This window comes from Gasterosteus aculeatus, chromosome 5, assembly GCF_964276395.1.
Source record: "Gasterosteus aculeatus chromosome 5, fGasAcu3.hap1.1, whole genome shotgun sequence".
Taxonomy (NCBI): domain Eukaryota; kingdom Metazoa; phylum Chordata; class Actinopteri; order Perciformes; family Gasterosteidae; genus Gasterosteus; species Gasterosteus aculeatus.
In genome coordinates, this window is record NC_135692.1 from 917,185 (window position 1) to 1,049,879 (window position 132,695).

Genomic DNA, 132,695 nt, shown 5'->3' on the forward strand with positions numbered 1-132,695 from the left:
GCAGGGCAACACAGAGACACACAACCACTCACATTCACATTCACACCACTATGGGCAATTTAGAGTCCCCAATTAACCTGATCCCCAGAGCATGTCTTTGGACTGTGGGAGGAAGCCGGAGAACCCGGAGAGAACCCACGCAGACACGGGGAGAACATGCAGACTCCACACAGAAAGGCCACTGGGCGGAATCGAACCCAGGACCTTCTTGCTGTGAGGCGACAGTGCTAACCACCACGCCACCGTGCCGCCCCATAATCCAATTATATCACAGATAAATATTTGCACTCAGGATTCATTCCATTTAACACTGAATTTGCTTGAGTTACTCCAAAAGAGGAGAAATAACATTTTGGGTTGCCTTGTTGGCCGCCACACTCGTAGAGCAACCCTCCACATCTGTCCAACGTTCAGTAATACGTCAGTTTCTCAAAACCCTTCAATGTTTCAACAAAGATTTGTTTAGTCTTCTCTCCTCTTTGTTTTAAAGATTGCCTGTGCATCTCTTATCTGACCTTGAGTCTCCCTGTAGAAACGTTTCAGTGTACGTCACCAATTCTTGTTCTCTTAGACAGATTGAGGAGTTACTTCATTAAGTTCCTTTAGCACTTGTGTAACCAATTAATAGTCAAACCAAAATTGTAGTAACAGCTTGTTGAGTTAAACTTTTTCATTCATTTTGATGAAACAGGTTAACAATTCTTTGATAAAACTTGTTGTCTTGTTGGTAAACCTGTTTTTGGTTTTTAGGGATCTTTGGATCCCTAATTGCACCGACAGATATTCTGTGTACTGGTGTTCGTTTGTAGTTTCACCCTAATAGTGGCATTTTATCCATTAATAAACCCATTTATCAACGTATTTTTTTTATTTGTTCATCCTGAGGTTAAAATAACAGATTTGCGTGCTTCTGGAATCGGACAAAAATATTCCCTTCCATCCTCTACGATTAAAGTTAATTTATTTCTTTTATCTCGCATTTCTTTTTACTTCTCTCCTGTTCCCCATCAGCCTATGGCTGTGTGTTTGAGTTTGTTTGGATATGACCTGTTGTCCGTTGAAGGTCTTGTTCTTCTCTAACAGATTTCTTCCTTATTTTCCCCCATTTCGGAGGGTTTTTGTTCTGTGACAGGTAAACGTTTTTGGGAGCAAAGAATCTCTGGATGTTCATGGTTGTGATTTGACTGTGTACGCGCCCCCTCCCCCTTTTCCCTGTGTGTCCTCCCATGGCTCATTGGGGGAGTCAAAGGTCGTCTGGGAGGAATGTAGGCGGTGCTGTGGGGGGATTCTTTTGTCCTCTTTGTCTGCAGCTCACCAATCCCGTGACATCGGCGGTGGCTGACTAGATTTCCCAGCATCCTCTTGAGCTCCTCAGCAGAGTAGACGGGACCTGAAGCGGGCCGGATCAGGTTCTGGAGCCGGTGGAATGGTCGGGGTTCACTGCACAGGAGCCAGACCTCTTAGTAGTTGTGTTCTGGGCCTAGACAGAGACACAGAAACATGGTTTCTGACTCCCCCAGGTGCTCCACAGAGGAGACACCGTGATGGTGGATTCGTCCATGTCACAAGCCTTTAAATACCCCTCAGCACCGACGGTCTGTTGTGTTATTTCAATAGCACATATACTAAAATTGGAACGATACAGAGAAGATTAGCATGGCCCCTGCGCAAGGATGACACGCAAATTCGTGAAGCGTTCCTCATTTTCTTTAATTCTCTATAATCTTTATGATATTCTATGATGTCTAGGATTTTCTACGGCTATTGTGGACTTTTCCCACTTGTGGTGAAACGGCGCCACCGGCCACTGTCGGTACTGCAGCAGCAGAGCGCAGTCTCCCTAGGAGGTAAAGTCTTGATTAAACCCAGACCCGATAAGTGTCCACAGAAAATTTTGTGACAATCAGACATAGCGTTTGCCCAGGGGGCATCCTCACCAGATGCCCAAACCACCTCAACTGGCTCCTTTCGACGCAAAGGAGCAGCGGCTCTACTCCGAGCTCCTCACGAATGGCTGAGCTTTTCACCCTATCCCTAAGGGGGACGCCAGCCACTCTCCTGAGGAAACCCATTTCGGCCGCTTGTACCCGTGACCTAGTTCTTTCGGTCATGACCCATCCTTCATGACCATAGGTGAGGGTAGGAACGAAGATTGACCGGTAGATCGAGAGCTTTGCCTTCCGGCTCAGCTCTCTTTTCGTCACAACAGTGCGGTAAAGCGAGTGCAATACCGCCCCCGCTGCTCCGATTCTCCGGCCAAACTCACACTCCATCTTCCCCTCACTCGTGAACAAGTCCCCGAGGTACTTGAACTCCTTCACTTGGGGTAAGGACACATTCCCTACCTGGAGCAGGCAATCCATCGGTTTCCTGCTGAGAACCATGGCCTCAGATTTAGAGGTGCTAATCCTCATCCCGACCGCTTCACACTCGACTGCGAAACACTCCAGTGAGAGTTGGAGGTCACAGACGGAAGATGCCATCAGGACCACATCATCTGCAAAAAGCAGCGATGAGATCCGCAGCCCCCCGAACTGTAGACCCTCCTCCCCCCGACTACGCCACGATATCCTGTCCATGAAAACCACAAACAAGATTGGTGACAAGGCGCAGCCCTGGCGAAGGCCAACCCCCACCGGAAACACCTCCGACGTACTGCCGAGCACCCGAACACAGTTCTCGCTTTGGGCGTATAAGGATTGGATGGCCACAAGCACGGACCCCCTCACCCCGTACTCCCGCAGCACCTCCCACAGTTTCTCTCGGGGGACCCGGTCATACGCCTTCTCCAAGTCCACAAAATGTAGTCTGGATGAGCATACTCCCAAGCCCCCTCTATGATCCTGGAAAGAGTGAAGAGCTGGTTTGTTGTTCCACGACCAGGACGAAAACCGCATTGTTCCTCTTCAATCCTTGGTTCGACTATCGGCCAAACCCTCCTGAGGCTGAGTAGTGTGATGCTGAGTAGTGAGATACCCCTGTAATTGGCACACACTCTCTGGTCTTTGAAGAGGGGTACCACCATCCCGGTCTGCCACTCTTTTGGCACTGTCCCAGACTTCCACGCAGTGTTGAAGAGGCGTGTCTTCCAAGACAACACCCATTGCTTTTAGCATCTCTGGACGGATCCCATCAATCCCCGGGGCTTTGCCACTGCGGAGTTGTTTGACTACCTCAGTGACCTCCACTAGGCCAATTGACGATGATCCCTCCTCCGCCTCCAGCTCCGCCTCTACCAGGATTCAGGAGTTCCTCAAAGTGTTCCTTCCCCCCCTCGATAACCTCCTCAGTCGCGGTCAACAGGGTCCCATCCTTACTGTACACACCTTGGATGGTTCCCTGTTTCCCCCTCCTGAGGTGCCGGAGGGTCTTCCAGAAGCACTTTGGTGCAGACCGAAAGTCCTTCTCCATAGTTACCCCGAACTCCTCCCATACTCGCTGCTTTGCCTCCATCACGACAGCGGCTGCTGCCCTTCGAGCCTGTCGGCACACTGCAACTGCCTCCGGAGTCCCACCGGATATCATAACCCGGCAGGCCTCTTTCTTCAGTCGGACGGCTTCCCTGACCACCGGTGTCCACCACAGGGTTCAAGGGTTACCGCCCCTTGATGCACCTAAGACCTTGAGGCCACAACTCACTGCCACGTCAGCAATGGAGGTTTTGAACATACACCACTCTGGTTCAATGTCCCCTACCTCCACAGGAATGTGAGAGAAGCTCCGCCGGAGGTGTGAGTTGAAAATCTTTTGGACCGGGGCCTCCTCCAGACTTCCCAGTTCACCCTCACCACACGCTTGGGTTTACCGGGTCTGTCCCGGGTCTTCCCCCATCCCCTGACCCAGTTCACAACCAGATGGTGATCAGCTGACAGCTCTGCCCCTCTCTTTACCCGAGAACATGCGGCCTCAGATCAGACGATACGATTACAGAATCGATCATTGATCTTTGGCCTAGGGTGCTCTGGTACCACGTACACTTATGAACATCCTTATGTTCGAACATGGTGTTTGTTATGGACAATCCGTGACTGGCACGGAAGTCTAGTAAAAAAAAACACGCTCGGGTTCAGATCAGTGAGGCCATTCCTCCCAATCACGCCTCTCCAGTTATCTCCATCGTCGCCAACGTGCGCATTGAAGTCTCCCAGTAGGACTATGGAGTCCCCTACTGGAGCCCCATGCAGGACTCCATTCAGGGTCTCCAAAAAGGCTGAATACTCTGTGCTGCTGTTTGGTGCATATGCACAGACAACAGTCAGAGTTTTCCCCCCCACCCCCCGAAGGCGTAGGGAGGCGACCCTTTTGTCCACCGGGGTAAACTCCAATGTAGCAGCACTCAGCCGGGGACTTATGAGTATCCCCACACCCGCCTGGCGCCTCACACCATGGGCCACCCCGGAGTAGAGTCCAGGATAGGGGATGGACTCCAGAGAATAGAGTCCATCCCCTATCCAGGAGTGTGGTTCCAGAGCCGAGGCTGTGCGTAGAGGTAAGCCCCACCAGATCCAACTGATAACGCTACACCTCCCGCACAAGCTCCGGCTCCTTCCCCCCCAGAGAGGTTACGTTCCACGTCCCCAGAGCCAGCATCTGCCGCCCAGGTCGGTTTCCGTCTAGACCCCCCACTGTCACTGCCACCCTTGTAGCAGCGCACCCGACCCCATTGGTTTCCTCCACAGGTGGTGAGCCCATGGGGAGTAGAGTCTTGGGCTGCCACCGTCACTCCTTCGGGCTGTGCCCGGCCGGGCTCCGCGGTAAACCCGGCCACCAGACGCTCGCTGTCGGGCCCTCCATCTGTAATTATAATACACCTCTTACATAATAATCTAAAACAAAAAAAGAACAACATTCTTTTCCACAACTGGATGTATATACACATGTATATATGTATATATATATATATATATATACACACATTACATATAAAGAAACAGTTGCTTTAACACTAGAAGCCCCTCAAAACAATCCAGCAGACTGAGCAACAAATAAACAACACTCTCTCACCTCTTATTCTTTTTGCTTTAGATGGATATGTTCTTCTATTTTGTATGTTCTATAAATGTGCTGTATTTACTATCTTATCTTCAGTGGTTATTCTTACTTAAATGAGGTGTTGCAGACTCTTAAGGAGGCTGTAAAATCAAAAAGTCTCAACAGAGCTGCTGTGTGTGTGTGTGTGTGTGTGTGTGTGTACTACACACACACACGTCATGGGTCGTCGTGGCGCAGGGGTTAGAGAAGGTGTGCTGGGAAGCACAAGGTTGGTGGTTTGATTTCAGGCTGCCCCATGTCGAAGTTTCCCTGAGCAAGACACCTTACCCCTAATTGCTCCCCGGGCAAAAATGTGAAAAAGCCATGGGTTTAAAGTGTAATGTAAGTCGCTTTGGATATAAGTGTCTGCTAAATGACCTGTAATGTAATGTACTAGAGTACCAGTCAAAAGATTGAAACAAACAAATATATGATCTATATATATATATATATGAATTAGGGCTGTCAATAATAGCGCGTTAACGGCGTTGATTAGTTGTTTGTTGTTAATTACGTCAATTTTTCTAACACTATTCACGTATGCGCAGTGGGACAAATTATCAGGTCAGGAAAGTACCTCTTCCTCTAGGGAATGCACTTCCTCTTATAGAACACATTACTGCTACCTGCAGGGATACATCAGTACTCATCACAATAGACACTCACTAGGGAGGTGCCGTGCCGTTGGGAGCTAGAGGCGAGATGGAGCAAGGTGAGCAAAGTGGGCCTATGGACGGATTCAAATATAAAAAGAATGATGATGGTACAGTTAACAAGTACACGGTTATTTGCAAGATTTGTAACAAGGAGTTTCAATTTCACCGGAGCCGTTCAAGCTTGAGGTACCATGTCAACGCCAAACATGTGTTTGCTGGGCCGTCAGGCTCAGCAAGTCGTTTGCGCCAGTCCACGCTGAATGTTCGGAGGCCATTAACAAAATCAACCTCAGATAATTTGACCAACACAATAGCAAAATGGATCGCAAAGGATTGTCGACCCATTAGCATTGTAGAAGACTCAGGTTTCCTTGATGTTTTGCAAGTGGCGTCTCAAGACTCATCCTATAAGCCATCGTCAAGAGCCACAGTTATGACGAAAATCCACGAGCTCTATGAAAACGAAAAAGAAAAAAGGAAAGCGGTCTTGGCTCAAGTAAATCATATCGCCCTGACAGGAGACCATTGGACATCAGTGAGTAACAACAATTACCTCGGAGTAACTGCACATTTCATCAGTGACACGTGGGAACTGAAGTCTTTTGCGCTGACTATATTAAAAACTGAGGAGCGTCATTTTGCGGAGGCTTGTAAAGAACAGTTCCTGTCTGTTGCACGTAAGTGGGACATCGAGGGCAAGACGACAACCATTGGGACTGACAGTGCGCGCAACATAGTTGCCGCAATTAGACTTACACGCTATGAACACATTAACTGTGTCGCTCACATGGTGCAGAGAAGTGTCACAGTGAGTCTTGCTGACAGCGGCTTTGTAAATTCTTTGGCCAAGGCTCGCAAAGTTGTCGGTCATTTCATGTCAGAGCTTAAAAACTCGTTTTGCCGACCGCAGCAGAGTGGGATAAACTGCAGAGGCTGGAGACCCTTCTAGAGCCATGCAGGTAAATCAGTCTGTAACTTATCAAATAACATTGCTTTGATTATTTTCTGGAATGAATTGAATGAATGAATTAAAGTCAAATATCAATAACATGTATGTATGTAAAAAATAATGATGATAATAATAATAATAATAATGATGATAATAATAATAATAATGATGATAATAATAGGGCGGCACGGTGTTCTGTGTGGAGTCTGCATGTTCTCCCCGTGTCTGCGTGGGTTCTCTCCGGGTTCTCCGGCTTCCTCCCACAGTCCAAAGACGTGCTCTGGGGATCAGGTTGATTGGGGACTCTAAATTTCCCGTAGATGTGTGAATGTGAGAGTGAATGGTTGTGTGTCTCTGTGTAGCCCTGCGATTGGCTGGCGACCAATCCAGGGTGTACCCTGTCTATCGCCCGAAGTTGGCTGGGATGGACTCCAGCCCCCCCGCGACCCTGTGTGCGGGATAAGCGGTTTGACAATGGATGGATGGATGATAATAATAAATAATTATTATCATTATTAATAATATGTTGATAACCACTGTTCTAATAATACACTGTCTCAGTGTGCATGTGTGTGTTTGTGTGCGTAGGTATGTAACTGAGCTCCTGGGTGGAGAGGCCTATGTCTCCTGTTCTGTGGTACTACCTTCTCTCTGCCACTTGCGTCTGAAGATGGAAGCCTGTGATGAGGACCCTGCATTTGTGGTGAGATTCAAGACCAAGTTCAAGGAGGATCTAGCTTCCCGTCAAGAAAAGCTTAACAATGCATGGCTCCAGATTGCTACAGTTTTAGATCCTTGTTTCAAAGACTTGAAATGCATGCCCAAGACAGACAGGGAAGAGGTGTGGACCACACTTGAAGGGATGCTGCAACAAGAGTCACCCAGAAGGTCTTCACAGGCACATGATGATGGGCCACCCAGGAAGAAAACCAGCCTTCTGCAAATGGGCTCGGATTCAGAATCAGAAGATGAAGAGGTCCAACCTGCCATACAGAGGTACAGAGCAGAGCCCACCATTAATTTGGAGCACTGCCCCTTGAGGTGGTGGGCATCTCATTCAGGAGCCCATGAGAAGCTGGCCTCACTAGCTCACAAATATCTAGCCACTCCTGCAAACACTGTTCCCTGTGAACGACTTTTCTCAGTTGCAGGTCACATTGTGAACAAGAAAAGGTCAGCTTTACTTTCAGAAAATGTGAACAAGTTAGTTTGCCTCAGCAACTGGCTGAAAGATGATGAAGCTCAGTAGATTTGAAAGGTGATGTTCAGACAAAAAGACCAGTTTCAGTGCAACATGTTATAGTAGTTAGCAACTGGATTTTTGAGCAACTGGATTAAAGAATGGAGGAAAAGGTAAAAGATTGTTCTTTGGTTTGATTTAAAAGTTGAAAATGTTTTCTTCCACATAAAACGCAACAGATGACTCAAATTGTGCAAAAATGTGGTAGACCACTGTTATGATTTGACTACATTTATTGCTTTCTGTTCTGAATACTGTAAATTGTACATCCTGGTTAAGAGGAATGCCAAAAAGGAAGCAATGGGACATTACAAAGACAAATATTATGGTGTGTAGTATGTTTCAGCTTGATTTAAACCACCATTATTTGGCTGTGTTAATAAACAGACATAATATGAAAATGATGTATCTGTGTCCTGTTATCTATCTTTTGGTATGCATTTCAGAAAGAAAAAATGGTTAGGATTCAGGTGTAATTGCAAATAGTGATTAATCCTGATTAATCCACTGAAAAATCTGATTAATTGATTAAAATTTTTAATTATTTGACAGCCCTAATATAAATATAAAAAAATAAACAAAGAAATGAACATTGCCACCATACATAATCATTTTATATTTAAATAAAACTATAGATCTGTGAGCTTCCTCCCACAGTCCAAAGACATGCTCTGGGGATCAGGTTGACTGGTAACTCTAAATTGCCCGTAGGTGTGTGAATGTGAATGGTTGTATGTCTCTATGTAGCCCTGTGATTGGCTGGCAACCAGGCCCGGGTGTACTCTGTCTCTCGCCCGAAGTTGGCTGGGATATTGTCCACCCACTCAGGGGTTTTGAATTAATGTAGATGACTCCAGACTCCAGACCCCCCGCGACCCTGTGTGCAGGATAAGCGGTTTGCAAATGGATGGATGGATCTGTGAGGTGTTATTAAAGTAATGTACATAGAAACGACACTACTGTGCAGCAGGTTGTTATGTTTCATATGAATATTCTCAACCTTCTGACAATGATAACATGAACCTCTGAAAGTGTATGTGGGTGACATTAGGATCTGAAAACATAACATGTGAGAGGCAAATCAATTCAAATGACTTACCATATACTCCAGAACAAGCTGTCCCTCGTCCTCCCCCAGGTAGATGCAAAGAGCCTTTAGGACAGCTGTCCTTTTAGGATTGACATCACTTGTCTCCTCTGTTAAAGAATTACAATTATTAAATAAAAAGAAATACATAAATAAGTACAGCAATTTTAATAAATTGAACAATATTTATATTACATTACATGACATGTCATTTAGCTGACGCTTTTATCCAAAGCGACTTACAATAAGTGCATTCAACCATAAAATGTAATAACCTAAATGTATAATATAACTTCATTTTTTCATCATCACAAATATACATGACATTTTACATGTCATAAAGACAATTGGTATACATATTTACTTCTTGCAAGATCTCCAGATGTTTAGCTAGTTTCTGGCCAGCAACTCCTCCCTTCGTCTGGAAGATATACGTCAATTGGGCTAAATGGCTGTCCAACTGTGCCATGAAGGTAGATTCCAGTGGGATGGTGGTAACGCGTTGGAACTTAGCATGTATCTTATCAAAAAACAAAAAGATAAAATACAAAGAGTATTGGTGCAATATTTTGTTGCTAATAAGTTCTAGTTTTGAACTCCTCGTTAACAAAGACTGTCTTTGATAGCATGTGTACTGGTTGGTCCACAGTGTGTTCTAGCCAGACACATTCCTATTAATCGTGGGTAATTGCAAGAGTAGGCTTTCCTTCAGACAATCAAAGAGCTGACAAGCTGGTGAAAAAAAATATGCAGGAACTTAAGAGCCAGACATTTTTCTTGGTAGTGACCAAAAACAGAGCTATAAGAATAATCAATCACTAGGTGGGATATATTTTTCTTTCAAATGTATTGTCAATATTTAGGTTACAGCAGTTACACACTAAGTTCCACATCACACCAACATCAGATAGAAAAAACTGCAAAAAAATACAATTCAGGATTGGTACATTTATTTTATGAAAAATAAGTATTGTTCATTTATCATTACTGAATTTTGGCACGGCAGGCAAACCAATATTATCTTATCCATTTAGTTTTTAGCCAACATGTGGTCATGAGGTGTGGTCTCTGTTGCCTACAGAGCAGCTGCAGCTTACACTTCCCCGCATTGAAGCGCATTTCCTCCGTGCTCTCAGAGCTAACGGTTACCTACATGTTTAAGCTAACGCTAGCTCATTAGTGTATAACCGAGAAAAGGCACCGCAAAGGGAAAAGATACCGCAGTAAAGAGTTGAGCAGAGCCGCGCGGGACTCACGTAATGGCTGTTAACATGAACCCATTTGGCGTCAGAGAGCAGCAAACGCACATTTTTCAAAGGGATTCACTTTAGTTCTTGTTCCCCCTTTTATTACCACACTGATAAGTTTAAGTTAAAAAATACACTTAAAGTGGGTCCGTAACGTTAAACCTTTCTACATGCCGAGAAACCCGGGAAGGTCAGGCTACAAGCTATTAACGTTAGCTAACAGCTAGCGTTAGCTAGTCACTTTACATCGGTTAGGTTCGAATGTTCGTGGCCACAAACTCACGAGAAAGTCAAACAAGAAAAGCATCTGATGCATCACGCATTTATATTGATAGCATCAACACTAGTTAGATAATTATTTTCACTTAAATGAGTCTACTAATGTTAACCTAGCCTTAATGGTGTAGGCAACATTAAGCTAACGTTAGCAGCTATAAGCCTCAGTTAACATTTTATTGAGACAGCAGACAGCCAACTACTTTTCTTGGTGGCAACTAAATCCTGTTAAAGTGAAAATATGTATTATGAATTTAAAACGTTTACTTACTGAAAACGTAGAGCCTTGGATACGCAGACAGCCAGGAGATAGAGCAAATCCGCGTCCTCCAGGGGCGGTTTGTGGTCGCACATGCGCAGATGTGGAAGTTGAATGTGGGTTTAAAATGTACACGTGTTTTTCATGTAACCTTTAAATGACGAAAATGAGCTTTTCGTAATCCATGGAAGAATGTGTTAAGCTTAATTAAAAAAGCTAATTCAATAACACGTTCAAATCAGTGAAATGACCTTGCATAAATCAAGTAATATTTAAAAGCGGTCCGAATCGTTTTTCTCCAGGAGCCAGTGGAAGGTTCTGCCCTGGTAGCGACCCAACTGCACCTTCCACCGGCTCAGGACCAGGGCGGCGCTGGTGGTGCCACCGCCCTCGGAGACGTTTTTTATGCTTGTTATTCCACATAAATGACAAATGACACAATTCTACTGGACTGTTGAATGACACATGAATAAAACACGCTGCTGTTCGTTGTAATAGAGTAACGTTATGACTTGGTAATAACTGGTGTTGTCAACACGTGACGCATCACCGATGCTATAAAGTCACGTAAGCTCCGTCACCAATAAACCACGCAAACGTCCGCAGAAACACGGAGAGACGTGACCGTTAGCTCCCACACGCGTTCCATTCAGCGTATTAAATACAGTTAGTAATAATAACCATAACTCGTGGCTAAAGTTACGCGTGTGACGTCACGGCCGCCGCTGGCATCGATCGGCAACAGGTTTGTTGTGGGCGAACTAATTTCCATTCACTCACATTTAAATAGTATTAGTATCCCTGCTTGCACTCATAATAAACACCCATTAACATGCGCCGTAGTACTAAAAGACAACATAGTTGACATGTTGTACTTACGTCTGCCGAGTATTGTTAGAATGAGACGGCAGTCCAGCGGTGATCCAACATGGCGGATCGAAAAGTCCAAATTGGAACAACTTGAGCATCTGATTGGACGCGCAAACCGTGGATCCTCTGATAAGTCGGCCGAGAATTGGAACAAGCTCTGAGGCCTCTCATTGGCTCCTGGGAATTGGAACAATTGGAACAGAGAAGAAGGATGTTGTGTGTAAAAGCAGGTTTGTGAAGATCTGTGGTTCGAGTCCCGCCTCAGGCAAGCTGCAATCTAAGCGTGTTAAATTACAGCACGACCAATGTTGGTGAACAAAAACACAGACTTAGAGAACAACATCTACAGTAAGGAATAACAAACAAAAAGAAAAAACACAGAATTAAAAACAATAATAACCTAACCTACTCTAATTTCCTTTCTGATTATTGCTGCCTTAAGTTTCCTGTTGGAATCACATTTGTTTCTTGTCAGAGTGAAATATGAGGGCAGCACATTCCAGTATGCAACAGCTGTGTGCATGATGTTTTCTTAAGTGCATTGGTTCTGGCTACAGGAAGAGTAACGTGACCACTTAGTGCCTCTCCAACAGACTGAAACCAGTTAGCTATGAAATGATTCCCACTAAAAGTCTCGGTCACACATAGTGTCTAGTGTGAAGTCCTTCCTTGGTTACACACGTCGTCCAGCCTGGCGTCTATTTATTTATTTATTTACTTTGCAGTGTCAATGCAAACTAATCAACAGTTGCACTGTAGTGAGCCAGAGAGGCTCATTTCCATGTTTTTGAGGCAGCCTGAAGTAAAAAAAACATTAAAAATCTCAAAAGGAAATCAAATTCACATTCATAGACACACGGACACAACGTATACACAAAACCAACACGCAGCAAAAGAAGAGCGTTCGACATTAAACCAGAGCATGCGTCATCTACACACAGCGCTAACTGCGCGAGGCTTTAGACCGCTCACATTATCAACCCGCCGAGTCTTTCCTACCCACAAGTCATTGCAACGTGACGCGTAAAACCAGGTAACCAGTGAAGGCAAAAGGCAAAGAAAAAGGACGGCACACGTGTGTTCAGACTGTCATAATAACATGTGTACATTTAAAAGGTCGAGGTTTAAAGATGGGGAACAAAACACGTGAAATCAGACAGTATTTATTCATAAAACAATGAACTTTAATGTCATTTAAAATCACCTTTCATCTTTAGTGTATGTGTTTCACCTCTGCTCCAACTTTCAACAACTATTTAACAAATGTCCTTTTATTGATTTTACCCCGGTGTGGAGTAATGTTCTCCTATGGAATACATCAACGATAACTTATTGATACGTTGATTCCATTCCAGGAAGAGCTTGTTTGGCGTTTGTGCAGAGCCAAAGGATTTGTTCTCAACAATTAATCACTGCCGGCCCCTTTAATGAGAACCCGGACTATATTACTGGATGATGGATGGAGGAAACACAAGTTATTGAGGTAACCATTTATTTCAGGGCTGGTGTATTACAATACAATGATTAATTAGTTGAATAGGTGACATCATCAGTGATTAATATTGTATTTTATATCTGTATTTCAGTGATCAATCAAAACACCTGGAGCAGATAAAACCATTAACACTCCTGTTGATGTTGATGAAGATACCAAGCAGACACATCCACACCATGAAGAGGACATATCTGATGCCTTCAAGATCACTAAGATCTTCTGACACCATCTGTTGGTGATTCCCAGAGTAAATACAAATCATGGGAAAGCATCATTTAGTTACTACGCAACAAACAGCTGGAATAAACTTCCTGAAGATTTAAGACTGTCCCCAACTCTGACCACGTTTAAAACAAGACTGAAAACTTTTATCTTCAGCTTCGCCTTCTGCTACATGTTACCTACATTGCACTTTTGACCTCTGCCTTTAATTAAACAATTTAAATAAGATTTTAAATTTATAATTTTATTTGCTGTTTTTAATTGTCTTTTAATTCCTGCATTTTATTTCACGTTATTGTATGAAATGTTATGATGTGAGGCACTTTGAGTCTGCCTTGTGTATGAAAAGCGCTATACAAATAAACTTGCCTTGTCTTGAGGATGATGATGTGATCTAGACCCCCAGTTACAGATATCTTCAACCCGAGAGACTACGCCATAATACTCCAAACTGCAAGAATCAGGCCATCACCTCACCATGTGAAGGCGCAAACGGAATGAATCTTACTTCAGTAGCATCAGACCAGACAAAATGGCTGGAGAACTGACTTGCGGGCTCTTGAGTTTAGCAGTGAAGGCCAGGTCCATTTCAAGCTGTCCTCTTTGGAGAACTGCTACAGAGGGTGCAGGTGCGTAATGAGCAGATAGCATGGACAAGAACGTTCCCATGGCCTCTGCTAATGAAGGAGAGGGAGTCCCAGGACCTCCAGTCAGTGAAACACGTCATGCCTGCTGAGTGTCATCACTTCTTTGATAACTTGCTGCATGAATAAGAACTTAAAGAGAAAGAGGAGCAGGAGAGAGAAGTGAGGAGATGCCAATGCTTCCTAAGCACTTTGCTTAGTGTTACGATCACTGGCGGTCTAGGGACAGCCGTAACACTAAAATTTGTCGATGTATCACGGGGGAGAGGTAAATGAAAGGAGACAAGGCAGGCACGTTGTAAAAGAAAAAAAACTGGGGTTTTATTGTTCTCCCCGGACCCAGTCGAAAAGAGGGGGATAAGCACCCCTACCTGAATACATTGGGGAAAGAACGTAGGCGGCGCCAACTGAGAGAACCAAGTATAACCAAAACACCCCTACCTCGACCTACCCCTATCCAAAGAAAAAGGTCGGAAGAAAAACGGAGTCTTCGCGCACTCGGCGCCTACACCTCCTATCTAATAACAAAAATACAGGGGGTGGCGCTCACCTCTACCCTAGGGTGTCTATACACAGGACAACTACGGGCAGGATGTATATCGCGATATACTAACCTACCGTTCTTCCCCCCGGCGCGGTTTTGCAGCTGATGCCGCTGATGACACGAAAACACTTATCAAAACCAGTCTGAAATGCACAACAATCTGGGTGCCGGAGAGCAGCCCACAATCGGCGGCCCTGAGCGTCAGCAATACTGAGAGGGGTTCCAGAGAATGAGCCCGCCGTCCCTCTTAAGCAGCGGCTCCGTCTCCTGATTGGCCCTCGTCCTCCGCCCCACTGACGACCGATCCGCCAGTCACAGCGACCTAGAGGAGGGGCAATTCACAGGAAACCAATCAAAGTGTAATCAAACAATAAGCAACACTCCTGCAGTGCACGGGGAACGTAACACTTAGTCTGTGACTTTATTATGCTTTATTGTTGCAGAGTGGAAAGTTTAAAATTTGCCTACCTCACTTATTCCACTTATGTTGCTTAATGAACAGATATTATTATTAATTACCATCTATATTCATACACTTTGAGTGAGATTATTATTAAATATCACACAATCAACGAGTTTTTTGTGCTTTCTGAAAAAATGACATAGGCCGTTATTTTCTATTATATGTGTACATACCTGTACGTTTGGATTACCAAGTACAAGTAGGAGTTTGAATATGTGTGTGCAAATCTGTGTTTGGGCGGATCAGTATGTATCCTTGTATTATTCATTCATCAGAAACTCAATATATTGGAGCAGTGAAACACGGAACATCCAGAAGTTCTTTAACAAACTTAAACTAAACTAAAAATAAAGTGAACGAAGAGGACGACATGCAGCGGCTTTCCTGATGTTCTCTGCATCACAACACAGTCACAGTGAGACAGTGTGTGAGACAGTGTGTGAGACAGTGTGTGAGACAGTGTGTGGGACAGTCTGTGAGACAGTCTGTGAGACAGTGTGTGAGACAGTCTGTGAGACAGTGTGTGGGACAGTCTGTGGGACAGTGTGTGAGACAGTCTGTGGGACAGTATGAGACAGTGTGTGGGACAGTGTGTGAGACAGTGTGTGAGACAGTCTGTGAGACAGTGTGTGAGACAGTCTGTGAGACTGTGTGTGGGACAGTCTGTGGGACAGTGTGTGAGACAGTCTGTGAGACAGTGTGTGAGACAGTGTGTGGGACAGTCTGTGAGACAGTGTGTGGGACAGTCTGTGAGACAGTGTGTGAGACAGTCTGTGAGACAGTGTGTGGGACAGTCTGTGGGACAGTGTGTGAGACAGTCTGTGGGACAGTGTGTGGGACAGTCTGTGAGACAGTGTGTGAGACAGTCTGTGAGACAGTGTGTGGGACAGTCTGTGGGACAGTGTGTGAGACAGTCTGTGGGACAGTATGAGACAGTGTGTAGGACAGTGTGTGAGACAGTGTGTGAGACAGTGTGTGAGACAGTGTGTGGGACAGTGTGTGGGACAGTGTGTGGGACAGTGTGTGGGACAGTCTGTTGGACAGTCTGTTGGACAGTGGACGCTCAGCTGCAGCGTGTGGTGTTGATGTAACGACTCCAGAAGGTCTTCTTGTAAATAGATGATCCGTCTTCAGCGTTGATGGCGCTCGTACAGGAAGTGATGTCATGACGGGTCTTTGTGATCCGGAGGAACACGTTAATCTAACGGAGATCGCTCCTTCATCAATGAGGAGCAGATCGAGTGCTGTGTTCAGCGGATGAGGAGCAGGTTCAAGGCTTTGGATGTGTTGCTGTGGTGATTTGGCCAAACTTGCTTTGTGGAACCGAAAAGCCTGACTGATGTAACGTTATCCAGCGCGAGGAACGGCGCCCTGGTGACCAGTCGTCCCAGATCAGCCTACACCAGAACGTCTCCTCCACGCTGATGGAGTCCAACTCGATGCACAGCAAAGGACGTTGACTCCTTCTCTGCTTAATGCCGGCATGTTTTACTCCAAAGAGATGAGATCCAGGTCGTTTCGCGCTTTCCTTTAATCTATCTTCTCAAAGGGATTTCTTCATACGTGGCTGTGAGGTTCTAATCTCTCCATTTTGAAGATGTTTGTGAATGCGAGACGACTTGGGGGACAGAGGAACATCTGCTGCCGTGACGAGACCACGTGGTCTGTGCGCTGCGCTCATCAACCGTCTGAGATACACTTCTCTTCTCAATATTTGACATATTGCTATATAATCCTACATGTTGACTTTAATGTGTGATCAAACCAAACAGCGTCACGTTGTTCCTCCAGATTCACAAAGCACGTCTTTCATCGCTGAGCATATCAGTGCTTTTACAGTTTATTTTCACAATCAAACAGTTGCAGTCTGTCAATTTGTCAAAGTGCGTTCTTAGATTTAAATACCTTTCACCTTTGAATAAGTAGTCAACAATAGCTCGACGGGCGTCTTACTAGTTGAATCACATCTTTTCATCACATCTCAAAGTTGGTCAGGGGATGTAGTTGCTCAGTCGTCATGGAGATTGCTAGATACTAGAGAAAGGCACATAAACCTGTCCATTACTTATATTCTATGTAAGTCCATCTGCTGGTCAACATTTTGAGATGCAAAATTGCCATTTGTAATTAATTCCTGGGTGCATTCACATTTTGACCAATGGATTTCCATGACCAAACATTTTGTGAAATCTCATATATACATGAAAAAGTGAGAAAATGTAGTATTTAAACTAAGAATGAGGATACCAAAGCTTACACAGCGTTCCCCTACATTCAATGTTTTTATGTTTACAATGATCCACTAGTATTGTTTGTCTTTTTCCTGATACCAGTGCTAAAACAATACTTTTAAACAGTGCCTGAACCAATACTTTTTTTACTACAAATTATAGACAATATATGAACTGTTAACAGTTTACAGTGTACATACAGTCTTATGGGTATGTATTACTTCATTGGAATTTGGGGAATATTAATCATTTAATTTACGCTCATTGTGCAGGAACTAGAGATATGTAACATATATTGAAAACACTCATGTTGGATCGACGCTACTTGTGTCTCCATGTATTGACGTCATGAAACACAAGAGCTGCATGAGGCACGAGAGCATATCGTTTATCTACGGTGTGACAGAATTGATCAATTGTATATTAAGTTGACGTTTTGCTGCGTAAAATAAAGACAAAAGGAAAAGACCTCCTGTCATTCGCGTATGAAAATGAAGTGATGATGGTGATATGAATGAATGATAAAACACCAAGCAAAGATCACAAAGTACCAGAGACGTGACAGGGACATTTGGACAGGCACAGAACTACTGATAGAATATTTGTATTATTTGTTAAATAGTTTTACATTGTGATTTATGCAGCTTGGCTCTGATCTTGTGCAGAACTTGGACTTATATATTTATATAAAGTATATTTTACAATACAGTGCACCAATCAAATCTCACTAAAATGTGCAATTCATGCTTTCGCAATTAACAGTGACAGAAAATAAGTTCATGTATTTGCAGTTAAGTAACATGTAAACTGCAGTACAAATCTTTTGTGATATAATTTAAACTTCAAATTAAAATACAACCAGTGTCAAGTATACTTCACACTAATACAAGTGCAATAAAGTATTCGAGATACTGCATGTGCCTTGCAGAGGAAGTGGACCGCTCCCACTGCCGCTCTGTGTTTTTAAATAGGTATCAAAGTCATTACATTCAAAAGGATTCCCCCCTGTGCCCTACTTTTCACTGAAGGTGTAGTACTTTCACTATTAAAGTCAGTCGATTTGAGGATTTCCTTTCTCTGAGAAGAACTTCAAAGTGACCAGTGTAAAATTCCCACACTTCTCCAGAGAATGGAACAAACATTGTCTAAATGAGCCATGCGGGTCGACCGCTCCAGAATCGTATGAATATAAATGACGGGATGTCTCATATTGCCCTACGATGCGTGCCTCTTGGAAGAGGATGGAAAGGGAAGCACTCGGTCGGTGACCCTGCCGTACCCCTTCAGCACCATCTGGTCTTTGTACACAGACACTGTACCAAAAGCGTCGCTGTCAGGTGGAGTCTCAATCACCCCCGGGAACGTCACATGGTGCACTCCTGTGCCTTCGTCCTGGTAGTATCCACCATCGTGGTCGTGTCCAGCCATGAAACACACCACGCTGCCGTGGCACCGTATGATGGCCAGGAGCTCATCGAAGTTCCAGGCGAGGCAGATGTCAGCTGTGGACCAGGGGTGGACGGGGAGGTGACCTGAGCGGGAAAACACAAAGGGCGTGGAGAAATGACAGTCACAAGTTAACAGAGTTACGGTGTCTTCAAGCTGATCTTAAATATATTCTCCTGGCAGGAATAGGACCGTGCCACTGAAGACCTGAGCCATGTTGGAATGTATAATAATATCAAAACATGTGCTATGAATTCCATTCGTACTTATGTTGGTAGAAAAGCGTCAACCCAACATGAGTGATACATGTTGTGTATCACTCATGTCCATGATGATGAGTGGTGTTCATATGAGTGATACATGTCTATGATGATGAGTGGTGTTCATATGAGTGATACATGTTGATGATGATGAGTGGTGTTCATATGAGTGATACATGTCCATGATGATGAGTGGTGTTCATATGAGTGATACATGTCTATGATGATGATGAGTGGTGTTCATATGAGTGATACATGTTGATGATGATGAGTGGTGTTCATATGAGTGATACATGTCTATGATGATGATGAGTGGTGTTCATATGAGTGATACATGTTGATGATGATGAGTGGTGTTCATATGAGTGATACATGTCCATGATGATGAGTGGTGTTCATATGAGTGATACATGTTGATGATGATGAGTGGTGTTCATATGAGTGATACATGTCTATGATGATGATGAGTGGTGTTCATATGAGTGATACATGTTGATGATGATGAGTGGTGTTCATATGAGTGATACATGTCCATGATGATGAGTGGTGTTCATATGAGTAATACATGTCTATGATGATGAGTAGTGTTCATATGAGTGATACATGTCCATGATGATGAGTGGTGTTCATATGAGTGATACATGTCTATGATGATGATGAGTGGTGTTCATATGAGTGATACATGTCCATGATGATGAGTGGTGTTCATATGAGTGATACATGTTGATGATGATGAGTGGTGTTCATATGAGTGATACATGTTGATGATGATGAGTGGTGTTCATATGAGTGATACATGTCTATGATGATGATGAGTGGTGTTCATATGAGTGATACATGTCCATGATGATGAGTGGTGTTCATATGAGTAATACATGTCTATGATGATGATGAGTGGTGTTCATATGAGTGATACATGTTGATGATGATGAGTAGTGTTCATATGAGTGATACATGTCCATGATGATGAGTGGTGTTCATATGAGTGATACATGTCTATGATGATGATGAGTGGTGTTCATATGAGTGATACATGTTGATGATGATGAGTGGTGTTCATATGAGTGATACATGTCTATGATGATGATGAGTGGTGTTCATATGAGTGATACATGTTGATGATGATGAGTGGTGTTCATATGAGTGATACATGTCTATGATGATGATGAGTGGTGTTCATATGAGTGATACATGTTGATGATGATGAGTGGTGTTCATATGAGTGATACATGTCTATGATGATGATGAGTGGTGTTCATATGAGTGATACATGTTGATGATGATGAGTGGTGTTCATATGAGTGATACATGTCTATGATGATGATGAGTGGTGTTCATATGAGTGATACATGTCCATGATGATGAGTGGTGTTCATATGAGTAATACATGTCTATGATGATGAGTAGTGTTCATATGAGTGATACATGTCCATGATGATGAGTGGTGTTCATATGAGTGATACATGTTGATGATGATGAGTGGTGTTCATATGAGTGATACATGTCTATGATGATGATGAGTGGTGTTCATATGAGTGATACATGTCCATGATGATGAGTGGTGTTCATATGAGTAATACATGTCTATGATGATGAGTAGTGTTCATATGAGTGATACATGTCCATGATGATGAGTAGTGTTCATATGAGTGATACATGTCCATGATGATGAGTGGTGTTCATATGAGTGATACATGTCTATGATGATGATGAGTGGTGTTCATATGAGTGATACATGTTGATGATGATGAGTGGTGTTCATATGAGTGATACATGTCCATGATGATGAGTGGTGTTCATATGAGTGATACATGTCTATGATGATGATGAGTGGTGTTCATATGAGTGATACATGTTGATGATGATGAGTGGTGTTCATATGAGTGATACATGTCTATGATGATGAGTGGTGTTCATATGAGTGATACATGTCCATGATGATGAGTGGTGTTCATATGAGTGATACATGTCCATGATGATGAGTGGTGTTCATATGAGTGATACATGTCTATGATGATGATGAGTGGTGTTCATATGAGTGATACATGTCTATGATGATGATGAGTGGTGTTCATATGAGTGATACATGTCCATGATGATGAGTGGTGTTCATATGAGTGATACATGTCCATGATGATGAGTGGTGTTCATATGAGTGATACATGTCCATGATGATGAGTGGTGTTCATATGAGTGATACATGTCCATGATGATGAGTGGTGTTCATATGAGTGATACATGTCTATGATGATGAGTGGTGTTCATATGAGTGATACATGTCCATGATGATGAGTGGTGTTCATATGAGTGATACATGTCCATGATGATGAGTGGTGTTCATATGAGTGATACATGTCCATGATGATGATGAGTGGTGTTCATATGAGTGATACATGTCCATGATGATGAGTGGTGTTCATATGAGTGATACATGTTGATGAATCAAACTGAGAACACATTTTCTTAATGAAATGAGTCGAACTACGTACCCACGTTGTTACCATTGATCAGTCAGGCTAGCTGCTCCAAATCTCTCAAAGATTAAAACGATACATTCCTTTATTCAGTAGCTGTGCTACTTTGTCAGAAAAAGCCCTTTACAGCAGTGAATCTCAACTGGTGGGTTGCGGACCCGTTTTTAATGGGTTGCCTGGGAAAATAAAAATTAGAATTAGAATTAAAAAAATAATAATAATAATAATTCATCCTGTGATTTTATTTTGGAGGGACTTTTTTTTAATGCAGCGGAGTGGCGTTTTTTTGCCGGCTCGTCCGTCCATGTTTTGAGCAGCGTGTGCCAGGTTTATTTCATATATTTTGAATTTGTGCAAAAGCTGCTCCTCAAGACATTGTTTGTCATAGATCTGTTAAAGTTACGTCATTTGAGTCTTTTTTCAACTTTTTTGTTTGTGCATGAAAGCTGTTGAGTTTGTTTGAAATGGCTGAAGATTCTTAATTGTTATGCATGTTGTAATACCTCGTGTCCTTACGGTACACTTTGGGTTTTTTAGCTAATTGACTGTAAAAGGGAATAGTTCCCTCTCTAGCATCGCTACCTGCTGGCTGTTTTGTTTTTTCATTAAACTTGTTTTTGTGTTGGCATACGTATTCTATCTCAGGTAGTATTTGGGTCGCGGCTTGTCATTAAAGGGTGATGGTGGGTCCTGGAGCCAGACCAGTTGAGAACCACTGCTTTACAGCATCACCGGTGGTAGAAAGTACTCACAGGCGTGGGGCTTGCAGATGACTGAGGAGGCACGTAGATGGCACGGCCACTTTTCTAACTCGCTGTGAGAGAGCGCTTCAAACAGCTGTTTAACACTTCCCTCTGTCAATAATTCATAAATACAAATGATATGCTGTACACTGTGAATAATGTGGAGATAGAAGATCATCAGGTAGATTTAGAGCATATGTGTCAAACTCAAGGCCCGCGGGCCATATCCGGCCCGGCATGCAATTATATCCGGCCCGCGAGATCATTTTATGTTATTGTTACTAATGGCCCGACTATATGAAGCGCTGATAACACAATAAACTACAGATCCCATAATGGAGCGCTTCAGCTGCCTTGCCGAGCGCTGTCCGTGGCGTTTCTGGCTGACATAACCGCACATCTCAACGCCTTAAACCTCCAGCTCCAGGGACGTGACCGCATGACCACTGACATGTATGACGCAGTGAAGCTGATTTTATGGGAGACACAAATGCACCAGTGCAACTCGCCCCACTTTCCCTGTTGCCAAGTAATGCGGCACAGCGGTGTTCCCAAATACGCACGTTGCTGATAAACTGAGCGCACTGCGCGCGGAGTTCGCACGGCGCTTTGGTGATTTTGAGGAACAAAAAAATAATTTTGAGTTGTTTCGCAACCCATTTGCCGTCGACGTGGAAACTGCACCTGTGCAGATTCAGATGGAGCTGATTGATCTGCAGTGTGATGGGACACTAAAGACAAAGTACGACACTGTTTATTCACTCCAGTCCCGCAGCAATGCCCCAGCTCCGTCTACATGCGGCTCGAAACAAAACAAAACAGCACACAGGAGTCGTCTCACTGATGAACCTTCAGTCCATCCTGAGAGTCTCCACAACACGGGACCTCGCGCCAAACATAAACCAACTTGTTGCCAAAAAGAGATGCAAAGCATCCAGCTCTGATAAAATGGCATAAGAGCAAAAAAAACGGAATGTTTTGCATCGTTATTTGTTATTGCTGAAAAGCACAAATTTTATTTAAATTTCCAGGTTTTGCAGCATGTTCATATTTCTAACTTGTATAATTTTGACAGGAGATATTTTTATGGAGAGTAAAATCATTTGGGATGTTTAAAATCTAAGGTTTTTTTTAATATAAAATGACAAAAGCAAAGAAGCTGAAATGTTTTGATTTGTTATTTTAATATTTACTTAAAGCACAAGCTGTCACAATTTGTATTTATTTTTTCAGGCGTTTTTTTGCAGCATGTTCATATTTCTAACTTGTATAATTTTGACTGGATATATTTTTATGGAGAGCAACTTCTTCTTCTTTCAAGAAGAAGTTTAAGTTTATTTATTCCAGAATAACATTCCTGTCGGTTTGTATTTATATTAAAAGAAACATTTAGTTTTAGTGTGTTCAATAAATGTTTATTCTGTTCGGCCCGCGGCCTGAAGTGTGTTTTGAATTTTGGCCCCCTGTGCAATCGAGTTTGACACCCCTGATTTAGAGGGTTCTGAGCAGAGAGCGCTTCAGGCTAAACACAGACCTCCACAGGTTCTAGAACATGACAGCTCAATGCAAGGTGTGGGCGGGGCTAAGGGACACTACCGGAACACAGTAAGGTGTGGGCGGGGTCCACTTGTAACATGCAAGGAATCAAAAGTCCTGTTTTACTTACTGACTATTGTGACTCTTTCCTGTTTGTCATCGGCCGTGGACAGAACAGATTCCAGCCAGTCCAGCTGCTGCTTACCGAACCCCCCGTTGAACATGGTGAACCTCTGCAGCTGCCCGACAAACACTGAAACAAAGACACGACACGTCAACATCTGGATCCGCTGTGCCTGAAACATGAAGCATGGTGGTGGTGATGGGGCCTCCTCTCTGCAACTACTGTCAAACGTCAGTGAGCCCATGAGCAAGGCACTTGACATCATCGTTGTCCAGTAGAGCTGCTCAGGGACTGACTGAAGAATGAAATACATGCTTTACTTAGTAGAGTAGGAGAGCAAGGATGGCATTTCATTCACAACTACAAAGGGTAATTAAGTCTACCGGCTTTCCGGAATAAGAGCCTTTGTAAATAAATAGGACTTTTATTTTGAAAAGGGATGTGAGGTCACTGGGTCCGTCTTTCACTGGAACGGAGCAGAAGAAGCCGCGCTGGAGGCAGCGCGTCGTACCGGGCGGGCAGTTGAGGTCCTCGTTGTTGTTGTGCTGTTTTATCACGGCCATGGCGTCGCTGTACTGGTCGCTGGACGTCTCTCTGCCCAGCAGGCTCACGTCGTACGCATCCAGCACGACGAACCGAAACCCGGGGAACGGGCTGAAGTGGTAGGCGCACAGCTGGCTGTCGGCCGGGGCCCCGCTCGGGCGGGCGGTGCCGTCGTCGGCCGGGGCCCCGCTCGGGCGGGCGGTGCCGTTGAGCCTGGAGCGCAGCAGCGCGGCCCTGCTGAAGTTGTACAGCTCGTGGTTGCCCCACACATGGTGGACCTCCGGCAGCCCGCAGCCGAACTCCGTCAGCACGGCGTCCAGCGCGCGGTCGGAGGAGTCGCGGCCCTTGTTGAAGCCGTCGATGATGTCTCCCAGCTGGAGGATAAACTCTGGTTTGACGCCCGACTCCGACCAACTTCTGCGGGCGTTGGTCAGCAGGCGCAGGCTGCCCCGGTAGTAGCGCCGCCTCGTCCGGGTGAAGTTGTAGCCGTCGTCGATGTCCGCGTACTGGATGTCGGCTATCACTCCGAAGGTGAACAGCGGCGGTTCGTCCATATCGTCGGTATGCGGAACGTTAGTTAACTTCCACACATGATGACGTCGCTTCGGGCCGTTTAGCGCGTCGCTGTGCGCGCGGTGAGAGACGCGGGCTTCCGCCTGGGCCCTTCAAAATAAAGCTGCTAGAAAGACCACACAGTTTGCCTCCTGGTTTCATTCGAACAGCCGTCAGCATCATTTCCTAAACTACTAGTGGAGAGACTGTTTGCTGTCTATTACTAAAAGGTTTGATAATACCAAGATACTGTGCTTGGCTAACTTATATACATCAAGTTATATAAAGAAACATTGAGTGTTGTGCATACATGTAGTTTAACATTGAAAAGGCAATGGTTTTAAATAGATACACCTATTAAATAATGAAGACAATGATAATCTTGAAACGTTGTGTGCAACAAATGAAAGCTCCAAATGCGTCTTCTCTTTTCCCACAGTAATAAAGGACAGATTTCCTTCCTAACGATGAAGCCTCATATTCCTCTGAGCACATACGATATTTTCAGCACATCTTTCCTTTCATCAGCTCCGTTTGATATCGTTCATCTGACCATCACCAAGCTAGATTCCACCTCAGAGAAGAATCATCTGATTTATGAGCACATGTGCTCTTTCACTGATGCTGTTCCAGGTTTCTTCCTGTTTAAGGAAGTTTCTCCGAAATCCAGAGCTATTCTTTACCAACATGCTCATGATATTCTGCCTGCTGTCACTTGTTGAAATACAGATGGAAGTGACTTTAACTAATAGGCTGCTTGGTCACTCACACTGAGAACCTCAGGCTGGCCGTGCAGCTACTGTAACGTTAAACGTGATGGCGCCTCTCATTTCTGGTCAGATTATTAGGATTAAATAACAGGTGCAGCGCCGGAACTTCTCCAACAAGAACATTGTGGTGTTGAATGACATTTACACATGATGCTCATTGGCAAGGGAAGATGTTTAATGCTGTTTCACAGGTTGATAGATTCATCTCACAGGTCGGCTCTCCGCTCCCTCAGATGAATTGCTTTGCTTTTCCGCACCTGATCAAAGAAAACAGACAAACTCACCAACACGTGCAGATTTTGGTCCCGTATCTTTATACACACCTCACTCTTCATTTCCTGCCTTGTTTCCATATAGAACTCAAACTAGTCACACAAACAGCCACAGAGTTGGCTCTATGCCCCAGGGATGTGTATGTAACGTAGGTCTGTTGCTGAGGTGTGTTTACCTGGAGGCCGCGGCGTCGGCCCCGTGACGCGCGCGGGAATCCACCTGAGGGCTGCGGGGGACGCCAACGCGCCCACCTCCTCCTCTGCTCGCCCCTGCAGGAATGACCGGGGCAGCGTGAATCTCGACCTGCTCAACCACGTCAGGCGTGTGTGAGCGAGGGCGCTCTCCGTGTTATCAGTGCTGCTTATTTACCGCTTCATGGTTACATTACATCACATGTCATTTAGCGGACTCTTTTATCCAAAGCGACGTACAATAAGTGCATTCAACCACAGGGTACAAACTCAGGAAAACAAGAAACAAGAAAGTTCCTGATCTTGTTTTCTTGTACTACATCTGTTTGCACTTTAACCTTTGCTGCTGTAATCCTGTGATTTTAATAATAAAGGATTATCTATCTTATAAAGTACTTATTATGGCATATTCAACAGTACATGTAGATGAAACCACATTGTTGCCGGAGGCCTTGAGGCTCCTGCTCGTGGAGCCCTGATGCCGACGCGTGGGTGAATTACCTGCTTTGCCTGACGGTATTCACCATGCTGCTCACACCCAGTGTCGAACACGTACTTCCCCGGGCCGCCAGGCTGCGAGGTACGAAGGGATTCACCGACCAGAACACAAGGGATTCAAAATATATTCTTCTCAAAACTTTGATTTCCTTTAAATGGCTGCAGCCACCGTCGGCAGTGATGAGGCAGCACTTGTGGGATGACGGCCGACAGGTTGAAAACAACAGAGCAGCTTCCTCTCAGCTTAAGATTATATGAGTCACGCTGAGATGGATCATATTTATTACCCGTAAACCGTGACGATAGCAGATAAAACGACTAGCTGTCTGTTCATAACTGGTCTGATCGTCAGACTGATCATTTCCTTTCTTAGCAATCGTAATGTTTTCATTGATTGCACTAATGGCCGCAGCAACTAACGTCAATCAAATGTGGTAGAAAACTGTAGTTTTCTATGAGCAACGATTGCAGCTTTGTTGTAACGTGGCAGAGGGAACCTACAGGAACTGAATTTAGAGCGATGGACAAATTATTGGAGATTTTACTACTTGAAAGCTGAAATGATATAACTACCTGTTTGTTACATTAAACTATCTACACTACTACTTCTCTGACAGAAGTATGTTATCATGAATTAACCCATCTAGACTATTCTAGCCTCGGGCTGCAGGGGAAGACGCGTGTAACTGATGAATCTAGGCAGGGATTCTGTGAAAGCAGTCAAAGCAGCACTTACGGCATTGTTGACAAAGTTGCCCTCGTACCGGTGGTTGGAGTAGACGTATCCTCCAGCTGACTCCATCTGGTCATTCACCCAGCAGCCCCGGTACACGACGCCGGTGTCACTGTAATGGTAAGTGCCCGGTCCATGCCTGGGAAACCACAAACCCCCAAGCACGTCATTCTCCTTACCTCATGGCACGGGACACGTGATGCACACGTCAAAAGACGCCGACCAAGAAGTTTGAACAAAAAAGGTTCTTGTTTCGGCTGTCGGCAGTGATGCATCTATACAAAGATTCTGATGTGTAGTGTTTAATGCTGTTAAAAATGTGCAACCTGAACAACGTCCTCATCGTGGATGTTGTTTGACCTACAAATTAGCTAAATAAATGGATATTTTCTACTGCAGTAATTTCCCAAGATAAATCATCTCTGCATCACAGGTCCAATGAAGCCTGCGGTTCCTGATCAGAACCCGACCAGCATCACGCCGACACTGGCAATGTTTAGAGTGTACCTGACATGATGGAGCCACTCTCCATCGTACGTGTCTCCGTTGGGGTAAGTGTAGACGCCATGGCCCCGTCTCAGGTCCTCAACCCAGGAGCCTAACAGACAACCGGGGGTTTGTTTCTGAGGCTCTGGGTCTCTAAAGTCTCCACTGGGACACAGATGTTGCCTCCTCACACACGACTGACGAAGAGGGTCTTGTACCTTCATATTTAGAGCCATCTGGGTAGTAGAAGGCGCCCTGTCCTTGTTTCTTGTTCTGGTGATAGTCCCCCACATATCTTGCCCCGTTCTTAAAGCGATATGTCCCCTGTTGGACAAAACAGTCAAAGATAAGACAAACAGAGAAGTCAAATATACCGTTCTTTGTAACACAAATACCTATAAGAGTATATTCACATCATTGTACTGTGTGTGTGGAGCTGTGGGCGCGCGGTGGGGGTGAAGACCCCTCCGCAGCCCACCTGCGTTACCTGTCCGTGCCTCGAGCCGCCCGCGTACCCTCCGTGGTAGACGTCCCCGTTGGGGAGCGCAGCCCGGCCGGCCCCGTGCCTCTCCCCCGCTTCATTCCGCCCCCCGGCGTACTCCTGCCGGCGAAGCCCACCACGGGGGAGGAGACAGAGGGAGACACGGGTGAGGAGACAGAGGGAGACACGGGTGAGGAGACAGAGGGAGACACGGGTGAGGAGACAGAGGGAGACACGGGCGAGGAGACGCGACCAGCCCGTTGGCTTCGCGCGGAGGATTTTCGCTCACCCCGAGTTTACTGCGCGCATCGTCAAACTCCTCGGACCCGACGTCCGACATGTCCTCTGGTCGGTCCCGGTGACGGCGGTGATCGTTCGGGCGGGACCGTCGGTTTGCGGTTGCCGTGGCAGCGGCCGATCCCACGTGACCGCGCTGGCTTCGCGCCGCCTGGCGGCTTTTCGTTGTCTCACCGCGAGCCGGACGGAAGCGCAGCTCGTTGATGACGCGTGAACGACTTGCTGCAAACGTGTCAAAAATATGATTAGTACAAGTGGGGGTTTCGTCCCTGACTTGAACGTCTCTCAGTTTCTGTCCTCACAGGAGGCTCACAGTCAGCTTCAATGGAAACCAGATCATATCTCATGAATACATTAGCACATCTCCTTTGTGGCTCCTTTTGTTCCATCTTTAACCCTTTATCCTTTACATTACAGGTCATTTTAGCTTCTATACAGAGCGACTTACGTTGCATTTTTAACCCAGGACTTTTTTTTTACATTGTTGCTGAGTTTGGTGTCCTGCTCAGGGACACTTCGACTTGGGACACAGAGCAGCTGTGTCCTGTGGGTCTCAGCGCTCATCGACCCCTTTACTGCTTGTCCCGTTTTTAACAACACATGAGGGACTTGAATTGTCCCTCGAAGCCAGCTGTCACGTGATACACCTTTTATGGATGGGATGTCTCTGGTACCCAGCAGCACCGTCAGGAATCTGGGAGTTCTCTTCGACCAGGATATGACCTTCAACTCGCATATAGAGAAGACTTCAAGGACTGCCTATTTCCATCTACGTAACATATCGAAAATCAGGAACATCACACTCTCCTAAAGACTTTGTGCTCTCCCTCCCCACAGGCTTCTGTGGATGGTGGTTCTATCTGATGGTGGTTCTATGCGATGGTGGTTCTATGCGATGGTGGTTCTATCTGATGGTGGTTCTATGTGATGGTGGTTCTATGTGATGGTGGTTCTATGCGATGGTGGTTCTATGCGATGGTGGTTCTATGCGATGGTGGTTCTATCTGATGGTGGTTCTATGTGATGGTTGTTCTATGTGATGGTGGTTCTATGTGATGGTGGTTCTATGTGATGGTGGTTCTATGTGATTGTGGTTCTATGTGATGGTGGTTCTATGTGATGGTTGTTCTATGTGATGGTGGTTCTATGTGATGGTTGTTCTATGTGATGGTGGTTCTATGTGATGGTGGTTCTATCTGATGGTGGTTCTATGTGATGGTGGTTCTATGTGATGGTGGTTCTATGTGATGGTGGTTCTATGTGATGGTGGTTCTATCTGATGGTGGTTCTATGTGATGGTGGTTCTATGTGATGGTTGTTCTATGTGATGGTGGTTCTATGTGATGGTGGTTCTATCTGATGGTGGTTCTATGTGATGGTGGTTCTATCTGATGGTGGTTCTATGTGATGGTGGTTCTATCTGATGGTGGTTCTATGTGATGGTGGTTCTATCTGATGGTGGTTCTATCTGATGGTGGTTCTATGTGATGGTGGTTCTATCTGATGGTGGTTCTATGTGATGGCGGTTCTATCTGATGGTGGTTCTATGTGATGGTGGTTCTATCTGATGGTGGTTCTATGTGATGGTGGTTCTATGTGATGGTGGTTCTATCTGATGGTGGTTCTATGTAATGGTGGACGGTGGTTCTATGTGACGGTGGTTCTATGTGATGGTGGTTCTATGTGACGGTGGTTCTATGTGATGGTGGTTCTATGTGACGGTGGTTCTATGTGATGGTGGTTCTATGTGACGGTGGTTCTATCTGATGGTGGTCTCTGCAGTGGTCCTGCCGTACACCTGCTTACAACTCATAAATACTCATAATCATCTCTGTCATATAGTCTCATGTATTATACATTGTTCATTGTGTCCTCATGGCATCATTGCAGTCTGTCCACCAGGAGACGGATCCTCCTCTGACGTTTCTTCCCTGTTTTCCCCATGGAACGTTTTCATTGTTTGGGGAGTGTTTCCTGTGCCGATGGGGGGTTTCGGGACAGAGGATGTCACATGTGTACACACTGTAAAGCCCTCTGAGGCACATTTGCAATTTTGAGCTATACAAAATAAAATGAATTTAATTGAAAAGATAAGTAATTCATCTCTTTATTGCTCTCGTCCTGTGAGATTAGGAACGAAATGTAAAATATTGCAGTCAAATTGTCTGAAGGCCAAACAAGTCATTTTCTTTTGACCACCACATTTGATCAACATTATTGCTTCTCATAGTGGCCCTTTGACCTCTTGGGTCTAACATCTTGATTTAGGATTGAAGTCTGACAGATGACAAAAATTAAAGGACGAAACTATTCTTAAACTGTCATTATTTATTGAACAGTTCATGTTCACTTGTCCATGATACAAACATAGATGATGTATACAACTATGGTTTTAAATTGACCATGAATATTAAATAAAATAAACATAAGCATGAAAGACACAAGTAAATATCATTAAGTCTGTGGTTTAAATACCCGTATACCGCCACCTAGTGGTAGCGATGTGAACACGTTCACTCTGCGAACTGGTGTCTCAAACTCCGGCCCGGTGCGGCCCGCCGGGGGGTACCGACGTTGGGGCACCCCTCCATCGGCCGTGCCGTTCGCCGGTCGGACATTCAGCGCCGCCGCGTCCCCCCACCCCCCCCCCCCTGCCGACCGTAATGGTCTGGCCCGCGTCCGGTCAAAGTGGGCTGCATCTGGCCCGCACCTGATTTGAGTTTGAGGCCTTAAACTATCTGTGCACTGTTCACTGAAGCGACAGCTCAGTTCTGGAAAATAAATGTCAGAGCCAACAGCTACGAGTGTGCGACCACAAATCACTTCATCAGATGATTGAACTGTATTATTAACTATTATATTAACTAAATTGCATCAACAGTGCACCAATTAATGAGTGTTGCTGTGGACATGGATGAATGAAAAATCAAACTGCGTGTTTCTCATTTTTGGATTCAAACCAAAAACAAGAAAACTATGGTTCCTTATTTTCATTTTAGCGGTGAAACAGACAATCAAAAGGTACACTGACCAGGGAAGACATCACTAGGCTAGCTGCTAAGCTAAAGTACGGTAGCTAACACTAGCAGGCCAATGCCAAACAACATGTAAATAACTATTAGGTTAGGTTGTTAAATGATTTAAGTCAAGTATTGTTTGTTTCTTGTGAATTGGATATGAATAAAAAAGGAAATTCATGATTATTTTGCTGTGAGAAATTTATTGCTCTTCTTTCTGTAGTGTACAGGTATGCAGGCAAATACTGTTTTTATTTTACAATAACAAAGCAAGTCAGTGGCTAAGCAACATGGAAGCTTCTGTCCGATGTGATTTATTTTTTTCCTGATTAAGAACATAATGAAATGAGCCCCCGCGGATAAAAAGGCCAGCAGATATTCTTTTAACAAAAGACACAATGAGAAGAATATCAGCTTTGTCATATATTCACGATGGGCATTCATTGCATACATGTAACCATAGAAACCCTTTAACAATCGCTACACTTTATAAGTAACCACAAAAGAGGATTTGGTCTAACAGAGCACACAGTGAAAGCCATGTTCACACACAACAGGAGTGTGTTGGAAATGTAGAAGTTCAAAGGTTGGAAAGTATGTTTATTTTCTTTGAGAAGATAAAAACTTCTCAGCTCTTTCCTTTACGTAACCACTGTGTGTATAAGCTGTGTTAATGTGCAGTGTTCACAGTAAGGATCTGAATATATTACATTTTCCTATTCACAAGTGCTAATAATGGAGATGCCACATTCTTGAAGGAAGAGGGATTTAATAAAGCACGGCTTTTGGAAGTATTTCCTTCACTTTGTATCACATTTTTAAGATAATTGATACACTAAGAAATGCCTGTGGTCAAAATGGCAGCCTTGGAGTTCTCTTGTTAAATCAAAGCCCCAATCTATAAGAAAGGAATGTCACTTTAAATACAAGATATAAATGTAAAAACACAAAATAAATAACTGGTGTGTAATTAGAATGGGTGGAATTTGTAAGGACAAAAAACTACTGCTAGCTGCTTATTAAGAACAAATAGAGATGAAGTAGAATTTTTCATTTCAATTCTTTAACATTTGTCTGAAAACAGATGTTGTTGACTTATGTTGGATTCTTCTATATTAATATCGGTCAACAACTTTCAGGGAATAGCAAGTACAGTAGGCTTTAATGTTAGAACTGCTCTAAAAATTGTAATAAAAAGCTTCTGCAAATTGAACCAATAAGACTAAAGGTTTTTCAAAGACATTCATTTCCTTTCCTAGTGTCATTCTGTGGTTAAACACGGCAAATAGTGAAATTAAAAAGGTCCTTCAAAGGAATGCCAACCGTTTCTACACACATCTTGTAAGCTCAAGCAAACTGTGACACATGTGTTTTCAGAGAGAGGTGCACAGTGAGATAATGTTAACACTTTCACATCATTTGATGAACTGATTACATACTATGTGGTTTCTGTCTTCTCCAACACCACTGACGAATAAGCAGACTTGTGTCTGTCAGTCCAGATAGTTAACATATTTACAAAATGGCAGTACCAAGCAATAGTATTTAACATGTAATTCCTTTGGTTTTCCAGTAATACAAACATAGACTCAGAAATTTTTTGTCAAAATATGTCTTCAGGTCGTGGTGTCCCAAGACTAATATTGCTGATGTGTTGAAATAAAGCACTCATTACCTAAAGGGGCGGCACGGTGGCGTGGTGGTTGGCACTGTCGCCTCACAGCAAGAAGGTCCTGGGTTCCACTCCGCCCAGTGGCCTTTCTGTGTGGAGTCTGCATGTTCTCCCCGTGTCTGTGTGAGTTCTCACCGGGTTCTCCGGTTTCCTCCCACAGTCCAAAGACATGCTCTGGGGATCAGGTTGATTGGGAACTCTAAATTGCCCGTAGGTGTGTGGATGTGAATGGTTGTATGTCTCTGTGTAGCCCTGCGATTGGCTGGCGAGTCCAGGGGGTACCCTGTCTATTGCATTAAGTTGGCTGGGATAGACTCCAGCGACCCTGTGTGCAGGACAAGTGGTTTAACAATGGATGGATCCATTACCTAGAGAAGCCTTTATTTAACCCTGCACACTCATACTCTTTTTTTTTGGCAGTTTGCGCTTCTTTGTCCAAAAAGCCTAGTCTAGACCTAGACTTTGCACTAGGTATGATGGCAACACCATAACCTAATTTCTCTGAAGGGAAGGGAATAAGGCGATATACTGTATGATTGTGAATGCAGGCTAATGGGCTACTCAATGTCACATCCCACTGTATAATATAATAAGAGGCACTTGGACAATATTTCTTTGGCACGTTCATAGCTGATAAAAGCTCTCCGTATAGCTACTTGTAAGCTGCTGTTCTGGTGGCGGTGATGGCTAGCATGCAGTACTGCCGTTGCTTTACCAGTGCTCCAGGTGAAGGTCCATGGCAGAGTTTAAGTTAATGTCTGTGACATCCAGGAACTCTGTGTTGAAGATGCTGGGCCCACTGGGAGGAGCACTACTGAAGGCCGCGGACAAGCTGGGCGGTGTCAGGTCCAGCCACTCCATTGTCTCCCACGGCGTCTCGCTGAAAGTCATGCTGACCATGCCTTGCACCTCGGAGACGGCGGACACCTTGGTAGTGATGGCCGACAGTGGGCCGTCCATCAGATCTCTGTTGGTCAGAGGTTTGTCTTGTTGGAGATGGTGAGGCTGGCGGAGGTGGTTGTGGGGGCTGGCGTACCCTTCGCCATCTCTGTTTCCCTCATCTTCCTGCCCCCTGTCTTCGGCAGCCATTTTAAGAAGAGACACCTCGCTTCCCCGGCCAATTGGACTTCCCAGCAGATTCTCCAAGTGGCCCTCGGTAATGTGATTGGAGTGGTTGTAGGGAAGCTGGGTGGGGGACAGGTGTTCGTAGTGTCTGTGGAACCTAGGGATGAGGAGGCCGGGACACCCTGGGGACACAGTAATGTGAGGCACAACTTTGGTTACAGAGGCCCTCTCCCTCTCTTCTCTGGCGTTAGCTGGCATCTCTTGAAGAGAAAGAGGAGAGGAGGGAGGGTCACAGCAGGCACTGGGATCCCATATTGATGTGTGGGTCAACACTGTCATATCAAACCAAGGCACTTTACATGGAGATTTAACACCAGCCTGCATGTGCATGTTTAATCCAGCTAAGCTACTGTTTTATGTGTGTGCGTTTTATGTGGAAGTTCATCTTACCTCCACTTTCTATGAGCACGTCCAAAAGTTCGTCCATCTGTTGACTTCTGGTCAGTTGCTGTAACAGTTATAAGAAAGTGGTTTTTTTTTCAGGTGAACAATGTTTTAACATTTTAAAAGTGTAATCCCATTGTTTTAAAGTTTTTAACCGGTTTACAAAGACTTACAGAATTACATTTTGGTAGTACTTTTCAAGTTTGTGCTACCAATATTTAGCTAGCTTCGACTAGCTTAAGGCCAAGAGAGATACTTTTCTAAAAGCGCTATTCTATTTCCATCCGGTGTATTACAGTGAAAACGTCTCAGAGACGCATGTCTCAAAACTCATTAATATAAAACCAAAACTATCTTCCAGAACTACAATTGGGTGAACCATAATGTTAGCATTCCTAGGTTAGCCATGAAGCTAGTGGGGTAGCTGTGGCTCATGAGATAGAGAGGTTGAGTTCAAGACAAAATGACATTGGGCAAGATACTGCACCCCACATTGCTTCTGATGGCTGTGCGAAAAGTGTGTGTGTGTGAGTCACTGATAATGAATAGGTTGCCCCTTGCATAGAAGCCCCAGTCCTTATGAATGGATTGACACTAAAAGTAGAAAAGGGCTATAAAAAGTACCGTCCCCATCAAATACTCTTTACAATCATATAACAATGTATTATGGTTGATAAACAATGTTCTAGAGACGCTGTTTCTAAATGATTTGAAACAGATTTTACATCTGCACGACTGATCCGTGAGAAATGATTTGGTCAGGTTCCTATGCAGTTACATTTGCCTCCATCAAACCTTTGTACCACTAAAACAGCAATCTGCTTCAGACTTGGTAAAGTTAGTGCAGTGAATAAAACAAATGGATGATTAAAATAGGTGCAATACAGGGGATGGACTGGAGAGACAAAAAGAGGAGACAGGAGGGAGAGTGGAATTAGAGGGACGTCAATAGGTCAAATAAAATCTGGCCAGCCATTATCTGGTGAATTTTAACATGAATTTCAGTTTACCTGCTTGACTGCATCCTCATAGCGTGGGGGCTGTCTTAAGTCTGATGCATCTGAATCTGAGCTACTGAAGGCAGGGGGAGAGATCTGGCCCTTATGGCCAACATGCCGAGGAGAGGGCACTACTGACATCTATATGAGACATAGTGAAAAGTGACATTAGCCCACCAATTAGTATAGGGAAGCTTACCAAATGTGGGTGTATATCAGACTTTAAAAAAGCGAAACATTTCATCTTAAGAAAAGGATTGGCGTTGAGTTCTTTTAAGGAAAAGTCACCAATGTGACATAGTATGTGATGAAAACAGGGGGAGTGGGAGATGTGACAAGAGGAACAATGTCCCTCAAAACAAAAGACAATCATTAGAGACAGATCACAAACGGATAGATGAAAGAAAATGTTACGTAAATGTGAGGTGATTCAGATGAAGTACATGACACAGACAATGACAACATTGAAAATGCTCTCAATAGTGAAATGGTTTTGACCTTTGGTTGCATATTGTGGTTGTCAGGCTTATCATTGGAGTTGGTAAAGACGCCTTGGAGGCCTCTTTGGTCAGGGGGATAAGAACAGTTCACCGCCTGGCCACCGTTCTTCTGCTGCTTTAGACAAAAGTACCATGTTAGGAAACAATATACACAAATGCTACATCATAGTGGACATTTGGTACCAACGTTCATATTTTCAAAGGATGAATACTTCAGAAACTACTTTCCCTCTATATCTATCTCCTAGTCAAAATCTTAATTTCTCCAATACTTTAGCATTGGTCTAGCATGCTAGCTAACCGTTGCTAAATATCTCTGAGTACAGGGGAGGCTCATAGCGATGGTATTAGTTAACTGTAAAAATGGAATTGGCTGACTTTCTTCTAGAGAGAAAGGATGAATTTGTCCCATTAGATTCTGAGAAGATAATATTTGATTATGAAACAGACGCCAGAGATGTGCCTTCTTAGCACCTAAAGTAATTGTTAATAGGATAAGTCACTATGGAAAATGCAGTGTTTGTGATATACCGTATAGACTAGGGCTGTCAATAGATACAAACTAATTAATCTCACATTTTGAAATTCATTAATCTAGATTAATCGCGATTAAAGACTAAATCTCATTCACTGGGTGAATTCACTACTTCTGAATTCACTAATCACTCAAATACACAGCAAGTGGATATTTTGGACACTGGTGATTGAGCTAGCTTAGCCTTGCAACTAGCTTTACGTGGTCCGTTTGCCACTCATCCCGCTTCTTATTGATACGTGGAGGGATTCGACGAACACAAACTTGAGTTAACTGCGTTAAAGTATTTTATCACATTCATTTCATACATTAACGCGTTAACTTTGACAGCCTTAGTAAATACACATTAACAAAATGGGTTTAGTTTGAGCATCAGCACTACACCTTGTACCCAACTACAGCAACACAGAGCCCCTGTTTATTTTAGGTAACTTGTCTGACTTACGGAACATATTAGTGATATTTGAGCACATCCTACCTGCATGTTGCATGCTCTGTTATTGGCCTGAGGGTGGGGGTGACCACAGCCATCTCTTCCCAGCGGAAGTGATAGCAAGTAAGGGTTATTGGGAGACGTTGGCTGGGGGCTACAGGAAGGTTTTCCAATGGGAGAGTCTTGTGGCGAGCACTGTGGACTGAGGAAAGCAGACATTGTGGAGGGGCTGCCAGAGGAAGTGTCCATACATTGTGGCCCTCCGGGACCGCCCATATTGGAGAGGGGGTTGTTGCAGTGTCCCATATCCTCCATGCAGCTGCCAGCAGAGCTCTTCAGCTGTTTGGGAGAGGACAGAGGGCAGCTGGAGGATAACGACATGGGCTCCTGCTTGATAGTCACCCCGAAGAAGTTCTGGCCCATCATAGCTGGAGTCAGCTGGTGGTGCATGGAGGGGTGAGGAGGAGGGTGGACAGTGTCTTGTGTTGCTACATAGCAGCGTTTCCTCTTGTGGAGCTGCATCCTCAGTTCCTCAACCTAGCAAGCGTAAAGTAAACATGTCAGTACAGAAGTATTTACAGTGCATCTCGTTAAATGTCCCTCTAAAGACGCTGCGTAGGGTAACCTATTATTTAATGCCGGCTGTAGCAGAGAACATGATTACGACATTAAAGCTTGCGAAAAACATTTGTTGTTGCCACCATGGCTTCTTTTATTTATATCCTTATTGATGACTTGAACCTCAACTGTAGACTGATGCACGGCTGGTTACTCACCTGTCTCTGCTCCTGGTGAAGCTTCCACGTTAGCTCCTCTATCACCTTCTGCTTTTCCACTAACATCTTATCTTTTTCAGCTTCCTCGCCATCCATTCCTCCACCCTCCCCTACCCTCTGGCCTCCCCCAGCCAGGCCGTCCTCCATCGGAGATGGCTGCAGACCAAACTGCCTCGGCGAGGACATGGGCATGTCGCCGAAGCTGTCCGGGAGAGAGCCGCTGAGGGACAGCTCGGAGGAGGCAGGAGAAATAGGAGGGGTGGAGGAGGTGCTGGGGTAAGGGTAGTAGCCTCCCTGGGACACGGTGCTGGATGAGGACGGGGACTGGTAGGAGGACAGGGATCCCGTGGGTGTGACAGGGAAAGTGCCCGTGGTGATGTCAGAGGAGCTGGATGGCGAGGAGCCGGCGTTGGAGTCCTTGAATGGTCGGAGACGGTCGATGAGGGCCGTCTTGGTGCCGGAGACAGGCATGCCACGAATACGCAGGTGCTGCCTGAGCTCTGATACCTGACAGCAAATACAGATATGTTAACTTCTCTTTCAGACACTTTCGTGTCAATTTTTCTTGCGTGTCACCTACTTTTAGGTCATCTAGATTAGTTGGCAGCGGCCCAGGTTGGAGGGGGGAGATGTGGCTTTGGTTGGTGTATGTGTTCTTGATTGGGGAGGAGGAGTTACTGTTGGCTTGGCTGGATGGACCGCTGCGGCTACAGCCTGACAGCTGCTCACTGGCTCCTCTTCAGGGGCACAAAATCAATGGGTTAGTCGCATTAGTAATGCATTGATAAAGGTTAGAGGGTATGGTGGTCTATTGCACTGAAATATAAAGAAATAATAAAGATCTATTTGGCATTAGTTCATTTGGAATTAATCATTTAGCAAATAACACCATTGGTTCCAACGCTTTGTGATAAAAATGGTAAAAGTGATCAAAGTGTACATTTTAAGCATTCCGGAAGTTCCTTTCTTGACCATAGTAACAGTAAATTGATGAATAATATTTATTCAAAAAACATATTTTTCTAGATCTTTCGAATGAATCACATAGTTCGTATCCGTTAATGGTGCTTGCTGACTTGTCTAAGCTGTCATCAAGTGACCATCAGTGGAACAAACCAAAACTCTTGTGATTGAAAACTCCAGACAATGCTGACAGGAGAGCTCAGATATTGATGATTTGATCATGTTTAATGAGGATCCCTTGTCCCTGAGTGTGACTCACTTCTGGGTTTGGGCTGCTGGGTGAGGCTGGTAGCTGAAGGAGGGCTGCCGCTGCTGGGCCTGGGCCTGGGCCTGTGTCTGTGGGGTGTGTGAGGGCTGCTGTGTCTGAGGGTGTGCGTGAGCGTGTTTCTGCTGGCTGAGGATCTGCAGCTGTAGGAAGAGCTGCTGCTGCTGGAGGAGTCGGGCGTAGGCCGAGTCCATGGGAGGAGGGGACTTCTCAGACTTCTGGTCCGGAGGAATGTACTGGTGGTACTTGAGCTTTTTCACTTTCGGCTTCACATCTTTGGGCTTCTTGTGTCGGTTCTTGTCTGAAGTCTTGGACTGTTTGGAGGAAGCAGGGTGGTATAGAAAGGGCTGATGGTCAGGGTTGGGTTTTGTTGGGGTTAGAGCCGGACCCCGACCAATAAAACGTATAAAACCAAGGAGAGTCACCAAATCAAAAAGCATTGTGACGATGAAAGTAACTTCATTAACTGTTACTGACCTTGACAATAGAAGGAACAGGTATTGGGGGGGAGGTCTGATGGTTGTTGGCACCAGACAGCCCTTCATCCTGGCCTTGATCAAGGGGGTCTCTGTTTCCACATTCCTGTTTGCAAAGCAGACAACACACTCTTTATGGTTCATGGAGTCCACTTCCTGTCATCATTCACGCCACCTGCCCATCAGGAACACACAGCAATGTTGGGGTTAAGTGTCCCGCCCAAAGACACATGGAGACTGGTGAACCCGGGGACAGCTCCACAGACCCTCTGATTTAAAAAGACAACCCTGCTCACCACAGAGCCACAGTCGCCATTTCGGTCCAGTCACAGCCACGCTAACCAACTCTAAAATAAATGTATATTGTTTTGATGGATTAACTCCAATTACTGGTTGAATAAAACAGGGCATGCCACTATTTTTAGCATTTTTAAATCTTGAACAATAAGTCATTGAAGTGGAAGACTCAAAGTGGCCATGCAAGCAGCTCTGTGAGGCTCCACTTGAGCCAACATTCTTACAATGAGAACTCTGACATAGTGATGTTTAAAAAGGTCATGGTAAACAGGCTCAATCTCCTGGTCAAGCGTGTTGGAGAGAGTTATACTTTTAATCAGCCCAGTTGTTGATTCAGAGCTGATGGAACATTGGATAGGCAGAAGTCTGACTTATATACACAATCCTGTATGAATTTCAGATTTCATGAGACTGTTGATGATGGTGAACGGTAAACAGACGGGAAATAAAAGCAGCTGTGCCGGCAGAATGGCTCTGGCCAAAAGAATAGGACACTTGTCTAGACACTCAGTGGCTGAGGATGGAGTTGATGTTCACTGTTTCACCACTAGAGAGCAGAGTAAGCAAAGCACTGGGAACAGCTGCTGAGGCGCCACAAGGCCGGACGGTGACAGAAGGGAATGAGGCATCCGAGAGACAGCGCTGTCTTTTACCTGTCTTGGGCTGGTCAGGGCAGGTGAGGAGGAGGAGGAGGGCGTACTGCCAACAGTCTCCGATGGAGGACAGGCGGATCCCTGTGACTCATCACTGTGGTGCTGCTCCGGAGACAGACTCTCACTGCTGCTGTCTTCCTCGAACGCATAAGAGTCCTCCTGCTTCGGAAACTTACCATGGTTTACTGTAGGAAGAGCACAAAGGGAGACGCGTGGGTCAGCACGCCTCACCTGCAGATTACTTAGAAATGGAAGAAGGATTCCTGTTTCCTACATCTGGGTTTTTATTTTAGTTGTTAAGACGTCCTTTTTGTGATAACTATCCCACAGTATTTAGGCTGCTGAACCCGTGAACATAACAAAGAAAACATGAGGAAAGAAACACAACTGACCAGGTTTGTTCATGATCTAAAATGTCACCAATAATACTTAATATCGTGCGTGTGAGTCAACTACCACGGTCGGTGAAAATGATCTTACTGTCAGTCTTTGGTCTGTCAAAAAATAGATATCTGACCTGTTTAAAGTGTGACGTCTGATCTTTCTTCTTTTTAGTGACTAGTGCAGGACTTGTTGGGGGCGTGGCCTATAGAGGCCTAATGCACTTTAGGAGAATTATACTGGACTAAATAGGAAGATGTGTTGCGTAGCAGTGCAGCGTGTGTGAAAGCAGTAACACGGTGTGCGTGAGTGCAGCAGCGCAGTGTGATTGACAGCAGTACAGTGTGTGTGTGTGTGTGTGTGTGTGTGAAAGCAGTGAGCCATGCAGCGGATCATATAACACAGTAGGACTTGCAAGATGATTTGCAATTGAGCCTTCATAACAAACTCTATTCAACTCATATGCAGAACAACAACAAAAGGGTACATAGAGGTCATCACAGAGGTCGTTTTGGAAACGTTTTGGTTGATGGCGAACTGCTTGCAGGTAACCGGTGCAGCCTCAGCATTGATGACTGCAGACGGTGTGTTTGCATGGCCCTGCTCAGTGGTCCTCACACCCTGCCTGCCTGTTGCTGTGTGTCACGGACACCTCGTGTGACACTCAGCCTGAAGGTGCTACGCTGTGCGGGGAGACACCAGCACTCCCATTCAACTCGGGCCGATAGCGAACACACCTTTCATTGGAGGAGCTAAGAGTGGCTTTCTAACAGAGCTGAGGGGACAGAGCCGGTGGAGGAGGTGGAAAGGGTTGCTGTGCGTTTTTGTGTTTGTTTGTACAGAGAGGTGTACAATTCTCTTTTTGTGTCCAGACACGTCAAAAGGACATGTGCCACTCAGTGACCTCACAACACACACACGCACAGAGCTTCACACACAGCCGTTTCCTCCCACGGGTCATGTTTAACTCATTCACTCCCCAACATGCATTCTCAATGGCTCACATGGGAATTTGCTGGCGTTGGCGCTCGCCCTCTCTGCTGCTGCATGCCGCTTCCATGCGCCTCTTAAGTCAAGTTGATGTCAGCGGGAGATTGAGATGACAGAATTGCAGGAAATCTGCAGGCCGTGTGCGCTTCCGCTTTTCAAGTGGCTGGTTTAGAAGTTACAGCGGGTCACATAGTTTCCAAAATGACAGGGGTTGAAAAGGTCTCTTGAAATGTTGTGTAGAGGGATATAGAGCTTTAAGGTGAGGGGTTAATGCTGCAGGCGAGGGAGCACAACAGCCTGGTCCCGTCACAGAGCTTTTTAGGTGGCTGGCTGGACTCGTGGAGGCCCGTTAAAGCAGAGACAAAAGGAGGGAGGCACAAACATACACCCAGGTACACCCACACAAGGATGCACTCAAACTTAAACACCCACCGCCACTCCAAAAAGGGTGGACCCAAATACAGCTGCTGTTCATCTCAATAAACGGCCCTCGCTTCCTCCAGTGGAGGTAGTGGATCCCAGCTGAGCGCAGACGCCGCTTTACGCAACATGTTTACTGGAAGCACAAGGGGGGGCCAACGTAAAACCCCTAAAACAACAAGTGCAAAAAACACTAGTCGCATTGCAAGGAGTGATATCGAGAGTGAGTAACATGTTGAGGGTTAGAAAAAATGTAAATAACATTCTCTGTGCAAGAAATACAAACTGTGGATAATGTTAATGAGGGAAAACAGAGTCTAAAGAATCATTTCCAATATGTTTTGGGACCGCTTTCTAAAAGGAGGGTTTAAAACTGATCGATCATTTTCACATAACATACTAATGCTTTATTGATTAGTTATAAGCCATGAATAGCAACTAATGTGGGTTTGTTGTGGAAAATGTTATTGGCTTTTTAAGATTCTTTGTATTTGGTAAATAAATGTTTAGAGTAACTTGTGTAACTTGTGTTTAGCAGAACATGCTTTTTTGAGTTTAACGCACACGTCCTGTTCATGGATGCTACAGCAGCCTCTCACTGGCCCCATGTGGTGTTCTTTAGGACCTCACGGAGGTCCACGCTTCAGCCCCGCGTGGGCCTCCAGAGAGCCGGCGTCTGACATCACACAGCAGGACACACCAGGGAGAGACGGCTAGTTCACACTTCAGACTAAATATACACACGGGAAGTCTCAGTTCTCTCGCTTCAGTCATTTACTTCGATCCACTTCCACGACTATTATAAAATATCATTTATTTATTAATTATATATATATATATATTTTTTAATACATTTTATTTGTAGTTCAATAGTCCTGGTCTACTAGATTCAACAATGACTTTACATGTTTCCTCCACAGGCATCAGTACTAATAAATAAATATTTAAGTTAATTCATCAACAAATGACAAACTTTATCTTAAAACAAAAATCGCTGACGTCACACTGTACTTCTGAGTTAAATTACACCAAAATTGTATGTTTTGTATTCATTAAGTCGTATTCACAGGTCATTTCTTTAACAGAACACGGTGCGCGTGGCATCCCTCAACAATCCATAATCAATATTTTTGTCTTGGATCTTGTGCAAAATCTGCTCAGCTTGTCCACTCCCCGTTCAGACGGACACTTTGAGTACCAGACAAATAAACGGCTGTAATTAAAGGCTGTAACAGGTGAGATTTTTGATCTCCCACAATCTCTCCCTGTTAAATCCAGAATAAATAATCAGCGCTGGAGCTTGGTTTCCATTCTATGCACAGCGCTCACAGGTGGAGCACACCACAGCGCACCGGCACTTATTTGGTCAAATATAATTCTAGTAGGATATTTGAGTGATACGGTGCCAAAATAAAAGGAATGCTATTTAGTTTCTGCTGTGCTATTCAAGTTTTTCCATATAATACAAAGATTTGAAATGTAGCACTTCATAAAAAAACGTCAGAAATGAAACGGGAAAATGCAGACGTGGGTTGGGTGAGGAATATGTGATTGATGCAGATAAAATGTACAGAAGAAGAACTTTTTGTGGTCAGAAAGAAAATGAAGCAAAAAAGAGCTATGAAGGAAATCAGGAAAGAGAGAAGGAAAAAATAATGACAGAGAGAAGAGTTCTTTATTTAAAGAGAATGAAACACAGCTTTAACACAGCAGCAGAGGGCTGAAGGCCACTCACATGAAGGGCTGAATGCCACTCAGATGAAGGGCTGAAGCTGAAGGCCACTCAGATGAAGGGCTGAAGCTGAAGGCCACTCAGATGAAGGGCTGAATGCCACTCAGATGAAGGGCTGAATGCCACTCAGATGAAGGGCTGAAGCTGAAGGCCACTCAGATGAAGGGCTGAAGCTGAAGGCCACTCAGATGAAGGGCTGAATGCCACTCACATGAAGGGCTGAATGCCACTCAGATGAAGGGCTGAATGCCACTCAGATGAAGGGCTGAAGCTGAAGGCCACTCAGATGAAGGGCTGAATGCCACTCAGATGAAGGGCTGAAGCTGAATGCCACTCAGATGAAGGGCTGAAGGCCACTCAGATGAAGGGCTGAAGCTGAATGCCACTCAGATGAAGGGCTGAAGCTGAAGGCCTGAAGGCCACTCAGATGAAGGGCTGAAGCTGAAGGCCACTCAGATGAAGGGCTGAAGGCCACTCAGATGAAGGGCTGAAGCTGAATGCCACTCAGATGAAGGGCTGAAGCTGAAGGCCTGAAGGCCACTCAGATGAAGGGCTGAAGCTGAAGGCCACTCAGATGAAGGGCTGAAGGCCACTCAGATGAAGGGCTGAAGCTGAATGCCACTCAGATGAAGGGCTGAAGCTGAAGGCCTGAAGGCCACTCAGATGAAGGGCTGAAGCTGAAGGCCACTCAGATGAAGGGCTGAAGGCCACTCAGATGAAGGGCTGAAGCTGAATGCCACTCAGATGAAGGGCTGAAGGCCAACCATTAGGGCCAGTGGGTGAAGCAGACGTGTCACATCGGACTGCCGTAGGATGACATCATCATCTATAAGATAACTGCCCACAGAATCTTTATTCCCCAGATGCCATCACAGGGTCAAACGGAGCTCTGCGTGTGTTTAAACTGTGTAGCCAAACTTCCCAAAAAGCATCCGACTGGCCGCACAAGCCCACCGGGGCATAATGTAACAAGATCCGGTGAGTCTGAAGCCGGTTTACTGACTTTCAAACATTCTGCAGCAGTGTTAAAATATACAACACACTTCTAACCTATTCAACAAAACATATACCTGCTGACCGTATCTGTCGGATGTAAACAGCACTAGAGGTAAGACGTATGGTGCATTAGGCAGGAATAATTCCCTTCGTGTTTCCATCCACTGAGGATTAAAGCACCGCTGCCGGCGGAATGGAGATGCGTGTTCTTTTATGCAGGAAAAAGCACAGTAAACCTGCAGCTACAGCCCTATTATCTTTATGAGGAAATATTAGATAGCATGTGTGTGTGTGTGTGTATTCAGGCCCGTGGCCGGCAGGCAGACAGTGTGCTCCCATGCGGGCCACACGCCAGCCAGGCCTGAGAGGCTGGGGCGGATTCTCCATCAGCCTAATAAACACCAGATGTTCCCTGGGTAATATATACATAGACCCTGTGCCGTGTCCATCTCCCCAGCAGGAATAACACAGGCCGCCTCCGAAGGATCCACGGCAGCAGGAGGGTGCTGTGACGCCCTGAAAAATCTGTTTTTTGACATTAAGAGCTGCTGTTAGAGAGATAAGACTCTTAGCGCGTTTGTGTGAGAAAGGCTGTTCCAACAAAATACAAGACTTTGTAACCCTCTTCCATGTGTGCCATCTTTTACAATCTACAAAAGATAAACAACCATTTGAATTTCTACTTTAAAAAGGCGCTTACAGCTTGGCTGGCCAATTGCGTTGCTTCTTGCTTCCTTATCTGTCAGCCTCCTGGCTGATAGGGCCTTGCTGGGCCTCTGGATTCCATTCTCCTGCACACTTACCAACAGTTTATCTGGAGGCTCTGTGAAATGGCAAACAGTGCCTGGGATATCATTCCCAACAACAGTCCCCCCGTCCCCTGTTGTTACACTACACACTGGTATCGCTCACTGCACCCATGTTTGCCGAGCCGATTATAAGGAAGCGAGAGGATCATTGTTCATAAGGGTCCATCTGGCTTGAGCTGTCTCGTGCTCTAAACTCAAACTTTAGGTTTATGTTTGAATTGTAATCTTGTAAATGCCTGCAAAAAAGACATGTTTGTCCTGTGTTGTGTTGGGTTACAGTGCCGTCACAAGCCCAAGAACACGAGAGACCATCAGTCGCAGCAATAATAAGGATTTAAGAGAGCGTTCAGCACTCGTATGTCTAGTTGTTCGCATTACGATGTGACATTAAAAGTAGAAAGCATGTGTCTAATAAGAGGCAGTTCATGTTCCGTGTTGTTGTACTTGGTCCTCTCTGCAGGCGCTGTTCTGTAAACAGGTACCGTCTATGTAAATCTATTTCTTCTGAAGTCGAGAGCCTCTTCCAGCACGAGAGCATTCCTCTGCGGTCACTCACCGACCTGTCTGCATGCGCGCCAGCTGCCTGTTGAGTGCATTTGTACACCTGCTTCGCCTACGTCCACTATCATTGTCAGTCTTCAATGTTTTAATCTGCAGTCATTTGATTAAATAACACCCCACAGCACTGATAACACCCCCACTACACACACACACACACTGACCTGTGACCACTGCTGTAACATGTCACCAATTCTTGTGCAACATTGGCAAAAAACGCATGGTGCATTTTAGCACTTGCCTGATGCATGCAAATATTTATACATTGTGCTCTTTAGAGTGTTTATATATTTATTTTTTACTCATTTTTTATTTTGAATACACCCATGTTGATACTGCTGCAGGTTATTTCACTGATGTATTGCTTCTTTGAATTTCTCTGTCTCCATCTTTAGTTTGCTCTTCTTTCTTGTTATTTTACAAGCAGCTGGCATTTGAAATCATTTTATTCCTTTTAAAAAGGCAGTATATAAGTAGTCAACATCTTAGCTCTCTATACATGTCATGATATAGATCAGACTCAATGATCTGATTCATGTGAAATGATGCTTCTGTGTTAAGATTCTAATCCAAGAGCAGCGATTGAGCCAAGGAGGCGTGCAATTACGCTCATATTATCCACAATGAACGGGATGTTTTTGCTCTTGTGTTTCTCTCCTTGTTACTTCGACGGTCTACTGAAACAGTTGAATACAACTTTAAAGTCCATGATCTGTAAGTTTATTCACAAGAATGAAAGTTATTGGGATGAGTGGCTTTATCCCCTTTTTGTTTGCAGTGCGGAAGGATCCACAGGCCTCCACAGGATTTTTTTTGTTTGGCAGAAACCACAGGGGGTGCTTGACCTGATTAAGGAAACATGGGAAGAAGGTCTGAGCACCATCTCATAGTCAACCGCTTATCCAGGGTCGGTTCCAGCAGGGGAGCCCAAACTTCCCTTTCCCGGGCCACATCTATCAGCTCTGACTGGGGATCCCAAAGCCTTCCCAGGGTGGTGTACAGAGAGAATCTCTCCACCTAGACCTGGGTGCTTCCCGGGGCTTCCAAGCTTGCCGTGCCTGGAACACCTCCCTAGCGGGACCCCCAGAGGGCATCCTTACCAGATCCCCAAACTACCTACACTGGCTCCTTTCAACGTAAAAGAGAAGCGTCTCTACTCCAAGGTTTTCAGCCTAGGGGAGACGCCGCCCATCCTCACAAGGACACCCATTTCAACCGATTCTCCGGCCAAACGCCCGCTCCATCTTTCCCTCACTCGTGAACAAGACCCCGATGTACTTGAACCACTTCATTTACTGTAAGGACACATTCCCTACCTGGAGTAGGCAATCCATCGGTTTCCTGCTGAGAACCATGGCCTCAGATTTAGAGGCGCTAATCCTCATCCCGACCGCTTCACACTTGACTGTGAAACGCTCCAGTGAGAGTTGGAGGTCACAGACGGAAGATGCCATCAGGACCACATCATCTGCAAAAAGCAGCGATGAGATCCGCAGCCCCCCGAACTGTAGACCCTCCTCCCCCCGACTACGCCACGATATCCTGTCCATGAAAACCACAAACAAGATTGGTGACAAGGCGCAGCCCTGGCGAAGGCCAACCCCCACCGGAAACGCCTCCGACGTACGGCCGAGCGCCCGAACACAGCTCTCGCTTAGGACAGGCCATGAGAGCAAAACCACGCACTGGGTCGGATGTCAAAACAAGCAACTCCAAACAGCCCAAGTGTCTGTTTCCACATTATTATGCCCCAAGAGAACCCGTGGGTAATCTAATCACAACTACCATATTGCCCTAATAGAGAGCTGCGCGCAATAAATGCTGGGTTACTTGTTGTTCCTAGAGTCTTAAAAAGTAGTCACCTGATTTAAGACCAAGCTTAAGACTTTGCTTTTAGAGTTGTATAAGTAATTATACGTACAGTTAGGGCTGGCTCAGGTTAGACTGGACCAGCCCTATAGTCCTAGACTCGCGGGGGGCTTCTTAGGACACAGTGAGCTCCTCTCTTCTCTCTCTCCTATAACAGGTCGCATCTCACTATAACATATCACCGATTTAGCTTCTTCCCTGGAGTTCGTGCTTTCTCACCTCAGAGGTTTCCATGGCTCATGGTTATATCTGTACCCTGGTGCTGCCTCGTGCCATGGCCTTGCTGACACCCAATGCTGCTATCATCATTATTATTAGTTACATTACTATTACTGTCATCATGAACCAACGTTACTGACCTTTCTTCTTTCCTGCAGTCTTTGTGCTTTCCCTCCTTACAGGTTTCTGTGGACGGTTGATATATCTGCCTGACATCTACTATGTCTGATGGTAGTATTCAAATAATTAATGTCGCATGAATTGAAGGTAATGTACATCTTTTACATTCTGTACATATGACATCCAGTGTCTACCTTTATAACAGCCCCCCCCCTCCTGAAATCTACCCCGCCCACCCTGAAAATTCTCCCCTCGCACTGGAGTCCTGCCCCGACACGTGCATGATTACGTCCGTGTATGCACGCATGTGGCGCTAGCACCAGCGGAAACAAACTACGCCCCCTGTTGGCGGTTTGCCTGACTACAACATTTTTGTCATTGTGAAATGTGATACACAACGTATGGTGGCTAACTATTTTGTGCTGAAGGTGGCTATTTACTTACTATTTATAATGTCGCTGGTAACCGTATTAAAGCAATAAGGTATTTGAGGCTGTACTTTATCGTCAATATTTTATGATAAAGTACAGCCTTTTGTACCTTCTAGCTTAAGTATTACCTTTGCGTGTAATTAACATTAAGATGAACAATTTCTTATCTCTCGTGGATCATCAGCGCACAGGCACAACAGCCTGGAAAGAGATGCCTACTACACCACGTCATTATTTGACTTAAGTTGCTTGTTCAATAAAATTGCATATATACCTTATTATTAGCTTGTACCTAATTGTTGATCAGTTTAGTAGCATGCATGCTAACTAACTACCAATAGACTGCTTAAAACTATAATTGTTCAGAATGTGTAGGTTTAATAGTTAATAATAAGAAAAATGTAATTGTTCAATAGATCAAAATGTTGTTTAAAAGTACCCGATCATATAAAATCAATAGATTAAAAATGAACTAATCGCACATTTTTTAATGTTATTTTAAAAACAAAACTACACATATTTGATCATCTTGGAGGCAGATTTCCACCTGGTGGAACATGTTGAACCCACATTCAGCCAGAACGTTTTCAAACCAACGTTAGATGTTGAGATGGAAGTAGCATAGCAGCTAGCTTAGCCCAGCAGCTAGCTTAGCATAGCAGTGCTTTAAGTGGTCCGTTTGCCACTTACCCCCCTTCTGTTTGACACATGGAGGAATTCCTCTGCACAGTTATCCGCTGTGTGTAAGAGAGCTGACAGGCGGACAGACACCTGACCAGGACCGTATCTCCTCTGGCTGTGCGCGGTGGAGATAATGGTGGTCGTGATAACGCCATTTTCCTTCCACGTCACACATCGTAGTGTCACATCACCCAAATTAAACACTCTAAGTATGTAACTATTAGGAGTTGGGTTTTATTGTGCAGGGTCTGAAACACTACTACTATCAATCACTAAAGATAAAGTACGTCCCCATTGCTCTGTACAATCCACAAAACATGCATTTGGTTTACCTTCAGTGCATTTAGATGTTGCTTTGAACATGTAAACTGTATTACTTATTGTTGTCTACTTGCCTGTTCACTGTATTTACAGTTGTTCATATTGCATTTAGAGGCACGTGAGTGGAAAGGCGTGTGTGCGTGTGACGCCTGCGTGTTGGAAGGCGTTACTCACGAGGCATGATGCCTTGGTCTGCCAGCTGCTCTCGTGTCCTCCTCTGCTGAAGTCTTAACTGTAGGACTAAAGATGGAGGAGGAGGAGGAGGGGAAGAGATGGAAAAGAGATGTGGACAGACAGGTAAGAGATAGACAAAAAGCAGGAAAAGACTGAGAATTCAACAGTCTACTCACAATTTGGACCTGCAGTGTGATTAAAATAAAGACTGCTGGTCAGGACCTGTGGCACCGCACGCTGCGGCGCTCTGCGCTTCTAATACAACGCCATATATCCAGTCCAGTAAACACGGGGTTAACGTGGGGAGGTCAAACCAAACATTAGTTAGCTTAGTTTTAGAGAACAAGGCACGTTTGGCTTAAGACTACTACATTTATAAAGTGAAAAGTAAATTTGATCTGGTGAACTCAAAGACAAAAAGCAGCTCACTAGTTTTACGCAGGAGACAGTTGTCTCTTCTATAACCTGTACAGGTTATTTATTGTTCTACTCCTCCTCATCACACGCCAACAGCATTGTCACATAATGACAGGCGGCTTTACGTTGTAGCTCAGTGGATCGCATGCGTGGACGAAACCTCACTGCATCCAACAAACTGAGCAGCTCTGAAATACACACAAAGGCTAACCGGGAATAAATGAACTAAACAAATGAAATGTATTTCATTTGGTGTTTCTGTCATTAACGGATATTTAATGAGGATGTCTTGGTGAGTGTGTGTGTGTGTGTGTGTGTGTGTGCGCGCGCCTCATAACAGGTAAGTACGAAGCACTACGGCCCGTCACAGTTACACTAAACCACCGCATCACTGATCCTACTCTCTGAAATGAGAGAGAACACGCTCCTCCATACATACAGAACACCCTGCTGACAAACATCTGTGAGCAGGATGCAGGCAGCGATAAACACGGCTCCTGGCTTTAAACAGATGTGCGCGTGTGTGGTCCGCGGCGCGTGTGCCCGTTCCCCTGTGTGTGTGTGTGTGTGTGTGTGCAGAGGTGGTCCGGTGCGGCGTGCGGGGTCATAAACACAGAGCCTCCCCCGTGTCTGTGGCGTGTTTTCCCTCCTCGTGGTTATCTGGAGGTTCCTGGGTCTGACACACGTATGATGTGTTCCTCTCTGCTGCTCTCCCCCGTTGTTGATTCATTTTACTGTCTTTTGGGACTTTGTGGTCTTAACGTAAGGATTTTGTTGCCCCCCATTATGCAACAGCAGCACCTTCCCTTCAACTTTAGCATCTCCCAGAGGAAACGTGGGCGTCAGCAGCTGGCTGAATACTGAACACTGGAAAATGTAAAAACCTCGGAAAAGGTTGAGTGAAAATTGGATTTGGGATAGTAATCAATTAATCCACAGTTCTCCGACAAAGAGCGCTTAATCTCACAGAACTCACTGTGCTTTTTACTGTGCTCTTAGTAATCGTGCTGCATTAAATACTGAGCTTTAATTCTAACAAAACACCCAAAAATGGCTAAAATCCTGAAGCACTTGGTAGGACTTCTGCCCCGCTGACAAAACGAGCTAAAACACGACGGTTAGTCACGAGAGGCCGAAATTCAACCGTATATATGCTGATGTCATGTCAGAATTCTGCAGTGTGTTTAACGTGAACGCTGCTCAACATATTACAAGATGAAAGATTGTGCAGCAGCTGCCATGAACTCGTCTTCCTCCTCCTTTTTCTGGCCTGCAGAGTGAAGCGATGCAGAAAGAGGACGAGCGGTGGAACCACAGAACCAGACCGCCGCTCTGTCAGCGTTCACAACGTCCGACAACAAAGGACGTACAAATCTACAGCAATACTTACAGGTTCTCAGGTCTACAGTGTAAACTAAGGATTATTTCACTGGTGAAGTGGTGATAATTACAGACGCCAGTGTAGATATTTGGAGATTTACTGCGGTTTAAAGCCCCGCGACAAGAAATATGGTAACAACACACTTTGTCACCTCAACTGGGCTGCGTTTGTCTCTCTGCACAAGCTGGAGTGTGTTTGTATGAGCGTGACTGTACAGCCTCTAACAGATAGGAACTCCTGAATGAAGACTCGGGTTCATTACCGCTGCATACGGTGAAAATCCGCCTGCAGGCAGAACGGCAAGTCTGATCTCATCACATTATTGAACATAGTCAGTGGGAAAGTAGAAATAAAAGCCTCTTGAGCTTAAAAGTCAAACCATTGTAGGTAAATTGGTGTCTGTGTGACTGTTTAGTCTCATATTATTATAAGTACGTCTACAACTTTTCAATAGTCAAAAAGGGAAATGAATTAATGTCATTAATCAACTTGTCTTATTCCTAAAGTACGTGTTGCATTGACCTTCTGTCCCCCACCAGCTAAAAGCCGCGTTCATTTCTCCTTCAACCACTAATTTGACGCCTCTCCAGAGTCCTGGCGAACACGTTCGAGCTGTCAATCAAATCGTCACGACAACGAGCCGCTAACACGGCGCCACGGAGCCTCGGCCCTTCACGGGGATCTTTATCGCTCCAGCTCCACGCCGGCAGCAGCACTTCTCATGGTTCGCGGTGCAGAAGGAGCGACGGCTGGCGGTTTTCACGCGGCGCTGAATCTAACCGGAGCTGCTCCAGCCTAAAGAACGGCACATTTAGCACGAGCACGTCGGGCGATTTTCACTTTCACAGGCAGAACATGCGCCCTGCATGGACAAGGTCAGAGGCTCCGACTGCAGCATCTTGCGGACATCGATGAAGACGCTCATCATCTGTACACGTCGCCCCGCTGAGCAGAAGCGCGTCAGCGAGAAGCCTCCCGCTGCTGCATCGCGTCGTTTCCCTCCCCTAAACAACTCGGAGGAAGAGCATCATTTACTCTGCCGGCAATTACAGCTCAGAGGAAAAAACTGCTGTGAAGACTGAAGCCGCTCGGCCACCAGTGTGAATTCACTCGTGCCACCAGTTTCAGTTCCCTCAGGGAGGTGGCAGTGTTGATCCGACTACACGCTCAGCCTCATGGACCAATGTGGAAAATAAAGACAGAACGTGTGCGTCTGTGACGGAGTTTGTGCGTGAAGGAGATCGATGGACACAAAGCCCCAACAGCTGCTGCGTCTTAAGGGGAGTTTAAATCAGCCATGTCGTCCTCTCTTTGATACACACCCGCACACGGCTACACGTCGGCCTCCACGTCAAGATAACCTCTGACCCCTCCCCCGTCGGCCTGCGCACAGGTCAGCAACAAGTGCACCAACCTGCCGGGATCGTCCAACGCGTCAGGCTTCTTCAGGGGGTCTGACCCGCTGTCACCAAACAGCAGACCCTCAGTGTCAACACAACTGCACCCACAACAGACGCACACAGGATTCCCTTCAAACTGCTGCGAGGCGCTTAAGAATAAACCGGGTCTCTGACTTACCTGATCTGAACTTGCTTCTTATCAGAATGGAGTGTTCAGAGCCCAGAAGAGTCATAATGCGTTCAGTACAGTTCCAGTGTTCAAAAGTTGTAAAAGGAAGCGACACACTCTTGGGCAGCGCGACACACTTGCGCCCCGCCGGGCTCCAGGCTGAGGTGAGATGGAGTGGAGCCAGCTGTGGAGGGGAGGTGTCTGCTCCCTCCTGCCTCTGCTCTCTCTCTCTGAGAGATGTGGGAGTCTGCAGGCCAGTGAAGCTCTGGTCCCATCGAGCCGAGAACTAGGAGCAGGGCCCGGGACGACAGGGAGATATGCCCCCCTCGGGGAGGGGCTACCCGGCGAGGGTTTCCTCTAAGCCCCGCCTGCCACCGCCCACAGGCTGGACAGCGCTTCCTCCCGGGCCTCCAGAGTAAATATATCTGCCTATCAGCCCTGCTGACTGTCATTACAGCTGAAAGAGGGGGGGGATCAAGATACTGGAGCCACCGAGGAGAAAGTAGGAAAAGCAGGAATGCATCAAGTTTCATTTATTACCTTGTGACAGCAGACACAAGAACAACATGTCGAAGTAATAATGATACCAAAGTGTTGGTCCCATTCTCCTTTACTTTGACTGGTCGAAATAGAATAGAATAGTCTGCAGAAAGCTAAAGAGGCTTATGGCTCAGATACAGTATGTTGCTGTTTGAGTCAATGACTTCCCCCCTCTTCATTTAACCTTTTCTTTTTCCATATGCTTCGTAAAGGCATCATTTATGAAGAGACGTCATCTGAAATAAACTTCTCATGTCTCTCCCTTCTGAGCGTCACGCTGACTTATTGATGCACGATCAGTTGAAGGCAGTCGGTCAGCGTGCGGCTGAGAAGCCGGAGTTCATCTTCTTTCCAGCGCCGTCCGTCCGGCTCCCACGTACCGATTCTCACAGTCCACCGACTGCACGTCCCCCCATCCGCAGCAGAGCGAACGGACGCCGCAGGTTCATCAGCACAGCAGAAAGACAAGTGATGGCCGCCGTCCCAGAGGACCACGGATCCCACTCTGAAGTTACAGCTGAGAACGTGAGCAAACACGGTCACAACATTACGGTTTCAAACAGGCAACTGGTTTATTTTTCCTAAGCAAGACATTTAATATATGGAGCTGAATCCCCATTTAGTCACTAACATACATATGAGTCAGAAACTGATACAAGTTCAAATACAGCCACCAACACCTGCAAAGCAGATGTGCAAGACGAAACAAACAAGATGCATAGTGATTCATCGGCGTGGTTTTTATTCTTCTTTACCAAGAGCCAACGCCTCCCACCAGCCTTAACTATGTGAACGTGGTCTCTCCGTCAGTGAGGCGCGGTGACCGATTCAGGCGGATTTTACTGATTGTTCATTGTTTGTTTCAAAAGGAAGCTTTGCTTATTTTGAGAATTAATTGAATCTTAAAACCAGACCCCCAGTGGCAGAAGTCCTTCTCCACGTCGAGGGTCTGCAGCGGTCCTTCTCCATGCGGAGGGTCTGCAGTGGTCCTTCTCCACGTCGAGGGTCTGCAGCGGTCCTTCTCCACGTCGAGGGTCTGCAGCGGTCCTTCTCCACGTCGAGGGTCTGCAGCGGTCCTTCTCCATGCGGAGGGTCTGCAGTGGTCCTTCTCCACGTCGAGGGTCTGCAGCGGTCCTTCTCCACGTCGAGGGTCTGCAGCGGTCCTTCTCCACGTCGAGGGTCTGCAGCGGTCCTTCTCCACGTCGAGGGTCTGCAGTGGTCCTTCGCCATGTGGAGGGTCTGCAGTGGTCCTTCTCCACGCGGAGGGTCTGCAGCGGTCCTTCTCCACGTTGAGGGTCTGCAGTGGTCCTTCTCCACATGGAGGGTCTGCAAAGGTCCTTCTCCATGTGGAGGGTCTGCAGCGGTCCTTCTCCACATGGAGGGTCTGCAGTGGTCCTTCTCCACATGGAGGGTCTGCAGTGGTCCTTCTCCATGTGGAGGGTCTGCAGTTGCCCTTCTCCACGCGGAGGGTCTGCAGTGGTCCTTCTCCACATGGAGGGTCTGCAAAGGTCCCTCTCCATGCGGAGGGTCTGCAGTGGTCCTTCTCCACGTCGAGGGTCTGCAGCGGTCCTTCTCCACGTCGAGGGTCTGCAGCGGTCCTTCTCCACGTCGAGGGTCTGCAGCGGTCCTTCTCCACGTCGAGGGTCTGCAGCGGTCCTTCTCCACGTCGAGGGTCTGCAGCGGTCCTTCTCCACGTGGAGGGTCTGCAAAGGTCCTTCTCCATGCGGAGGGTCTGCAGCGGTCCTTCTCCACGTCGAGGGTCTGCAGCGGTCCTTCTCCACGTGGAGGGTCTGCAAAGGTCCTTCTCCATGCGGAGGGTCTGCAGCGGTCCTTCTCCACGTCGAGGGTCTGCAGCGGTCCTTCTCCATGCGGAGGGTCTGCAAAGGTCCTTCTCCATGCGGAGGGTCTGCAGTGGTCCTTCTCCACGCGGAGGGTCTGCAAAGGTCCTTCTCCACATGGAGGGTCTGCAAAGGTCCTTCTCCACATGGAGGGTCTGCAGTGGTCCTTCTCCACGTGGAGGGTCTGCAAAGGTCCTTCTCCACGTGGAGGGTCTGCAAAGGTCCTTCTCCATGCGGAGGGTCTGCAGTGGTCCTTCTCCACGCGGAGGGTCTGCAAAGGTCCTTCTCCACGCGGAGGGTCTGCAAAGGTCCTTCTCCACATGGAGGGTCTGCAAAGGTCCTTCTCCACATGGAGGGTCTGCAGTGGTCCTTCTCCACGTGGAGGGTCTGCAGCGGTCCTTCTCCACGTGGAGTGTCTGCAGCGGTCCTTCTCCACATGGAGGGTCTGCAGCGGTCCTTCTCCACATGGAGGGTCTGCAGCGGTCCTTCTCCACATGGAGGGTCTGCAGCGGTCCTTCTCCACACAGAGGGTCTGCAGCGGTCCTTCTCCACATGGAGGGTCTGCAGTGGTCCTTCTCCACGTGGAGGGTCTGCAGCGGTCCTTCTCCACATGGAGGGTCTGCAGCGGTCCTTCTCCACACAGAGGGTCTGCAGCGGTCCTTCTCCTCGCCTTTATCTTCACCCTGTTTATCCACAAGAGCCCGTCTCCGGCTTGTCTTTGTCCCACAGTTATTATTCTCTTAAAATATCCACCAATTTCCTACCAGGCCACCATACTGCTGCTACTGTAAATAAAGGGCCTTTTCTCCACATTGTGCCGCAGCACTAATCAGTCATTGAGAGGCTTGTGCAGCAACAGCTCACTGCTTCTGCCGCGATCCATTTTAATCTCTCCTCACCATAAACACGACTGGGCCTTTGTTACGGAGGAGCCTCCACACACACACACACACACACACACACACACACACACACACACACACACACACACACACACACACACACACACACACACACACACACACACACACACACACACACACACACACACACACACACACACACACACACACACACACACACACACACACACACACACACACACACACACACACACCATCTATTCGCTGCTGCTAGCACGCTGGCCTTCTGAAAACAGACACAATGCTCAGTCAAATATTTACAGAGAGGCTTCTGGGGCTGCAAATCCATCGCAGACATTTGCGGGTTTATCTTGTATGAGCACACACACACATACACACACACACACACACACACACACACACGTTCTGCGTCTTAATTAGCAGGTGAAAGTGCTTAAAGTGCAGCTCTGTCAGAGGGTTTGACAGTGTACACACAGCGTCTCAGAGAGATTCCTGAAGAGGTCACACAGCCCCGGCTTAATCCTCCCCTTTAATTGGGCCCTATGTCAACGGATGTGACAAGTCTCATCTGAACTGTCTGGGTGTGTGTGTGTGTGTGTGTGTGTGTGTGTGTGTGTGAGAGAGTGTGTGTTGGATTGAGATCCTGCTCATATACCAATTAGACAGATTCAAGTGCACGTAACATAGCAGTGTGTCACAGTCCAGCTCTGCTTTAGGAGCCACACTGCAAATGCAAGAAGTCATACGGCTTCGCAAAAAAGTCCTTTCAACGGTTCATCGGCCCAAAACAATGACGGAATTTCTTGTGTTAGTGATAAAAACGAAGGTCACATTCAGCGAGGGAATTACACCTTTATGTAAGATGTGACGCTGGTCACATTGTGGCCGTCAGTTACAATGGAAGCTGATTCGTCGATACTCACGTGCTCTGAGCGTCCAGCTGTCCCTCAGCCATCTAGTGATGGACCATGTGCTGGACACCAGGACATCCGTCCCTCAGCCATCTAGTGATGGACCATGTGCTGGACACCAGGACATCCGTCCCTCAGCCATGTAGTGATGGACCATGTGCTGGACACCAGGACATCCGTCCCTCAGCCATGTAGTGATGGACCATGTGCTGGACACCAGGACATCCGTCCCTCAGCCATGTAGTGATGGACCATGTGCTGGACACCAGGACATCCGTCCCTCAGCCATCTAGTGATGGACCATGTGCTGGACACCAGGACATCCGTCCCTCAGCCATCTAGTGATGGACCATGTGCTGGACACCAGGACATCCGTCCCTCAGCCATGTAGTGATGGACCATGTGCTGGACACCAGGACATCCGTCCCTCAGCCATGTAGTGATGGACCATGTGCTGGACACCAGGACATCCGTCCCTCAGCCATGTAGTGATGGACCATGTGCTGGACACCAGGACATCCGTCCCTCAGCCATGTAGTGATGGACCATGTGCTGGACACCAGGACATCCGTCCCTCAGCCATGTAGTGATGGACCATGTGCTGGACACCAGGACATCCGTCCCTCAGCCATGTAGTGATGGACCATGTGCTGGACACCAGGACATCTGTCCCTCAGCCATGTAGTGATGGACCATGTGCTGGACACCAGGACATCTGTCCCTCAGCCATGTAGTGATGGACCATGTGCTGGACACCAGGACATCCGTCCCTCAGCCATGTAGTGATGGACCATGTGCTGGACACCAGGACATCCGTCCCTCAGCCATGTAGTGATGGACCATGTGCTGGACACCAGGACATCTGTCCCTCAGCCATGTAGTGATGGACCATGTGCTGGACACCAGGACATCTGTCCCTCAGCCATGTAGTGATGGACCATGTGCTGGACACCAGGACATCCGTCCCTCAGCCATGTAGTGATGGACCATGTGCTGGACACCAGGACATCTGTCCCTCAGCCATGTAGTGATGGACAGATGGCTGAGGGACAGATGTCCTGGTGGTGACACAGCAGCTTGTAAAACACTTCCTGTCTGGTTGTATGAAGTCTAAGAGAAAATATTTATCTCCTGATTTAATTCCTCAGTCTACATTGTAAACATGAGCTCATGGTCTCTGGTTTCAAGTCTTCTTCATGCAGCATGATGAGTCAAAGCGAATATAAAGCCCAGCGTAGCGTGACTGACAGGTCAGCGGAGTCATACATGACATCTCTACGTCACATTCCAAACACGCTAACCTGCATCATCGGAACGAAACACAACGAGGAAGCCGTGGCCGTCCCCTCCTCCCCCCGGCCTGCTGAGCACCTCTGGTCTCCATCTCCCACCCCATCACACACACACTCCACACATTCTTCTTCTCCTTGATGGTTTAATGTACAACAAACTCTTCACTCTAAAACCACTTGATAAGCAGTTGACTCGCTGTCCTGGTGTCCAGCACATGGTCCATCACTACATGGCTGAGGGACAGATGTCCTGGTGTCCAGCACATGGTCCATCACTACATGGCTGAGGGACAGATGTCCTGGTGTCCAGCACATGGTCCATCACTACATGGCTGAGGGACGGATGTCCTGGTGTCCAGCACATGGTCCATCACTACATGGCTGAGGGACAGCTGTCCTGGTGTCCAGCACATGGTCCATCACTACATGGCTGAGGGACGGATGTCCTGGTGTCCAGCACATGGTCCATCACTACATGGCTGAGGGACAGATGTCCTGGTGTCCAGCACATGGTCCATCACTACATGGCTGAGGGACAGATGTCCTGGTGTCCAGCACATGGTCCATCACTACATGGCTGAGGGACGGATGTCCTGGTGTCCAGCACATGGTCCATCACTACATGGCTGAGGGACAGCTGTCCTGGTGTCCTGGAGTAAAGGTTAGCGTTATTTATTGTGCGTCACATGGTTTCATCTGATGAGACGGTAGCAGAATATTTTTGTGTTGCTTGTGTATAATATATATATATATTTTATATACACACACACACATACATATTTATATCTACATTGTATAGTTGTTACATGTTTCTTACCCTCACCTGTTTTTGCTTTTTGTGTCGTCCGTTTATATTTTTCTCGTCCATTTGTATAAAGAAAATGTTTGTATAGTGTTTGGAGAGTGAAGGTTAAACTGGAGTCAAATTCCATGTCTGCATAAACCAAATCTGTTTGAAAGTATGAAAAAACATCTAAGCTGAGCAGCCAAAACGGTTCTTTAGTCTGATTTCACTTTTTATTTGTATTGCGTCACTTCATCGTTCCCTTTTCACGATCCAGTGTTTAAGTAGAAGTCATGCTGTAGTCAGCCATCGTTTATCGTTTAGCTGCGCTTAGAGAGCCAAAGGGGTGAGACGGGGCTACATGATGAAAGTTGGAGTAGTCAACCGAGAAACTTGAGAACTATTTAGTGGCGTTTATCTGCAGCCAATCAGTCTTATCAGGAAACGGAGGGTTTCTCACGACACAAGTCTGCACACTGAAAACAATAAGACGGGAATGCAAACAAACGCAGTGACACATAAAGAATATGAGAGGGCAGAGAGGGGGACAGAGGGGGACAGAGGGGGACGGAGGGGGACAGAGGCCACGGTGCATCAACCAGGCTGGAGGGGCCACGTATTTACTGGGAAGAGGTGAAGAAGGCCGGGAAAGAACCACGTGGACGGAGTCCTGCAGTCGGTTCCAGCGTTATAATGAAGAGGTTCTAGGAGGAGCGAGCCGAGTCCAAACCAGAGGGGACAGGAAGACGGGCTGGAGCCAACAACCTCCCCCCCGTCAAGTCCCGTCCCCCCATCTCTCCATCTTAACCGGCTGCGTGGCTGTTCGATCGCGGCCTCCGCGGGTCACAGCGGCGCTACGCGTAAAGGTCAGTGTGCTAGAGAGACGCAGGGAGACACGGAGACGCAGGGAGACACAGGGAGACACGGAGACGCAGGGAGACACGGAGCCGCAGGGAGACACAGGGAGACACGGAGCCGCAGGGAGACACAGGGAGACGCAGGGAGACACGGAGACGCAGGGAGACACAGGGAGACACGGAGACGCAGGGAGACACAGAGACGCAGGGAGACGCAGGGAGACACGGAGCCGCAGGGAGACACGGAGCCGCAGGGAGACACAGGGAGACACGGAGCCGCAGGGAGACACGGAGCCGCAGGGAGACACGGAGCCGCAGGGAGACGCAGGGAGACACGGAGACGCAGGGAGACACGGAGACGCGGAGACGCAGGGAGACACAGGGAGACGCAGGGAGACGCGGAGACGCAGGGAGACGCAGGGAGACACGGGGAGACGCAGGGAGACACGGAGACGCCGGGAGACAGGGAGACGCAGGGAGACACAGGGAGACGCAGGGAGACACAGGGAGACACGGAGCCGCAGGGAGACACAGGGAGACACAGGGAGACGCAGGGAGACGCGGAGACGCAGAGAGATGCAGGGAGACACGGAGAGATGCAGAGAGACGAAGAAAGACACGGAGACACAGGGAGACACGGAGCCGCAGGGAGACACAGGGAGACGCAGAGAGATGCAGGGAGACACGGAGAGATGCAGAGAGACGAAGAAAGACACGGAGACACAGGGAGAGACGCAGGGAGACACAGAGATGCAGAGAGACGAAGGAAGACACGGAAACACAGGGAGACGCAGGGAGACACGGAGAGACGCAGAGAGACACAGAGACGCAGGGAGACACAGAGAGACAAGTCATCGGAGCAGAGAGTCTCAACATGTAAAAACCCCAAAACACAGACGAGATACTGGTTTGTGTTATTGTGGTTGTTTAGGTTTCAGCAAATGACTTTGCCTCCGCCGCAGTCTGCTGGCAGCGGCCTGGGGAGGACGGGGGGAGGACGGGGGAGGGGGGGGTGGAAGGGGGGGGTCAATGTCTGTGAGGCTTCAACGCAGAGACGAGGCCTGCATCAGCACAGCTTAACTCTAACTCCTGCCTATTACCGAGGGCTATGGGCCGGCTTTATGTGGTATTCCTGAAACTTTGCTATCAGATATTTAATAACTCAAAGTCGACTTTGTTGTTGTTAATGTGTGCGTCCGTGACTAACGGGCCAGATGAAAGAGGAGCCACCAACTATGTCAGACAAATGTCTTCCATCATGCTCGAAGGAGATATAAAGAGAAGACAATTATGTCAACATTTGTGAAACTATAGTTAGAAGTATTCCAGGGACAAACACAATAGTCGGTACGTCGGCTCGCTGAGAGATGATCGTAAACTGAAACTACAGGAAAACTGAAGACGATTCACAGCTCTTCTCAGAGTTAGAACCTACACATCCAGGCTAGAATAGTGTTATATTTTATACATACATACAATATCCTATTGGCTTGATAATGCTTTTTATTTGTTAGCTGATCGTAGTGGCGCTTTCTGATTCAATTTTTGAATGCAATAGGAAAAATGGATGCTGCATTGAAGTGGACTAGGAGTCACTTGCATAAATGTGACAATGCCAAGAGAAACTTTTGTGATTAGAAATAAGGCCAAGCACAGCATCATGACAAAACTAACAGACGACACAACGGAAAGACCCAACAGATCTGGTTCGCCGCGTCGGTCGAACTATTCCAAATAGCCTCTCTTAAACGGCCTGTCAGCCAGCACATTCTTTCCCTCGATGAGGACGGGCCAGAGCCATGTTTTTGTTGGTATGACCCCACCCCAGACACCCCCTTCCCCCGCTGACGTCTGTTTGACGGAGTAAAACATGCTCCTTCAGACACTGATACCAGGTCAGATATTTCTGTTTTCGCCGGGGTTCCACTGCAGTGGGATCTGATCTGGGGACAGCGTTTGAGGCGGCTGAAAGACAGCGCAGACTGGGTTTGCCACGGGCAACAAAGTGATCCCTATGAACAGAGCTGCTATCTGCTGGACCGGACTCTACTTGACCCCACAGGTCCACAGATGTATTTATAGGACCATGTCCTGCTATGTTTCTGTGGGTTTATCTTCATTACGTGCGCACGTGTGTCTCATGTGTTTGCACGCCCGCCTAGACAGAAGTATGAGTCTTATCAGCACCATGGGATATTCATCAGGGGCGACATGTTCTGCCGTTCTCTGTTCAAACCAAACACATCGCTACATGTGCGATCTGGACTCTGCGGGATGTTGAGAGGCCTGACTTATGCGACCCGTCAGTAAGAACTAACGCTATCATCACGCAGACCCATTGATTCGGAACATTGCCTTTTGTATTATTTTTCCAGTGATAGGTGATTTGGTCGGACAAACCTTTCTTTCTTCCTTTCCCGATTCTGAAAGCTGAAACAACAAGGGGGCACCAACCGCTACATGGTCCTGCTTGCTTTTAACACCCCAGGGACGCTCAGTGGGTGATGATCGAATGTTGTTCTAGGGTTCTGAAAGGGGCTACATATCTACATGTGTGTGTTTCTTGCTGTCTTTTTTCCTATCTCTGTGGTCTGTGTGTGTGTGTTTAGCCCAGGACACCTTTCCAGACTCGCAAGTTTTGGAAACTTGTAGAACTGTCGTGATTGAGAATAATAGGACAAAGCGAGGCTGATTCTGTTGATTCAACCAACAGGATTGTGAACTGTGGAAAAATATTGCCCTTACCTCATTGGTTATAGCAATTTCCATACCCTTGAGGCAGCTTGGGTTTGGAGTAGGCAGTCTATACTGAGGGCTTACATGGAAAAGACAAACCAAACAGAACTTTGACAGAAAAACTCACAGCCGACTTTTTTCCAAAGCTTTTAACCTCAACGTGCATCAGATTCAGTTGGTCACTTCTAAGGATGGGGCAACTTCTGGATTTGAAAAGTGGAGTCAATAAGGACGCTTCTTAAACCTGGATTCTCTCTGATGGCCGCGAAGGGGCGACTTTGTGGTTGTAGTCTATGGGAAAAGGACGTATCGATGTACAGGTCATTTGGCTGCGGTATTACAGGTTGATGTAGTACCTCAACATGCGTTTATGGTCCTGATCTCTAGTTTCAAGCTTGCATCATTACATCAGGAAATGATGGTTAATCTAGAGCCAACTAGACCAAAATCTACTATGTTACTGGGCTACTGTGATAGTGACAGGTCACTACCACTGTGATGTCTTTGTTTTATGTTTATTTTAACCATGTAAAGCGTGTTTGAGTATTTCAAAAAGCGCTATATTAGATAAAATGTATTATTATTATTATTCCTTCACGGAATCGTCCAAGTTGTCTTTATTCATTGTATTTTTATTAGGGCTGTCAATACAATTAATCACGATTGCAATTTGTTTTTCTCCTAAAGTCTAAATCTTCTTCTAAAGAAAATCTCAAATTAACGACTAGTAACTTTGAGAAAGCGTGCATTTTAGACACTGTTTAATTGTATTTTTTTAACACAAAACCACACACATTTGATCACCTTGGAGGCAGAATTCCACCGGGTGGAACATGTTGAACTAGTGACTCTTCATCATTTTACCCCTGTGTTTCGATCGCCCCACATTTAGTCAGGACGTTTTTAAACAACTGTCTTTTAGGAACATTGTGGTGGTCCTCTGCAGGGCAGATGTTGAGCTACCAACATGTCCCGGGCACTAGCAGTCCTATAGGGGTCCGTTTGCACCCGTCCCCCCTCGGTTTGACACGTGGAGGAATTCCTCTGCACAGTTGTTCTGTTTGTTTTACTTCCAATGCAAAAAATCTTCAGCCCCGTCTCGCTGTCTCAGATAATGTTAACTGACTGCAGAAAACGGTGGTTCCGCTTCCGGGGTCCACGCACAGCAGAAGTACCCTAAATTTTGTTCACTGCGTTGAAACATTTTATATTAATCTCAGCCACAATAATCGCATAGATGAACGTGTTCATTTTGACAGCCTTAGCTTTCTTTCATGAAGGTTAAGTGGAACCTCTGTGGTTACTGAGAAATATCTCGGTGTCGTGTTGCTCTCGTTTGGGAGAAGCTATAATAAACGGTGGCTACGTCCACTCACACATATAGTCTATGGTTGTAACGGAGACGTCTCAGTCATCATGAGATGGGAAGTATGGATACAAAGCACAACTTGTTGTTTAAACTCTAGCTCGAGTATCTGTTGACACAGAGCACTGATTTGAAAATTCCAAATTGATAACTAGCTCATGGTTTGGTTAATAGTTAAGCCTAGTTTATGCTTCTGCGTTTTCAGAGAGACGCAAGGACACGCTACGGTGGCCCTGAAGTGCAAAACACAACGGCAAATAGGAACGCACAACGAAATTAACTTCCTACGGAAAGGGTAGGGCCTTATAGCGGGTAGCAGAGGACGGACCCTTCTGATTGGACAGACGGACTGTCTGTCTTATAACCCTCTTAATCCTTTCGCCGGCGACGGAAAAGTGACCTGGACGATTCAAATTACCGTGACTTTAACTATTTGCACAATCGGATTCTGAAAGCTGAGAAATGCCGCTTTCTAAAGTGGGGGGACTGAGAGCCTGTGATGGGGGGGGAGTGAGCCGTGGACGCTACAGCTTTGTGGGAAGAAATGCGTAATATGAGCGCTTATACAAGCCGTCATTGGCGGACTATGAGGACGCCGGATGGCCTCTGATTCATGGAGGGAGATCTCCACAAACGAGGGGAACAAAGTCGTGGAGGAAACTACGGGACAAATGTGTCCTTGATGAAAAGCAGCAATGTGGATGTACGGGGCAATAAAGTCTATGATACATAAATAAAGCAACCAGCAACTTCCACACACAAAGACGTGACTCTCTAGGTCGTCTTCAACAAAACACGTGACTCCACCTGTTGTTCTGGAGGAGAATCGCTCTGCAACACACGCAAGACTTTACAACCAGGAAGTGAAACCAGTGCGTCGACGCGTAAAGACGCAGAAACACGCAGAAACACGCGGCGGCCTTTGGGACATATGCTGCGTGACGGCCTTTTGCTCTGCAGGACCTGCTGGCTATATGTGTCTGCTGGTCCCTTCATGGTAGGAGGAACTCGTTCGCACAACTGGGAGCTCCTGGACGTCTTCTTGTGAGGTTTAAGACCCGTCCGCACCAGTCCACAGTCTCTTGATTTTGCGGGAGCCTCTCAGCTTCGTTTGCAGGAGCGTTATTTCTTTGTGTTGTCGAGCCACCAAAGAATTACAGGAGCCATCTACAAGCCCTGGTTTCTCCATTTCTGTCATGGCCCAAGACCCAGGTGGTGACACCAAAAGCACAGCGAATTATTCGCGCAAGCAGCTTTCAATCAAAGTCAATGAACAGACACTAATGTTTGCAAGTGAAGCAAGTTTTACACAAGCGGCCCGAAGGACGCGAAGAAGCGACACCTTGAGCCAATACCTGAGCGGCTTCCACAGCTCAGCATCGTGTGACTGCTGCCATGTGATGACAACTGATAAATGTCATGACTTTAGATACAATTTCTTGTATTGCATCGAACGTCAAGACCGTCGATTAACGCTGGGCTTTCAAACAGGAAACACGTCGACTCCAAAAAGGTTCACTAGACCTTTGAGCTTCTACACCCAACTGAAGTTTACTTCATTTCAGTGCAGACAGCTTTGAAACAGACGTTGTACATTCTGTGTCCACAGTGTTTGCACAGATCGTTGCTAAGGATTACATGCCGTTCAAATGACTTTAAAGGTCACACCGATTACTCTGTTAATTAATGTTGATGATGATGTAATTAGCTTATTTAGCAGAGTGCGTGTAGCGTGACTTAACTACGACATGGGCGAAGCGCCCCGACCCCGGATAAGCGCTGGAAGATGGATGGACGGAGGAGAAAACATAAAGGACTCCGATACGAAGGGATTATCTCCACAACTCACAGAGCAAACGTGGTGGGTGAGACACACACAGTGTCACCGTGACCAGAGGTGTCAGTTTCTGCTCCACAACTCCTTCACACACACACACACACACACACACAGTGCACAGAGTGAAGTATGATGTCATGGGCTACCGTCCACGGAGTCGGGGAACAGGCCCATGATCACAGACTGACCTACTCAAAAGGCTCCAAACGAGCTGGGAGGACGAGGGGGAGACACGGGGGAGGGAGACGACTCCACAGTGTCCTCGACTGCAGAGGAATGACACTGGAATCAGAGAGGATGCTAGTGAGTCCACGTACTACGACCACGCTCAGCCTGGTCATGTTCTTTTGGTGATTACTGACTTTTGGATGTGTAGTATGTGTGACATGTAGGTTCGACAAACAATCAACACAAATCCACTTCTTCGGCTCCCAAGCACCTTACGGTTTTCCATTTGCATGGCCACCAAAGGCCACAAACGTCGGTCACGTGATGACTCCATCCGCCAATTAAGACAATGAGAAGGGATTGAAAGCTTCATCAAGAAAGCAAGTCAGTGGACCTTGAAAAATGTGTATTTTGTATATTGTAGTGTATAAGTATTGTGAGGGCCAGAGGGATTAGTGACGCAGAGTCAACTGTGGACAACAGTGATTCAATACTAATAAAAAAAAGTAGAAAATAACATTTTTAAGAAAAGTGCCAGCGGTAATGTGAAGTTTTACCACACTAAATATAAAGAAGTGTACCTACATAAATACGGAGCCAACACACTCACATCTCTACTGAGGTCTGATAAGAAGACTGGAGGTGCCAGCTGTCTGCAGAACACGCCCACATGTGTACACACATGAAGACCCGGTCAGGCGTCCTCTGTGTTTGCATGTGATGGGAGACACCTCAGCATTGCACTGACACTTCCATTCTCTGCATACTTCCCAAGAGCCTGCGAACCGTCCACCCGTCCCCTCGACTGTTCATCAGCTTGACGGACAGCTTGGAAATGTTTGGGCTTCTTGACATGTCTGAAGGCGCAATTTGTCAGATAAATGACTCTCACAAGCAGACTGCAACTGGCTTGTGAGACGAGGAGGAGGGACAGCAAAGTGGAGGAAGAGAAGCATTCAGCCAGGTCGTCTCTGTCACTGTGTCCTTTTCACTAATCAGGCCATCTTTCTTCCCTTTTCACATTTTACCTTCTTTTACAGTACGTCTGGTTTACTTTAAAAACTTTAAAGTAAACCAGACGTAGTGTGTATGAAGTGTCAAAAAGTGACTGAGATCTTCCCGTAGTGACCTTGTACTGTGATGTTTGGCAGCAGGTTGGTTGGGAACTCTCATCATTCCGTTCTGTTAGAGAGGTGAACACTCTCAGTCGCTGATAATGTCACATTCGCACCAATTCAGGGATTAATGGTAAAGAATACCCAAAACAATGATGGTAATTAAGGCATATAGTATTATCCATGTGTACATTCATGGGGGACAGCATTGTTGATGTAAATAAGACAAATACTATCCTGCTGGCGAGGCTCAGTTACAACAAACTTTCTACCCTAATATATATATATATATCATATATATATATATCATATATATATATATATATATATATATATCATATATAGACAAAGCAGATATAGTTTATTTATTTTCCTGTAGTATAAAGTAGACTTGCTTCTGGTGTGTCCTTTAACGCTTTAAAAAATATGCTCCTGGGTGCCATGTTTTACTTTACGTCCAGGGGACGTTTGGAGACACCGCTTGATGGATTCTCTCCAAACTTTAATGAAGAGAGTATGTACGACGAGGTTTATCAATCCCAACACTCAGCCTGGCTTGGAGGGAATGAAGCACACGACGGAGAGTGATGGAGAAACGTAATGATCTTGCGGAGCAGTGGACCAATATGTGCGGATGTGGCTCCACTGGCAAAGCATCGTGCAAACATACCGCTTGGTTACTGTATGAATCCACGCTTCATGTTATCCCACTATCACGATCCAAACCACAAGGACCAACGCAGGATTACAGGTCAATACAATCCACTGCTATATACATAGATAGATATATTGCTCCTTTAGATACGTTGACCACTGGACCAAAGCTTGATGGGACACTTACAGTTTCTCACGGATCACACTGGTTACTTCATCCAAGGAGGGTCTGTTCTGGTTAGACTTTTTCATCTGCGTTGTAAGAGCCATTTTGTCGTTTGGATTGCTAACCTCCCACCACTTAGGGGGGTGGAGCTATGTTTCAATTAGGCCCCAGGGTCCACACAATCAGCAGGATTACCTGCCACAGGTGTTGGTGTTTTGGAGGCAAATAGTTTTTTGACCGTGGAGCATTAGCACCTTCTGGTGTCGCGAGTGGTAAACAGTGTTATAATTACTCTCATTTTTTGAGAAACTGAGGTATCTTCTTTCCATGTTTGGAGAACAAAATAGATTCCAATCAGAGACTATTGGAGACGTCTCGGGGATGATTTCATGCGTCAAAACAAACAACACCAACCAAGGTGACCTCACTTTTTATAGGCAAAGGGGTCACTGTAAACATGATTACTCATTATTTGATGCTAAATACATTTTTCTCTGTTGACTATCCGACTCCAACCACTTTACTGTGTGTATCCGCGGTACTTCTTTTTATTTCCAACACACCGGACTTTTACAAATAACCTGACATTTTACAAGAAAAATAAAGACGCTGCTTCGTAAGGTCTGAATCAGCTCCTATGAGAGATAAACCGAGCTAAATAAATGACATTGTATGGCGATTCTGGGCTGAGACACTGATGTGTTCAAAAACACAGCAGACGTGTCCTCAGTCAGCCTGTCTATCAGCCTCTTCATTAGATACTGGATGTTTTATTCTCATTCCAGCCAGTCCAGAGTGTGTTTCAATCATCTGTACAATGGCCATTATCAGAACCAGCTGCCTCCCATTCAAATGGACATGTGCTTCTAACTGAATCCCTATTTCGACAAATGCAGCCAGTAGCCGACTTGTAAAAGCATAGAATGCATTATTTGTCTTATCCACAACCCATGAGGTGCATGGTGGAACACAGCTAAAGGATTTCAACCTGCATGCTGCTATTGTGAGCCTTGATACATGGCCGGGTTCAAAGTGTGATCAAAGTGATTAGAAGCAGGAGCTGTTGTACACGACTGATACAAGGCTGTGTTCTAAACAGAAGGAGCAGAGGCATTGCAAATGGATAAACTCCAATGTCAACACACATGCACCAGTGCTCAACACCCAGTTCCGCTGGTTCCTCACAGTGTAGTCCCAGGTGAGACATCTACGTCCCAAGTCAAGTCTTAAGTGAAGACAGGTAGGTCCCAGGTGAGACATCTACGTCCCAAGTCAAGTCTTAAGTGAAGATAGGTAGGTCCCAGGTGAGACATCTACGTCCCAAGTCAAGTCTTAAGTGAAGATAGGTAGGTCCCAGGTGAGACATCTACGTCCCAAGTCAAGTCTTAAGTGAAGACAGTTAGGTCCCAGGTGAGACATCTACGTCCCAAGTCAAGTCTTAAGTGAAGACAGTTAGGTCCCAGGTGATACATCTACGTCCCAAGTCAAGTCTTAAGTGAAGACAGTTGGGTCCCAACTGAGACATCTACGTCCCAAGTCAAGTCTTAAGTGAAGACAGTTGGGTCCCAGCTGACACATCTACGTCCCAAGTCAAGTCTTAAGTGAAGACAGTTGGGTCCCAGCTGAGACATCTACGTCCCAAGTCTTAAGTGAAGACAGTTAGGTCCCAGGTGAGACATCTACGTCCCAAGTCAAGTCTTAAGTGAAGACAGTTGGGTCCCAGGTGAGACATCTACGTCCCAAAGTGCAAGTGAAGTCAACGTTTCAATGTCTTGTCACCTGAAGTCATATTACTTACGATGTTATCAATATATTGTCATTTCCAGCTCGTTGAGGCAGATTTGGTCAGTTCCTGTGGGAGGAGCCTGTCATCATCTTATGGAATTCCTACTTCAGAGGAAGTTTGGTATATTTATACGATGTAACATCACAAGTTAGAATCTTATGATAGAAGCATAGTTTTGCTTTTGGAAATAGTTCTTAAAGGTTTTTAAAAAAAATATTTTTGGGATGCAGTATTAAATACTGCAAGTAAGTGTATTTCCTCTTTAAGTTGTTATACCCAAGAAAGAGATTAAGAAACTGAGTCCAACATTGTCAAGTGTTATTCTAAATAAAAATCCATGTGGCATCTTTAGTCTGTGCTAATGAAAGCAGCTCCACTAACAGCCTGGGATGCTGATGGTGACAAACCAACATGTAGACGACTAAAGGACGGACTAAAGGACGGACTAAAGGACGGTCTGCTAGTGGACGGTGTTATCTAAAGCTATGAAGGGGAGAGAGGCTGTGAAACGCAGTAAAACATTTTCTCTGACTAAAATAGCTCCTGTGGGAACATATGACCATGATTCGGTGGACCCCCCTTCACATACACGGCATACAGGTGATCAATATAAGAGATGATCCTTTTTGGGGGCTGTTCTCTCATGTCTGGAATGCGCTCCTGCTCTCACATCTGAGCTGTATATTGTGTTACTGTTTTCATTTCTACCGTGAGGATTTCTCCTCGTGGTAAAAATTCAACACCCAAAGCTCTTGTATCCACAATACAACACCTGGAAAAAGAAACTCTTCATTAATCTCCGCAGCCCTAAGAATCTATGGTTTTAAGCGCTCCTGTTTCCAGACCACATGTGAGGCGGCACAGCGGCGGGTCGGCAGAACCTCTGTTTTAGAATAACTCTGGGTTATTTTCAGGTCATTATGGGCGAGTGCTTTTCTGTTTAATATGCCACAGTTAAAGGGGACTAAAAATAGCCCCCTAGATGAAATGACCTAATCCTTTCCGGAGTTTGGAGGAATAGATATAGAGACGGTGTCTCTATATCTCTCAGACTAATAGCTGAAGAATGATTTATTAGAAAGCGCCACAGATTAGATCAGTGTGCTTGAAGTTGTGAATCATGTGCACTGATTACATACCTCTAGTGCAGTGCTTCTAAACCTTTTCTTAGTGTGGCACCCCTAAAAAATCATTTTAAAATAAAAAACTAAAGCAAATACGCGTGCACGTACCACTGCTCTGGTGCGTCTGCTAAACTGTGTGGACTTTCTTTTTCCACAATAATCCCAGATAAGCTTTTAAAGCTTTTATATTAAACATGGCGGGTATCTGTGGTGACAGATGAAAGAGGGAACTCCTTTAATTGAAGACTAACAAATACTGAACATTTTGAATGAAAGCTTCTTGAGTAAGCCACTTAATTCTCTCTATATTACATTTGTCCTTGCTCATATCCACAGCGTATATTAGCGACAATCACGGAAGGTTTAAGAGCCGCCCAGCTGAGTTTTTGTTTCCAGTGGACTGTAGCTTCAAATCTGAAAATCTCTTTCATAATAATAAAAGCCATTAAATCATAATAACATCTATTTCCCCTTCGATAAGCTATCTAAATGTCAGACAACCAATGAGGTCGTCCGTTGCCATTTCTGCTGCCTAAACATGGAGCACTAATGGTTTTTTTGAATAGTGTGCAATCCTACATTTGCACCTGTAGTTTGGAAAGTAAAAACTCATTATGAAGCATGTAACAAAGTATTTTTTAAAATCAAGTAACGCAGTTACAATTACTGAAATTGAAATGAGTTTGTTATTTGCGTTACTCTCTTTGTGACCGGCAAATAGTAGGTACACATCTGCCTTCCAGCACAAAATAGTTGTGTATCGCATTTCAGTAGTCTAGAGACAAGAGTTCCATTGAACAGCATCTGTATTATCGCTGAATAATGGAGCCCCATGACTCACTACCAACCAATCAGAACGCTGGATTTCATCTACCTGTATTATAAATAATGAGCATTAAACCACATCATGGTGCGGATAGATTCTCTCCTGGAAGTATGGACATTACTTTTCACTCGGCGAAATTAAAGAGCAAAAGGTAGTGGTGAGTTGTAAATGATGTGCAGGTTCAAAGAAGCGATCCACACATTCAAACCTGTGGAAGCTTCGACAAAGCTGGTAGCGAAAGACTCCAGCGCCGAGGATGCTGACAAGCAAAGCTCGACTTCACACGACTGCAGCCGATGAGTCAGGCAGAGCATCGATTACATTGACTGATCGGTATGTCATCCATGAGATGCATCATGTCAACTGTCCAGTCAGCTGCCTTCAGGCAAATGACTGAGACAGTTATCTTGTATGAAATGAAGTATTAAAAGGACTTTTGTACTACTGCTTGATTTGAAGGCCTGTTGATTACAATAAATAGGTCTAAAAAATATGTTTATTGTGTTTGACTTTTCAGTACTATTCATATTCATTATCATTTAAAAACAGACATAAAAGTTAACTTAAGTTACTTTTTAGAGTAACTCATTACTTTTGATACACAGTAACTGGTAAGTAATTACCTTTAAAAGAAGTAACTAGACACTGTAACTAGTTACTCATTTTCAGTAACTTGCCCAACACTGGTTGGTACAGTGAGGACAGTGGGGACAGTGAGGACATTGGGGACAGTGGGGACACAGGATTGGGACAGTGAGGACAGTGGGGACAGGGGGTTGGGACAGTGAGGACCGTGGGGACAGGGACAGTGAGGACAGTGGGGACAGGGGATTGGGACAGTGGGGACAGTGAGGACAGTGGGGACAGGGACAGTGAGGACAGGGGATTAGGACAGTGGGGACAGGGGATTGGGACAGTGAGGACAGTGGGGACAGTGATGACAGAGGATTGGGACGTTCTAGCTTTTGAAAAACTATGAAAATGGAAACAATGTAAAATAGAAAACCTTTCACTCCCACCTGCCACCTGATGTCCTCCTGCTTCTATGTACTATATTGCAGTGAGTATTACATGTTGTGGTTTTCAGATACTACAACTAGTAGTTGTAGAGGAGGATTGTCATCTTGCTACGAGCTGATTGGTTGGGAGATACCTCTCATACGCTGTGTGTCTGATGTGGGTCACTGGCTCCAGGTTTGACTTATTTACATGTGACTTAGTGACATAGTTGCTGATGAGTAACTGGGTATCAACATCACACGTAAAGATGTTAATTCTAGCTGATACTGACTGAATGAAACGCTGCCGGCTCACTGACACACGTGTGTGACCTCATCCTCCTAATTACTTGTCAGTGATGGAGGGCAGCAGCAGAACACACACGCTCACTCACACATTCATCAACATAAAAGCCAGCGCGGCCACCTTTTACTTCACTGGAAGAGCCGTGACCAAGAGTTGCTTGCACTCCACACAAGGGCCTGCCATCCCTCTGCAGTACAACAGTATTTATATTAGCTGCAAAGCAATTTTAACTGTACATTCCAGATAGGTGAACAGTACTTGGCCTGCGCAGGCGAATCTTTCAAAGCTTACAACCAAGAAAAAGAATCCGTCATCAATGTCCAGTCAACAGAACACTTGGCATAAGGACGTGTGCAGCTCCATGCGTCTGAGCTCACAGAACCCTGGTAGACCTTTCAATAACTTTTACTGTCGTACAACTAAATATGAAACCAATTACAAACTTGGGTCGGCACTACAAACAGGCCCTGAGTTTCTAATCTTTTTAACCTTCCTATTGAATGCTGGTATTTATTTGGTGCTCTTTTCATCACGTCACACAGACTGGCTTGCTAAATAATAAACCTGTTTAGTGCCCCTGTGGACTGAGGTAATACTGGTTCTCGTCTTGAGGCCTGCTGCTCTTGGCTTTGCTCGCATGATGAATGAACATGTGAGTTATTTCACTGATGAATTAGCAGCTGAAAACATCAGCAGGGGAGACCGGCACGAAACCTCAAACTCAAACCTTTGGATGATCGTGACGTGATGAGATTTATTTGTTTGGATTTGTGTCTCGCGGTATTTACATAATAGGCTGTTCTTATTATTTCTGCAGTAATATATGTAACAACATTCATTTCATGGCTATGAAATCACAGCGATTGTGCAATGAGCGAGTATCTGTAATCAGACCAGTTCATTTTCACTGATGAAGATCAGAAGGAGAGTATTAGTGTGGAATCCATGAGCTGCTGGAGCAACGAGAGGTCCTGACCTGGCAAACCTCAGACCTCTCCAACAATCAGACCTGTTCATGTTACACCTGGTGGAGAAGCACAGTGGTGTTGAGCCACCTTCCACTAATCTCCACCCAGTCAGCATTTGTCACGTGAGGCCAGTCTCATCGCATCATCATGCTCAGCAAAAGCTTTTAGACCAAAAGAAGTCAGTCAGCGTTGCATTGTTTCGTGTTTTCCCTGCTACTGTGGTGGTAAATAAATAAGGACATTACAAAGTCATTTATCTTTGACAGGATCATGGAAATGTGAAATCAAGAATGTTTCTTTTGAGGAAATCTGCCCAGTCAAAGGTCAGTAGGGGCCGCGATGCCTTAGTAATACCTCACATGCAGTACTATGATGCTGATGCCTCTTAGGAGCTGGAGGAATCTGGTAGCGTACAGTTAATGTTTACAAAAGTAAATTATAAAGAGGAAATACATGGTGAAAAGAGAGAGAGGACCCTGTAACGAGATAGCAGCGAACTGATATTCCTGGCAAACCACCAGGCAGAAAGTCTTCTCTTGTCTCACACACACACACAGACGTATTAGTGTGATCATCTGTGTGTGGAACACATGTTTGGTTGCTCTGATGTCTGCAGGCTGTTTAGAAGAATAAGGCGATGAATTTGATGAGATTCCAGTTTATGTTCATCTGCCTCTTCAATTACTCTCACTGCTGCGCAGCACATGACATCATGGAAATTTTTGTAGGGTCTCTGAGTGCGGAGGGAAACACTGTGTGTTGCTCTTGCTATCTCGAGAGTCCGTGGGGATACATGGGTCTAAAAATAAGGATTTAAATCACAGGATTCCTGGGATACTTTCACCTTCAGCCCCGTGATGCGAGTGGCATTTAAGCCAGCTTGATTTGGGCTGTAAAGCTGAGAAGCAGAGATATTTCACAATGGATTAATTGTCAGATGGATTCAATAAAATGTTCAAACAAGCCTGTTTTACCTGGCAGCGGGACTCTTTGGCAAAGATGATTGACTTGCATACTTACCTGCTGTATGCACGTTGGCTGATATTAGACAGTTTAGTTCTCAAACCAAACCAAACAATAATGCTCGTATCAAACGGCGGTGAGCCTGTTTGTGTTTTAATCCATTCAGACAACTTCATAAGTCACTTGAAGACTGACATTACCGTCCCTGAAAGTGATGCCTCTGTGCACCTGGATCTTTTTAAGGGGTCTTTAAGGTCGACAGCAAGCATGAACTCTGTTTCACATCCAAATGATTCTCCTCAGAGGCACCGATGAAACGCTTTGTTAATGACAACATGTCAACTACAGAGACATCGATCCACCAGGGTACCAATCCTGAGGACAGTATAAGGTAATATGTACAGAGTGAGTATGAGTTCAGACACAGTGGCCTTTAATGTAATGAGATGTGGTTCAGTCAAACTGAATGTGTGGAGACGTTCGACAACCGAACCTCACAAACACCAACATGCTTCTAACCGCCGAGTAAGAAGCCTGCTGACCACAAAGTGAACGACAAATATGATCACATGATCGACTTTACAAGAGATGGGTTTGTGTCTCCATAATCGGCAAGAGTTGTTAATCTCTTCAGAGACAGAATCAGTTCTCTGAACTTCCTTCGGGCTCAGAAAAAGAAGAGCGAAGCTCTGATGGTCGCAGCTGCTTCTTGGTTTCTCTGCAATGTTTGCCTTTAAAAACATCATGGTGATAGTTAGAGTGAATCCATGTAAGGGTTTAAGAAGCTTCTTCTTCTCCGCAGAGTGTGTGTCTGTTTGTTTACAGAAGCCGCTTTCAACCTGGCCGATGCATCTTTCCGTCAGCCACCATCCTCTACTGCAGCCAACTTATCAATTTACCCAAATTACAAAGAGCAGACCTTCCTACCTGCTGAGCAAATCCTAAACACATCTACTCTGTGGGTTCAGTAGCTTAGAGAGCCCCCACTATGTGTCCATGTGAAAAATGAGCCCCTTACCCAGGCCAAGTCTGTCGCTTCATGTAGGCAACGCAAACACACACCACTGTTTTCTTTATTAAGCTTACAGGACAATACGACTCTCAATAGGATGTTTTAGAGAGAGCGCCTTCAGGATTCCTTCAGTAGAACAAAAAATAGCATTTTGGGATCAAACACAATAGATTTACACATCAATATTTAGACTATAGAAATGTACTGAGTATCCGAGACTCTAAATACAAGGAAGGCTCCCAACGCCAAGCAAATGAGATTCATCACACTACAACAAGCTCGATTTCAATAAACCACCACTCAGCTTTCAGTCCAGCCTGGAACCATGATCAGCTGCACATCCAGCCTGATCTCCAAAACCTGTTCGTAAAAATGTATACGAAAATCTTGAAGATACAAATTCGTAGTGATACATACTAAATAAATACGGACTGCAACTGATGACGTCACCCTGTTCAAAGTGAACGGGGACCTGCGCCCCGTAAACACACTTTGTGAAGTCTAACCATGTCAAATAAACGTGTTATGATTGCATTTTTAATGATAAATCAATGTTAACTTGTAAGAATAAAATACTAACCCTAACCCCCTCAAGAATCCAACATGGCGACGAGACGTTCTCTCAAGAATCCAACATGGCGGAGAGACGTTCTCTCAAGAATCCAACATGGCGGAGAGACGTTCACTCAAGGGGCGTGGTTAACCACCACCAGTTAGTATGTATTGTTACGAATTTCTATGTCAAATATTTCGTATACAATTTTACGAACAGGTTTTGGAGATCACGTTGGCACATCTGAACAATGTCCAGCTCCATTAGCTACCAAGATGGTGGTAGAATCAGATCGTCTCAGAAATCAATGAGGGTCTTTTCTAGTCTTTGGTAAGCAGAATTCTGCTGTGCATTAAAAACAACCACCTGTTTGCAGCCTGTGCGTCAAACCGCTTCAACACGGCTGCCAGTGTGTGTGATCGCCTTAGAAAAGCCCAGGACTTGAATTCATATAAACACACGGGAAGGTTTTGCCTCTTCTAGGAAACAACGCTGAAGATACTGCGTTGCGTCTCCTCAGGCCGTATCTCGACACACAGATTACACGTAGTGTGGTTCGAGGAACAAAAAGGGGTTCTGTGCTTTACTGTACATAAACATCAGCCGGGGCAAACAATAACACATCGGTCAATTTACCGCAGAAACAGTTACAGCTACAAACGCCAGTCTGCTGAAAGGCCAGAAGAGACTGGGACTTCTCCGTGGAGCCTCAGGAAGGACCACTTTAATGAAGCCTTAACTGATGGGCCTGGTTTAAAAGCCCACCCAGAGAAAGAAAGGGCCTTCTTTGATAATTTATACCACAGTGACAACTCCTCTGTAGAAAAGGTGGAGATAAGCAGAAGAAAACAGACAAAGAGAGGACAACAAGATGCTGTTTCATATTAGCGAATGCTATAATAAGTTGAAGGGGAAACTGTTGTTGTTTAATACAAGAATGACAGATGAAAAAATCCCATTTACTGAAAAAGGTAAAAGTTTGGATGAACGCACAAGGAAAGGAAAACATGCTGGTCTTCAAAGGAGCCAGGTTATAGTCTGATGCTATCTGAGGCGGTGTGGCCCGTCTCTCTGTGTCAACACAATGAGAGCCGAGACACGTGGCACTTGGGGCTCCATCAAGATGAGCTGATATGAGGTTGGACTTAACAGTTGTCCTCTTATTGATTGCCATGGTTGGGCCAAATGCTGGTTTTATCTGCCCGTCTCCCTAATGACTCACAGAATAAGGAGTGACTGGACCGGCCGACGGCCACTTGCCTCTGGATGTTTACGACCCTCCTACATCCTCTGCCTGGTGGGACGCTAATCTTTATTACCCGGCACTGGTAGACTTATTGCTCACATAACTTGTTTGTGTGATGTCACACTTGAAGACGCCATGTTGGAGATTTTGTCATCGATGTAGCAAAATATGTTGCATATGTGACTTGTGGCACATTTAAAGTTGAACTTTAACATGAACATTTTTTTCTTTTACTTATTTGGTCCTATTTATTTTTGTAAATACCAAAAGAAGTAATCTATGGAGCTTATTTTTGATTTATTTTTCTGATCAATATAATCAACAAGTATTTTTTCTGGTACTTAATAATATCAGTTTCAATCGCTGATGTTAAGAGTCACAACCAAACATGGAGAAGCAACTTCAGTTCTTCTGCTACAAACATCTGGAACAAACAGCCAGAACGCTGCAGGTCCGCTGAGACTCGCTGTTCTGTTTGCTGCTTTGAATTGAACCAAATTCAAGGACGGTGATTTTCCACAACCTTTGGTTCAGGGAACTAAAGAAAGGTTACGTGTAACCTTGGTTCTGGAAACGTAAAAATCAGTACAGTAAAGAATCCCAAACAATTCTAAGTAAGAGTTTCCTACATTTTCGCTTGTTTATTCTTAAAAGTTCCTTTTATTTTGCCATATGTTTTGATGTAATTGTTTTATGTGAAGCACCGTGAACTGCCTTGTTCTCTATAGAAATAAACGAGCCTTTCCCTGTGTATGGATTTTTTTACAATGCAGCATTTGACACTTAAAACTGGTTCTTCTTCTGAACTATGCCAGTGAAGGCTCATGTTGGCCTGCACCCTGACGTTGTTTTTGGCCCCTGCTCCAAAAATGGCTTTCCCAGTGTTGTGTTTTAAAAATGGAGAAACTCCAGATGGACAAAGGACATGCGGATTGAAATGTTAAAATGAGTATTTAATAAAGCAAAAGAACATCTCAGCTGAGGATCCGTTGGTTTCTACGATCCACAGGCCACAGAGTAGTTGGTTGACTACCACACAGCGACTGTCTCTTGCCTCCACCGACGATCCAGAACTATGGGGACCTACAGGTACTTATACAGATCCGTAGAGGTGTGAAAGACAGTGTCCACGCCCCTGGGCACGTCTCCTGCTGCGTTCAATGTAACTCGGATTCCCAATGTCTCTCGGTCAATATGAGTTGTGGTGCTATCAAGTATTACATGCATGCATTTTGGTTGATTAGATTAGATTGTATACAATCATAGCTCTGCATTGGCATTATTCTATTGATTACAGTTTCCACATTACAATGTATTAGATTTCGTAGGAGGTATTTATGGTTTATAAATACATCTGACCCCCCCAAACAGTGGGAGCAGTTAGGGGTTCAGCTACAGAACTTTGTTTCTTTGCTAGAAGCAGCAAGACCATGTCCTCCTCTTTCTGAATGCTGCCAATGAGTCAGCATGTAAAGGCTAGCTACCTTTTTCTAAGCTAGTTTGTCCCTTTGACGTTGCCACATATGGGGCGCCATTTGTAAAATGTCACACATTCTAAAATCCTGCCCAGTTTGGGTACATTTAGCATTATCGTATAGGAAAAAAAGCTTGATAATATATAATATAACACACGTCCCTTTTTCAAACATGTAGAGAGAAACCTTTTCAAGGATAATGTTTGGAAGTAGTTGTTAAATAATATAAATGTTTCTTATATGTCTGGACATTTAACATTTATATTTAAAATTTATATTTACATTACATCAAAGGTCATTTAGCTGACGCTTTTATCCAAAGCGACTTACAATAAGTGCATTTCAACCACAAGGATACAAACGCAGAAGAACAAGAAACAAGAAAGTGCAATTTCCTCAAATAAGCCGATGTACAACTCGCTGTAGATAAGAACCATTATAAGTCCAATGTAAGTGCTACAGTTAGTGTGTTAGTGGAGGTAGAGTCTGAAGAGGTGTGTCTTTAGTCTGAAGATGTGAAGGCTCTCTGTGGTCCTGATGTCTTCAGAGACCTCCTTCCACCATTTAGGAGCAGGACAGCAAAGAGTGGAGATCTAGTGGAGTGTTTTGCTCTCACAAAACATTACATTTAGAACATTTATATTATTTAACAACTTTGTGTTACTGGCAAACATTATCCTTGGAAAAGTTATTGCATGAATTTACATTTACATTTATATATATATATATATATATATATATATATATATATATATATATATTGTTGTGCTTTTTTGTTGTGCGTATTTCTGAATCATTCATTTGAGCGTTCCCCTCTGTGCGTTGTCTGTCCTTCTGTTACCTCCTTTCAGCCTCTCCGAGTGCCCGGAACCACCAGCTCAAGCACAGCCGACAGGTTCATGATATTTTTCATGGGTTACGTCCAGGAATTCCAACTGAATATATCTTTCTTGTGGCGATCATTACTACTGCAGTTAAAACACTGGTTGGCTTGTTGAGCATCAGACCAATCGACGCTCTTCACTGGAACGGTTCTTCTCTAAGACTGACCTCTTCCCCTCACCACTACCAGGCCTAACGTCAATCTCCAATCATCTCAGCATGCGGCGCTGGACCGAGCCTGGCCACGTCTCGCGTAGCTTTGATCCAGCAGCATGATAATACTTAGCGTAGTGGAATGTGAGACGGTATCTGTGATGGGTGACATACTGTATTTGAAAGAGACAATCTGCCCCTCGATAGGCCAGAGGTATGCTTTTATCCTCCTGTGAATGCAGCCAACATTTGGCCTGGATGGTTTATGCAACGCTCGGCTCTAACCTGAGCCTTTACTCACGCGGCGGTTGAAACAGGTGGTGTCTCTGGATTTGTTTGAAACTAAATAGACTCGCGAATAATGAAAAGGAATCGGCGCCATTTACATGACGCTTCATTTTAGACAAGTTGTTATTAAATTATTTTTTAACAGAGGATTTGGCAAGATTTAGAACTTTTGCCATTCTATAATAAACAATGGCATGGCCATAATGAAAATATTTACTTAATTCTCCAAAGTGACTTATGGCAACTTTGGCCACTAAACAGAGTGTCATGAGTGTTATGGCGTCAGGTGCCACAGTCTGTATAAATACTGCCTGTACACTTGTTTATAGGAAAACCCCATCTGGCTTCAGCCAACAGTCACACACACCAGTGACCCCTAGGATTTTTTAAATGGAAAAAAGAACAGGACTGTTAGCCAAGCAGCGGAAAAGCTGTACGGCAGTCAACTGTCAAGTGACAGACAAGACAACATCGTAAAAGAGTGCAGGCTCCACATCCCAGCCCGGCCCGCTCTCAGCCCGTAAACACAGACCCCAGAAGTTCAAAAGCACTGGCCTTCTTTTATTCCCCATCCACAGGATCCATAGAGGATGACAGCTCGACAAAGCTCTGCAGTTTAGACGTCTGAGACAATAACTGAAGGAATTTGCAGAAATATACCCCAATGACAAGGAAGGAAAAAATAAAACTCTATGACGTATATAAAGAAAACAATCAGCCATGACGATTAATTGGACGCTATCACTGCACCTCGTTGGCCCGACTTTCTTGGATTTAGTGTTGGACATGGGATTATTATGCTTATTCATTTGAAACTGCATTAATCAAGACTCACATTTTCTGTTACTTTTTCCTATTTTATGACCAATGTGGTTTAGTCTAGAAGGCCCCTAAAAGCAGCGGGTGACAGTTGATGCATACACAGAGCTGCTGTAACTTATGGCGGATGGAGCGTTGGAGAGATGTGAAAGGTCAGATGTTTCAAATAAACGGGGAAAAGCTACAAAGACGGTTTCAGCTGCACGTTGTGGATGTTGCTAGTAAAGGACTTTAGTTTGGATGAATGCATTGAGGGGTTTCTGTGCAGCAGCACAGTATAATGGGGCATTGTTTCCCTCTCTTTGATTCATGAAATGTATCTGCGTTCGTTCTTAATATTAAACGCACATCTGTGAAGTAAGTTGTTTATTGGATTGTATAAAAAGACCATTTTCTAATTATTTTCGTGAAAATCCCCAAAAACTATATTTTAGTATTTTGGTTGTATGACTCAAACCAAAACTACAGGATGGTTGATGAGGAATCTTCAAAGAAAACATTCTCCTCTGTACTTACTGTAAGTATTCACGTCTGTATACTGAGAGGAATGAGATAAGATTTCTTTGCCTCAGAGGGACGAGGCAAAGAGAAAAGGCTTGAATATCCAGTTCATTCACACAACTGATGATTAGATTAATCGTGAGCATAAAGGATTTGGTTTTTAGAAAAAGAAAACGTTTGAAGGGATTGTTTGAAGGAGCTGGTGAGCCCCCGAAACTCACCTGCTGCAGCTGGACTCATTACATTATGTCGTTGTTACATTACATGTTCCAAGGCCAGTTCTTACACGCAACAATGTGCTTCCAATGTGACGCTCTGTGCTGTGCTGCGTTCTGCCCCCGGCTCACATTGGACTGAGAGAAGGCGAGTGGCCATTAGAAGGTGTGGTAAACATTTCCATTGACCTCCACCAAACAGACAGGCTGCTTTTGCCTTTGTCATAGCTCCAGGTAAGAATCTATCAAAATCCTCCACTGAGGATAGAAATGGGATTGTTACTTTCATCGATTAACCATGTGAAAAAAAGCATTTCAATGTACAGAACTTCCTTTGACATTAGTAAACAACACACATCATGTTGTTTTTGACACCCGGGACACATTGTGCAAACACAGCATGTCTGCAGGCTCTCAGTTTGTTGAGGCATATGTCTTTATTGCAGAGCTACTGTAAGATCACTTGTTTATTTGTACTTTACTGAAATCGAGCCTATTGTGCCTCCAACACATCTTCCAAACTTCTGTCAAATGGCTGCAGTAAGCGTGTGAATGTAGTGATTAGTATAAGAGGGTAAGTGAGGAGCTGCAGTCAGCCTGATGTTTCTGCTCCCGTCAATGCAGCTGGGCTTCTAGTATTCCCCTCCTTCAAATTGTTTAGCTCGACGGCCTTTATCCACATCAATCACGTGAGGAATAGAGCCACTTGCGTTTCATCAATGCATCTCACAGTGAAAACAGTGGAGGTGTCCTGGCGCCACTTACAAAGTCACATTCAGCAGAAATAAGATGGAATGGTGTGCGGCAGCAGGGGCTTGCATGCTGTCTTGTCTGGTCACACATGCCAAGAAAGATTAAGATATTCCAGAGAAGAGAATCCGTCAGTCTTTTGCAGTTCACCAGATGTGTTATGAAAAACACACTCCATGAATACATCATCTTCCACGCCTGCTCCTCAGAACGCATCAAACACTTCAAGGCCGTGGCGTGTGGTGGAAGAGGAACTATGACTTCAACGTCCAGATCCCCCCCCGAGTCCCTCTCACCCTGGTGCCCAAAGGTCACGGCACCCAGCGGAGCTCCACAGCAAGGCAACCCCAGAAGGTCAAAGGTCTAAAGATGCCAAGTGTCCAAAACGGAGGCAAGTCTTCCATTGGCATCAGGCCTCAATCCGTTCTTCCTCCGAGTTAAGAAAGAATTTACAATCAAACTCTGTGCATGTCTGAAACTTTTATTGTCACCGTGAAAATCAGAAATGTAAATGGTGGCAAAGTAAAGCATAATTAGGACTTATGGCATTCTTTGTTTTTCACAAACGCAGAAAGATAGATGGTTGAACTGCAACATGAGGGAAGGAAGCGAGGAGGAGAAGTAACCATGACCTCATGTGAACGGGGCCGACACTGATCCAACTCCCAGGAACACAGAGGACCAACTTAAAGAGCTTCGGGGCTCGTGCAGGAAACCCTGGACACAATTTTACGTTTCCTGCCCAAACTGTTCATTTTCAAGGTAACAGAGTTATCAACCAAAAACTGGACCTTCAGTCGGCGTTCTGTGTGGATCTCGACCAACGTAATGTTTGCCTATAAACACACATTCTGTTAGTGAAGCTCATTACTTGCAGTTCATCAGCAGTCCTCAAAACGAATAACATCACAATGTGACAGTTAAATATCTCTGGCTTTTGGACTGTTTTATGTTTATGGCATAAATACACATGAATATATAGTGACGTTTTGTTCCATATGCAGAGACGTATTGTACCTGCTCACTGAGGATGCTTTGTCCTACCTGGAGAGGAAATGGCATTAAGTAGTTTTATTCAACCTCTGTCAAGTGATCAGTCCTGCAATAATGAATCAGTGAATCTCTGATTCTTCATTGTTCAAGTCTATCCTTCCATAACCTCTGTGACGTCCCTGCTGGCATCATGAATAATGTTCTGTGTGTTTAACCGACTCAATACAAACAAGCCATGTAATCTAAATACATAAGGCCATATAAACACTAAAGAGCCACACTGCGCAGTGTGTGTGTGGACCGCGGCTGCGACTGGGACATCTTGGCCATCCCGCCTGCTCCGTCTCTGGTTGGGCAGGCTGGCACTCTCAGTGTTTAAAAAGAACCCGGAAAGTTTACAGAGAGTGTACTTCTGCTGGGCTTTGTGTGACAAGCTTTAACGCACCGTCCCCATCAGCAGCAAAACAGCCACGGACCTCCCTGGAATCCACTCTGCCACTTTCCACCCATTCCCCAGCTTCCTTTAGTGTCCTATTTAAAACAAGGGGCTGACAATTCATAGTGGCATTGTTTGTCAGGCTGCTGTGTGTTTACTTTCATCCTGCCGTGGGTAACCAGACTAATCCGCATCGGAACGGAACACACTAGTTCCACAGAAAACCGTCAACGCCGTTTACAGCCAATAATGTACGAACGTGGTGACGTGTATTCTAGTAGCATCCAACAGGGTTTCATCCTGGGACAAGTGCCACTCACCAAAGAAATGAATCAGTAAATGGAATATTTAAGTTCAGACGTCGTCTAATCACACACTTATTAAATTTGAAGTTTTTTTGGGGGGGTTTTAGTGTCTCGCCCGAGGACACACTGACATGAACCAGTGCAGCAAGGGATCACTCTATTTTACTATTACTGTTATTATTTCAACTCATCGTCCCATCAGACAACGAGACATGTGGGTTTCCAGGGAAAACCATGTGTGCATTTCTTAGTGACAACCATGGAACTACTGAATGCAGGTTGGTCTTTATCATGACGATATCCACATCAGTCTGAAATGTCTCTGATTCAATCACTTGTACAACCCTTCAGCGCGCGTTGTGCAGATTCCTCGGCATACTTGCCGATGACGTAATGCATTTAGTGATCCAGGGAACGGGGGGCCGAGGTGATTCCCCCACGTTAAGATGTGAGCTCCAGCTACCTGAGGCATCATATCCCCACTAATGCTCATTCTACCGCTTTAGTCATAAAAGGTTTGCTTTAGTATGAAGGTTTATTACGCAAACCAAAAAAGCTCTTTGGAGACATTTTTTACATTGGAACGCAAAATCAAGTTTGTAAGTAAAAATATATGAACTGAGAATAGATTATTTATTAGTTTTGCTCATTAAAATAAGAATTTTGGCTGCAAAACAAAAATGTTTGCTCTGAAAGAAGAGTCTCGATGTGTTTGTACGTAGTGGAATGAACCAGGAGTTTCTATTGGTGAATCGACTGGGCGCTCGCTGTCTGCTTCCACCGTGAAACACTGACAGGAGGCGACTGTCACGAGGCACACGGAGGTAAGTGGACTTTGTATTTTGTCAAAATGATTTTAAATGCAGCAGCACTTTATTTGGTTTTCATGTTGTCAGCGTGACAAGGAGGGCCGCTGTGCAAACGACTCACTACTAACGACATAGATGTGTTCGCTTCGTCGAGGGTATCATGTTGGTAAAGTGACGCACAAGTTATTAATATCTTGTTTTGATGAAATAATTAGACTACTGTGACTTACTTCTTTTCTTTAAATGTCACAATGGAAACCAACACTACCTGAAAGCTTAATTAGGTTCAACACAGGCTGTACATGACGCTGTGGAGTCATTTTACTGTGTCCACTTCCAGTAGGATGCATGTGAAGCCACAACATCTCCTGTCCCTGAGGGCCCCACCTGAAGAACCTCAGGGACACCGTGAGGGACACAGTGAGGGACACCGTGAGGGACACAGTGAGGTGATGGAGAGATCCTCAGGGCAAACTGAAGCGGACAGACGTGCCCTCATGTCGGTAGTCTGCTGTTTACTTTACAAAGCAATTACGCAAGTGTGCCGTTATTTAACCACATCAGTTTGGTTGAGTTGTCTGGCTGCGGCCAACTGTTCTGTACTGCCTGGTTGGACTTCATGAAGACGAAACACATGCCCGTGTCTCAGCAGCTGCGTGAGAGCCTGAAACTCTGTGACCTCATCAAAGTGATGCAGACGAGGAGTACCGCGGCCTCTTCATCTCCAGAACACAGTATTGTCTCGAGTGTTTCCTAGTTGTACTGCACATCCACAGCTTCCTTTCCTCCCTGGAGTTGAGTGGTTAAGTGGTTCAAGCAAGGATTAAAAGGTATGTCCAACAATTCATTTAAAATAATGGTTTTTAATTGAAAGTTAAGAATTCCACCCTAATTCTATGGCATGTAACTGTTGCAATGAGCATTATATTTAACTGTTTGCATGTTTATTTTGGTCTGCACTGTGTATTTCTCTCCAAGATGCACAACCTGATGCAGAAGAGGCTTTGACTGTAGCCTCAGTAATCCAGTGGATGACTCAGGTTCCTCAGCGTGTTCTGCCTGCAGGATCTGAGATGGACCAAATGCACACACTAATTACGAATACACTTTTTTTTAAAAGCAAACATATTCGTTTGCAGCCAAAAAATCTTGTTTCATAAGTCAAACAAATAACAAATAAATAATGTATTCTCAGTTTACATATTTTTACATACAAACCTGATTTTGGACTGCAACGTAAGAAATGTGCTCTCACAAGAGCTTATTTTGTTTGCGTGATAAAGACACAAATATAGCTTCATACTAACTCTGAAATATGCTTGTTGAAAAATATTAAACAGTGAAATAATCATCGTTTTAAATGGCTTTGACACACCTGCTGAGTGCAACCAAAAGCCCCCATCACACCAAGTGTTAAAAGTCAGAGTGCAACCTGAATAGTGTTCACCGTTCCATTTGTTTCCTGTCTTCCACAGTCTGGCTAAAGTAGTAGCTGAGCTTGCACATCCCGCCATTGAAATAGAATTTGGATCATTTTTTTCATTCGACGGCGAAAAGTGAGAGAGTTGAATGTGAGCATGTGAGGCCCTTTTAACTAGTAATAAAGTCTCAATTTAAAACTGCCTCTACAAGGCCATCAGAGACAAGAGGACATACTGATTCCTAATGCTTGTCATTGTTGCCATTGTGGGCCACACAGACGATGGAAGTGCCGTCTCTATAGGACGCTTCCAGGACCCTGAAGCAGCTCAAAAGATGGTAGCCGACCCCTCTCACCCCGGACAAAACCTGTTTGTGCCCCTTCCATCTGGCAGGATGTCCGTCAGGACTAAGACTGACAGAGCCGGTCCCCCACTGACTGACTCTGACGTTCCACCGGTCACTTTCTTTCTCACTGCAAACGTCACTCTCTGTTCGCTGGTGCACTTTATTTTTTTCCCCTTTATTTTTAAACTAACCCATAGCCTTATACTACTAACCCATAGCCTTATACTACTAACCCATAGCATTATACTACTAATCCATTGCCTTATACTACTAACCCATAGCATTATACTACTAACCCATTGCCTTATACTACTAATCCATTGCCTTATACTACTAACCCATTGCCTTATACTACTAACCCATAGCATTATACTACTAACCCATAGCATTATACTACTAACCCATAGCCTTATACTACTAAACCATAGCCTTATACTACTAACCCATAGCCTTATACTACTAACCCATAGCATTATACTACCAACTCATAGTCTTATACTACTAACCCATAGCCTTATACTACTAACCCATAGCCTTATACTACTAACCCATAGCATTATACTACTAACCCATAGCATTATACTACTAAACCATAGCCTTATACTACTAACCCATAGCCTTATACTACTAACCCATAGCATTATACTACTAACCCATAGCCTTATACTACTAACCCATAGCATTATAATACTAAACCATAGCCTTATACTACTAACCCATAGCATTATACTACCAACTCATAGTCTTATACTACTAACCCATAGCCTTATACTACTAACCCATAGCCTTATACTACTAACCCATAGCATTATACTACTAACCCATAGCATTATACTACTAAACCATAGCCTTATACTACTAACCCATAGCCTTATACTACTAACCCATAGCATTATACTACTAACCCATAGCCTTATACTACTAACCCATAGCATTATAATACTAAACCATAGCCTTATACTACTAACCCATAGCATTATACTACCAACTCATAGTCTTATACTACTAACCCATAGCCTTATACTACTAACCCATAGCCTTATACTACTAACCCATAGCATTATACTACTAACCCATAGCATTATACTACTAAACCATAGCCTTATACTACTAACCCATAGCCTTATACTACTAACCCATAGCCTTATACTACTAACCCATAGCCTTATACTACTAACCCATAGCATTATACTACTAACCCATAGCCTTATACTACTAACCCATAGTATTATGTTTTATTTTATCCCTCTTGTTGTCTTGTCGTCCATAGTCGTACTACTGTTACGCACCAACCGCCAAGTCAAATTCCTCGTATGTCCGACATATTATGGCAATAAATGTTTTCATGTTTCAGATTCCACCTAAAAATAAACACAAAGCTTGAGGAGCTCCAGCAGTAGATTCCCCCCCCCCCCGTCTACCAAAGGGCAATGGGCTGAGCTCAGCTGTCCCCACTGGGAAGGAGAACCGGCACCACGCTGCTGGGGGGTGGTGGGGGGGGGTCACGGCAGAATGCTACTAAAAGGCTTTGGCCAACCACACATCCATTAGGGTCCCTGATTGATCATATATAAGATGAGTGAATTCAACAACGATACATACGTGTTTCTGCATGTACACTAGCGTGTATCGGTCCGATGAGCCTCCTGTGTCCCGTCCTACTGTGACTGAGCAGCAGACTCAGGGACCAGAAGAGATACACAGCAGCACATTCCTCCTCTCAAACATTCGACTGTGACACGCAGCAGGACGGCTCGCCCCGACGCCGCTCCGTAGCTGCTTGACGAGGGCCATGTGTGAACCTGGGATGCTTTTCTTTTTGCCAAATGTCTTTTTCCAGCAGGTTATGAATAGGTGTATACCTCCAATTGATGGGTCTGGGACCCGCTGGACTCCTGAGACATGGAGCGCTGAATGCAGACCGGCTAAATGCTGCTCTTGTTTAATAGGTGTCACATCAGCTTCAAAACACAAGCACAGACCGCCGAGAGGTTCTTTTCCATTGCTGAGGCTCCAGATCAATGAAGCCTGTGTACTCTCACTGTTTTATAAAAGCACAGACTGTAAGAGAAACACGGAGACAATGTTTTCTGTCAAAGACGCAGTGTTTGGTGTAGAAGAGTGTAGGACTTGATGGCTGCTCAGTAGTTAGTGCATGACTTCAGAACACATCCAAATAGTTCAAAATACAAACCTCATCGACTGCATCACTTTGTTATATTTATTCAAGAGGAAATAATTCTGCATCACTGAGTGTTTATAGAGATCTAATGCAGATAAGTGCAGCCGGGATTTCAAGTGAATGATGTCATCTAAATTGACGCCTGCTGTTTCAATTGTATAACATAATAAATAGCTGGAGCTTAAATATATCTATTTGTGACGAGTGCAGATCACGAGGACTAATATGGTAATTGTGTTGTGTCTAATTGGCAACGCTCAAAGATTCGCAAACTGTAAAATATGTGCTTCTTTGCTCTGGGTTTCACGCTGTGTGTCACTGTTTCTCCAGAAGACCATGAGAGTTCTGGACTCACCATCGTGAGGAGGACAGCCATCCCAGAGAATAGGCCCTGAGGGCGCAAGGTGTTAGGACAGACTTGATTCTATGAAAGAATCCCATAAAACAAGTGATTGCCTGGCGATCTGTCACATGTTTAATGAGCTCTTGCTATTTGGGAAATAAGAGGAGGGCTCTGACGCGTGTAACATCTTATCTCCATTGCTCTTTTCCTTTGTGATTTCTGTTGTATTTCCAAGACAAGCAAAACCATCGCCAGCGGAATTCGATGCAGCTTGGATGTCCCTCCTGGGAAGCAGCACCCGAATCAGCCCTCCAGATCCCAAAGGGAAGGGGGGGGGGGTGATGCTGTAATCTGGATCTACGGAGATGTGACGAGATGTGGGGATGATATTTAAGATGTCTGAAATAAATGTCACGGGTAGTATATTCTTTCTATTTGGGTCATGCACATATAAGCGTGTAACCCACATGACAAAGACAAGTTAGAACATACATATCTCCAGAGAGAAAACAATTCCAATTATAGTAACATCTAAATCATCTAATAACAATCAATGAAATGAATTTCTCTTTATAATTTAAATCCTCTTTAGGGAGACAATACTAATAATGAAGATTAAAGCTTAAGCAGGCCTGACCCAAAAGAGGTCTAAGAAGCAGTTTTACCAGTTAAAGATGCAAACGAGTGACATGTAATTAAGCCAATGGTCGTCCTGAACTCGGGGCAGCCTTGGACAGCAGAGACGGGATGATGGCGATAAATGCAGAGCTCAAGTCCACAAACAGGATCCGCATGACTACATCTACATTTGATCGTTTTATTAGTCATTGATATACAAATGTGAGTGAAGCCCTAACCATACTTATGTGAAATTTACAATTCGAACTAAGATGAATTCACAGTTTGTCCGAGCAGCTAAACCAAAAATACTATAAGATAAGAATATACACATTTAACAAGTTGTTAAACGTGTATTAAATGTGCAGAGCATTGCCCTTTAGATGCTTTAATTGTTGTAACCATGCCAATGTCCTTTAATACTGGTGTACTTTTAAAATAAAAAAGAATTATCTGATTATATTCTAGACAGTGTAAATTACAAATATGACAAGAGGAAAACAGACAAGATGATATAATAAACGTCTCATTTGAATATGAGAAAAACTACAGCCAAACTCTCCTCTGTGTGTGTGTGTGTGTGTGTTTACGGGGCCAGTGAGCAGCATCCAAAGCATCGCCATGGATACTTTGGATGCTGCACGCTGACCAGCAGGAGACAAACAGTGGGGCTGAAACCTTGTGATTGCTGCTTATTAGACCTGCTGCTGAGAAAAGAGTTCCTCTATCTGTATCACCACTGGACACTGTCCTCTACACGAATACAGGACGGGTTGTCCTTTCAACATTTGATGATTTAGCTGATAGACAATTATGAATATTATAAATATCATTCTGCTTTTTCATACAGCAACATACATAGATAAAAAACAATGTTTAGATTTGCATGTAAAAAGGTACAAAATATTTCAAAGCCTCTCTGGAACAGAGTTTCAACAACTTCATTACTCCGTGTAATGCTCAAGTTTCTGGCTCTGCTTCCCGCTTCTGAAGCCAAAATTATAAAGAACAACATGCACATAGTTGTGTGTGAAAAAATGTGTATAACATTCAAGTGTTGAGTCCTCCAAGGCGAGCCAGCCAGAGAGAGCAGAAGTGTTACTGGCTTCAATGTCTTCCAATGGATTAACATCACAAAATGAGTCGACAAACCATTGAAATTAAATCTTTGTATATGTAAGATGTTTGGTCTGGTTTCTGAGCTTCAGTCTGACTCAAAAGCACCATGAAGTGACTCAGGTGTAAAAATAAGGAGCTATATTAAAAAAATATTGTTTTATTTTGTATAGCCCAAAATCGCAAATTACAAATTAGCCTCAGAGGGCTTTACAGTCTGTACACATACGACATCCTCTGTCCAGAAACACTCACATTGGCACAGGAAAAACTCCCCAAAAAAACCCACAGCCCCCCCCCCAGTTGAGTGAACGAGTAGTAGCGTTAAGCGTTAATAATGCACAAGGATGAACCTTATTGTCCACCGCCGGCCGTTGGAAGTAGCCTACTGCTCCCACCCCAAGATCAGAGGCATCCACCTGGAGGCTAAAATGGAGCTTGGCTCAGCGGGAGTCAGGATACAGCGGAACAGAACCGTTAAGCCTCTCTGCGTTTCTTCTGCTTTACTCAATCAAATGAAAACCTTCCCATATCGTGTCCACAGCCCAGGCAACATATAGGAGAGTTTTAGCCTCCTTCATGTTCTGTGGGGGTAAAGATCTGAGATCATTTCTTTTCTGCTTTTGTTCTGCGTGCCATACAAATATATAGATACCGTATATATTTTCAACTCCATGCACACTCACAAGTGTTCTCTTCACCATGATACCAAGAATTCTCTAGATAAACATTTTTGTTTTATATGTGTAAATGTAATTTTGAGCACGAGGCCTAAAAAACGCCTGGTACCCAAGAAATGATTTGTCCATTTCTTGGTCAAACTCAAAAGAAGGCCTTCTGATAACTGAGTCAATAATGTTTCATCATTTTTAAATCGGATTGATTAAATGTGCCTTTAAGGTATGAATCTTATAAACATTTTCACAGTTTCGCCACTGTAGCTCCTCAGCAGATATGTAAGTGCAAATATTGAAGCATAATCAGTGTCACAATGTGATCTGCAGTATGTTCTGGGACAATGGAAGTAAAAGGCAACAGTTGTGTCTTTGATTAATGTACCACCATAATGTTTATTTTTTTCTCATACTGCATAGCGAAATAAACAGTATCGCTCTACTTCATGAGTACTCAAAATAATTGTAGAATCCTAACAGATCGGTACTTAGTGAGTACATGCTGGAGCTCTTTGTCAAAGAGGAAAGCAGCTAAATTGTTGCTTTATCCTTGTGTTTCTTCTCTATTATCATACCTCAACTTTTAGAAATCAATAAATACTATATACATAAAAAAACATTAAGACAATGATTAATAATTATTGAGCCTCATAGCGGTTTGCTCTGGAGCAATTATGAGGTTGAGCTGTGTAGTAATGACTTTATAAATGTCTCTAACCAGCGCTCATCTGTCCTGGGGGGTAGGAACCTTGAAGGCAGCTGTAGGCCCTGATATATATTTGGATGGCGTTTCTCTCATAGACCTTGATAAACTGACAATGTGTAAGTCTAAAGCTCATATATTATTATTATCAATCCGTCTTGGTTGAAAGGACCTGTACCAGTCCTTCAAGGTAACTGTAATCAAACCTCTTCTTAAGAAAGCCACTCTGGATCCAGAAGATCTAAGAACCTTAAGAAAACTGTCTCATCAGTTGTGTCACTTTCTACATAAGAATGGTTTATTTGAAAGAATTTCAGTTAGGATTTGGAGTGCATCGTATCACAGAAACAGCACCGGTGAAAATGACTAATGACCTTCTACTTGCATCCGACAAAGGACTGGTCTCCGTGTCTTGCTGGGCAGGGCTGCATTTGACACCATTGATCATTGTGTCCTGCAGAGACTACAACATTTGATCGGTATTAAAGGAATCACACTCAGCTGGTCGTATTTGTCGGATCGATCTCAGTTTGTGTTTGTAAACGGGTGAAACCTTGATGACTACCAACGTTGCACAAGGTTTTGTACTTGGACATATTTTATGAACCTCATATAAACTCCCTTTTGGCAATGTTATCCTAAACAACTGCATAAACTTTCATTGTTATGCAGGCGATACTCAATCGTATCTATTGATCAAGATCACTTTCAGTCTGTGGGGCGGACACAGCGTTAGGGATTTAAGCAGAAGATCTCACCTAGAGGTGGAAATAAATGATACATGTAGTAATGTAGAATTGTAGTTGTGTGTTATTAGATATTAGTTATTACATTAGTATGTTAGATGAAATCATTGGAACACAATTTATAGTCATTTAAGTCATATAATTACTGTAGACATTAACATCCTGCCACAATGTAACGTTAGGACCAGGAGACAAACGTTGTATTTGTCTCATGGATTTCTTTCAATTTTCTCCCCAAAGAGAGTTTCTTCTCCTGTCAGGTTGTGAATGAGCAAAGGATGGAGGATGGAGGACCGCCCTGCGAGGCAACCATTCTGATTTTGGACCATATAGAACTGAGTTAAACACAAAGGTTAAAATCGGATGTCATCCACATGAGGGAGTGACAGTCGGATTCAAAAACCCCTCAAGGACCTAAATTACAACCTGTGACAGACACATTTTGAATCTGTACTTAACAGTTGTGGGCCTCTAAAGAAACCACATTTAAGGCTTTCCAACATTGTGGGAATGAGGTTGCCCTTGTTAACTGTCGCTGTGGTGAAGAGTATGCATGCTTTATGAAGTTATGAAACCGTAAAATGTGTGAGGTCTAGTAAAGCAAGAGAGGGATGGAAGAGGGGAAGAATGGAACTCAGACATCACCGCAGTGACGCGTGTTTATCACTGTTTCACAGCCCATAATACCCTGTTCCAGCGGCTCATAGTGACACTTGTGTTTTGATGGAGTACACTGAAGCCTGCTGCCCGGGTAATCCCAGATTTCCTATGGCACGGCTCTGAGCTTAGCAGAGGGCTTGACTAATAGCTTTCTTTTCAAATGATCGCTTTGCTACACGACTTCAGAAGAAGGCAGCAAGCGTGAAATTCAATTATGGCGCACACGCTCCGAAGCCCCGTCCAGAGATGTCCAGTTTAATCCCTCGTTTGCCCTCAAGGATTCTCAACTTCTTTCAGCTGGACCTCTTCTCCCACTTCTTTCCTGAACTGCTCCACTTGCCCTGTACATCGTGGCCTGCTCCGCACTTTAAAGGCTTTCACCCTGCTCCGCTGCGTATTCTGCCCTGCCTGGCCTGGCGCTTGCCCATCCTTTGTGCTTCACAAAATAAACAACGGTTTGAGTCATATGTACAAATGTCCAAATGTGAATAAGAAATGAGTTTTTCTGACAGGGACCACAAGGAGGAGAGAAATGGGAAAGAGGGTGTGAAGTTGTTATCAACCCTTGAAAACTTTGTTGGAGGAGGTCAAGGTGGATGGATGTTTAAACGAAAGATTAATCTGAAATAAGAATCAGTAGAATCAGAATCAGCTGTGTTGGCTGAATGGAATTTGACTCTGGTTACATTCTGGTCTCATCGTATATACACATTAAATACGAATAAACAAGAAAAAATAGGAATACAAACAAGAATATATATGTATATATATGTGTATGTATGTGTGCGTGAACATAACTCATGGAATAACTATGAAATGGCAGACAGAGTGCAGATAGAGGTGACAGTTCAAATGTCTGATAGTTAAGTGGCCAACAAAGAGACGGCCTGCGGGAAGTAGCTGTTCCTGTGGCTGATGGTTATGGCGTACAGTGCTCTGTAGCGCCTCTGAGAGAGGAGGGGTCTGTACAGGTTGTGTCCAGGATGTGAAGGTTCTGCAGAGATCTTTCCTGACTCTGGAGGTGTTCAGATCCATTGTAGTTTTTTCCTGTCCGGTTTAGTGGCCGATCCAAACCACACAGTGATGGAAGAACAGAGAACAGACTGGATGATGACGAGTAGAAATTGACCAGCAGCTCCTGAGGAAAGTTCAACTGAGCGGGACCTTCTTTCAGATTGTGTAGATGTTGGAGGCCCACTTCAGGTCCTGGGAGATTGTGGAACCCAGGAACCTGACGGTCTCAGGGCCTCATGTAATAAGGCTTTTGCGCCCACTTCAGGCGAGGGTCAAAGAGAAAGTGTGAGTTTGCCATAAAGCAATTGGAGGGGATGTGTAAAGTGCGCCTAATTACGTATCCTGTGTAATGTCAGAAAACGTCGGTGGAAGCGCACCTCCTTTTAACAGCAGGTGTAAACAAGAACACCGTTTCCTCACATGTGCCTCCTGGTGAAAAGACAGCAGTAATTCAGTTCCAGGTTATGACCCGTCTGGAAGACCAGCAGTTGAACCTTCCGTCTGTACACAGACTCACCAGCCGTCCCTGATGAGGCCAATGACAGTAGACCCTTGAGAACCTAACTGATGAGCTTAGGCTAATTTAGACGCCACACTATTGAAAATTATAGGCCAATATCAAACCTGCCTTTTTTGAGTAAAACAATTGAAAAGGCCATTTTTCAAAAGCGAAACTACTCCTTGGCCGCAAATAACAGTTCCGATGCCTTCCAGTCAGGCTTTTCGCAGCACCACAGTAATGAAGTAACGAGATCCACTTCAACACAGACAATGGCAGAATTTTGTTTTAGTAGTACTGGATCTCAGCACAGCATTCTATATGGTCAACCGGATAGTCTACTACAGCGGTTCCCAAACCCAAGAATGTCGCGGCCCAATTTGAAATCTGAAAATCTTTTACGGCCCACCCAAACCTTTAATCACAACTCTGATCAAAATATAATGATTAAATGACCTTAAGAATTTAACCAAAATCAAACACCCGCGAGCAAAAGTCTGTCTCGCGCTCGCTGTTGTTCTTTTTGACAGTAAGGGGGCGCAGCCGGTCACAATGGTCTCTACACCTGATTGGTTACAAACCCCGTCTTTGGATTGGCTGGAGTGATGCATTCACACAACTATAGAAGCCCATTTCCGGACTGAACAAAGGGGATAGAAAGTCGAAATTATGAGATAAAATGTTGTCAAAACACAAACGACACCTTTATGTAACCGTAGTGGACCGTAGATGACAACCAGCAACAAGCATCATTTACCATCATTACCGGCACATTAAGACCAATGCGTCCAGCTCGCAGACCGGCTGGTGATTTGCCGCCATAGCAGTCAAACGTTTGGCGTCGGGGCGGGTGGATGGGGTGGATGTGGGGAGGTGGAGACGGTGCTTTCAGGGTCCGATCGATGCTGCGAGGTGCTTCCGCTCCAGCCACCCCCCTCGCCATCCACGCCTTAAATCTTCGGCTCCTTTTAGAATAACTCATTTTCCCCGTTAAGATGGTTAAGCTACTGTAAAGAAATCTAACGCGCTTGAGCGCCCGCTCAGCATCTCGCCGTCGTAGACGAGCTTTGGCATGTTTGGCAGAGCGCCTTGAGCGCCGTGTACAACCAGTATGGATCAACCGATTAACCGATTGATCCATATATTAGGCGCTCCGGATGATAAGGCACTGTCGTTTTTTGAGAAAATTAAAGACTTTTAAGTGCGCCTTGGAGTGTGGAAAATGCGGTATATTTACTTTAATACTACAAGAGGGCGCCCCTTTTGACATTGTTTTGTTTGTTACATTTGTTGAACAACGACAGGCAGTCAAGAGCAGCCGTTTTGAGCGTGAGCCTTATTTTTTATTAATCTGTTTGTTTAAATTGTTTGTGCTTCAGCAATTAATGTTTCACATAACTAATGTGCCGCATCATAAATATTTTTATATTAATTTCAAACTTTTCAAAATTGAAAATTAAAAACTTTATCTATTTATTGTAAATGACCTCTCGCGGCCCACCTGCAGTACCTTCGGCCCACACTTTGGGAATCGCTGGTCTACTGGATAGACTAATCCAGTACAACAGGGTGGGACTCTCTGGCACCCCATTTAACAAGTTTGAATCTTACTTGAAAGGCTTAGAATACTGAGTCTGCAGCTAATTACATATCCGAGACGAAGAACATGACATGTGGTGTTCCTCAAGGTTCAATACTGGGGCCCCTTCTGTTCAACATCTACATGCTTCCATTAGCTCAGATTATGGAAATGAAAAAAGTGTGTTATCATAGTTATGCAGATGACACACAAATCTATATAACTATATCACCAAGGGACTACAATCCAATACAAGAGCTGGGTAAATGCATTGAACAAATCAACAACTGGATGTGTCAAAACTTTCTTCAACTAAACAAAGATAAAACAGTAAAAACAAGATAAAAAAACAAAATTAATTGTTTTTGGGATTCATGTCTCAACCAGATTTGGAAAAATCTCCAGTAGACTTGACTACTGTAACTGTGTTTTTACATGTCTCTGTCAAAAGTCAATCGGAAAGCTACAGCTGATCCAGAATGCTACAGCTCGAATCCTCACTAGGACCAGGAAAGTGGATCACATCACTCCAGTTCTTAGGTCTACACTGACTTCCTATGAAATAAGGAATTGACTTCAAAATCCTGCTGTTGGTTTACAAAGCACGGATTGGTTTTAGGCGCCGGTGCTAATAGTCCATGTGCTGGAGGTTTTTCCCAGCCTCACATGATGAGTCCTGTCTGTCAGGGAGTTGGTGATTCACTGACAGGTGCAGGCTGGCTCGGTGACACACTGGCATCTTGGATAAAGGGCATAAAAAATGTGAGTGGTCATCAACCTGTCTCACACTCAAGCAGTTTGACCCAAATCGGGATGACCCTTCAGGACTAGGGGCATTCGGTATCACAGAAAGGGGATGATGCAGGGGACACACAGCAGTACAGATTTCAATCATGGGTATGCGGCTGCATTTGGGATACTCCAGAAGCAGCTACCCTGTCAACATATTTTTGAGAAAGTTTACTTCAAATATTAAAATTGAAGTTTTTGAAACCATTTATTCTGTGTCTTTTTCACTGTCTATCTGATGCTGCTATCTACCTTTGTCTCTCTCTCTCTCTCTCTCTGCTCCGTGCTCCGCTCGTCCGCTTGCAATCTGGACCCCTCTGGGGGGCCTTGTTTGAACACAACGCATGTCAAGTCCTCGTGTCAGTTTTGCTTTCGTTTTATTAAGGTTGAAGATGAAGCCGCGACCCCAGTCAGCCCACCCAGACAGCCGGGGGTCGCGACCCCCAGTTTAGGAACCACTGCACTGAGCAATGCTAACATTCCGACGGACAGAGGAAATATTTTGAACTGTTACAAACAGTCAACACGTGCAGCTGATCTTCACCAGAAAGATCCCAGTTAACAGCTAAAGATACTGAACTGCATTTAAATGAGCTGCAATGGAGGCCGTCACAACACAGATAGATTTGTCAAAAACTCACACAACACATGGGATTCTAGTCTGGAGTAGACCTGGGGTCTCATTTTTGACCATTGCACACACATAAAACACGCCTGAAAAAAGGCATCCACCGTGTCACGAGCAAACGCTGTTATCCATAAAAACAAACCTTGAAGTCATCATCTGCTCGATAACATACGTTTTCAATAAACTAAATCAATAAAGCTGTACAAATATCAATATCAAATATCAAGTACAATTTTGGTTTTCACAAAGTGTTTGCATGTCAAATTTCCTATTTTAAAAATCATCTCCTTCGGTGTGATATCACGTTATGATGCACGATAAATACTCTGGCACTGTTGGGACTATGTAAATAAAAGAATTGTGAGGGAAGAAGTAGTTGTCCCAAGTCCCTCTCCATGATTCACAGCCCCACTGATCAGCAACTCATTTCTCTATATTAACCTACAAAGTGCTTTGCATTCTCTATTTTATATAAAAATAAAAGTTACTAAATAAGCTCATCAAGCAGCTGCAATGTGCTCAGCAACATATGAGTGGTCAAGGTTTGAGGTTGCCCAATGGCAGACGGACTCAGCAGCCAGGACCGCCAAGAAGTGCAGGGGAGGTTTCCTGTCTCAGATTGTAGGCTGGGAACATACTATCCCTTATCCCTCTCCCATCGTTAGACCCCCTAGAGGACAAGAGACAGACGGGGAAATCACACTGTGTTCTTACACTCAAAATACCTTCACTGCTGAATTATATGTCTCCTTCTTCTCTGTCCAAATCGGACCCTCTGGCTCTCTGTTTTGGTTATTGCCTTGGACTTTACTCTTACTCTCACTTCACTCCCTCCCCTGGCTGTGACACCGTGTCCCTTTTTTCCTGTCCTCTATGTATGGGGTTGTGTATGTGTGAGTGTAATAGGGGTCTACTGGAAGCAGCAGTTGCGGTATGGCCTGTGGTCCGGAACTGGTTCACTGATTTGCAAACCGTAATGGCATAATACTATAATCTGTGCTACAAAAACAGCAATAACATACATTACAGGCATCCAGTGAGCCATTTCAAACAAATGTGAAAGGATGAAAACACATCAAAATCCTCTACCATTATTAAGACCATGTATTATCTGATCTGCTTTTGATGAGTGTGTGAGAATTCCCATGATTGTGTCATGAGGGTCGACAGGCTGGGAACCCACAAATCACTTTTGTGTCTTCCAAATCCAATACGATGTCTAGCAGATCCAAACTAACCGCCACACTGCGTGTCTACTTGGCTCTAGAATTATTAGGCTCATCTAATTGTATTGATGGCCAGAATTTATCAATAAAAAAAAAATGCGTCTGGATTGAAGCCAAAATGAGGGGCTCCCAGTGACCGATGGTATGGGGGTGGAGCAGAATGGATGGAAAAAAAACATCCTGACTTTGGGGAAAGCCCCTGTTCAGGGGGCGTTGACCGCAGGCATGGTGCCGTTTATTGTTGGACTGACGTTATGTGATGGGCCTTTTGGCAGCACTATGGAACATACTTTGTTCTGTTTGTGGCCCAATAGATGGGAAGCAAGCTGGATGCATGTTCTCCCGAGGTCCTGGGGGAGCACAGGACCAGAGGGAGGAGATTCTCCAAAAATTGCCGGCTTGACAGTGAAAATGAAACATCTTCACATCAGAGTGATAGCTCATACACTTACATAAAGTCACAGTGGCACAGACTGGACAAATGTGACACTTTCTGTTGAACTCAGGGTGCATTTGAATAATAAAGTAAAATTTAAATTAAACCACGTAGAGCGATGCCAGGAATGACGCTTTGCGAACTTTATCTTTAACATTATCAAGGTCTTTGGTCTTTTCTGACAACATTTGAGAGGGATCTGATTAATTTGCCAAGAGCAGGGTATAAAATAAACATGTACATGTAAACTTCCTGTTGCCGCTATGTGGGGCTATGACTAGGACTCCAAATTATCATATGGATTATTGTGTAATATTAATAAGGTGTCAAGATCACACTGCCCCAATTTGAGAAGGATGGGAATTAATCTCTGGGAAGAGTTCGGTCTTTTACAATGCATATCAAATTGAACAACTTTTGTAAAATGATAAAACTCCCCAAAACGCAAAAAAAAATAGGCCTGTCAATAGATTTAAAAAAAATGGACTAATTAATCACAGATCTTGAAATTCATTAATCTCGATTAATCACAATTAATGGAAATTAATTATTATTTTTTGTTTTTAATTAATGTTTGTTTTTCTTACAAGTAATGAGTAATCACTTTAGAAAACGTTTATTTCAGACACTTTTTTCACACAATTTTTAATATTATTTCAAACACTAAACTACAAACATCACCAGGCACCTGGTGCAAAAAACTAGCAACTCTTCCAGCTAGCTTAGCACAGCGGTGCTCTGTTTAACACGCGTAATTCCTCTACACAGTTCCGTGCTGTATGTCGCACCGCTGTTTGTTTTACATCTAATGCAAAAGCTCTCTCCATCTTGAGCTACCGTCTCACTTTCTCCAATGTAACTGACTGCAGCTTGCGGCCAATTCGTTTCCGCGGTCAACTTCCGGTTCTTGATAACTTAATGATTGAAATCTGCTGGGTCAAAAATATAGATACAGCAGTGCTAATATTTGGTTGTCCCTTTGCCATTTTCACTTCAATTAGGCGCTTTTGGGAGCCATCCACAAGCTTCTCGTTAAATCTTTGACCACTCCGCTTGACAGAATTGGTACAGTTCAGTTAAATTTGTTGGCTTTCTGACATGGACTTGTTTCTTCAGCATTGTCCACATGTTCTCAATGGGATTTGAGTCAGGACTTCGGGAAGGCCATTCTAAAACCCTAATTTAGCCATCCTATTACCACTTTTGATCTGTGTTTGGGGTCATTGTCCTGTTGGAACACCCAACTGCCCCCAAGATCCAACCTTCGGGCTGATGATTTTAGGTTATCTTGAAGAATTTGAAGGTAATCCTCCTCATTCATTATCCCATTTACTCTCTGTAAAGCACCAGTTCCATTGGCAGCTAAACAGCCCCACAGCATAATACTACCACCACCCAGCTTGATGTTAGGCGTAGTGTTCTTGGGGTTAAAGGCCTCACCTTTCCTCCTCCAAACATATTGCTGGGCATTGTGGCCAAACAGCTCGATTTGTGTTTCGTCTGACCACAGAAGTTTCCTCCAGAAGGTCTTATCTTTGTCCATGTGATCAGCAGCTAACTTCAGTCGAGCCTTAAGGTGCCGCTTTTGGAGCAAGAGCGTCCTTCTTGCACGGCAGCCTCTCAGTCCATGGAGATGCAAAACGCGCTTGACTGTGGACACTGACGCCAGTGTTCCAGCAGCTTCTAATTCTTTGCAGATCTGCTTTTTGGTGGTTCTCGCTTCACTTTTCACCCTCTTGACCAATTGTCTCTCAGCAGCAGGTTTCTTCCTGATGGTGGCAGTGACAAAACAGCGCCGTGCACTTTATACTAACAAACAATTGTTTGCACTGTTGCTCTTAGGACCTGCAGCTGCTTTGAAATGCCTCCAAGTGACATTCCTGACCTGTTCAAGTCAATGATTCGCTTTTTCAGATCCATGCTGAGCTCCTCTGACTTTCCCATTGTAGTGTTTGTGGGCGTTTGTATTCAATGAGCGCTGTTTAAAAGGCCTCAGAGAAGCTGTAGTCACTCATAATCACTCACAAGACGTTAAGAGGCCATGAAGCTCATTTCATTGACACAACTTTCTAAGTCACCAAAATTGCTAATTCATGTTGCGGTACGTATATTTTTGACCCAGCAGATTTAGTCACTTTTTCTGTTAACCCACAATAAGGTCATAAAAGAACCAAACTTCATGAATGTTTTTTGTGACAAAGTATCTGTTCCAATTACTCATGTAATTACCTATGACAGTATATTCTTTACAAGAGTATGTAAACCTTTGACCACAACTGTCACCATCGTTCTTTGATCCTCTGACGTTTGCCACAGACAAGGAAAAGTGAAACTCTGATGAGGCTTCAGAGCCATGGTTCTCCATATTCATATTCCATATTCCATTCTTTAATTCTCTTTTTCAACATAAACCAGAACAACGAGATGTATTTCCAAGACAACATAAGTGCTGCTGCACTACGAACAATTTGATGTTTTGATTTTACAAGCACATGCCTGTATTAAGCGACAACACAAGTTAATTTAAGGGATAAGTACAAGCCCATATTTCACCCAAACGACACAAAAATACTTGAATGATAAGAGGTCTATGGAAACTAGAGGCCCTTAGATTCAGATGCTGTCTTTTGTTTTTTAACTGTGTGAATAGTGACGAGAAACAGGGGGTATCATGCATGTGATTGTTGGGTCAATTGCACAATAAAAAAACAAACTTGCTTTAAAACATGATTGCATTTCTTTCTTTTTTGTGCATAAGCTGCACTTTTTGATAACTGAACAAGCATTCCAAGAACACTGGTTCCCATGGTACCCACATCTAGAATAGTCATTTTTTCATAATAAGAGACCATGTTATCAGATAAATCACATAATCCCTTGAGTACAAACCCACCGGCTGCAGACAACATGTATGTAACACAACCATAAGTGCAATAAAGGATGGAAAGTATGTGTATAACCCTTAAATATAGAAAATATAATAAAGGATGAAGTGTTGTCATCGTCCTGAAAATGTGACAACTATCAACAAAATGAGTTCTATGGAGCTCTGTGAGTAAAAAGAAGGAGCAGCCATGTGCAGCTTGCAGCTCCGTAAGCATGGTGCCCTTCACGGAGCGATGAATCATAAGTAGGGGGAAGTTTGCAGACAGAATGTGGTGGTGTGGATATAGCTCTGGTCATGGCAGACTGTGTGGGAAACACAAAGAGGGGCAAGTCGAGTCACATGGGTCATCGTGCTCCCAAAGACAGGTTTCTCTCTCTCTCTCCACCGCAGCCTTATTTTAAAATGTTTTCTTGTTGTATTACTCTCATTTTATACCTTTTATTATACACAACACACAGTATTGGTCTGAATATTACCTTTAGGATACTGCTTTCGTTTATGTGACACATTTTATTGACACCGATTGTCCCATTCAAATATTTCCCATTTAAGAGTTCAAGGTTTAAAATAAGCATCAGAAGTTATTAGTATAATTTTATTCAATTATTATACATATTTCATTTACCATAACAAGAGGGTCACAGTAAGACATTTAAAAAACAAAAGAGTTCAGTGAACACAATATTAACCATTCACTGAACTTTGCTTATTGGACAAAAAGTATATATCACTTTGTCTGAAATAAACTAACATTATTCTCCATAGCAACCGTATCCCTGTCATACAATAAAACTATCCATGTGATTACAGAACCTCAACAAACTGCATTTACGAAGCTGTTGGGCAAAAGGTTCTTCTGGTCTCATGCACCTGTTAACAAACCCTGGCACTGTTCTCTGGGGCTGACAGGAAAGGGTCTCTAAATATCTTTCCCATGAGCCTTTGGTCTAAAATAAAATGTAAAGGGCTGTTAGGAGCCGCCCACAGCACTGCTGCGACCCCGTCATGGGAACCGTGCTAAAGTCTCTGTGGAGATTTGAGAAGAATAAATGGAACAGCCGTCTCTGAGTATCTCTATTTACATCGCTAATGCAAATGCTCATTAATCTTAAGCAAATAATAACTACAGCAGAGAACGGGGGCCATTTCTATGTGTATATTTGTGTGTTTATGTGCGTGCCAGTCTCTGCACGCAGGTTTGGCATGTGACTGCATGCAGAGATGTCTGGTTGACTTGTCTCAGACGCCATCAGCAAGTAGAGGAGTAAGCAAATTACACTAACAGTGTGGGAGAGAAGCGCCAATAAGAGCTGTAAACAGAAAAGGACATGCTAGCCATTATCGGCAGAGTAAACACACGCGGCACGCCTCAACAAAAGCATTTCAATTAAACACCACACAACAGGCCATTTGTTAAAACAAAAACGCTTCACAACTTACGAAGCTGACGCATCGCTGAAAAAACCCAAACAGGCCAAATCCACAAAAGGAAAGTGAGGATTCAACTGAAAGGAACCCGTCGTTTAAAATGCGCTGAAGCAGAATCGGCTCAACCGAAGAACACCAACCACCGGCATCCACCTTTCTCCACCTCATTCTCAAACTGCACTCTATTTTAGGGACCTCTGTTGACTCCATCTTGGCCGCATTTCCCTTTTTCCACTGTAGAAAAAAGTTTTTCATAATCCTCCAAATAACTCAACATTGTTTGTCTAATGTGATAAAAGCAAAAGGAGTGTTCACAATCTAAATTTGCATTTTTCAGAAGTGAATGGCTTTATCATCTGAGACAATTTGCTTCATCTGCCCCCCCCCCCCCGCTGCTGGGAGGCTGTTTATATGGGGACGGCTCAGAGATTCAGCGAGGAGACAACGCTCCTGGCTTCTCCTCCCAAGAAAGGCCTCCATGGGTGGGCAGCTTTCCCCCGCTGGTGCTCAAAGATCATCTTCAGGACGCACATGAGGAATAAAATTGACAGATTTCGGGCCAAATGGTCCATTTCATGACACAACCCCTCTCTAAGCTCCATTATGCTTTGCTGGCGGAGGGAATTTGGCAGTTTGGGGGGACCTTTGGGTGCAGCTCAAGTTAGTGGAGGGGCAACAGACAGGGCTTCAGATCTCAGGGACGTGCGCTTGAAGTAATCAAATACACAAACTGGAGTGATTCCCATAGCGTTCCATAGATGTATTGTGGAAACGTAGGCAGGCAAATAGTCTGCCTCTGGGTTTGGTGAAAATTCTTTTTGCAGTTTTTTTAGGGCAAATGAACCGTTTAAATGAATTCCAGAGCAATACAATCATCTCATATCTGGCCATGTTACCTGGCTGCGCCTAAGACACCTTCAAGGGCAGTTGTTGACAAAATAGCCAGCAGACAGCGGAGCGTTTGAAGTGGGCTGAGGATAATGTAGAGACAATCTGCATTCAAGTAGTTCCTCCCATGTTGTAAACCGCTAACTTACCAAAAACAAAGCACAACATGATGAAAAACTCTAATTACTACAAATGAAACCGTAAAACGTAGAATGAGACAGTAAAACGGCGTGAAAAATACTATTCACAAACCATGATACCATCATGAAAAGGATAAATGTACTTTCCTGAGGTGCTAGTTTTAGGAAAACACTGCTAACCAATGCATTCTTGTGTTCTGTGCGTTTTAAGCTTTCTCTCGGCCTGAAAACGCCTTAATAGTCAAGAAAAACTAGCAAGAGACACTCCATCAACTGATTGTCAAAGAAAATATGTGGGCTGCCAATAGATGAAAACATTGTTTTTGAGATTCATTCATCTTGATTAATGTTGTTGTTACAATGTAGTTTTTTAATGGAGGTTTGTTTTTACATCGCATGTCATTTAGCTGACGCTTTTATCCAAAGTGACTCACAATAAGTGCATTCAGCCATAAGGATACAAACTCAAGGACAAGAAAAAAGAAAGTGCAATTTCCTCAAATAAGCAAATTTACAACTTGCTATTGTCACAGTCAGGTGGCAGAAAGACTCAAAATGCTGATTTCCAAATAATAAGACTTTATTCCAAAAAATCAAAATGCCTATGAGCAAACCACAGCTCGGCACTCACCGGCATACAACGTAACGACTCAACAAAGGATCAGACGCACACAGGGCTTAGCTACACTGGGAGGGTGCAGGTGATTGGACACAGGTGGAAACCATCAGAGGAAGACACAACAGGGCAGGAAGTGCAGCTAACCCATGGACACAAGGCAGGAAACTACAAAATAAAACAGGACACAAAGCCACAGCTATAGATAAGAGCCATTATAAGTAGAATGTAAGCGCCACGGTTTGTTTTGTGTTTTTTAGTCGAGGTAGAGTCTGAAGGTGTGTCTTTAGTTTGCGACAGAAGATGTGAAGACTCTCAGTGGTCCTGATGTCATCAGAGAGCTCCTTCTAGTTCCTTCTCGTTACTAAAGCTAGTAATAAGTAATCACTTTATTAAACGGGTGTTTTAGACACTGTTGTTTAATTGTTAATGTTATTTTAAACACAAAACTACACACATTTGATCATCTGGGGAGGCAGAATTCCTCTGCTCAGTTCTCTGTATGTTGCACCTCTGTTTGTTTTACTTCCAATGCAAAAAGCTCTCTCCATCTTCAGCTACTGTCTCGCTTTCTGCGATGTAACTGACTGCAGCTAGCGGCCGTTTCCTTTCCCGTTTTCTTCCGGAAGTAAACAAAGGTACGTTAACTATGTTAATGTATCACATATATATTGCAATGTTTTGTTGCACTAATCTCGGCCACATTAATCGCATAGATTAACGCCTTTATGTTGACAGCCCTAATGATTGGTCATTAAATGCATCCAAATGACATGATTTGAAATTCTACCTAAGGACTGAGACCTTTTGCTCAGTGGATTTTGAAGGATGGATGTGATCTTGAAAGTGACCGCTCCACAACACAAGTTAAAAGTTTTCTTAACCGTTAACCATAACGGTGTTACAACGTTAATGTGACTGTTCCACAACGTTAACTGTGAGTTACAACTGAACCATTAACAAGATTTACTTTTAATAACTCCCTCTGCCACCAAGATCCGGGATAAAACAACAACACTATTAACACTCTCTCTTGCGTGCAGAGAGGATCACCTGCCAGCGGCGTATCTCCCTGCACAGCCTCGCTCTGACTAAGCTCAGCTCCTGCATAACTCAACGGAGAATTTATGGGCATCAGACTGAAACACTTTGTTCCACACTCAGCCTCCTGTCTCTGTTTTCTCCCAGAGGAGGTACAAGAAGTGTCTCTTTATTCTACCATCTGAACTTTGTGACTCTTCCTGTTCATGGCCAGCTATGCCTTGCATCTTGTTCTTGTTTTGAAGCTTAACTTGTGGGTCACAAAGTCAGTATAGAATATAAACATTATGAACAAGAATGTTCCACAACTACATCTTGAGAAGGGCTCTGTATCAGCCCCCAACCTTTAAATATATATAGACACCAATTGAATTGTATCCAATCAAAAGATTGAAAAATATTTCAAAAAGAAATCAATATTCTAATGATGTTTAGGCCAGCGGAGAAGGCCTTGCTGCTCCTGACGGCCTGAGAGAGGGTTAGGGGTTATGTTCTAGAATTACTCGATTTATAGACAAATAATGTGACAAAAATTGGTCCGTGTGTCTGTCTAGCAAATATTGAAACTTATTTATGGTAGATGTGTTGTTAAGGACCCAGGAAAGCACATTGTCAAGTGTGGAGGCAGCAAAACCACACAGCCCTTCTGAACTGGCATATACCAGTAATACCAATGCACCAATGCTCCCATTGCTGCCATGTCACCGATTCCCATCCAAGACACAGCTTCAAACACGCTCGGCTGACAGGAATCCTACCTGTTCGCTGGTTGTCCCTTGGCATTCCTGTTTTAAGCCACAGCCTGGTGTTTTCCACCTGTAATGAAAATATATGATTATATTGCAAATGATAAACACTCAGCACATCTGTCATCTAATATACACCTATAATCAAATGAATCCAATGCAGCTGTTCAGCCATGACGTCAACCTCTATATTATACCACCCATTATATGGGTGGACAAAAAGCAGTGAATTTAAACATACTGTATTTAACATAGCCAGCATCTCTATTGCCTCTGTACATCTGCATTCTACAAATAGCAACTTCCTTTACAACATGCAAGAGGTCCTACATTACAATTAGTAAAAGGAATATTGAAAGCATGTAAACCGACTCTGAATGTGTTATTCAAATGCCTTAAAGCAAAATGCACACAATTATTATTTTTTTTTCCTCAAGCGTATTTTTTCCATATATGAACACAATCTTTCTGCAGACTAAAGAAAAGCTGAATTTGGTATAAGTAGAAGGTGGTTGTACCAGTTATAGCTAAGAGGTAATTCCTAACGTGTGTGACCAATGGTAAACCAAACATCTGTTGCAGAGGAGCTTTCTACCCAGCATCCTCCTGGCTTTTATCTAAATACGTCAACTATATTATCCCCCAAGATAATTTGTTTAGTTGCTTTTGTTTATATTCCGTATTATGAGAACTCAAAAGGAATGAACTACAGTTGTTGTTTGGTTAGTCTTATTTTTATTTTTGAAAATGGTCTACAACTGCATTCCGTAGTTCATCCTCGTGTTTAATTCCGCCATTCATTTATTCTGCAACTCTTTATCCTCATCTCTCAACATCAACGTCTGTGCTCTCCATCAGAAGTGGTGGATGGGGATCACCCTCAAAGCACCACTGAAAGCTCCAACTCTCCCAGCGGATCAGGATGCTTGGCGAGGCAACAAACACGTAAACAAGCATTTAATCAAGCAGCCAATAAATACACCCGACCAGCGCGACAAGAATGTTCACACACAGTTGTGTGGATCCCACAGAGCGGCACCATGAGAGGAGAGGGTACCAGAGGGCAATGGCCACCTTCCAGTTAGTTGAATACATCTTGATTTCTGCACATAGAGCTTATTTCACTACCACCCTTTGAGGCTTTTGTAAGGCATCGGATTTTACTATCTTGCATAAGCAAGAACACACACAACATGCATACTCGTTTATGGATCTTGGAAGAATGAACAGGACGTCAAGAGGTCAAGAGATACATTAAGCTCAGCTGTATTCTGGTTTTATATCAAATCCCACAATACAATGAAATGCCACAATAATAACCTGTATTTCACGATTTACTTTATTAAATTGATGAATCACCGCAGAAACAGGGCTTTCCTGCTTAGTTAAATAGATCCTGAAAACATAATACTTTCCCATGTGATAAGAGGACGACAAAAGCTTCCAAGGAAAAGACGCCGATATGAAGTCATTCCTCTCTCTGGTGACAGCATCAAGTATTCAGTTGGTCCAAACAGCCAACAAAAACAACAGCAATAACCTCTGTTTGCATGGTCTCTTTAAAGTATTGATATCATATTTTATAACATTGAGCATGAGAGGGAAATCATTCTTCAGCTTTTTAACAATACTCCCCAGAGAGAGTAGTGACACAGAAAGGACTGATTTGGGAATTATTGGAATCATAAACACCATTCCTCCCTTAAGCAATGAATTTGTTGTTTTAACGTATGAACCACCAGGCTGTAACACAGTGGACGAATTCACAGCCTCTTCCATTTCCATTCATCCAGGCCAGTGCCCATTCTTGACACTTCAGGTTTTTTCAGCCTTGTTTTTTGTGTGAGTATGAAGTTAAACTGAGAGGATTCAAAACAAGAGAACCCAAAGCCTTTTCCCACTTATCACAGGGACACGGTGTACTTCAACTTCAAGTCTCCCATTAAATCAGTGACATCATTATTCTTCATCCTCTGAGTGTGGTCATTGTAATGCCAGAGGATGTCTGGGTCTGTTAGAAACTAAATGATAATCTTAGACAAAGATGTGTCACATTGAATGGAAACCTATTTTCAGTTTGTTGATGATGTATGCCAAATATATTTCTAATATAGTCACCAGAAGTAGGAGAAGGTTATGGATGGTGCATTCTTGTTTAGTTTTTTCCAAATTACTGCAATAGCAAATATGTTTAAATCTGTGAACTTACTCTAGTAAATAAAGTAAGAGTGAAAACGGCGAAAGGTTGTACAAGGATTCCTTTTAAGAGACAGGGTTCCATCAGCAGGTCAAGAAAACCCAAACACTAAACAGAGTAGGTGGATATAAAGAACTTTACCCGTTCACTTAATAGAATTCTAGCCAACCAGAAGGGAGATGGAACAGCTAATAAAAATAGCGCTCTCCCCGCTGCTGTTTGTGCGGAGGGAGCAGGATCAGGTCTGGGTAGGACACTCTGAGGGCATCTGGTGGCCAGGTGAGGAATGGAGCTATCTGGAAATGATTTGTTGGTAGAAAGGTAGTGAGGCGAAGAGGGAGGAAAGGGTGTAATCATGACACATGAATTCTACTGCTGTGATTGGCCTTTTATACTGAGCAATAAAAACAGGTTTGACCATTTGTGTCATTGTCTATTTTGCTAAAAGAGAAAAGTTTTTAATCAAAGTCCGATAAGGGCCAAGTCTTCAAGGGTATATGAGCACATTAGTTCTTTTAGAAAGACACACTGTGAAGCGGGGCAAAAGCAAGTGTCATTCCCTCCAATGACACTTTGAGGAAACAACTTCCTCATCACGGTTCACAACCGCTGTCCCAAAAGTGCTGCTAAATTACCAGTGTTAGTGGCATGGGAGGACACCAACCATGAAGGGAACCACAAAGGATCCAGGTAGCATTCAACAGGAAACATCACCTCGGCCAATTACCCATGAGCTCATATGTTGCCAAAACAGCCATTAATCCGAGTGGTGAGCACACCAAGGACCAGTGCAGCGCCTAAAGCCTCTGCTGAGGGTAAGAGGACCAGCTAGAGGAGAGACCAAGGAGGTGCGTGATAAGGCCAATATATCAATTGTCTAATTCTGTAGGTCTTAATACACGTTACTTAAACGGTAAATGATACATGCTAAATTACTAGTGAATTAACAACAGACTATAAAAGAATAAAAAAATCGAGGATTGAAAAGAGTCTGTGTCCGGGGGGAGGGGTCGGCTACGAAGGGAAACCTGGCAGACTGCAGGCGATCACCCTCTCTGCAGAGCGGATGACGCGCTGCCGCCTGCCCTTGTCCTTGGCTGTGGCTGCAGCGTACCAGACGGTGATGGAGGAGCAGAGGATGGACCGACTGAAGTGTTTAGGAGGTCTCTGGTAAAAGAGCTCTGGGAATCGCAGCAGAAAACCAAATTCAGGACCAAAACAAGACAAATTAAAAAGCACCAACGCACCAGGCCCCAAGGCAGCCATCTACAGCATTATCCGCTCTGCACTGATGGGAGAAGCTAACATACACCGGGACGCCTGCCCATCAGTAACTAACATTCACACATACAGAAGTCATAAGTACAGGAGCAAGGCCATGCCGACAGGCGGATTGAACCATCGTCTTTGACTGAAGTGTCCATGCTCTCTACTGCCTCAGGCAGCCCGTCTATCAGGGCCGGTCTCAAACTAAATAAAATGTATAATATTTATCCTTGAGGTATGATTGGATACAAAATAGAGCAAGCAGCACATACAAACATTTCCAGATGCACACAACCCCCCCAACCTAGAATGCATCAGAAAAATTTCCAATACTTTGAACAAACTTTCCAGAAACATTCACCGCTGTCTCTGAACTGTCACATTAAAACTAAAGTACTACAAACCAGCTACAAGAAGAGAACATGACATGTCAAAGCTTTTTGATGGTATGTGTAAAATGATGAACGATGAAAGCTCATACATATAAAAATGAACAGTATACACGAATGAAACCAGACTCATACCACACTTCAGCAGCTGCAGCAACGGAACAATGACAACAAATCTCCTGGGAACATGTGTCCTGTCATAATAGAGGTCATCTGGGGAACAGGCTGAGCGCATATGATGTCTAGAGACACTCGTGTGGTGGGAGTACACCGTTGTCAACTTTAAAATTGATGCAGGGTGTGTTCCTTTGAAGGACTGGTGGCTGTGTGTTGGACGTTATGATGCTACCGCAGTAAACTAGTCTCGCTGGTTAAATGACCTAATAACCTCATTATGATGCCACAGTTACAGCTTATCATTTGTTTCAAGGATTCACATAAATCCTTTAAGTGAAATAAAATGTTACATGAAACTTGAAACTCAACATAAACACACTAACTGCAGATACATGACGGGATGCTCCAATGCATATTATCCAATCAATGTAATTAACTCGATGACAGCAAACTCACAACGACCAGTGACACATATTTACAACCATCCATCAAAACGCTTCACACTCAAGAGCACGAACCATGTAAATATGACTTATATCAGAGGGAACGATATCAACTATGGAATAAAAACACCATGATAGAGAAATGAACACGCTAATGGAGCAGTTCACCTACTAAATGCTGTTTACAGACAAAGTTCAAAGATCTGCTAGCTTTCTGTTTGACAAAGGTGACGGCTGCGCTGCGTGTGAACGCAGACAAGCTTCTGACGCTACCGAGGTACTAATGCACATCAACGAATACGGCCAACATGCCAAACTACACATCTGATCGGTTCAGGGGCGGATCTGCAGGCTGGAAGCAGTGCAACAGAAGCTGTGCAATGACAACATTTGCTGATGGGATAAAAAGTTAGAATACATGTTATACGTATAGTATTTATTAAAATAAGTTTATAATCTATGGATATTACTTAGAGGGCTCAGCTGTCCCTGACGACCCACCACTTATCTTAACACAGGCAAGCAGCAACTCAAGGTACTGAGAAATGAAGATTGGATCTTACAAAAGCCGCAATTCCTGAAATGACCACTTGAGACTGAATTCTAAAGCCAGTCAATCTGCTCAGTCATCCGTCATGAAATCAGAAAAAAACTGTTCTTGGTTCCTACAGTTATTATCACCAACTTTCCATAGGGCCAGTAGTCAGAGAACACAAACATCAAATGATCGCTTCTTCTTTACATGAACATCAATATTACATTTTATGGAACATATTTATAAAGATCGAAATACAAGAATAGAGCATTAAATAATAACACGTAGAGGAAGCCATTGGAGGAAACCAATGCTGGTTTTATGTTATGACACTTTCTTTTCTTGTCTCAGGCGAAAGACAAGAAAAGACACAACAGTTTTATATCCGCAGGTGGGTGTGTGGTGACTGTTGAGCCACATAGAGCAACACTCCAACAGGACGAGAGGTCATCATGATCCAGTCCCTATAATGGATATTAAGAAATTGGACTTCAGAACTACAACTGCATTTCTTTGAGTCGATTAATGACAATAAATAATCACCAAATTCTCGCAGCTCAACCATTATTTATTGTATTTAGAATTAATTTGCAGAAAATGAGCTCTGTGGCAAACAAACATTTATGATAATTACGTGTTTTAGTAAATTCATAAATGTATGATTGTAGAACCATAAATTCTATCCCAAGTAGAGAAATGACATGAAGCCGTACGTGCGGCCACATAAGTGGGAGTAAACACAACGAGCTGCTGAAGCGAACAGGTCAGGGTGAAGATATTTTGTAGTCTCATCAAGATTCTTGTGTGTACTGACTTTTCAATACACGACTTTCAGAGGATGAAAGGATGTTGTTTTGTCCAGAACAACCGTTGTAAATGTATGCATTCATTGCATCAAGCGCTTTACTGCCGGTGTCAGCTATCAGGTATTCATTAACTGGACACTCTTATGGCTGCAAGCCAAACCACAGCAGCTTAAATGTTGTACGGCAAAGAAGTGCAAGAGGCAGAAAACGCCTCTTAACATGTTCAAATTCTATCGTCCATTAAACAAAGCTTAATCGTTGGTTTATCAGTTCAGCAAACAAACAGCACCAGCTCACTGTTGGTTCGATAGAGAATCAGATAGATGTTTACTCTGAGCAGATCACTGGTGGGGAATGCGAGCTGTTTGCAGCGAGATGCTGCTGCTGATGTTTGGTTGGCGTATTTGTGTGTGGCCATGATACGAAGCCCAGTCGTATTTTATTTGCTGCATATGTATGTGTATACATTGTTACTTCTGCAAAACAGTATTTACAGAAAACATGTGCAAGCACTTGAGGGCCACTGTATGTAAACTCTGTCTGAAAACTAAGTTAGCATAGTAAATATGAAATGGTGAAATGTTTATGCAAATGTAATTAGCAAACTAATGGGCTTTCACATCAACAAATATTGATTTAGAACATCTGCCTTAAGTATGAGATCATTAGATTCTTTGTGAAAGGTTTCATTACAACACGCAAAGTGTAATCAGGCACAGTCAGCCAAGTCGCAACCGAGAAAACCTTTGAGCAAATCCTCGCTTATCAGCTGTGTCTAAACTCACGTTCACTCACTTTCCAATTAAAAACCGTAAAAGCTGTATTGTATACATTCATATGTATATATAGACTATATGTACAGTATATAGTGTGTGTGTGGTAATGAAGAAGCCCAGGATCACAGGACCCAATGACTACAGGCCCGTCGCCCTGACCTCTGTAGTCATGAAGTCTTTTGAACGGCTAGTCCTGACCCACCTGAAGTCCCTCACCGACCCCCTCCTGGACCCCCTGCAGTTCGCCTACAGAGCCAACAGGTCTGTGGACGATGCTGTCAACATGGCCCTCCACTATATCCTTCCAGCATCTGGACTCCCCAGGAACCTACGCCAGGATCCTGTTTGTGGACTTCAGCTCTGACTTCAACACCATCATCCCGTCTCTGCTGCAGGACAAACTCTCCCAGCTGCACGTGCCCGACTCCACCTGCAAGTGGATCACAGACTTCCTGTCTGACAGGAAGCAGCACGTGAAGCTGGGGAAACATGTCTCAGCCTCCTGGACCATCAGGACCGGTTCCCCCCGAGGCTGCGTTCTTTCCCCTCTGCTCTTCTCCCTGTACACCAACAGCTGCACCTCCAGTCACCAGTCCGTCAAGCTCCTGAAGTTTGCGGATGACACCACCCTCGTTGGACTGATCTCTGGTGGGGACGAGTCCGCCTACAGGTGGGAGTCTGACCATCTGGTGTCCTGGTGCAGTCAGAACAACCTGGAGCTCAACGCTCTGAAGACAGTGGAGATGGTTGTGGATTTTCGGCGGAACAGAGCCCCACCCTCACCCATCACCCTGTGTGACTCCCCCGTCACTATTGTGGATTCCTTCCGTTTCCTGGGCTCCATCATCACCCAGGACCTCAAGTGGGAGCTGAACATCAGCTCCATCACCAAGAAGGCTCAGCAGAGGTTGTTCTTCCTGAGGCAGCTGAAGAAACTCAACCTGCCAAAGACGATGATGGTCCACTTCTACACGACCATCATGGAGTCCATCCTCTGCTCCTCCATCACCGTCTGGTACGCTGCAGCCACAGCCAAGGACAAGGGCAGGCTGCAGCGTGTCCTCCGCTCTGCAGAGAGGGTGATCGGCTGCAATCTGCCGTCCCTGCAGGACTTGTTCGCTTCTACATTACATTACATTACATTACATGTCATTTAGCTGACGCTTTTATCCAAAGCGACGTACAATAAGTGCATTCAACCATAGGGTACAAACTCAGGAGAACAAGAAACAAGAAAGTGCAATTTCCTCAAATAAGCCAATTTACAATTTGCTATAGATGAGTGACGTTACAAGTACAACAGCTTCTAGGACCCTGAAGCAGCTAAAAAGATGGTAGCCGACCCCTCCCACCCCGGACAAAACCTGTTTGTGCCCCTTCCATCTGGCAGGAGGCCTTATTATACTAACCCATTGCATTAGCATTTCATTTTACTTTATTTTATTACTTGTGCACTGCTGTCTTGTTGTCTATTGTTACACTGTCTACTGTCGCGCACTAACCGCCAAGACAAATTCCTTGTATGTTTGACATATTTTGGTAATAAATGTTTCCTGATTCCTGATCCTGATGAGCAGCGCCTGGATCATGACAAATAGTGTCTGTGTGATTGATTGGAGAGTAATTGTAGCTGACTGTATTGCTGTTTCTATGCACACTGCTGTGTCTCTCAATCGGTTTCCCAAACCAAACAGGGTCCTGTTACCTACTGCAACATTTACACCTGAACCGTTGAAGTCTAAGCGAACCAGTGGCTGATGCTTTGCACAGGTATGAATGAGAAGGTCCGGGAATGATGGGAAGATGGTCCTCAATGAAAGGTTAAGGAGACTAGCTCGGCCTGAACATGGATTAAGTCTCATGAAGTCAATCCCTTTAAGCCACGTCACAGACCCACCAAAGTATTAGACAGATTCCGCATCAGGGATTCATAACGACATCTTAAGAGCATTTGTGCACAGCAGCAGAATAAACTCATTAAAGTTTGCAAATGCATTAACCCGCCAGATCTGTGGCTAACTCTATCTCTGGTCTTTTTGACGTATCATGTCAATTCTTTTTATTCGGTATGCCAAAATGTGAACTCTTCTATTGAAGGTCAGTGTCCATATTAGGAACTATTGCTCATCCTGGGTCTAATTTAACCTTTACTTACATGCTTTGACAGAGAAAAGAGTAGAAACTAAAACATGAATAGCGTGTAGGATAATCTGAAAAAACTGAAGACATACTTGTGTTGTTGCAGAAGCTTAGCTCAAGTCTGCAGATTACCTCTACTTTGATATCACTCCTCTCCCTCACTTTCCTGATGCTGGATCAGTGCTTCTCAAATGGGGGTATGTGAGAATTTTAAATAAATACATGTAAAATTGCCATCCTTTCAAAAATCGATTTAAAATAGTTATTTAAGAAATATTCAATAAGTGGAAATTCATAAACTGAATTTTATATTCAGTACGCAATCCAATTTTATTATCCTAAAAAGTTCCCCCACAGCAGGATGCTTCCACCCGACCTGGCACACGCCCCCTTTCATCACCTGTCAATCACAGCTGAAACAAAGGAGTCGTGGTCGAAGCTGCTGAAGAGACGTCCACCCAAAGCTTGAGTCCTTTCACCGTGAACAGTTTAAGAAATCACACTCTGACCAAAAGGGTTCCCACCACAGGTCCGTGGGGGGGCTGAAGGGGGTACATCACTAAAAAAAGGTTGAGAACCACGGTCCTGGATGTCCATCTGTCCATCATGGGGATCACCCAGATGTTTTCAAAGCTCCCCGATAAGATGCTGACTCAGTAAGTGATGTGAAGGCCCTTTGTGGCTTCACACAATAGTGATTCTGTGTGACTCCGTCTTCCATGATGCCAAAGGTACTCCCTGCTTTACATGGACTATGCCATTTATTTGACTTTGCATTTACAATATGTAGAAGGTAGAAGAGAGATGTGTCTATTAGCGTTTAACCGTACAGACGGGAATTAAATAAGAGATGAATGTATCTGTATAATCTAAAGACATTACTTATTATTGTAATTACTTGTATCTTCCAAAGTAATTAGACACTATAGTTAAACCCATAGGCCTCATATCAACAATGCGAATTGTGTTGCATGTTTGTGCCAATTCAGTTTACTGGACCTGTAATTGGACACACGTGTAAGATGGTGCTAATTCATCAGCAAACTAGTAACATGCAGCATTCAGCTGAATCAACAGTCAACACCAGGAGAAAACCAGAGGTCCATAATGATTATTCCCCTTCATACCGCTCATCTTTAATGAGAAGCATGCATTGGGTTTTCTTTCTAAGGTTTTAGGCCTGAAGGGAATTTAGTAAAGAGAACATGCTTTATTTGTGTCAACTAGAGTGAAGTGAGAAACTACATTTACATTTTTCCTGTGCATTTTTTAAAATGATCACCACACAACTCTACATACTAGTTTGATTGGCCTTTACATCACACACTTTGACTTATTTGGACCTACATACAATTCACAGGTTTTAAAAAATGATCAAAATCAACAGTGAAATAAAAAAGTGCCATAATTAGAAAGTGTATTTGACATGACTGACAGGTTTTGGACTAAAGTGGTGAAGACCTTGAATGTTAAGTAATCCAATAGATTGTGATTATGAAGACCAGTTCAGAGAAGAGACCTCTTTGAAATACGAGCACAGCACTCAACCTAAGCCCCCAACGACGGACAATATAACCCGTCTATTTCAGTGATTTGTGCGCTGCCATTTGAACAACCTGTCTCCCTGTGAAACTGGATACGGTGACTGCTGCCGGCTTTTATCGCCGGTAGGTCACCACGTGAGAGGATAGAAGAACCTTACACAGATACATGTTGTCTACATGCTGAGAGGAGGAGAGCATTGATGGAACAAATACTACTTAAAACTACAACAGAAGAAGCAGCAAAACAGCAAACCCGGAAATTGAGCGAGTGATCCCTCACTGAGAAGCTGTGATGGAACCTGTGGTTCTGATGATAAACCAAGCCACTATGAACACGTTAAGGAACGCTAACCGGGACATGCTGAGAACGCCGAGACAACAGGCCGCTGTGTTCAAAGAAAAGGCTCAATGATATGAGGCCTGTCGGTGTTTTCTCATGTACCAACCGTTACGACGAGCAGCCACATACGGTTCCTCGTTACACTGAAACACCTTAAACCGTCTTGATCCAGTCAGAACTCTGCAGAACCACAAGGGTCTCCTTCCAAAGCAAAATGAGTCACTAACCAAATGCAACAATGCTCCCAACTTCGCTCCCCTGCTGTCTGAAACTAGGATCTGAAGGAGGAGAAAAACACTTCTCAAGAGCCAGTACTCAGACTTTGTACTGCAGTTAATGTATATAAATAGAACATGATGCACTGAAGAGCTTTATCTGTAAAGTAACACACTGCTTACGTTTCCTCAACAGTTATCAGCATCCGTCTCTTTTCCTCATGTCGACTGAGTGAGAATTCTTTTATTCTGCTTTGTTTTCAGTTGGGATACAGCAAGCTGTGGAACCAGGACACTTCAGAACATAAACTGTATCATTACTCTAAATTGGATTTAGCCTCATAACCATAATAGTAAGTAAACAAGTTAGAAATCCACGGAAATATCTGAAAATGCTGCGGCCTTAACTCGCACTGCAATGCCTCAATCATGTTATTAATGGAAGAAACTTGATTGTTTGGATATCATATCCCCATGATAATTAAACCCAAATGTTTTGAAACAAAAGCTTATCCAGTACATGACTTTTGGCTGCATCACACATGAATTGATTCAGTGTCCGTAAATAAACACACGGATAAGAGGGTTTGTTCACGACTGCAAGCGAACACAAACCTTGTTTTTCTGTAAATCCACAGAGGCAAGTTATCGTGTTGTTATGATATAAAAATACCCTCATGCAGTATGAGTTAAGCAAGATAAGAAATAGGACATGCAGATGTGGGCCTTTAACACCACTGTTTCTAACAAAACACATGCGATGAGGTTTTTCAAATCTTCTAGCTGGTCAATCCGTATTTGTGCACAAATGAAGGACAACAATTGTGTTCTACAGATCGGCTGCTTTCCACAAACACTAATTGAATTCACTTGTTTTAATTCACTTCACTACTGTAGGTTCTGTCTTGAACTCACCTCAGAAACGTGATTATATCAACATTTTACGTTAGATCTCCTGTACAGTAATTCCTCAGAGCAGAGAGTCCTCACACCGACGGCTACTGCTTCCATGTCCAACAGCTGTACAGCATGCAAAGCTCTCCGCCTGCCGCTCGCGGGTTTGCATAATGCAAAGTGGAAGTGGACTTCCTCCCTGTTACTGCGGTCATAGCTAGATATCTCTAATCTTGTGGCAGCAAGTGAAATAGTTTATTGTTTTTATTGGTAGTTTAATAGTTTAAGTCTTATACCAATTTTGGTCGTATTTGTGTCTTTTCGATGTGCATCCGGTAGCCTGATTATCAGAAAGCTGAATGAACGTGGTGTTTAAATGTAGCCTAAGTTCAGTCAATCTGTCTGACTCTGGTTGCCTCCCTTGTATTTGCTCAGCTGATTGGCACATTTTAGTGACCAATCAGATTCTACACACGGTTTCCGGGAGCCAAATAGTTGCTGTCAAACTTTTAAAAGTGTCCTCCTCTCTGTTGGCTGTCAGCTGTCAGCTGGCTGGACTCGGCAGAACCAGACGTTGCCCCAGGTTAAGGCTCTTCGGTTAGAAGCATGCTACACTTAGCTAGCAGTTGCATCCAGACACAACTAGCGCTGCCACCCGTCCGTTAAAATACGGAATTGTCCCGTATTTAATAACGCGTCCCGTTTTGAATCAATACGGGATGCGGTTTGTTCACATTTTCCGAGCTGTCGTCAATGCAGCGTCCTATTCGGCCCCTGATTGGGTAATACCTGCTGCCGTCGTCGGTTTGATTGGCCGTGAACCTGAATTAAACCAATCAGTCAGAGGAGGGCGGGACTCTTGACGGAGTGTCGATTTGAAAGATTGGCGGAGGAAGCTCCCGAGCTACCGGTCCCGTAACGTCCGAGCCACCCCCTATTACACCGTCACCCCCCTGTCGACCGTAACACCTGCCCCCCCCCCGTCGACCGTAACATCTGCCCCCCCTCCGTCGACCGTAACATCTGCCCCCCCCGTCGACCGTAACACCTGCCCCCCCGTCGACCGTAACATCTGCCCTCCCTCCGTCGACCGTAACATCTGCCCCCCATCGACCGTAGCGTCCCTTATTTTTCTGGGCTCAAGGTTTTAACCCCAGTCACAACTAATGAGGTGTTGTAGAGTTCTGGGAGCAGTAGAAGGATAAATATCCATTTTTCTACCTGCGCAAATAATTACCGACGGTGATTCTCCCATTGAGCTTTATGAGGAGAAGGTGGAGAATTCTCCACTTTTTCTAACACGTTTTACAGTTTTGCTTTTTTTTTTATTACTTCTTACTTCTCCAGTGGAAGGCAACTATTCCAATTCTTAATTGTGATCAATCACATTATTCAATTGGAGAGGTTGATTGTAATTAATCACATTGTAATGCGTAAAATGTAATTAGGAATTCAAAATGAGTACACCTTTCTTTTAAAAATACTACTATATGAACAAAAGTCCAATGACATTTCGGTTTGCAGAAATTAACAGGAGTAGTCTCCTTACACAGTAACAGTTAAAATATTTCTTGTAAATCTCTAAACATTAATGTAATCAAATCAAAATATAAAACCAAAGCTATTTGGCACTTCCAGGGTAATAACGTTTTAGCCAGATATTCATAGAAAAGCAAGTTCTCCACCAACATCATAACAGGCAAATTAGCATTTATAAATATGAACAGGTAGCAGCAAAACATAATTTCTGATATCAGGGAGAGAATAAACAGTCTGTCTATGGATCAATGATGCATCCAATGTATGGATGATCTATGTTCAGGAGGAGGTCTCCCTATGAGACTTATGTGAAGTGGTCCAGCACTGGGATTCACTGTGCAGGGACCTTCTAGCCTCTGTTTAGTCGATGTTTGGAAAGGATTTAAAATGTGGGTTAGGATTGTTCGCTACCTTTTTCTGGTCTGCCTTTAAATGCTCTCGTTGGTGGAGGCAGATAATCACGCCCCTCCAGGCCCCCGTCTGTGGTCTATGTGGTGATGTAGCAGCACACACACAAATAATAATAATACAAAAAAAACGTACTTTTTAAATCACCTTACAATCCCTTTCATTTTTTGAAAAGTTTTACAGTTTTCTTTTAAAAGATTGTTTTACAACAAGGGATAATTACAGGACTCACTAGATTTATTACATTACAGTTCCTTGTCGAATTAGTATTGCAATGATTCTTTGGTAATGATGTTGTTTATTAGCGTTGCTTGGCCTCAAGTAGATCACAGACAAAGGCTGCGAGATTACCCACCTTTTCATTTCCAACTACATTACTGATTGGACCAAACACTTGAGGTGAGTAAGAAATTGAAAGCATGTGTGTTCAGCACGTTTCATTATGTGTCAGCCTGCCAGACCAACCGCCACATTTTCCTTTTATATGTACAAGCTGTATTTCACACAGATGCCAACAGATGTCAAAGATGTGCCGTCAAAAGCTGGCAGTCATGGAGCTGTTCCATCTTGCTAACATGTTAAACAACTCAGATGATGCTCTGCTTTACCTGCAGGACGGTGATATAAAAGCATCTGTTACCCAGAAACAGATTGACGTGGATACTGAGAGTCCCCCCTTTGATTGAATCAGGCCAATGAGCTGCAGATCAGCTTGTTGATGAGAACATGAAGTGGATCGTATGGAGTAACGTCACTACATACTTTGTGGTGAGTCATCGGCGGGAACGAGGGGGGATGCAATGATCTTATGATGTTGTAATTCAACGTAGAGCTTGTCACTTTTTCTAAAAATAATAGCGTGTTTGGACCAAAATAGCAGCTCTATTTCTGTTTGGTGTTTCTGTTGGACGGCGCTGCATGTGAGTGGGAGAAAGGGAGAGAATGTATTGTTTTGTTTTTCATTCCTTCCCCCTTGAAAGAGAAGGAGCCTTCTGGAAAAAAAGGCCAAAGTCTTTTTCAATTATCCGTGCAAACTACCCACAAACCATTAAGCTCCCAGTCTGAAATGAGTTTTCCCTTTGAGTGGCAAACACAAAGGTGGAACTTTTTGGGGCAAACTGGCAAGACGGGGGTCCCAGAAAGCTCAACTTTGCATCCCAGTCAACAATGTGCTCTTATGGCTGGGAGGAAATTGACAGCATTTGTCTGGGAAAGCTCCCCTCGGCTAACAGCAGGCTGGAGTTCACCGCTCTCGTGTGTTACGTCAGTACGATGGAGTGCAAGAATTATATCATTTTTCATTGTGATTATTCTCCGGCGGTCCAGTCGGAGACGGCAGTATGAATCATCGCAATGAGAATATATTACTCGTTCTCCTTAGATTGACTAATTTAGCTACTTCCTGCCCCGACCACATCCCCTCCATGGTCCACATGCAGCTCATGTACTGTACTTAAAGGAACCCCTGTTTAGGTTGACTTGCCTCTAAAAGCCTTGCAGCTATACAACAACTTCTGGGGCCTTTTTCGGTCCCAAACACAGACGGAAGAATGTGTCTTTAACAGAAACAGACTAAATCAGGATATCAGCCCACAACACAGGCTGACGTGTGTGTGTACGGGGAGTGCAACAACACAAGTGCATGTGGTGAAGGGGTGCCAGGGTGTATTGTGCTGTTCACATCCAAACTCTGTATCCAGGGAGCATGTGAATATGCAACACTAGTTCCTTCAGAGAGTTTGGGAAAGTCCATGTCACACTCTGAACCTAATGCAACTTAAATGGGCACTGCTGGATTTGTTTGTCCGCTTGTTCAGCAAAACACACTTTAGAAAGGTGTGAGGATCCCTGTCTGACCAGTTCCTCCTCTCCTCGTGGGTCTGCGTTCCTGTTTGTTCTGCCATGTGCTCGCTGTTTGTTTGGTCGTCCGGCCTCCAGACTCCTCCCACGGCCTCCTCTGATTGGTGCCCCGCTGCGGATGATCGGGTTCGTTACCATTAGCGGTATATCTGATAACCCAGGTCTGCAGGACCACGGTTAGCTGCCTGCTGTCCCGTGTTGGACCTCGGGCGCCACACATTCCCGCCCTCTTAGTGGTTGAAATAAAAGCTGTCCACCTGATACTGTCTCCTGTGGTCACGCTTTTGGGTCCTAACCTTGAACTCCCGTGACAAAAACAGCTAAACGTGGAGCAACAGCTGGATGTGAATTCCTTCATTGGTCCTTTCATTTTCTTTTCTTTTACCCGCTATAGTTGTGTTCTAAATAATGAAGAAACTCCGGTCGGACAGAATACATCTTGATTGAAAAGTTCAAATCAAAAGTATTTAATAAAAGAAAAGGTGTTAAATAGAAGATGTCAGCGGGGGACCCGCTGGTCTCTGCAATCAACAGGCCACTGGGCCGCCTACATTCATTTCATTTGCTGATTTAAATATAGCATAGCAATTTGATCCAAAACATGCAGTAGTGAAACATAATGGCCTAAATGTAACAACAAGTCGAGTCCTGTGATTTCCTTTCCCATCTCCACGAGCTGTGCACTGCACCACAGACGTCAGGCGTCTCTGTCTGGACAGCGTTGCCGATGCAGCTTATCAAGGCAAAGGAAATTACTATCAGGGTGTATAAACGGGTTTGGTAGGAGGGGTGGAGTACGGTGTGCATTCCAAGGGTTATGGTTACAACAATGTCAAAAAAGTATGGTAGTCAAAAGTCAAGGGTTTATTGTTGGCTGAGACATGATTTGTTTTCTTTCATGAGTCAAATAAGCAGCCGGTGTCTAGGTTGAGAATCTGCACAGACCCGCTCTGTTAAGTGCTGTATATGTATCTTATGCAATCTCATCCTTTACACCGCCACTACGACTCTTCATGGGTTTCCCAACAACCATTTCTCAAATTCCCTCAGTCTCTCCATCAAAATATTTCTACAGACATAATAATATAATAGAAATGTCAGCTGAGAAAAAATGTGTTGCTGTAACATCATCAGTGTTTCATCAGAATTTGTGTTGAAAAGCATTGATGAGTGATTATTTAGTCTATATTATGAGAGAATTTAATGTGAAACTCCATCACCTGGTTCAAAGGTGAGAGTTCTGGCGACAGGACTTGGGGAGTCGGAATCGCTCCAGCGACAGGACTCAGGCAGTCCAAAGGCAGGGAACAGGGGCCGGAAGGGGGAAAGTGGGTTCTGGGGACAGGAAATGGGGAGCAGGTGTGGGCAGATTGGGCGACAGGAGGCGCGGAGTCAGTATCGGCCGGATAGTCAGGAGTTGTGGAGAGTTGTGCAGATCTCGATTCAAACAAACTTGAGATCTCAAGGGGACAGGAACAAAGACAACCCCAAAAGACTAACAAACCAATGACAAGACAAGGGACATAAAGGGGGAAACCATAAGGGACAATAAGGGACACGGCAGACAATGGCAGAAGCCCTCCGGAGGACGACCGGGCGGATGGGGTTTGTCGCAGGAACGAACTGGGGGGCCGGGCAGGCGGCCCCCCCAGTAGTCTGGAGGGCGGTAAATAGAAACACTTTTGAAATATATGGATATAGATTTGTTTTTAAATGAATTGAATTGAATTGAATGAATTTACTTTATTAGTACTGAAAACAAACACCTGGTTATGAAGTCAAAACAATTAGGTTTATTTATAGTATATAATACTCCCATTTACAAAAATGTCAGTCTGGTTTCACATAAAGTTTATCAGTTTGTTCATGTTAACACAATGTAATCTAAATGGGTGGAAATATTTGATGTATATCAAATACATCAAATATTACATTTTAGGTCAAAACATGCCTGACTGTCTCCCAGTATGGATGTAACATTGTGGTAGAAATGTTGACAGGTTGAATTGGAACAACTCACTGGTCTTCTTTCTCTCGAGCGGGATCCCTCTGTGACCTCATCACTGAGGATAACTGACTTTACTGTAAACACAAGCGTGCTACGAGGCACCTTCCGTGAACCAGTACAGTAAACCAGGTTTCTCTCAAAACAAACATGGTGGGTTCAAAACCTTTGACCTGACAAGTTTGATTGTGGCCTGTTGTTTTATACCAGAACTGTGTGTGTGATGGAGGAGAGATAGCGGTGGGGAGTTAGGTGGGGGGCTTCATATTTTTTTACCGTCCATGAAATCCAAAAACCCGCCGCAGCCAGAGGAGTCTTAGGAGAAGGAGATGAGCCTCGAGGTGCAGCCGATGAACACGCGGCACCAGCCAAGCAACATAAGAGACATCTGTGTAGCCATTGAAGTGAATTTCAACCAGTTGTTTCTAATTAGGTCCGGCTCCTGGGATCAGCAGATATATTCCTCCTGTGTACATCCACTTCAATGAACTACTCGGTTCTTGAGCTGGCTGGGGCCTCAGAATTGGCCCCTGATGCTGCTTAGGCCAACACGTGTGAATGGCCTTGTTGCTCTTCAGAATAATAATCATATTTTGAACATTTCTTGGTATCATACTTGAACAATTCTGGTATCCTTAACAGATCGCTCTTCCTCCTAGACACTTATTTTGCTTATGTAATCATATTTTAATGATTTGAGAAGTTCAACATTAACTTTGTTTTGTGTTTTAATGCTCCCCGAGCAATAGCACAGTACTGTGTTCTTCCCTGCAGAGCAGAATAATCAGTCAGAGCTTCTATCACTAAAACACTACAGTCCGTCTGGGTTTGTCTTGAGCTGCTAGTGGCAACACGACGGGTTTTCAGCTGTACAATGTAAAAACAACGTTCACATGACTGGAAGCAATGGCTTCCCAACAAAAAGCTTAAAATAAAGTAAAACATCTTCAAAACCATAATTTTACAGATTTCCATTTAAGGTTTTGCATATATTGTTGCAATCAAACATGGCAAAACGTTTCTGCTGCACGGCACTGCTCTGCTGTCTGCAGGTTGAAACTTTCAAACATGTTACATTATATTACATACTATTTAGTTGAGGCTTTTATTCAAAGCAACTTACAATGTGCAATTAGAGGTTAGGTGTCCCGCTCCGGTACACTATGACACAGGACACGCACTAGCCGGAGATCGAACCGCCAACGCTCTTTACTGACCCTGTGTTCCGGAGTCTATCAAGGAGTTAAGACTCAGCATTCCTGCTTCTATTTTTTGCCTCGACTAGTGCAATGCATTGTTATCCTGAATTTGCCTCTACTCAATTTACGTTTGTGAGATTCATTGGCATGTACGTGCTTTTACTCACTTTGCCTCGACGATCAGGTGTGGCCAGAGGTGCAACATGTTTCAACATCAAGAGAAGAATATGGACATTAACTTTTATATAATGAGAATTTGAGATTATTGACAGATGATTTTACGTGAATTTGCATTTCAATTCAGAACGCAGTGAAAAGACTAAATAATACCGTAATTGTTCTCAAAAACAAATACAAAAATGAGAAAAGAAATGTATTTTGCCATTATTAGCGTAATACTTACATTGACAGTTGGGTTGTTATTTTACAGATAATGTACGTCGTTTCAGGGAAATATCTGGATTATTTTACAGTGAAGGGTTAGCATTAGTTCCACATGCAGCACTCAGACAATACATTACATTACTACCAGAAGCACATTACCTAAACGGGAGGTTACAGATAAGATAATCACCACCTGTCTGCTTGTGTTAGAGAAATGACATTCATATTATCAGCCCAAAAGTCTGCTCAGGCTATTATCATCTCCTGCAGTTATGAATCTTAATAGTGCATGCCTTTGAAGCCTGTATCACAATGCATACTTAAGTGAAATATCTTCCCTCACTTTGATCCCCGAGTAGGAGTGAAGCAAGAAAACTGTTACAAGACCTTGAATTGGACAAGTCAAGCAGAGGACAGGCCAGCTTTGCAATCCTTTATGAATGACACAGCACAATATTATTTCCCATGTTATATATGTTTTACCTCTGCTATTCCAGATTGCTTCACTTTACACTATAGAACTGATGATGTAGAAAAGCCTAATACATACAGTGTAGTAATTGGGCTATGATTTATGAAAAGACATATTGCATAACTCACACAAACCCATTGGAGGAAGTTTGATTCGGTTGCGGGGTGATCCTGATCCAGAGACAGTGGTGTCCTCATGGGACCCTGTGACTCCACATGGTCTCTCTGTGAGTGTGTGCGTCTGTTCTCACCTACCAGCAGTCTGAGGTCTTTAAGGATCAGTTGTTACCTCCAATGCTTATCTTTGAGTTATTTAAGTACTTTGTTCATTGGATAAGAGTGACTTCTACCAAACCAGTGTCCAGTAACTGGGAATAGATACGTTCCAGTGGCATAATGGCCCCAGTAATCATTCAGAAAGACCTAACTAATGACTCATTAATAACTAAAATGATTATGAATTGTGTTTAATTCATATTAATCCGACATTCTAGTGTAATAACTAATATTTAATAACTGTGTGTTATTAGATATTAGTTATTACATAACGACCCACCCACAATTCTAACACTAATCATTATCACACATATTTAAATTTCCACCGCTAGTCTTGGTCTTCTGCTTACAGAAAAAAGCCTGAAGACAGTTTGACAGACAGTGCAGCTCCTGGGAAGAGGTGAAGGGCATTAAGGGCTTTGATCGACGCCCCAGGCAGGCTCATGTGAGACCCTGTAAGAGAAGGGCTAACGTTTTACAGTCAGCTTGGTATTTACCAGAAGCTTGTATCCTCAGATCATGAGCAATGTATGAAAACCTTCTGATCATGAGCACTGGAGCGGCTCCTGGGATAAGGCTCCGTTACTTACCGCCGAGGGCTTTAGTTGCTGCTTGTGTGGACGACCCAGGGAGCACCTGGAGACCTACTATGACGTTGAAATTAGGCATTTAAATGATGACACCACAGAACCATTTGCCCGTGCGTCTCAGCCGTGACGTAAGTCATGATACACGGCTGTAAAATGTGAAAAATCTGCTCTTGTAGAACACAAGAGGGAGAAGTCAGACAGTTTGATTGATAGAATTGTTACAGCGTCTACTTAACAATCCTCTAAATTTAGATGTGATCTGGTATCCCTGTTGGCGTGCGACCCAGGCATTACCTCAGCAGCAGAGCTCACGGTGAGTGCGGTGTGCTAGAGGACCGGGCAGAGAGGCTGCTGTCATCCGGTTGAAATAGCAACCATTGGTATGTTAAACTGACCTCAGCCTCCAGTATAATGGCAAAACAAGCACAGTTGTTCACATCCAAGTACATAATTCCTGCTGCTGCAAACTGAAAACATGCGCGTGTTAGTGGCTGTTTGCGCAGGGAGCAAGAGAAGGCCAGAGTATTCAGTTGATCCGGGTTTCCTCTGAGCCTCTTTCACGCGTTCATCTTTATTTGCATTTTGACAAATGTTCTGGTTGTTTGAAATAAAGAGTGAATTGAGTCAACGTCATGAGCATGATGTTTGTGTTAGTGAAGAAACAAAGTAGAGATGATGATATTCACCTTTATTGGTCCTGGGGTTTGATTTCAACTTGATTGGAGTTATAGGATTCAAACATATACTCAAATGTCAAGAGCGGTTGTTGTTACAAATGGAGAAACATCGTTGGCGATGCAGTGGATGGTAACACCAATTATCACACAGCAGCTTCTGTTCTACTACAAGGAAGATTATTGTCAATGACAATAAATGAAGTGGTTTCTGGGTGAATTGATTGACCGACTTCTCATGTTATATTTAACTCTCCAAACTTCGGAGGTTACTTTAGTATTAACATTCCCATAGAGAAAATGGCCGTAGCATTTCAAAAGAGGCCGAGGTTATGGTAAATACGAATTATCCTTTAAGCATGGCGGCTTGGAGCCCTGATGATCCTCCTTACACTGACTGAACCCTGCTGCCTCCATCAAACTCAACCCCACTAACCAAATACAGATGCTAGAATCTCCCCACGGCATGGTAGTAAGACCCAAATCCAGCGCTCCTACGTTGAGAACTGCTCAAATGCACGGAGAGCAAGGAGAGCATGCATCAAACATCATGTGACGTTTCACTCTGCTAGGCCTTGGTTTGACTCGTGGCTAACCTTTATCCTGTAACAAGTGAATTACATACACTTTGTTAATGTTAAGGTAAGAAATACTTCTCTTCATGCACAGTTGAGGCTGCTTCATGTCTGGAGAGTCAAATGTTTTATGTTTAGAACAACAGCAAACATATCGCTCCCACGTTCCATGAATGACATCAATATTTCATGGCCTGACTTGTATAATGAGCATTCACAACAGATTTCATTACACCACTTGACTTGAGCCACACATGAAGCGGAGAAGGCACAGTGTGCTACTTATATCTGGCATGAATTTCCAAATAAGAACACTCCCATTTCCCATGAAACTGGGGTTTGGAGGCTTGAAGAGCTCAAACACAAAGCCGTGAAAGGATTTCTATGGGGATATCTAATGGCAGCAGTGGCGGCCAAAGGATTACTCATCTGAATGTCCTTGATAATATGACAAAGTTTAAGAAAATTATCCAAATTGACTAATAAATGAAATCTTGTTTTGGCTTCAAGAGACACAGTAAGTAAGTTCATCTGTTTTGTAACATGGATTTGACCTTCTGTTAGAGAATGAATGTAGATCATCAAAGGACAGAATGTTATGAACTCTATCAGACATTTTTAGCTCATTTTCCATAGAAATATCAAAAATACAATTTTGAGAGATTCCTCAAACCCCAAAAGTAAAAACCTGTATCTCCATTTGAGATGGATTTTGGACTTCAAAGAGCTGACATCAAACCTGGAGAAAATAGGCTTTTATCCACTGAGCCTTCCCCTTCATGTGTAAACAGTCCAGCAGTGTCTTTAATACATCAAATGAAGTTTGATGCATATTCTTTTTAAGCCAACATCAACAACACACTGTTGCTTTTAAATCTAGGTGGAAATCTTGAGACAGCCAGCCAGGGTGTAGGGATTACAGGGAAACTAATTTATGAGGCCTTTCGGGGCTGACTCGGTCGCTCTAGGCCTCAAGAGAAATTTAGCAAAGGCCCTGAAGTTTACCGATTTCATGGTGTTGAATTAAAAGGTCAAAATGCACTTTTGCTTAAAGTATGACATGTATGTACTGTATTGCACTTCTCTGTCAACCCTTTATCGGATGATGGTTTGAGCGGCGTGATTCACAAACATTATATAACTCATCCCAAACCATTTCAAGCTGGCTGTCTAGGCCCTATAATGTCATTTCTGGAAACTCCGGGTGTCATCTGTACTGTAGATTTGGTTTAGCTGGTTCTGAGGTTGGTCGTATTTGAGACGCCTGGGTACCACCTGCCCTAGGAAGGGTTAACGCATCCTAAAAAACCTCTAAACAGCAGAAATCAATCTGATGCAACTCACTATGTCTGATTATTCATTGATATTGTGGAGAAGAAGCGGCTTGCTAGCTGGCTCTTGTGTCAGTTCATGAGTTCACTTTGTCTGGACATTAGGATTAGTAACCTGTATCACCTCTTTATTTGTTTAAAGAAGCAAGTCATTTTCTTTTTTCAGGTGGGAGTAAGCAAGGCCTACTTTTGTTGTTTAGCCTGAAAACATTTGTTCCTTCTGTATCGTTTGAAAACCATTAGTTGGCGTTTCCCCGAATTAAATGTATAATTAAATGTATGAATTAAATGTATAATGATGAGTGTGTCCCAACTCATCATTATACATATTGTCCAATAAGAAGCTTCCATACATTGACCTCCCAATAGGTACTACAGTCCAACAGATCATTCACATACAGTGAAGCGTGCAATGTGAAGGCTGCTGTATTAGACTGCAGGTCCGATTGTACAGATGAGCGAAAGATGATGGGTGTCCTTCAGGGCCAGAGATGGCGGTGATTGTATTGGTGCCGTCTGCGTTGTAATGAAATGAGACATCTGTCATGACCTCTGGGTGCCATCATCGCTCGCCATGGATACCCCACACACACACACGCACCTTTAGGACGGGCATGCGCTACCCAGCAAGTTTTTAGTGAGTGGAGAGGGCTGAA

General features: G+C 44.2%; 3 protein-coding genes, 1 long non-coding RNA gene and 1 other non-coding gene across 23 annotated transcripts in view; 1 reads left to right on the forward strand and 4 right to left on the reverse strand.

The window, feature by feature from the left end:
• The window catches only part of LOC144407982 (uncharacterized), a 2,747-nt gene extending 1,263 nt beyond the window's left edge, over positions 1 to 1,484 (reverse strand). Inside the window, exon 1 of the long non-coding RNA XR_013467719.1 lies at positions 1,316 to 1,484. This is a non-coding gene — a long non-coding RNA (uncharacterized LOC144407982). The remainder of the gene's footprint in view (positions 1 to 1,315) is intronic.
• Positions 1,485 to 1,602: 118 nt separating this feature from the next.
• LOC120819889 (U6 spliceosomal RNA) lies at positions 1,603 to 1,708 on the forward strand. The gene has a single exon (XR_005712335.2). It is a non-coding gene; the product is annotated as a U6 spliceosomal RNA (small nuclear RNA).
• A 15,099-nt stretch (positions 1,709 to 16,807) lies between these two features.
• Positions 16,808 to 25,621, reverse strand: adprm (ADP-ribose/CDP-alcohol diphosphatase, manganese-dependent). Its single transcript, XM_040176950.2, has 3 exons — positions 24,309 to 25,621; positions 23,804 to 23,926; positions 16,808 to 18,746 (listed from the first exon to the last, which is right to left on the reverse strand). The coding sequence occupies exons 1-3, from the start codon at positions 24,892 to 24,894 to the stop codon at positions 18,430 to 18,432; spliced, it is 1,026 nt and encodes a 341-aa protein (XP_040032884.2). The 5' UTR covers positions 24,895 to 25,621; the 3' UTR covers positions 16,808 to 18,429.
• A 194-nt stretch (positions 25,622 to 25,815) lies between these two features.
• rsph1 (radial spoke head component 1) lies at positions 25,816 to 28,993 on the reverse strand. Of its 4 annotated transcripts, none has more exons than XM_078103072.1 (8): positions 28,614 to 28,993; positions 28,331 to 28,444; positions 28,062 to 28,167; positions 27,865 to 27,955; positions 27,389 to 27,496; positions 26,628 to 26,699; positions 26,111 to 26,204; positions 25,816 to 25,919 (listed from the first exon to the last, which is right to left on the reverse strand). In XM_078103072.1, exons 1-8 carry the CDS (start codon positions 28,662 to 28,664, stop codon positions 25,869 to 25,871), a joined length of 687 nt encoding a protein of 228 aa, XP_077959198.1. In that variant the 5' UTR covers positions 28,665 to 28,993; the 3' UTR covers positions 25,816 to 25,868. The 4 variants fall into 4 exon arrangements, with proteins under 4 accessions (XP_077959198.1, XP_077959197.1, XP_077959199.1 ...); XM_078103071.1 differs by having other exon boundaries at positions 27,361 to 27,496; XM_078103073.1 differs by lacking the exon at positions 26,628 to 26,699 and having other exon boundaries at positions 27,361 to 27,496.
• A 2,828-nt stretch (positions 28,994 to 31,821) lies between these two features.
• Positions 31,822 to 120,881, reverse strand: myocd (myocardin). 16 transcript variants are annotated; one of them, XM_040177069.2, is made up of 13 exons: positions 120,749 to 120,881; positions 109,079 to 109,136; positions 50,417 to 50,482; positions 40,716 to 40,900; positions 39,767 to 39,871; positions 39,284 to 39,603; positions 38,642 to 38,798; positions 38,062 to 38,568; positions 37,331 to 37,822; positions 36,316 to 36,432; positions 35,830 to 35,958; positions 34,826 to 34,883; positions 31,822 to 34,635 (listed from the first exon to the last, which is right to left on the reverse strand). In XM_040177069.2, the coding sequence occupies exons 2-13, from the start codon at positions 109,101 to 109,103 to the stop codon at positions 34,022 to 34,024; spliced, it is 2,775 nt and encodes a 924-aa protein (XP_040033003.2). In that variant the 5' UTR covers positions 109,104 to 109,136; positions 120,749 to 120,881; the 3' UTR covers positions 31,822 to 34,021. The 16 variants fall into 16 exon arrangements, with proteins under 16 accessions (XP_040033003.2, XP_077959193.1, XP_077959190.1 ...); XM_078103067.1 differs by lacking the exon at positions 50,417 to 50,482 and having other exon boundaries at positions 31,822 to 34,557; positions 36,316 to 36,429; XM_078103064.1 differs by lacking the exon at positions 50,417 to 50,482 and having other exon boundaries at positions 36,316 to 36,429.
• Between the last annotated feature and the right edge of the window lie 11,814 nt (positions 120,882 to 132,695).

Bases quoted from the DNA above. Each gene is read 5' to 3' on its own strand.
- adprm (XM_040176950.2), bottom strand. From the start codon at position 24,894: ATGGACGAACCGCCGCTGTTCACCTTCGGAGTGATAGCCGACATCCAG. The intron at 23,927-24,308 runs GTACGACGCGCT...TCTTTGTTTCAG, and splicing joins GGACCTCAACTGCCCGCCCG to TGTTTGTCGGGCAGCTGCAG. The intron at 18,747-23,803 runs GTAAGTAAAACA...TTTCCCGCTCAG, and splicing joins GGAAAGAGTCACAATAGTCA to GTCACCTCCCCGTCCACCCC.
- rsph1 (XM_078103071.1), bottom strand. From the start codon at position 28,664: ATGTCGGACGTCGGGTCCGAGGAGTTTGACGATGCGCGCAGTAAACTC. The intron at 28,168-28,330 runs GTAACGCAGGTG...TTTGTCCAACAG, and splicing joins GCGGCTCGAGGCACGGACAG to GGGACATATCGCTTTAAGAA. The intron at 26,205-26,627 runs GTAATTCACCCA...TCATTCCTGCAG, and splicing joins AATACCGTCAGGCAAAGCAG to GGGCGAGCAGAGGAGGAGGT.
- myocd (XM_040177067.2), bottom strand. From the start codon at position 53,847: ATGACTCTTCTGGGCTCTGAACACTCCATTCTGATAAGAAGCAAGTTC. The intron at 40,901-50,416 runs GTGAGTAACGCC...CTCTTCCTACAG, and splicing joins AGACCAAGGCATCATGCCTC to TAAACCATGGTAAGTTTCCG. The intron at 35,959-36,315 runs GTCAAAACCATT...TGTCTCATATAG, and splicing joins ACCACAATATGCAACCAAAG to ATGTCAGTAGTGCCCTCTCC.